The sequence below is a fragment of the Dendrobates tinctorius genome, unplaced genomic scaffold, assembly GCF_039654945.1.
Source record: "Dendrobates tinctorius isolate UK_male_01 unplaced genomic scaffold, ASM3965494v1 ptg000008l, whole genome shotgun sequence".
Classification (NCBI taxonomy): Eukaryota; Metazoa; Chordata; class Amphibia; order Anura; family Dendrobatidae; genus Dendrobates; species Dendrobates tinctorius.
The window spans coordinates 42451331-42595509 of NW_027361676.1; the positions used below are offsets into that span (position 1 = coordinate 42451331).

Genomic DNA, 144179 nt, shown 5'->3' on the forward strand with positions numbered 1-144179 from the left:
GACATCGGTCACAGCATGAAGATCGCATCAATCACTCATTAGCAATGCCAAAGTAGGAATAATAGACTCATCTGCATAGAAAAGGAGACATATGCTGTATTCATCAGTGACTGATTTGCTGCAGACATTTCTGAAACTGAATATCAGTTCCATACAAGTGAGCTAGACTAAAGGCTATGCACAATCTGAGAAGACTACAGAATGAGAACACACTACTGAGATGTCCACTATTCCTTCTTGCTTTTTTCTCTTGGAGGTGGCACAATTCTGTTTGTTACCACCACCTGTACTAAGGTTTTACCTCAGAGAAGTACCGTAGATAAGGCTCAGTGAGGATTTCTGTTTTATCACAACTAAGTGCCTTTACAGCCTGAAGGCTTACTTTATGACTGATTATAGTTTTATTGTGTTATTTTCCACAAATAATGAAATTATATGAAAACAATACATATAGACCACTACTTTATTAGTGTATGAGAATACAAGCCCATCGTCAGCACGGTTATTTTCCATTGACACAAACTATTTCCAAAATTTGTTCATGTTGTACAATAGAACAGATTCCAGCAGCTTTATAAATCCTTCTACATCTTCATTATGACGTTATTCTGAAGAGGCTACAGATTGGAGAACAGGTGTTTGTGCCGTTCCCCTGAGATCTTGAGATGTCCTGGTAAATTACGGGATAGATTGCTCATTTCCTTTCCTCAATAATAAGAGATGCCAGTCTCTCCAGTCCCTACAATGATCAAACAACGACAATGTTTAGTAGAAATGTAAGAAATGACAATACACGAGACATGATCAGCAGAATATTCAAGTAATGTACAGAATTCCTGGTTAAATAAAGAAAATGATTATTCTTTAGAGAGAGTCCACTGAGATCCTTAGTGAATTTTGTTTTCCAGAGGTATTTTTCTTAGTTTCCTCCTTGATCATGCTGTTTTAGCATTATCTTTAACATCCAAGTTCATGACTCTGTCTTGACATCTTTCTGAATTCCCAAAAAATTGGAATTCAAATGGAATCCCAACTGAGCCAATGGGGCAGATTCATCCACACAAGTGGTATAAATCTTTGAAAAAGTGCAACATTTTTGTACAATGCAGAGATGCGCAAACATTTTGAGACTTTTGGCCTTTTAACGCCAAAATGGGAGGGTCTGGAATCAAAACTGTCATTACCTTACAGAACAGAAATGCTACTCTGGATTAGCATGCGGCATGCGGGCCTCTCAGAAAGAGTGCTGAATTCATTAAGTGGTGTATGCTTCATAATGAATTCGGTGCCTCTTGTACTCCATCAAAACTGGCATAAAACGAGCGCGCACCATGTCAGTCTTGTTGAATCGGCCCCATAGAATACAATAATACAAATGGAGTCTAAAGTCTGCAACTTTTTCAGTAGACTCAGTGTAATAAGTCATACACGACAACATTTATGTTATAACACTGCACTCACCTGGTCTATCTTCTCTGGAGCAGAGAGAGAAAAGGAGGCCCTCACATAAGAACTAGGCTCTGAACTGTCAATATTAAATGCCGATCCGGGAACGAGAAGAACCTACGGATGAACAGACAACAATCTGTACACAATTGCCACACTATCTTCTGGTATATTGCTTCTCATGCCTTAGATTTGCTATTATAACAGTGCTTTACATTTACCAATCCTTCACAGCAGACACTATACGACATTTCCTAGCCTAATTAGAGGCTGTGAGGATTGTCAAGATTTGACTGTGCACATAGAGCTGAGAGCAATTATCCGATATCATCTACCAACATTACTTGTACTAATTACCAGATATTGGGGCAGATTTATTAATGCAATTAGTAGGAAGAGCATTTGCTTTACACACCAAATGTATGAAGGCACCGACTCCTCTAAACCAAAAAGCCTTAGCGAACAATACACAGTACAGCCTGGTATAGCTCAGTTATACGCACCTTGTTAGCACATACAGCACACATCACAATACTTAGTCTCTGGCTGCTTTTTAGTATCTTAGGTTCTGCTTGTTAAATGGCCACAGTGTGAATGCACACATATACTCTGGCTCAAAAATTTTTGGTTTTGGTTTAGTTTTTTTGTACTTGGTGTCCCCTTTTTTGGGCTGTTCATTTAGGCTATATGCTTTCCACGGGCAGGTTCTGCCCTTATCTATTTTTTCATCTTCTGACACATAGTGAGGTGAACTACAAGAGTTAGGGGAGACTGGGCACATCTTCTCATGGTGGGTTGGCTTGTCTTTTTTATCTAAACAATGTTAACTAAGTGCCCTATGTTTGACCAGTTAAGACTTTTTGCAAAGATACTCTGCATCAGAGTTTAGTACTTCATTAGATGTCACCCTACATTTACTGCTTCCCACTTATCCAATTTTATTTTCTCACAGTCCACCTCAGAGCAGTCCACCTTACAACCTTACAAGTGATTTTATTACTAAGGGCAGAATTCTTCAGAGCCATAATAAAATCCTATGTGTCTGCAGTCACCACCATGTAGTGTACTATGCTCTTCACTATAAGGGCAGGATAACGTGGGTACAGGTCTGCTCTCCTACTAGCTAAAGTGGCACGAAAAATACTGTACTCATGGCTAATTCATTGTACAATTCATTGGGAAAAAATGCTGCATTTATGAGCAAAAATTCCCCGGCCCAATCATCAGTGAGTGATACATGTAGATGTGATGAAGGTGAAGGAAGGCAGCGGGGCTTTGTCTTGAATACAGGAGACTCATATATTGTATTTTTTGATAACTACTATTTGCCAAAAGCAATTTTGGGCTATTTGGATAGTAAGAGCATATACCTGCCCCCGTACCACAATATGCAGGCCTGAAACAGGAACACACGTTCATTTGACTGATCTACTTTAAAATGAAGCTGCGTACATGTATGTAGTAAACATTTATTCACATAAGTCCAAATACGTTCCAACCAACCTCAAAGTCTATATAACCACACAAAATTCCCAGAAATATTAAAGGGACGTAGAGGCATAGGTATAAATAAAATCCAAATATTTTATTATGACTATTTAAAAGGTAATACAATTTAAACAAAAAGGGATTAACAAAGAGTATCACGGTACAACCAATGGAAAAAAACAGGGACTTAGCAGCAATAAAGTAATGAATGTTTTAAAATAAAACGTGTACCTTAATGTAATAAGCATTGAAAAGTGCAAAGTGCTAGACTGTAGGACAAAATTATAAAGACATATGCCCATGAGTTTAAGGAAAACCCTGCAAAGCAAATAAATATTTTCAATATAAATTAAGGATAACGTGCCAGGTGCTAAGCTGTAAACTAAATGTGCATACAGGCAAGTGCCTCTATAATGCCAGCAATTGGAACATACCCCCATTGGAAGCATATTGCTGGCATTATAGAGGCACTTGCCTGTATGCACATTTAGTTTACAGCTTAGCACCTGGCACGTTATCCTTAATTTATATTGATAATATTTTTTTTTCCTGCAGTCTAGCGTTTTTCAATACTTATTACATTAAGGTACACGTTTTATTTTAAAACATTAATTGCTTTATTGCTGCTTAAGTCCCCGTTTTTTTCCATTGGTTGTACCATGATACTCTTTGTTAATCCCTTTTTGTTTAAATGTTATTACCTTTTAAATATTCATAATAAAATATTTGTTTTTTATTTATACCTATCTGTATATTTGAAGGCACACTTTAAGGCTTTGTCCTCTGACTTCTGCTCTTCCCCAATCTATAAACCATTGTGTCAGCTGGTCTACTGCTCCTAATGATTTGCAATATTACATCCAGTCTAAAATCACAATGCTCCTCATCCGGAGTCCCTGGCAACAGTCTGTCACATCATTCCTCAGTTAGTCTTAGACTCATCTGATAAAACTACTCACATTCTTGTATCTTTTTTTCAAGGTAAGCATCAAAGACAGCGCAGTACTAGCGGATAAAACATCAAATGCTGATTTTTTTTTACCTCTTTGCCGATTGCTTTCAACATGATCATTTGATGTGTATCTGGGACTCCAAGGATTTTGATCCACAGGAACATGCCCGCCGTAGGACTGTGCCACTCTGCCAAGCCTTCCATTTAAGAAACAAAAAGTACATTGTCAGTAGCACAGAATACTAGCAACACATTTAGTCCACAGTATTCAAGGACAAATTATACTTTGACAACTGGCTGAAAATGACACAAAACTATTATTTATTTTCAGAGTACCATTGATTCCATGGTGCTGTACATGAGGAGGGGTTACATACAAACACAAATAGAAATTACAGAGAACAAACTAACAATGATAGACTGGTACAGAGAGGGGAGGCCCCAAACCTTGCAAGTTTACATTCTACAGGAAAATGGGGAAGGAGACAGTAGGTTGGGAGGACTAGGCCAGGTTCACATAGCGTTAACACAGCCCGTTCAGCGCAGAGCGTTGACGGCCTGCGTTAATGCTATAGCATAACGCGATATGCATTGCGCTATACCGCTAGCGCTGATGATTCATCAGCGCTAGCGGTGACGGAGCCTCAGACGCTGCAGCCCGCGTCCAAGGCTCCGTCAGTGTTTGACGGCACATCGTGAACACGTGCCGCTTTACGGCATACGTCGCGATGCGCCACATAATGGGGGTCTATGGCAGCGTTAACGGACTGCGTTACACCGCGGTGTAACGCAGTCTGTTAAACGAACTGCCTCAACGCAGTGTGACCCCAGCCTTAGGGCAGCTTCACTGGTGGTGAGGTGGCACAGGGGTTATTGCAGGCTGTAAAGTTTTCTTGAAGAGAAGCATTTTCAAGTTTCGTCTGAAAGTTCCAAATCTGGTGGATAATCGGATGTGTTGGGGCACAGAATTCCAGAGTATGGTTTTTTTTGGGAGACGTCTTGGAGGCGATTGGTGAAGAATATATAAGTGTGGAGGAGAGAAGGATCTCTTGGGAGGACCAGAGATTACGTGTTAAACGGTAACGGGAGATTAGTTCGGAGATACATGGAGGAGATAGATTATGGATGGCTTTGTGGGTCAATGTCAATAGTTTAAAATGGATACGCTGGGGAATTGGGAGCCAATGAAGGGATTTGCAGAGGGGAGAACAAGAGGAATAGCGAAGCGAGAGGGGGATTAGCTGTGCAGCAGAGTTAAGGATGTACTGGAGAGGTCCAAGAGTGTTAGCTACATTCAACTCAGAAAGTATGAGTTTACCTGGGACAAAATACGGGTGTTATCTAGAATCAAAGGGATCAGAATAGTACTGAATTATCAAATACCCTAGATTATCAGCTGGCCCCAGAAAAGTAAATTAAATGGACAAAAGTATTGGGACCTACACATTACACCTACAGGAGCTTTTACGACTTCCCATTCTAAACCCATAGGCATTAATATGGGATTAATCCCCAGGTGCATCTAAAAAAGCTTCCACTCTTCTGGGAAAGCATTCTACAAGTTTTTGTAGGCGTCTGTGGGAATATTTGACCATTCACCTAGAAGAACATTTGTGAGTCAGTAGTAGACACAGAAGGTGGTTGATGGGGTTGAGGTCAGGACTCTGCACGCGCAAGTCATGTTCTTCCATGCTAACCTTCGCCAACCATAGCTTTAAGGACCTTGGCTCACTGAAAAACCACAATGCACTCAGGCAGATAACGTTCTCTTCACATTCACCAAACCAAGACTCTTCCATTAGACTGCCAGAAAGAGATCTGTGATCCAACATTCCACAGAAGACGTTTCTAATGCTCCCAGAATTCAGTGATAACATACGCTTGGCATTGTTCTTGGTAATAACACTTTTGTCTCAGTTAATCACTACAGTCCAAAGAATGATCTGGCTCAACGAATGTATATTTACATTTTTTCAGTGCTTTATTCCAAAATATTTAAAAGAAGTACAGCAAATCCATGACAAAAAATTCATACCACTTGGTGATTTTTGCTGTACCTGATTTACACATTTTGGAATAAAGCATTAAAGAAATTTTAATATATATTCGATGAGCCAGATTATTCTTTCTTTGGCTTTATAAGGCGCACCAAGACCGTGGTGAGGTTCTGAGCCCTGAGTATCTACCTATGGTGAGCAGGCTATTTTAACTTTTACAAACTCTAATCACTATGGTACTTTATGATGCCCACTGATCTTGTTACACTGATAGAAACCTATCCAAAAAACAGGATAAGTACCAGTGAGCATGTGCATTAGGAAGCTGGAGTATTGTGCCCTGGGCAATCAATACCACAAAATTTTATTGTACTTTAGTTAATACCTGTCATATCTACTCCAGTACCTGCTCCTGCATCTGTCACCAGGCGCTGCCGTATTCATTTTGCAGGCAACACTGGTGATGGAGGAGAAGTTGGAACCAGTAGCTCTATGCGGTGCAGTATCTATCCAGCCATTAAGGTTAGAGTGGTTGGGACCTGTAGTATTCGCCAGTCTGGCTGTATGGGTGTTTGATGTCCAGCTGGAGTAATCAGCTCTCTGCTTCAACTGATCTCTAAAGGCATGGAAAGAGTCACATGGTCTGAGGTTTAAATAACTGAGCACTAAAGGCAGTCTTTGGTCAGCAAGACTGGAGAGAGGAGTCTAGAGTGTTTTTTTGTCTTGTAGAGGAAAGACTGAACCTTTATCGCTCCAGAGCAGGGTGCCACCCAAATAAGTATGGACTGTGCTGCAGTATTTTTTATTTGTTGCTTTCCTGTTCTAACCTGAAGGGCTGTGTCTATTTTTCCCCTTGGGTTTGTTTATGCTGCCGTATTAGAATTATCCAACCAAGATTTAAAGAGACAGTGTTCCTATTTTCTACCTCCATCTACCGCCACGTGACTTGGACTACCACAAGTGATGTTTCGAATGAGGGCAATGGTCCGGGAACACCAGTAGCAGCCGTGCTCAAACTGCATGTCCTGGGTAAAGGAGGCCACAAGCTAGCGGACGACATCAGGCAAAATGGAGGACCTACTCAAGCATCTGTGAACGAGCAGCAGCAACAATAGCTGGCACATCAGGAGACGAGTAATTTGCTTATCCAGCAAATGCAACAGCAGCATCAGGACTAGTTCAGACTACAGCAACAGATCGAGTTGCTTGCCGAGGTGGTTCATGGGAGACGGGAAGCCCAGCCCACAAGTCCAGGTGACGACACACACGGCTGGAAGGCGGTAAGACGAGCGATGCAGAAAATGACCCCTGGTGATAGAGGTATTTCTGACTGTTTTTTGAGTGGGTAGCGGAGCGAGAGAGACTGCCGCCAGACCAGTGGGCGGAGGTGTTGTCCCCCATCTACCTGGTGAGCGCCAGAAGGCTTATTATGACCTGGCCTTACAAGATGCCCGGGAATAAGCCAAACTAAAAGCTGAGATACTGGCAGGCCCAGGATTGACTATGGGATCCCCAGGATGCGGCTGACCTGGTCGACCAGGTAGAAAGGTACCAGGTGGTCGAGAGGTCCCTAAGGAAGCCGGGGAATGGTGCATCTCCATACTGGGGTACCCAGCGGGAGCCCAAGTATCAAAAGAAGGGTAGCACAGCCACCACTAGGGAAAGTCCTAGGTCCCAAGGAGATGTTGAGGGTTTGCAAAAGACTGCTGGTAAAGACCCGATCTGTTGGCGGTGTCATGGTCCTGGACACATAGCTGCCCGTTGTCCTTTGTCTTCTGAGCAGATGGATTACAGGCTAGGCAGGCACTGCTCGTATTTTGCTTATACTGCTTGCAGTGTGGACCATCAGCCCGGAGACAGGCCTCAGTCATAAGTGGGGTGCTGGGGTCATGACTATTGGACTCCGGGAGTTTGGTGACCCTGATAAGACTACCCCATTGCCAGAGTATATATGAAAATAAACTGTGGTATTGAGTCCCATGAGGTCAGAGTTGTGAGAGATTAGCTACACCCCGTGATAATCAGGCGAGACTTCAGCCTGTTTTGGGACTTGTGGGGAAAGGCTGGGACGCTAAGTAACTCAAGACAGAAGCCAACTCAATCCTGATCAATCCCCTTCACAGCCAGAGGTAAAGGAGTTCCCCTTGTGTGTCCTGGTGGGTGACGAGGATGAGACGGTGGTCAGTGAGGTCGAGGACCCTGATCTGGGGGTTTCTGGGGAAAATTTTGGCTCTGCTCAGATGTGGGATCTTAACCTAAAAAGTGCATTCAAATAGGTGTCTGTGATAGATGGGGTTGCCCAATAGTCAGGGGCTGGCACCAGGTTCCCACACTTTTCAGTTAATGGTGAGTTACTGTATCGGGTAACCACACTGAGAGGAGGAGAGATAGTGGAGCAGCTCTTGGTTCCAGGTCCCTATTGGCGGAGGGTTTTGCATATGGCCCATTCACATGTTTTTTTGGGGGACATCTGGGGGTAGAGAAAACACGGAAGAGAATAATGCAGAGGTTCTATTGGCCGGGGTGTTACTGGGAGATTATAAATTATTGTAGGTCCTGCCCCAACTGCCAGATAACTGCTCCCTCTACTCACTTATAGAATCCCCTAGTTCCTTTACCGGTGGTAGAGATCCCATTAGAAAGGATTGCTATGGATCTAATGGGTCCTCTAGTTAAAGCTGCACGAGGGCACCGATACATCTTCGTGGTCATGGACTATGCAACCCGGTACCCTGAAGCAGTACCACTAAGAAACTCCTCGGCTTGTTCGTATATTTGCACGGACGGGTCTGCCAAAGGAGATTTTTGACAGATCATGGAACCACTATCATGAGTAAGGTATTGAGGGAGTTGTGTAAGGTCCTTCAGATTGCCCAGCTGCGAACCTCAGTCTACCATCCACGGCTTAGACAAACGGCTTAGTAGAACGTTTCCATAAGACCTTGAAGGCAATGCTCAAGAAGGTCATTAAGAAGAACGGTCAAAACTGGGATTATCTTTTTCCGTTTCTGCTTTTCTCAGAGAAGTCCCACAAGCTTCTACTGGCTTCTCGCCGGTTGAGCCCCTGTATGGTTGATATCCGTGAGGGCTCCTGGATATCACCAAGGAAGCCTGGGAAGCCGAGGTCATGTCACACCAGAGCGTCATACAGCATGTCACCCAGTTACAGGAGAGGATGGTGAAAGTGATGCCAATAGTGAAGGCACAACTTCTGCAGGTGCAGTAGGCACCGTAAAGGGTGTATAACCGTTCAACGAGAGTGAGGCAGTTCCAGCCCAGGGACCGTGTGCTAATGCTTATCCCTACGGTGGAAAGCAAATTTCTAGCCAAGTGGCAAGATCCCTACGAGGTGGTGGAAAAACTGAGGGAGGTGAATTACAAGGTACACCAGCCGGGCAGAAGGAAGCCACACCAAATATACCATGTGAACTTGCTCAAGCCATGGTGAAACCGGGAGTTGCTGGAAACCCCTTTGCTGGGAGCCAATCGCAGAGCCACAGTGGACGATGTCACCATTGCAGAGACTTTCACGCTAGCCCAGAGACATCAGTGTCGGGAACTGTTGCAGCAGAACCGTGACCTGTTCTGAGTTGCTAGGGCATACGCAGGTGGTCGAGCATGATGTGTTGACAGAGCCACATGTAAGGGTGAACACCTCAGGCCCTATAGAATTCTCTAGGCACATCGAGAGATATTAGCCAATGAGGTGAAGAGGATGTTAGATCTTGGGGTGATTGAGGAGTCAAGAAGTGGATGGTCGAGTCCCATCGTCCTCGTGCCGAAGCCTGACGGTGAGTGGCGATTTTGCAATGATTACTGCAAACTGAATGAGGTCTCCAAATGTGATACATATACGATGTCCCGGGTAGACGAACTCATAGAGAGACTAGGAACCGCAAAGTACATTACAACCCTCGACCACACGACGGCCTTCTCGATGCCTGATTGGTGTTTCCAATACACCAGAATGTCTTTTGGACTACAGGGGGCTCCAGCAACCTTCTAGAGGGCTATGTATCGGGTCTGGCTCCGCATAAGAAGTATGCCACCTACCTAGATGATATAGAAGTCTTCAGCCCTGACTGAGGTAGTCATCTACCAAAGGTACAGGCAGTTATGGATGCGTTGAGGAATGCGGGGTTCACCATATACCCCAAAAAATGTGCCACTGGAAAGGAAGAGGTCAAATACCTATGCCACGTTGTCGGGAGGGACGAAATCAAGCCCCAGACAAACAAGATTGAGGAGATCCAGAAATGGCCACAAGCGCTTTCCAAGAAGCAAGTGAAAGCGTTGCTTGGAATTTAGAGTTACTACCGGCTGTTTATTCTTTATTCCAAGGTTCGCCATGATTGCCATGCCATTGACGAACCTCCTTCAAAGCACATGATCGATATTGATTGTCTGCTGAGACTGAGATGGCATTCCAGGAGCTGAATCATGCTCTATGTAAACATCCAGTTCTGGTTGCATCAGGACTTCAGCAAGGAGTTTGTGGTCCAGGCAGATGCGTCAGAAGTCGGCTTGGGAGCCGTGCTGTTTCACGAAGTGAATGAGGAGGAGCATCCCATCTTGTATCTAAGCCGGAAGCTTCTCTTCAACTATGCCTTGTTGAGAAGGATTGCTTGGCCATAAAATGGGCCAATGACCATGCCCCTCTGAGGTGGTTGAGGAAAAAGAATGGTAAAAATGCTCAGGTGGCTAGATGTTTCTTAGGCCTCCAAGATTTCACTTTTCACATTAAGCATAGGCCAGTAAAGTTGCACGGGAATGCAGATGCCCTGTCCAGACATCCCTGCTTAGAGAGTGAAGGTACCAAAATTCCTGGCTTTGGGCAGAGCGGGGATATGTGACAAAGTCACTGGTAAGGTAACAGAGGGGAGATATGTGTCACTGCGCTTAATGGCATCAGTGATATGAAACCAGAGTATTTTTCCTCCAGCAACCTACGTGTTGGGAGGGTTAAGTTAAAGTTGCATAATGGGGGGGGCGTGGCTATGTAGCTGAAGAGAGAGGACGCATGTTGGGAGAGCTCCCAAGAATCCTGCCCTTATCCTGCAACTAAGACCTTATCACTGCAATATACCTGGCGGTACTTGGACCCCTGGATATCGGGACCCCCCTGGACTCCCGTGGGAGGACGCGGAGCGGCTCTGGTGAGCTAACTGCTGGGGAGGCCGGGACGGACGGCGGGGCCTGCACGAGGCGGCGGCCATCTTAGACGCGCGATCTGGCAGTGAGAGCTGCGGCGTTGGCCTTCACAGCTGCAACGCCACCCGGGTAGTGAACATCCATTCTGAGGACTAGAGGGGACGCGCGCTGAGTGCCCTGAAAGATTGGGCCCTGCGTTTTCTCCCCCCCTACTGTTATACTCGCTATACCTGTTGGCGCCATTACTGTGGGAGCTTGTGGACTCCCTTCACTGCTGCTGTCTCTGTGGTGCTGCGGATCCCCCTCCCCGCCGCAAGAAATCCTGTTGACTCGGCACCGGACGCTGTCCTCATGTGGCTCCTCTGTGTGGGAATTATTCTTGGGCTGCAATCATTTAATAATAGCCCTGCTGTGTTTATCATCTGACGTGGGAAACGACCGGAGCATATACCTCCAGTTATCTTGCTGTACCATACTGCCACTGATCATGAATCGTTCTAAGGGGTCAGGAGCAGCAGAAAAGTTGAAAGACTATGCCAGACCCGATCCCTCTGAAAGTGCACGATCTCTTAGAACCAATCCCTCTCAAGCTCAGCGTAAAAACTGTCCATCTGGGGGAGAAGAAGAATCTGAGCAGGAAGAACTGATCCTCAAACAGGCGTCCGAACAGTTGATGCAGGCCATCTCATTGACTAGGACATCCCTGACTGAGAAAATAGAGGACGTATATACTGAGGTGGGACGACTTCGACTGGATATGTGTGGCGCCCCCAGGAGTATGGTCGCCACAATGGCATTACCTTCCTCCGAGGGGGTGTGATGTCATGCTTGGAAGCAATGAAGGGTCTCTCTATCAGTTAAATATAACACAGTTCCCACTCCAGGCCAGCAAAGGGAGCTCTGAACCAAAACTGAGGGAAGAGCTAATCTGTGGGGGCCAGGAAGGGGAAATTAGTCAGTTCTTGTGAGGAGGGAAACGTGTGTGGATGTGAGGAGAGGAGCTGGAAGATTGAGCAGAGGTCAGGCTCACTTATAGCTGCAGCGCATGATCTGGAGCCCGGTCTCCAAGGTTGTACAGATACTGATGTCCCTGCAGCAGAAACCGGAGGAATACGAAGCTGTAAATGCTCTGTTCCCACAAGACTCGGAGGCACAACAGCAACGGGTGAGCCAGTAGAAGAAGGCTACAGCTGTCTGCCATACGAGGGAGTTCTAAAAGAGAACAAGGAAGTGGAACTTCAGTGTAACACAGTACTGCAAGTACCTCATATCAGTACTAGAAAGGAGACTACACAACCCATCTGCATAGAGAGATTCCTAAGTTGCTTCCAAGCTGGCCAGCCTCTGTTCCATCTGTAATCTGGATCCTGGACTGCACTTGCAAAGCAAAGTAAAGGTAAAGGAAATTGCACCCTGTTGTGTCACTGCATTCTTCCTGCAACCCCTTCAGCACTGCCACATCTCTGTGCCAGACACCACACCCTCTTCCTCAACATCTATTACCACTGCCCTGAGATCACAGCTCCACCTGTGGGGAGCTATTACATCTTGCTGCCTTATACCATCTGTCCCAGAGGATCTGTCTGCAGCGTCGGCTTAACCCCTTCATTGCCGATCACCACAGGTGGCGTCACATATCATCCACTTATAAACTTTAACCAGTCACTCTTAATCCCTTTTACATGGACGCCCAGGGCCACGGACCGGGTCACCGCTACTGTGACACTTCCCTCTGAGATACCGGCCCGGTACCGAGTACCCAACCGCCACCGGTGTCCGCGGGTCCTGTGTGCCAGAGACTGTGTTGTGTGCCATAGACTATCTGCGCAATTGCCGCCATTACCCCACCGCTTGGGGCGCGCGGGAAGCCAAAAGGGCAGGCCGTCATGGGCGGAGCCAGCCAAAGAGCGCAAAAGAAGTGAATTGCTGCCCGGGAAGAGGCCAGCGCGCGGGAAGTGAGGAGCAGAGGCCTGCGGTCCCGGCGTCGCCCGATCATCCAGCCTGCAGAGTGGCAGCCGGTAAGCCAACGTTCACTAGGGGGGAAGAGAATGTCTGAGGCAAGAGCAGATGCAGCAGTGGACGCCACCGCACCCCCCACAGCGCCGCAAGATGCAGGGGCCAGCGCAGCTGCGGTTCCAATGGCATCGCAGAATCCAGCAGCCAGCGCTGCCTCCAGAGCACCGCAAGAATCAGCGCCCATGCAGCAGTCCCCATAATGCCGCTGTCTATGCCCTATATACCGGGAGCAGCCTGGTTACCGCACTACTCAGGGGAGTCACATACCCTGAGTGAATTTAAAGAGAGACTGTGCAGTTTGCTTGAGGTGTATCCTCTATCTGAAAACCAAAAAGTGAACATCCTTATTGGGCAGCTAACTGGTGCAGCACAAAGGGAAGTAAAAGCCCGGCAGGACACTGATAAAGAGACTGTTAAAAACATCCTGGCTAAGTTAAGAAGCACCTTTGACACCCGCCCTGCAGCTGAAATAAAAATGAGATTCTTTGGGTGTAAGCAGACAGCGCAGGACAGTATACGGGACTATGCTCTTAACCTGCAGGAGGCGCTGCGAGCCATAAAGCAGATTGACCCAGACAGTGTGAAAGATGGAGACAGACTGTTAAAGGAGCAATTTATTGAAGGACTCCTATCCAGTACCCACAGAGCACAGCTGTGCATCATAGCCCTGCAAAACCCTGACCTAGACTTTGCAGACTTCAAAGACAGGGCTATTCGGGTGCTGCATGAACCAAATGTCAGCCGTCCAGCGCCCCCTAGGCGCCCAGGGATCACATACCACCAAGAAGCAGCATCTTTCCCTCCCAGCCCTGTGGATGCTGATGCACAGACTCTGGATAATGAACCATCTACAGAACAGCGCCTTCAGGTCCAAGAGCTGGCCAAAAGTATGGCTGCACTTGCCAAAACTGTGCAGTCCATGCAGGTATCCTCAAAGGAGAAGATCCAGCTGGCCTCCAGTCCAGAGGATGTCCCATCGCTACGGAAGAGGAGGATCCCGCCACGCCGAGGGAGAGACAACGATCACTATGACCAGGACGGACGTCCAATCTGTCGTCGCTGCTGCAAGGCAGGCCACATCGCAAGATTCTGTTATTTAAATGAGCAACCCCTGGGGCAGAGGGCCAACCCCCAGGAGTAGGACCACAAGGCCCAAAGAACTGGCGAGCCAAGTATGTTGGAGGGCGACCGGTCCTCCCAGTGGTGATTGATGGCATCCCCATGAATGCTTTGCTGGACACTGGCTCTCAGGTGACAACTATGCCATATATCCTTTACAAGCGGTATTGGGCTGACACTGAACTTACCCGTGGCCCAAGTGATGAACTCACAGTAGTTGCCAGCAATGATCAGTCTTTGCCGCAAGTAGCATGTAAACAACGAGTCCTGCAGAAGGAGATCAAGGCCCTGATGCAAAGACAGCAGGTAGAACTGTCTGGCGGAGAAATTGGCAGCGTCAGAGTGAGTGATCCTTTCCCCATTGCAATACCCCCCAGATGTGAAATGTTAATTTGGTGTCGGGCAGCCATAGGCCTCAGAGGAAAAGATTACCAAGCACTGGTAGAGCCAGTGTACTCTGATAGCCGGCCCACTGTCCTGACAGCCAGAGGGGTAGTTGATGTCCACAATGGGAGAGTACCTGTACGCCTCTTGAATTGTGGGGAGAAAGAGGCCACAATACCTCGGTATGCCACAGTTGCTAAGCTGCTTACTGACAGTAACAATGCAATACAGGCAGCAGAGCCCTTGGTCTCATCCGACCAGGTGGAGGACAATGGCTCTGTAAAGCAGCTGGAGGAGTAGTGTCAGCAGCTGCATGTGGAACTGACTCCAACCCTTCATACCAAAAGAGTGGGGTTTACCGAGTGACTCAGGAGTATGAGCGGGTATTCAGTAAACACCCCCTAGACTTTGGGAAGGCAAAAGGGGTTCAACACCATATCCACACTGGAGATCATCCACCCATTAAAGAAAGGTACCGGCCTATACCCCCAACACAATATCAATGTGCCAAAAGTATGTTGCGGGAAATGAAGGAGGCTGGGGTGATCAGAGACAGTTGTAGCCCCTGGGCAGCTCCAATAGTCTTTGTGAAAAAGAAAGATGGTAATAATAATAATAATAATAATCTTTATTTTTATATAACGCTAACATATTCCGCAGCGCTTTACAGTTTTGCACACATTTTCATCACTGTCCCCGATGGGGCTCACAATCTAAATTCCCTATCAGTATGTCTTTGGAGTGTGGGAGGAAACCGGAGTGCCCGGAGGAAACCCACGCAAACACGGGGAGAACATACAAACCCCTTGCAGATGTTGTCCTAGGTGGGATTCGAACCCAGGACTCCAGCGCTGCAACGCTGCAGCGCTAACCACTGAGCCACCGTGCTGCCCATGATGGTACCATGAGAATGTGTGTTGATTACCGAAAAATTAACAGCATTACACATAAGGATGCCTACCCATTACCCAGAATTGAAGAGTCATTGGCAGCACTTAAAATTGCTAACTATTTTTCCACCTTAGATCTCACTAGTGGGTATTGGCAGGTTCCCGTGGCAGAGGCAGACAAGGAGAAAACAGCATTTACCACCCCAATGGGTCTCTGCGAGTTCAACTACATGCTGTTCGGGCTCTGCACCGCCCCAGGGACATTTCAACGGCTAATGGAGTGCTGTCTTGGACACAAGAACTTCGAGACAGTCCTGTTGTACCTTGATGATGTCATTGTTTTCTCCAAGACTTATGAAGACCACCTGAAGCACCTGGCTGAGGTGTCTGAAGCCTTGTCCAACTTTGGCCTGAAAGTGAAGTCATCTAAATGCCACCTCCTGAAGCCCAAGGTACAGTACCTCAGTCATGTAGTGAGTGCCGAAGGTGTGACACCGGATCCTGACAAAGCCACCGTCATCCGGGACTGGCAGAAGCCCAGCAACCTCCATGAGGTACGTCAATTCCTTGGGTTGGTAGGCTACTACCGAAGGTTCATCAAAGGCTTCACTGAGATAGCCACGCCTATGCAAAATCTTCTGGTGGGCCAGCCCAAGAAAGCCAGGAAGTAGAGTCCTACATTTGAATGGAATGAGGAACTGGAGAGGTCCTTCACTCGACTGAAATTGGCTCTCACAGGAGATGAAGTTCTGGCTTACCCAGATTATGACCAACCATTTGTTCTGTATACTGATGCCAGCAACATAGTGCCAGCAACAATAGTTTTGATTGTTACTTAGGTATAAGTTGCAGCCAATGGCAATCTCAATCTCTATGTGGTGCCTCTAAATTCTGCTCGGGTAGTACTGTATGCCATATTCAATGGAGTAAGTATGGGGTCTGAGATGATATGTATGACATGGAACGTGAGAAGTATAAAGGCCCCCCCGAAAAAGATCAAGGTTTTCTTGCAGATCAGACATTATCATCCTCACATTGTGGCCTTGGTGGAGACGCATCTGACCAGAGATACTGCTCGGTGCGTGTAGAAACCTTGGGTACAATGGTCTGTCCATGCATTTCACACTAGTTATTTGAGAGGGGTCTCATTGCTGGTACATAGAGACGTTAGATGGGAAGCCAGGGAGACCCGGAGGGATCCTGTAGGTCGCTTTGTCTTTGTACATGCATTGATAAATACCAGGGAATATGTAATCCTATGTGTTTATAACCCCCCACCGGCCAATACGTCCATTCTTCAAAAAACAATGAGCTTTGCCTTAAATTATCCAGACGCGGATGTTATCTGCATGGGAGACTTGGAAGGGAAGGAGCACCATTTGACTTTTTCAACGCAGAATTGGCTGGAATTGAGATCAGATGCCATGTTGCATTTGGAGAGCACCTGATGTGCCCAAACAGTGGAAACCCACCAATTCTAACTCCAACCCTAACCCCAACACACCCCTAACCCTAATCTCAGCCCTAACCCTAATGGGAAAATGGAAATACATTTTTTTAATTTTATTATTTTTCCCTCACTAAGGAGGTGATAACGGGGGGTTTGACTTACTATTTATGGCGGTTTTTATGTTTGGCGGCTGTCGCACGCTAAAAGACGCTTTTTATTGTAAAAATAGTTTTTGCATCACCACATTTTGAGAGCTATAATTTTTCCATATTTTGACCCACCGAGTCATGTGAGGTCTTATTTTTTGCGGGACGAGTTGACGTTTTTATTGGTACCATTTTTGGGTACGTGACATTTTTTGATCGTTTTTTATTCCGATTTTTTTTTTACGCAGAATGAACAAAAACCAGCATTTCAAGAATTTCTTTTGGGGGTGCGTTTACACCGTTCCGCGTGCGGTAAAATTGATAAGGCGGTTTTATTCTTCGGGTCAGTACGGTTACAGCGATACCTCATTTATCTTTTTTTTATGTTTTGGCGGTTTCATGCAATGAAAACAATTTTATATAAAAAATAATTATTTTTGCATCGCTTTATTCTGCGAGCTATAACTTTTTTATTTTTTCGCTGTATGGCGGGTCGTTCTTTGCGGGACAAGATGATGTTTTCAGCGGTACCATGGTTATTTATATACGTCTTTTTGATCGCGCGTTATTGAACTTTTTGTTTGGCAGTATGATGATAAAGCTTTATTTTTTGCTTCATTTTTTATTTTTATTTTTTAAGGGGTTCAATAAAGGGGTTAACTAATGGGACAGTTTTATATGGCGGGTTGTTACGGACGCGGCGATACTAAATATGTGTACTTTTATTGTTTTTTTTTTTATTTCCAAAAAATGAATTAGGGAATATTTTTTTTTTTTTCATTTATTTAGCGATTTTCTATAAATTATTTGTACACTTTTTTTTTATTTTTAACTTTATTACAATGTCCCAGGGGGGACATAACTGTCATGTGACAGATCGCTGATCTGTCACATCACAGATCACTGTGACAGATCAGCGATCTGTCACAGGCAGTGCAGAAGGCTTCCTCGTGCCTGCGCTTTGCAGGCACTGAAGAAGCCTGCTCCCTGAAGGCCCCCCAAAGGTCCCCGCCGCCATTTTGGATCCAGGGAACTGCAGGGAAGGAGACCCCCGCAGCAGCGCTGCACTTTGCGCTGCTGCGGGGGTCTCAGGGAAGCACGGAGGGAGCCCCCTCCCTGCCGATGCTTCCTTAAACCCCCGGTACACTGCAATCGTGTTTGATCGCAGTGTGCCAGGGGTTAACGTGTCGGGGGTGGTCCGTGACCGCCCCTGACACATAGTGCCAGGTGTCAGCTGTGATAATTAGCTGACACCCGGCCACGATCAGCGGCGCTCACTGTGTGAGCGCCGCTGATTGCTATGACGTACTATCCTGTCCATGGGAATAGGGTCCCGGGTCCCATGGACGGGATAGTACGTCTGATGGCAGAAAGGGGTTAAAGGCATACAGATTAAAATTTTGAAAATTGCAATCATATCAAAATTATACCACTTTTATGAAGCCCAATATGTCATGAAAAAACAGTCTCAGAATCAGTGGGATCAGTTGAAGTGTTCCAGAGTTATTACCACAGTGGTCAGAATTGCAAAATTTGGCTTGGTTATTTAAGTCTAAATTGGCTCAGTCTGTAAGAGGTTAAACCTGAAGCAGTATGAAGAAAAAAGTCATCAATCTTAATTTTGTGGATGACCATTTTCATGAAATACATAAGATAACTTTGCTTGTTAGGAAAACAGTCTCTTGTGCACAAAATGTTTTTTACCAGTTACCTGTTAGCCACTTATCGGCAGATACAAGCATAGCATCTCTCTGTGACCGGTAGAACTGTATGACACTGCAAGTCACAAGAAAGACAAAAGATGCTGTGAATATACATCATACACACAATACAATACACACTTGTCTTAATACCACATAGTCACCAACATCACTTAAGTGAACAAGTTTAAATTTAAGCAACTACCAACAGGTGGCGCTATAGAGTTCAAGTCCTCTTGCTCTCTGAAGAGGCAATTTGCATATTAAATTTCCCAGAGGAGCATTGCATGGCAAATAAGCCTCCTTACCTTGACAAGCCAGAGCTGGCACGTCACTCTACACAAGGAGAAACCTTACCCCTTAGACCTCAGTCCAGAGTCTCTCACCTAGCCAAATCAGTTCTCATACTTTGCACTGATGAGGACCAATAGCCTGAAACACCGTGTCTGCAATTTCTGTGTCAGCAGATTCTGATTTGGCTTTTATCCTAAGTCATATTACAAGACTCGTTAAAGGGACGATTGTGACTTGTAGGATCGCTACTACCAACAGGTGGAGCTATAGAGTTCAAGTCCTCTTTCTCTCTGAAGAGGCAATTTGCATGTTAAATTCCCAGAGGAGCATTGCACGGTCAATAAGCCTCCTTACCTTCACAAGCCAGAGCTGATATGTCACTCTCCACAAGGAGAAACCTTACCCATTAGACCTCAGGTTTAAGTGTGAAACTGAGGCAAGCACAAAAGGCAGAGCTTACAACTGGACAATAGTAGTTACTTCAAATATGGATACAGAACTGCATTACAATGGATTGTTTTTGGGGCGAGTCTTCAAAAGGAGACCATTAACCCCTTTCTGCCATGAGACGTACTATCCCGTCCATATGCCCTGGGACTTAATTCCCAGGGACGGAATAGTACGTCACAGCGATCAGTGTTGCCCACGTGGTGAGCGCCGCTGATTGCGGCCGGGTGTCAGCTGATTATCACAGCTGACACCCGGCACAATGTGTCAGGGGCGGTCACGGACCGCCCCCGACACGTTAACCCCTTGCATACCGCGATCAAACACGATCGCGGTGTACCGGGGATTAAAGGGAAGCATCGGCAGGGACGGGGCTCCCTCCGTGCTTCCCTGAGCCCCCAACAGCAGCGCAATGTGCAGCGCTGCTGCGGGGGGCTCCTTCCCTGCAGGTCCCCGAATCCAAGATGGCGACGGGGACCTTCGGGGGCCTGCAGGGAGCTGGCTTCCTCAGTGCCTGCAAAGCGCAGGCAAGAGGAAGTCTTCTTCAATGCCTGTGACAGATCAGCAATCTGTCACAGGACAGTGATCTCCCCCCTGGGACAATGTAATAAAGTTAAAAAAAAAAGTGTAAAAATAATTTAAAAAAAAATAAATCGCTAAATAAATTAAAAAAAAAAAAAATATTCCCTAATAAATTCATTTTTTGGAAATAAAAAAAACAAAAACAATACAAGTACACATATTTGGTATCGCCGCGTCCTTAACGACCTGCCCTATAAAACTGTCCAATTAGTTAACCCCTTTAGCGAACCCCTTAAAAAATAAAAATAAAAAATGAAGCAAAAAATAATATTTTATTATCATACCGCCGAACAAAAAGTGCAATAACGCGCGATCAAAAAGACGCATATAAATATCCATGGTATGGCTGAAAACGTCATCTTGTCCCGCAAAAAACGAGCTGCCACGCAGCATCATCAGAGAAAAAATAAAAAAGTTATAGCTCGCAGAATTAAGCGATGCAAAAATAATTAATTTTTATATAAAACTGTTTTTATTGCATAAAAGCGCCAAAACATAAAAAAAGACATAAACGAGGTATTGCTGTAACCGTACTGACCCGAGGAATAAAAACGGCTTTATCAATTTTACCGCATGCGGAACGGTGTAAACGCACCCCCCAAATGAAATTCATGAAACGCTGGTTTTTGTTCAATTCTGCGTCCCAAAAATCAGAATAAAAAGCGATCAAAAAATGTCACGTGCCCGAACATGATACCAATAAAAGCGTCAACTCGTCCCGCAAAAAATAAGACCTCACATGACTCTGTAGTTCAAAATATAGAAAAATTATAGCTCTCAATATGTGGTGATGCAAAAACTATTTTTACAATAAAAAACGTCTTTTAGCGTGTGACAGCCGCCAAACATAAAAACCGCCATAAATAGTAAATCAAACCCCCCGTTATCACCTCCTTAGTTAGGGAAAAATAATAAAATTAAAAAAAGTATTTATTTCCATTTTCCCATTAGGGTTAGGGCTAGGGGTGTGTTGGGGTTAGGGTTGGAGTTAGAATTGGGGGGTTTCCACTGTTTGGGCACATCAGGTGCTCTCCAAACGCAACATGGTGTCTGATCTCAATTACAGCCAATTCTGCGTTGAAAAAGTCAAATGGTGCTCCTTCCCTTCCAAGCTCTGCCATGCGCTCAAACAGTGTTTTACCCCCACATATGGGGTATCAGCCTACTCAGGACAAATTGCAAAACTACTTTTGGGGTCTAATTTCTCCTGTTGCCCTTAGGAAAATAAAAAAATGGGGGCAAGAATATCATTTTTGTGGAAAAAAAATATGATTTTTTTATTTTCACGCCTGGGCGTTATAAACTTCTGTGAAGCACTTAGGGGTTCAAAGTGCTCACCACACATCTAGATAAGTTCCGTGGGGGGTCTAGTTTCCAAAATGGGGTCACTTGTGGGGGGTTTCCACTGTTTAGGTACATTAGGGACTCTCCAAAGGCAACATGACACCCGCAGACCATTCCATCAAAGTCTGCATTCCAAAACGTCACTACTTCCCTTCTGAGCCCTGACGTGTGCCCATACAGTAGTTTTCTCCCACATATGGGGTATCGGTGTACTCAGGACAAATTGGCAACAACTTTTGGGGTCCATTTTCTCCTGGTACCTTTGGGAAAATAAAAAAATTGGGGACTAAATGATCATGTTTGTGGAAAAAATAAGATTTTTTTATTTTCACGCCCGGGCGTTCTAAACTTCTGTGAAGCACTGGAGGGTTTAAAGTGCTCACCACACATCTTGATTGGTTCAAAATGGGGTCACTTGTGGGGGGATTCCACTGTTTAGGTACATCAGGGGCTTTCCAAACGCGACATGGTGTCCGATCTCAATTCCAGCTAAAAAAGTCAAATGGCGCTGCTTCCCTTCCGAGCTCTGCCATGCGCCCAAATAGTCATTTACACCCACATATGGGGTGTCAGCATACTTAAGACAAATTGCACAATAACTTTTGGGGTCCTGTTACCCTTGGAAAAATAAGAATTGAGGGTGAAAAGATCATTTTTGTGGAAAAATATGATTTTTTAATTGTACCACTGTACGTTATAAACTTCTGTGAAGCCCTTGTGGGTTCAAAGTTCTCACCACATATCTAGATAAGTTCCTTGGGGGGGTCTAGTTTCCAAAATGGGGTCACTTATGGGGGGTTTCAACTGTTTAGGTACATCAGGGGCTCTCCAGACGTGACATGGCATCCGATCTGAATTCCAGCCAATTTTGCATTGAAAAAGTCAAACGGCGCTCCTTTTCTTCTGAGCTCTGTCATGCGCCAAAACAGTGGTTCGCCCCCACATATCAGCGTACTCAGGATAAACTGCACAATAACTTTTCCAGTCCAATTTCTCCTTTTACACTTGGTAAAATAAAAAAATTTGAACCTGAAGTATTTTTTTTGTGAAAAAAAGTTAAATGTTCATTTTTTTTAAATATTCAAAAAATTCCTGTGACGCACCTGAAGGGTTAATAAACTTCTTGAATGTGGTTTTGAGCACCTTAAGGGGTGCAGTTTTTAGAATGGTGTCACTTTTGGGTATTTTCTATCATATAGACCCCTCAAAGTGGCTTCAAATGTGATGTGGTCCGTAAAAATAAAATGGTGTGGCAAAAATGAGAAATCGCTGGTCAACTTTTAACCCTTATAATTTCCTAACAAAAAAAATTTAGGTTCCAAAATTGTGCTGATGTAAAGTAAACATGTGGGAAATGTTACTTATTAAGTTTTTTAAGTTGTGTGCTGTATCTCTGTGATTTAAGGGCATAAAAATTCAAAGTTGGAAAATTGCGAAATTTTCAAACTTTTCGCCAAAATTCCGTTTTTTTCACAAATAAACGCAAGTTATATGAATGAAATTTTACCACTATCATGAAGTACAATATGTCACGAGAAAACAATGTCAGAATCACCGGGATCCGTGGAAGCGTTTCAGAGTTATTACCTCATAAAGGGACAGTGGTCAGAATTGTAAAAATTGGCCCGGTCGTGAACGTGCAAACCACCCTTGGGGGTTAAGGGGTTAATACATTTATTAACAGTCTATAAACACTGTGAATTGGTGGAAGTACAATGCTTTTCATACCTCTCAATGTGCTCCAGGAAGCCGTCTACTCCCCATTTCTGCAGCAGCTGCACTACCATTATCTAAAGAAGAAGAGCATGACAGAAAAGAAGAGAGTAGCAGTTCAGTTTATATGTCCTACTGACTGCCCCATACACATGAAGGCTTGTCTCTGCTCATCGATTATGTGCAGAACAGAAGATCGGGCAAAAAATTAAAACTGCTCAATCCTCATTCATGATCTGTTGGGGGATGGCAGTAAAGACCCCATACACATCACATGGCTGGCAGATCCCGGAGAGTCTTTGACTGGCTTTTAAAAATGATGTATGGGGGGCCTTATAAGAGTAATCGGCATTTTTATTTCATAAATCAAAAATACACATAAAACAAAGAAACTTTGTAATATATCTTATTAGCGAAACCTGCTTCTTACTCCTTAAAGGGAATCTGTCACCCCTTTTTTGAGATATCATATACAGTAATGATATCATTCAATTGTGTGTCACATAAGGATTCTCTTAGTACTTTTGCTTCCCCCTGACCCCGCACCTTTTTTTATATCGGTTCAGATGTATGTAAACAGCCGCTGTCTGGTCCAATGGGCGGGGCTTATTCACCTGCTCTCCCCCCTGTCTTGCTCTACACAAGAAGAAATGCGTAGAGCAAAATAGGGAGGGGGGGAGCAGTTGAATAAGCTCCGCCCAGCGGACCGGACAGCAGCAGCTTACATACATCTGATCTGATATAAAAAAGGTATTTATGCATGAAAGGTGCGGGGTCAGGGGGAAGCAAAAGTACTAAGAGAATCCTTATGTGACACACAATTGAATGATATCATTATATGATATCTCAAAAAAGGGGTGACAGATTCCCTTTAAGCATATATCAGTCATTATCAAAATTCTCACGTCACAGGTAAAATCTTTCTTCAGTGAATACAGATTTTCCCATTATCGAGATAGGAGATGACAGTTGGTGCTTAAGAAGCTCTATGGAGAACTGTAACTGTCGTTTCAGAAAAACTTGCAGCAGAATGTCAGTGTCGACCTCTAGCTGCTCCCGTCTCCATAGAATTTTATAATCACCAACTATCATCTCCTATCTCATTAATGGAAACGTCTGCCTACACAGAGTACAGATTGTACCTCTGAATTGAGAGTGAAAGTTGAATCCAGAAGAAGAAAGAAGCAAATTTCTTTGATAAGATATATCTTCTTTTTACACGTACTATTGACTTAAGACATAAATCAATAGTACGAAGTTAAGGGCCTGTCACACTAAGCGATATCGCTAGCAATATCGCTATAACTTGTGACTTGCTAGCGATATCGCTGTGTCTGATACTTACCTACGACCCGCTCCCCCGTTGGTTATCGCTGTTCGCGCGAGACCGTCCTGGACTGTTTCTCATCGTCAGCTTCCTGTGGAGAGACGAGCGACGAGCGTGGAGCCGGGCGGGAGGACTCAGGATCACCTAGTGTGACAGGTAAGTAGCGACCCCCGACCCCTGCTATGTGGCTGGTGAGATCTGCCTGTGTGGCAGCTCACTAGCGACCACTTAGCGATGCACCAGCGATCCTGACCACGTCATATCGCTGGTACATCGCTAAGTGTGACACTACCTTTACTCTTTAACACCGCGCAGCCAATTTCTGTTTTTTCCTTTTTTGAAAAAAAAATAAAAAAATAAAATGAAGTTTTCCCCCAAAAAATGTTGGTGTTGTGTTGCCATTTTCCAAGACCCGAACCATTTCTATTGTTAGTATGATGGAGCTGTGTGATATCTTATATTTTGTGGGGTGAGACAACGCTTTTATTAGTACTATTTTGCTATAGATATGACTTTTTTGGGGAACTGCATTGATCAAAAAAAGTAATTTTGGCGTTCTTGAATTTTTTACGTTTACGATGTTTATCAATCAGATTGTTTTTATGCTTTGATAGATCAGACTTTTCTAAACGGAGCGATACCACATGTGTATTTTTTTAATATCTATTTACAATGGGCGAAAAGGGAGGTGATTTGAACTGTTAGGTTTTCTTTATGTTTTTCATATTTTAAACATTTGAAAACATTTTTTTTCTTACTTTATACTGATCTTGTTAACGAAGATCGCTGCACATAGCAGAAACATGGATTTTTGTGAGTACTCACCATAAAATCCTTTTCTCCGAGACGCTCATTGGGGGACACAGAGACTGTGGGTGTGTGCTACTGCCGTCTGGAGGCCGACACTATGTATACAAAAAAACAAGTTAGCTCCTCCTCCGCCGCATACACCCTCGCCCCGATAGCGGGCGGAAACCAGTTTAGTGCAAAAGCAGTAGGAGAAGCTGAAAGCGAATTAGCCTTACCGCAGAAAATCATATGTCTGAAAAAAGGACCACCCTACGATAAAGAATTATACCAATTAAAATAAACAAAAGCCAACTGGCTATTAGGGTGGGTGCTGTGTCCCCCAATGAGCGTCTCGGAGAAAAGGATTTTACGGTGAGTACTCACAAAAATCCATGTTTCTCCTTCGTCTCATTGGGGGACACAGAGACTGTGGGACGTCCTAAAGCAGTCCCTGGGTGGGAGCAACTCATCAATCCAAACCGCATGCCTACCTGTTCAAAGGTGTGCCACCGCTGCCTGGAGAATTTTCCTACCCAGGCTCGCATCCGCCGAAGCCTGAGTATGCACATTGTAATGCTTAGAGAACGTGTGCAGGGTTGACCACGTTGCCGCCTTGCATACCTGCTCTGCCGAAGCCTGATGCCGAAGCGCCCAAGAGGCGCCCACTGCCCGAGTCGAGTGCGCCCTTATTCCAGATGGAATCGGCGCGCCTCTAATACGGTAAGCCTCTTGAATAGTAAGGCGATTCCATCTGGCTATAGTCGACCGTGAGGCTGTGAGCCCCTTCCTGCGCCCTTCGGGGATCACAAACAACGAGTCTGTCTGGCGAAAAGGTGCTGTCCTCGACACATACCTCCTGAGGGCCCTTACTAGGTCTAGCGTGTGGAGTGCCTTCTCTACTCTGTGTACTGGGGCTGGACAAAACGAAGGCAAAACGATGTCCTCATTAATATGGAACGAGGACACAACCTTCGGCAGGAACGACGGAGGTGGTCTCAAGACTACCTTATCCTTAAAAAAGGTCAGAAACGGCGCTCTACAGGATAGGGCTGCCAATTCCGAGACCCGCCTAATAGAGGTTATAGCTACCAAAAACACGACCTTCCTGGTAAGGTATGGCAATCCGACTTCCTGCAATGGCTCAAAAGGAGCTTCCTGCAGGACACCCAGAACCAGATTAAGGTCCCAGGCGTCTAAGGGAGCTCTAAAGGGGGGCACTAAATGCGAGACCCCCTGAATGAATGTCTTGACCTGCATATTGCTAGCGATCTTTCGCTGGAACAAGACAGACAAGGCCGAGATCTGTCTCCTCAGGGAACTCGGGGCCAAACCTGCGTCTAGGCCTGACTGCAGAAAAGCCAGGATGTTGGGAACCGAGAAGGACAGAGGCGCAACCCCGTGCTCTCGACACCAGAGAAAGAAAACCTTCCAAGTACTATGATAGATCCTCGCCGAGGCCGGCTTCCGGGCGCTAACCATCGTAGCCACCACTTCACGCCCAAACCCCGCCTGAGTCAGAATCCAGGATTCAACGGCCATGCCGTCAAACACAGGGCCCCTAAGTTCGGGTGGTAGATCGGCCCCTGGGACAGTAAGTCTGGCCGTTCCGGTAGACGCCATGGCACGTCTGCGAGGAGCTGTACTAGATCCGCGTACCAAGCTCGACGGGGCCAGTCTGGAGCCAGCAGATTTGCCGGAACCCTCTCTATCTTGATCTTTCTGATTACCCTCGGGAGAAGAGGCAGCGGGGGAAACAGGTATGGGAGCCGAAACTGGCTCCATGGAAGAACCAAAGCATCCGCTGCGATTGCTCGTGGGTCCTGGGACCGGGCAAAAAACCTGCCCACCTTGGCGTTCTCCCTGGAGGCCATCAGATCCACGTCCGGAGTTCCCCACTGTTGGCAAATCTGCTGGAAAATCTCGGGGTGTAGGGACCATTCTCTGGCCACGACCCCCTGCCGACTCAGGAAATCTGCTGCCCAATTTTCCATGCCTGGTATATGAACCGCTGAGATTACTGAGTGGTGCTTCTCGGCCCAACGGAGAACATGTTCTATCTCGCGCATGGCTGCCTTGCTGCGCGTGCCTCCCTGGTGATTCACGTACGCTACTGCCATGGCGTTGTCTGACTGGACCCGGACTGGGCGACCCACTAGCCAGTGCTGAAAATGCTGCAACGCCAACCGCACTGCTCGAATCTCCAACAAGTTGATCGGCAGATGAGCCTCCTGGGGAGACCACTGCCCCTGTGCTGTGTGATGACGAAATACTGCTCCCCAACCGAGAAGACTCGCGTCGGTTGTGACCACCAACCATTGATCTGGAGGAAAGGGTTTCCCCTGAAGGAGAGAGGAGTCGCGCGTCCACCATTGAAGTGCCCGCCGGACCTGAAAGGACAACCTGCACTGATGATCTAGGGAGAACGGACTCCTGTCTCATGCTGCTAAAAGAGCGTGCTGCAGGGGGCAAAGATGGAATTGCTTCTATTGCTGCTACCATCCTCCCTAGAACCCTCATCCCAAATCGAATCGTGTGAGGGCCTGGCTGCTGAAGACTCCGAATCCCTGCCGGAGCGCCTGAGCCTTGTCTTGAGGGAGAATTACCAACCCTCGGGAAGTGTCGAAAATCATCCCTAGGAATGGAATCCTCTGAGCCGGGGTAAGGGATGACTTCTTCCCATCGACCAACCATCCCAGGCGGGATAGAGTATCCAGCGTGATTCTGACATTCTCCTCGCATGCTTGAAAGGACGGCCCTTTCACTATAAGGTCGTCCAAGTATGGCAGCACTACTATGCCCCGAGAATGAAGAATTGCCATAACGACCGCCATTACCTTCGTGAATACCCTGGGTGCCGTGGCCAACCCGAACGGCAGAGCCACAAACTGGAAATGCCGGCCATTGATCGCAAAACGAAGGAACTTCTGATGCGGGGGAAAAATAGGGATGTGCAGATAGGCATCCTGAACATCGATTGAGGCCAAATATTCTCCCTGCTCCATGGCCGATATCACTGACTGGAGGGATTCCATCCGAAAGTGCCTGACTCTGATGAACCTGTTTAGGAGCTTTAGGTCCAGAACCGGTCTTACTGTTCCGTCCTTCTTGGGGACCGCGAACAGGTTGGAATAAAATCCCTGAGCCTCTTCGCCCTCTGGTACCGGGACAATGACCCCGTTGCACAGAAGAATCCTGATGGCTCCTAGCAACGCCTCTGCCCGGGATTCCGATTTGGGAAGCCGGGAATGAAAAAAACGCTTTGGAGGGTGTCCGATAAACTCTATCTTGTACCCGAATGACACCAATTCCGCCACCCATGCGTCGTGTGCCACCTTGACCCAGACGTGGCGGAACCTGAGCAGACGACCGCCTACTCTGCTGTCCTCGGGTACCTGATGCCTCAAGTCATTTTGCTGCGGGCCTCTGGGACCTAGCTCCCCTTGACCTGGGTGGACGGCCCCGCATCCTCCCCAGCGGGTTGGCTCTATACGTGACCTGGCGCTCTCTGTCTTGGTTGTGACGAACTGGGGCAGTAGAACCGGCCGCTGCCGCCCATCCTGGGGCGCGAAATGCTCGAAAGCGCGCCTGCGGTTGACGAAAGGGCGGTCTACTCTTCTGCTGTGGGAGAAAGCTGCTTTTTCCCCCTGTGGCATCTGAAATAAGCTTGTCTAGCTTCTCTCCAAAAAGCCAATTACCCTGATATGGCAGGGACGTTAACGATTTTTTAGAAATCGAATCAGCCCGCCATAGCCTTAGCCATAAGGCTCTCCTCATGGCGATAGCGTTTGCCGCTGCTAGCGCTGCGCAATTAGCCGCATCCAAGGATGCATTAATTAGATAGCAAATCAGATCGCGATGGCGAGTGACTATCTAAGATACCTCTACGGCAAGTCTCTATCTTGCAGGACTCTATTCAAAGACTCTGACCATGACATCATGGCCTTGGCCACCCATGTTGCCGCGAATGAAGGCAAAAGCGCTGATCCCGATGCCTCATACACCGAGCGGGCAAAACCTTCTATAAGCCGATCCGTGGGGTCCTTAATGGAAGAACCACTAGGCACTGACAACAACGATCTTGAGGCCAGGCGTGACACTGGGGGATCCACAATCGGAGATTCCGCCCATCTCTTACAGAGCTCTGGTGCAAACGGGTACCTCGTCGCTAGCGTTTTCTGTCCCGAAAAACGCTTGTCTGGACGTTCCCTGTGCCGTTGAACCATATCCTTGAATTCTGGATGAGTGCTAAACACCCTGTGTGGTCGCCTGGCCTTCTTAAAAGATATCTTATGCCCTGCGATCAGGGAGACATCCTCCTCAATACCTAGAGTTTGATTGACCGCCTCAATGAGACTGTCTACCGTCTCCCGACACCCGGGGGTATCCAGATCCAAGGATTCCTGCCTGTCCTCATCCGAACTCTGCTCGCCCCCAGACAATGGTGATGGTGAGCGAGACGCCACACTCACGGATGCCGAAGCACCGGAGGGGCCCGGAGACGCCATATGGGATCTTTCCCTGTACGTCTCCTTAGAGAGAGTGCGGCCCCTGCAGGCCGGCGGCTCATGTGAGGTGGATGAACCCTCCCAAACAGGCGAGCCGTCGTCTCTACCCCTATCCGGGGCCTGAAGGGTCTCAATCGCCTTCGTAAGTGAAGCCATAGACCGAGACAGAGATAACGCCCATTCCGGGGGATCCGACCCCCTGGGCTCCGTTGGAGGGGAGGGCTCCTGGGCGCGTTCGGAACTACAGGCTCCACATATTTTAATAGTCTGTGCTCGAGGGAACACAGCCCCACAGGAAACGCATGCGGTATAAAGGAAAGTGTGTTTCTTCCCTTTTCCAGACATACTTTCAGAAAAAAACGGCCAACTTTCTCTCTCTTTTTTTTTTTTTTTTCTTTTTAGGGATACAGGGGTATGAGGAGAAAGAGGACAACCTGCCCTAGTGTGGCCAAGACGGGGTCGCACTTACCCGGGCTCCTGCTGTCTCCCCGTGCTCCTGCTGCTGCTGATCTCCCTAGGTAGGCTGCGATGCTTTCTGACCGCGGCCTACCCCATTCTGAAGCCGGGGCCTCAATTTTATCCAGCGCCCGCCCTGGACCCGGAGGCGGTGCCGGATCTGATGTCACATCGGGGGGGCGGGCGCCGGATCTGACGTCACATCGGGGGGCGGGCCTTCCCCCCGCGGCCTAGGCCGAAGCCGCGGGCTAAATGTAGGCACTGCCCGCCCGCCGGAGCGCGGGCCTCTCCCCCGCGGCCTAGGCTGAAGCCGCGGGCTAAATTTGAGCACCGCCCGCCGGAGCCGCTTCACCCTACCCCGCGCGCACCCTCCCCAGCCCCTGGATGGAAGGAGGAAGGGAGGGAGGAAACTGCGGGAGCCTCCTGCCGCGCGCTCCTTTCCCTGCTGACACCGCAGGCAGGAAAGGGGAGCCGGCTCCAGCACCTGGAGCGTTCGTCGAGCAGCCCTGGCCTGGATCCTCACGCTGCCCAGGAGCTCCTCCTTCCCCTGCTACCATACCTTCTTACCCTGAGGTAATCCATCTTCGGACGGTGCAGGCACCCTAGCTCCGTTCGCCTCGTCTGGGCGAGGAGAGGGACCGTCCGCCACCACGCAGTACCGCCGTCTAGCGTTGGTGTAGCAGTGGGGCTGCACAGACTAGTCTTGTGCCTCTGTGAAAGCCCATGGTTTCGCTACCTAGGGGTGGACAGGGCTAAGTCTGGCATATTGTCCCACGTCGCGGGAGAGGAAACGTGGAGGTACACTCGCATGTGGTCGCCCGTTGATGGTTTGGGGAAATCGGATCCTTTCAATAGGATGCGTTGCCCCTGTCATATCTTCTCAAAAATAAAAAAGAAAAAATAGATGTCTGGGGAAAAGTCCCAGAGATGTCCCTCGGTGCGGGAAAGGATACGCGGAGGCGATACGCGCGCGTGCTCGCCCGTTGATGTTTGGGGGAGATCGGACCCTTTCAATAGGGTCCGTCGCCCCTGTCTCCTCTTCATAGCAAGAAAATATAAAATAAAAAAAAAAAATAGTCTGGGGAGACCCAGACTGCGTGTGCCTCCATCAGACACTAAGCAAAAACTGGTTTCCGCCCGCTATCGGGGCGAGGGTGTATGCGGCGGAGGAGGAGCTAACTTGTTTTTTTGTATACTTAGTGTCGGCCTCCAGACGGCAGTAGCAAACACCCACAGTCTCTGTGTCCCCCAATGAGACGAAGGAGAAATCACAGTCTCGTTTGAAGCCCGGCCACAGGCAGGGTTTCAGAGCAGCTCCGTATTGACAAGAATGGGGGTAATCAGCTGACCTCTGGCTGTCAGGACAACCCATCTGCGACCCGCTATCACGTCACGGGTGCGCCGAAGGGCGTAAGTATGCACACGTGTGTATTAAGTGCCGCTGCCAGAGATTGACAGCGTCATTTAACAGGTTAACAATTGCAGACGGAGCTCTGCTCCTCCCACAAATGTTAGCAGCAGGTCCTGGCTGTACTACTCAGCTATCACCTGCCCGCACCATACACCTGCTTCCGACATATGCCGTATTTCTATGACGGATGTCGTGAAGGGGTTAAGGGGGTTGTCCGGGACCTTAACACTCAAGGCCTGTCCTTAGGATAGGTCATCAATGTCTGATAGGTGGGGGTGCAATACGCAACAGCCCGCCAATCAACTGCTCCTGGGGTTGGTGACAGCTGGAACTGCTCAGTTACGGTGCTGCACAGTACAGCTCCATCGACAGAATAGTGCCGTGGCTGGGTACTGCACATTCCCCCTATTTGATTTGAATAGGGGGCGGATGTGTAGTACCTGGCTGTGGCCACTATACAGTCGATGGAGCTGTACTGTTCAGCTCCGTAACTGAGTCGTTCCAGCTGCTGCTGACATCGGGAACAGCTGATTGGCTGGGGTGCCAGGCGTCGCATCCTCTCTGATCAAACATTGATGGACCTATCCTAAGAATAGGCCATCAATGTTAAATTTCCAAACAACCGCTTTAACTCTTTCTACTATCAGATGGCTTATTCTCCTAAAGGGAAACATTCAGATAATAAATAAATTGCTAAGCAAGAAATTTCCAAACATGGAAGAAAACTTTCTAATAACTAACCATTATTACAAAAATGGTATGTGTATTTTTACCTCCTGAAAAAAAAGCATTACTGACAGTATAGAAAGTTTGAGAATCCTGTACAATTACCTGAGTAAAGGCACTAGTATGTAATGTTGACGCCTGCATGTGCAATACTATCTGGTCTATAAGTGGTTTGGGGCCAGTTAAATAACCGATCCTTAGTCTGGTAAAAAAAAAAAAAAGATAAGCTCTCTGTTAGAATTATAGCTAATATACAGAAGTGCTGCATAATATTGTATATTACCCACACAATTCACCAATCAAGTCATTAATAATGAGCTTACCCTGAAGACAGAATCTTTGACATGGAGTCAGCTCTAATAACTCTACCATCAATGTCCATTGACAGAAATGATGGTGCCCAGGGCTAGGGAAAGCAAAGAAAAGAAGAAAACTTTACATTCCTTTAAAATATGCTCCTCAGCATTGAAGTTGCAACAAAAAGAAAGAAAAGTAAAGGACTTATGGAAACCAGAGGATGGATAGACATGTTAATAATTTTCCAAAAAAATGGAAACAAAATTTTCAAAACATCTCAATTTATTCAGTATTGAGTATGAGCGCCACACGCAGAAATCCCCACACTTACAGGCCTTGGCTGCTATTATTAAGGTTGTTAATGGTTCTCTGAGGAATGTTCTGCCATGTTGAACGCACTTGGGCATGCAAATCATCAAGATCCACTGCTGGCAGCCCCTTTGCATTTGCCAACCAATGTCCCAGAAGTGCTCAATGGGAGACAAGTCCGGAGATGCTGCAGTCCATGGGAACATGTTTAGGCCACGCAGGTAGCTCACAGTAGAACAAGCAACATGTGACCTGTTGTTTACATGTTGAAAAACATCTCATGGGATAATTTGGAGCAATGGCGGTAACACAGGATCCGCGGCTAAATTAATATAATGCTAAACTGTTTGTGCACTTGGAATATTGACAAGAAGGGTTCGGCTACTCTATATTATGTCACACCACTTCACAATATCGAGAATAGGACCAGTGTGATGCTCCCTTGTGAAGACCTCTTAAATGACCCAATGCCATCACTCTCAAAGGCAGGAGAATAAGATGGCAATGGTGGTTTATCCTCTCAGAGATGGGCACATAATTTATTCTGGAAGCAATGATGGCCGGAAATTTGTCTGGAGACCAAGTGGGCAACACTATGAAGAGGCCTTTACGATGGAACACACCATCACACCGGTCTTATTCCCAGGATTACACACTGCTCAATTAATTAACGGGAACACTTAAACACAATTTACTACCAAGTCAATCCCACTTCTGTGAAATCCACCTGTCCAGTTATGAAGCCACACTGATATTGGATCAATTTCTCCTGCTTTTGTGCAAATGGAACAGGTAGAAATGATATGCAATTAGTAAGGCAATCCCTATAAAGGAGTGGTTCTGCAGGGGGTGACGTCAGATCATTTCTCTGTTCTCATCCTTTCTGGCTGTTGTACAGTAGTCTGAGGCAGTGTGTACAACCCACAAAAGTTGCTCAGGTAGTGCAGCTCATCCAGGATGACACATCAATGTGAGCTATGGCAAGAAGGGTAGCTGTGTCTGTCAGCACAGTCAGTGTCCAGAGCATGGAGCAGATACCAGGAGACAAGCCAGTACACCAGGAGATGTGGAAGGGGCCGTAGGAGGACAACAATCCAGCAGCAGGATCGCTACCTCCTCCTTTGTGGAAGAAGGAACAGGAGGAGCAGTGCCAGAGCCCTGCAAAATTACCTCCAGTAGGCCATTAACATCCTTTGTCTGCTCAAACTGCCAGAAACAGACTCCATGAGGGTGGTATGAGGACCCGACATGCACAACTGGGTGTTGTGCTTACATCCCAACACTGTACAGGGCAATTGGCATTTGCCAGAGAACACAAAGATTGTCAGATTCGAAATTGGTGCCCTGTGCTCTTCACGGATGAGAGCAGGTTCACACTCGGCATATGTGACAGACATGACAGAGTCTTGAGACGCCAAGGAGAACATTCAACTACCTGCAACATCCTACAGCATGACTGTTTTGCCAGTGGGTCAGTAATGGTGTTGGGAAGCATTTCTTTGGACAGCCGCACAGCCCTCCATGTGCTAGACAGGGATACTCAGACTGCCATTAGGTACCGGGATGAGATCCTCAGACCCATTGTGAGACCATATGCAGGTGCACTGGGCCCTGGGTTCCTTCTGATGCATGACAATGCTAGGCATCATATGGCTGAAGTGTGTCAGCAGTTCCTGCATGATCTGAATCCAACAGGGCACATCTGGGACATCACGTCTCATTCCATTCACCAACGCTATTTTGCACCACAGACTTTCCAGGAGTTTACTGATGCTTTAATCTAAGTCTGGGAAGTGATCCCTCAGGAGAACATCCGCTGCCTCATCAGGACCATGCCCAGGCATTGTAGGAAGGTCACACACGCATGAGAAGGCCACACACAGTAATGAGCATCATTTCTTTGTCTTGAGGCATTTCCACTGTAGATGGATTAGCCTGTAATTTGATTTTTCACTTTGATTTTGAGTGTCATTCCAAATCCAGACCTCCATGGGATATTAATAATTATTTACATGATCATTTTTATGTTGTTGTTGATCTCAACGCATTCTACTATCTAAGGAATAAAGATGTGCAACTGGAATATTTCATTTAGTGATATCTAGGATGTAGTATCATAGTGTTCCCTTTATTTTCTTGAGCAGTGTAGTTTGGTGTGGCATAATATACGTTAGCCAGACCACTCTATTCTTTATACCAGGTACATTATTTATTCGGCATTTCAATGATTTTGTCCTGGCAGAATGTTGCTTGTGCAATTATGAGCAGTCTGTGTAGCCTAAACATGCTATCATGGGTTATAGCATCTCCAGACTTGTGTCTCATAGAGCACATCTGGGATGTCATGGCTTGGCAATTGCAAAGAAGCTGGCAGCAGTGGAGCTTAATGATTGGTGTACCCAAATGCATACTTCATACTGAATAAATTGAGATGTTTTGAAAATTGTGTTTCCATTTTTCATCATTTGCATATCATTAACATGTCTATCATTCCTATAACTTCCTAAGGCTTTTCCTTCTTGGTGTTGTAACATCAATGTTGAGTAATATAGTTTAAAAGTGATAAAAGTACATTTTAAGAAACTTGTATCTAAATCTTTGCTCCTTGAGTCACCCACTCGTCAATCAAAGATATTACAGCTAAGCTTACGAACAAAAACTTCACTTGATGTTCTTCTGAGATTGTCAATATGCATTTGACAAACGAGTTCCTATAAATGACAAAGGCTCACCTTATTGAACTGTAGAAAGTAGTAGGGATCATCCTCCACAATAATCAAATCATATTCTTGTGCAATCTATTAAAAGAGATATATAACTGTTACAGTCCACTATGAGGTTTTCAATATTCAAAAGCCCGCTTCTTTCTTGTGTAGAGACTGCACCGTACCCAATTGTTCATGAGAATACAGACTGAGAACACAACGCACAATGTACTGAAGATAAGTGGTTGCCCTGGACTTTGTCAGAAAGTAGATTATCACACTTTTTCATTGCCCGTACCTTGTAGACTTCTATTTTGCGGTCCCTGGTAAGAGAGGCTCCGGTGGGATTGCCCCCATTCGGAATAGTGTAAAGAATTTTAGGGGATTTCTTTTCAGGTATGATTACATCCTGTGGTCGCCACCTTGAGAGAATATCTTTAAGAGCCTGAGGAATAATGCCATGCTGATCGGTGGGGACACCAATGAGGTTACATCCTAGTGGTTTTACCTGGAAATCAGAAGGTTTAATCATCTATCAGTGATATAGCATTATATAATCCTTTTGTTCATGTTCTTTCCCAACATCACTATTTATACCATCTCTACATAAAATTACCTTTTGTATCCGTTAAACTTTTTTTATTAAAAAAAAATACAAATAACGCAATGGTGAACCATCAATCTAATTACGTTATGGTCATACATGCAACAATGCAGATGACTGCACAGTGCCAAATCCAATGGATGATGTGATCATATAATGACAAGAACAAAGGTACTCACAGCTGCCAGAGTCCCAGAATAGGTTGGTGTGTCTATCAATACATTATCTCCAGGGTTTACAAGCATTTCAAATACCTAAAATGTTTGATTAGAAAAATATTTATTACAATGCCACTACCAATAATATACTCATGCTGCCCTTATTATGCTGCATGGAGCAATAACCTCCGCTCGTGTGCAGTGATTCAGAAATGCCTTTTTGCCATTTGATTAGCTGATATTTCTTCATCAGTGTTTTACAAATGAAGAAAATAATTTAACAATTAAACACAACCCTATGAAATAATGCGTATGGGTCAAAAACACTAGACAAGCAGAATTGTAACGTGTGCAACCCCTGAGGAAGGAAAACACGTTTTGCGAAACGTGTAGGTTTGCTTTTTAGTCTGTGCCCCAATTTGTACAACTTTCATGTCACATAACTTCAGTCTGGAACGTACGAATAGATTTTGCTGAGTGAGTGCTACCGACCAGAGCCATAGCGTAAGGAGGATTGTTATTTGCCTTTTTATCCAGTTTTGCTTCTCGATGTGCAGTAGACTGAAGGCATTCTCCCAAACATTCAACCAGAGAAATGTAAAGTTCAAACGTCATGCATAATAATCAAGTGGATTAGTATATCTGTGCACTAGGGATTATTTAATTTGAAGATTGCATTCTTGTCTAATGTTTTTGCCCCATACTCATGATCTGATAGGGTTGTGCTTACTTGTTGGATGTGTGAAATACTTCTTGGCAATTGTTTAAATATCTGATTTTTGCCACTTATGTGCAAATAGTCTTTTTGTATATATTTCATTCATTAAAAGTATTTTAGACATTTGATGGATTGACGTGTTCTTTTTTGCAGCATTTGTGAACAATAAATAGAAGCGCCAACTGTGGGTTTAATTAAGTATCTTGACCAAATGACCATGTTTTCCCAGGCATGTACATGTACAGCATGTGTTATAGACCCAAAAAATGAAATCTCAGATTCACCATCTTACTTTTGACAATCCTTCTTGGCTGCCAGTTGTGACGCACATAGCCATCTGTCCTTGGTCCGGGCTGTATGAAAGGGTTGGTGGATTGTGCAACTTTTTTTGCAATTCTTTCAACCAAGATACCAGTTCTGGAACTCTAAATATTAATACAAATGAATGGATTTAAACTGAGAGATTAGATAAAATTTTAAAATAGAAAGATACAATTCGTCAGAGTTATCAGATAATACAAATGTGCTAAACCTAACATAGAGAGTCAATACAATTTTGCAAAACGTCTTTTTCTCTTGTCATAGCTGTCAGTGGTTACCGTATTTTTCGGACTATAAGACGCACCCCAAATTTTGTGGTAGAAAAATAGCAGAAAAAAGATTTTTATGAAATGGGGGTCCATCTCATTGTCCGAATTTAAGGTATCTTAAATCTCAAAGCATGAGGACCATTATACAGTGTGTGTGTGGGGGGGGGTTACTGTGAAGACCACTAAAGAGTGTGGAGACTACTGTTTGGGCACAAAGGAGACATTTTACTATATAAGGGGCACAAAAAAAACGCAAATTGGACATCAGTTCACACAAAATCCCAAATATGGGCCGGACAAAATGTTGTTCCAATACACACAAAGGAAATAAACTTGTGTATAATAAAAGATGTAATTACAATAATTTTCTGGGAGAAATACTTCATTTTCTGAAACAATTTCAAGGGTAGTAACACTTTCAGCCATGATTGTATATGTAATAGGATTGTATGCCCAATCAGTACCAGTCTGAGCAGTGCAGCAAAAAAAGCAATACTATTTGGACATTTGGTACCTTAACTGACATCTTTGCCTAAAGTTTTGGTGTAATAAAGCCCAGTTATCTATTTATACAATTGCCTTGCAATGTTTTCATTTCCTATTCTGTCCAGATGTCATCGTATCCCAGAATTCCAAGTGGAGAAAGTTCACCGACCGCCATACTGGGAACTCCCAAGTGATGGGTGCTCCAACATGGAAACTGCTGCTGGTACCAAACTATTGTGTGGTACCACCAGCAGAACACCATTGCACCACACACTCACGCAGCCTCTTGCGCGGTATCACCAGCGGAACACCGTCGCACTGCACCAATTCTGCAAAGGTGCAGTGAATCATACAGCTGATCCCGGCGGCAGATGCGTGACGTGTCTAAAGGCAGACGAAGCCGGTCACATTAAAGGGATTTTCCCACGAACGAAAGTTCATTTAAAAAATTGTCTGTGTCTGACCTTGTACGGAGCATACCACATCTCCTGGGCAGGGGAGGAAGCAAAAGACAATACTGACATTACAGCAGGGCATGGCAGAAGATTCATTTTGTGATGTAAAATATTTCACTGACTGTGCGATCTCCTGCTGTAATGTCAGTATTGTCTTGCTTCCTCCCCTGCCCAGGAGCTGTGGTATGTTCTGTACATGGTCAGACACAGGTGTGAGAGAGACTGAGCACAGGAGGGGGACAGCACATGAGGGGAGAACACAGCACAGGAAGGCAAGAGACAGCAGACAGCACATGGGAAAAAGAGAGTGGATAGGTGGGTGAGCACATGGGGGGGGAGATTCTCAACGCTGCAAAGCCTGCCTCCATCGTGACATTACCGCCCTCCCGATGTGATAGCATCGGGCCTCCATCTAGTTATAACATATTTAGAGATACTGCTTTAAAGGGATTGTCCAGGTTTAGGCTGCAAGACTGCAATAACTCTTTTTGACTGAAGAGTTGTGAATCCCCATATCGCATGCATTGTGTGCTGTAAGCATTATCCGTTGCAGCATATGACCGAAAGTTTGCGATTTGCATGCTTCCGGCCACATTCCAACCAGACACTTGCACTAAGAGAGGCCAAGTCCCTCTAGTCAACACATGACCGCATGTATGCAGATCACAAACTTGTGATCATGCGCCCATCAAAGCTGTTGCAGACACTGGAGAATCCTTACAATGCGCAGTGTGCATAACGTGAAGATTGGATTCACAAGTCTGCAGTCACATAGAATGAGCACAGAATTGTAGCCTAAGACCGGATGACCCCTTTAATATAAACATGTATCTCCGCATAAATGTTTTTCTTATTTAAAATCAGCACCGGTCGTCATATTCAGGGCTGCTACTGCACCACTTGACCACATTTGTGACCAGACAAATCACACAGAACAAAGATGTCACTTTTCTCAATGTAAATACGAGACTCACAACAAGGCTCCCATGACCTGTACGAAGTCTCAGACTTGCATTGAGAAAGTACTCTACAAAAATACCGTTGTGTGATCCGCTGGGCTGTGGAGTCAGTAAGCCAAACCTTCGACTCACACTCCTCAATTTCCTTGACTTCTAACTTAGATTACAACTCCCTGCCTCACTACTGAGCATGTACATAAAGTGCAGCACAGATTCATCTCAGCTATGACTCCACAGCACTGCCTCACTACTGAGCATGTACATAAAGTGCAGCACAGATTCATCTCAGCTAAAAGCCTAGATCATCAGATCAGGAATAGAACAAACAATTCGGAACTTTCTCATATTCTTATGAAAACATTTACAGCACATCCTGCACTGAACTACTGAACCCAATTTATTTTATATTTTAGAAGAAATTGGAGTCCGTTAATCTTATACCGACGCCACCAAAATGAACGCACAGACTCCGACTCCACAACCCTAGTGATCCGGCAATTTACTATACTGCTCAAAAAAATAAAGGGAACACTATTCCATTTGCAACAGGCTGTTTGTGTTCCCTTTGTTTCTTTGAGCAGTATATTTTAAAAGCAATCATTATACACACACGACTGCTAACCAAGGGGAAAATAATCAAAAAAGTGCTCTTATAAAAGGAACCTATCCTAACCATGGACAGTAAGAACTGGAGACCGATTCCTTCATTACATCATTCATGTATGATTTACTCTGAAACGTTGCAGCATTTCAGAGACAAACATCCACCGTCCACCCTTATGTATAGCAGGCCACTGTCCGTTCACCATAACCTTCCTCCCCACCATCACTGAAGTAAAATTTACTCATCTCCTCTCGACCCCATCACATCCCACCTCCTCGATAACCTCATCACCAGGCTTATCCCAGCTCTAACCCATCTCTTCAATGTTTTACTAAACTTCTTGTATGTTCTGTTCTATTTTTAAACATGCCATGATCACACCTATCCAGAAGAAGCCATCACTCCACCTGACCCCTTTGTACAGGTATTGGTCCATATCGCTGCTCCTGTTTACATCCAAACTCCTCAAACAGAATGTCCATGTAGAGATTCCTTCCATCTCTAATCTAACTCCCTCTTTGACGACCTACAATCTGGCTTCCATCCCCAACACTCCATTGAAACTGCCCTGATCAATGACTTACTACCAAAGTTAACAGACAATTCTCTATACTCCTCCTTCTAGACTTGTCCTCTGCATTTGACACAGTCGACCACTCCCTCCTACTACAAATCCTCTCTTGCCTCGGCTTCAAAGACCTTTCCCTCTCCTGGATCTCCTCATACCTTTCCAACCTCACATTTAGCATTTCCCAATCCCACACTAGCTCCTCATGCCGCACTCTCTATGTCGGTGTCACTCAAGGCTCTGTCCTAAGATACCTACTCTTCTTAATTTATACATTTGGCCTCATGGCTTCCAGTACCATCTAAGTGCTGATTATACTCAGATCTACCTCTCTGCTGTCCAGAATCCCAGAGTGTCTATCAGTCATATGAGCCTTCTCTCATCATGTTTCCTAAAGCTCAATGTGAACAAATCTAAATTCATCAGCTTCCCCTCATCTCACCTAATACCTGATCTGTCTGTCACAATGACAGTACACTTTCCCCTGTACCGGAAGAACGCTGCCTCAGAGTAACCCTCGATTCCGTCCTGTCCTTCAAATGGCACATCCAAGCTCTTGCCACCTCCAACTCAAAAATATTTCCACAATCCATCCTTTCATCAACCTTGAATCTACTAAAATGTTAGTGCTCATCATCTCTTGCCTGAAGTACTGCAATATCTTCCTTTGTGACCTCACAGCTAACACACTCGCACCTCTCCAGTCAGTACTTAAAGGGAACCTGTCAGCAGGATTGTGCACCGTAACCTACACAATGTGTCAGGTTGTCGCTGTTAGGCTGTGTTCACACGTTGCGTTTTTTTTCCACTTGTTTTTACCAAATAAAACGCTTAAAAAACGCTTAAAAGAAGCTACCCATTCATTTTAATGAATTCCGCACTTTCTTTGCATATTGATGGTTTTTTTTCAGCGAAAAAAACGCATTGCGGAAAAAACCGCAGCATGCTCATTAATTTCGCAGAAAATTCCGCATTTCTTGCTATTTTCTATGTGTCTGGGGACGCGTGGAAAAAAACTACATAAAAAAGCGGGTTTTTTTGCGCAAAAACCATGCAAAAACCGCGCAGAAAACTTGCGGAAAAAAACGCGCGTTTTCTGGGAAGGAGTCCTGTTTTCATGCAGAAATTTTCTGCATACGTGCGCACATAGCCTTATACTGATTAAAATGATAGCTTGGCTGATGAAATCCAGTTAATGATATGCTCATGGTTCGGGGAGGCCTGTGGGGGTCTTAATGCAGTGCTCTGATTAGCTATTCATAATGAAGACTGCTGACAGGTCACTGATCCCTCACTGACATGCCCCCTGGTTTACATAATGAATATTCTATATACATACTTAAAAAAAAACAAAAAACCCTTCTGCAGGCAGACGCCAGCCATGGCACCTGCGCTGCAGCATAATCGCATGTATAATGTGCATATAATTATTATGGTTGAGGTTATCCTGATATTTAGAAAAAAAAGTCCATTTGAAAATGGTGACCGCCGTGCCTGCAGCTATTTGCGTATATAAAGGTGAGCTGATAGCTTCCACTGCACATATGCTGGCAGCGTCATCTTGCTAAAGAAAAAAAAAAATCCTCCTCCAAGATGGCGCTGCCGCCGAGCCTGTGCAGTAGCAGCCATCAGCGATTGCTAATAGCTGCTATTGTGCAGGCAGCGCCATCTTGGAAGATGAATTTTTTTTTCTCTAGCAAGATGGTGTTGCGCAGCAGCAGCTATTGGGTCACCTCTATATACACCAATAGTTGCTACTGCGCAGGCGCCATTTTCAAATGGATTTTTTTTTTTTTTTAATTAAATATCAGGATAACCTTAACCATAATAACTATATGCACATTACACATGCGATTATGCTGAAGCGCAGATGCCACGGCTGGTGCCCTCCTGGAGAAGGTTTTTTTTTAAATTTTAGTATGTATATATAATATTTATTATGTTAACTAGGGGGCAGCACACTGATGGATCAGTGACCTGTAGGCAGTCTTCATTATGAATAGCTAATCAGAGCATGAAGACCCCCCACAGGCCACCCCGGGGCACGAGCGTATCATTAACTCAAAACTGAAAATAAAGATTAAACAACAACCACAAGACGGATTTCATCAACCAAAGTATCATTTTAATCATTATAATGGCGTCGATCTGACTCTGTGTGTAGGTTACTGTGTGCAATCCTGCTGACAGGTTCCCTTTAACTCAGCTGCCTGACTAATCCAAATTTCTCCTTGCTACTCCTCCACAAATCCCTTCATTGGCTTCCAATTCCCCAATGTATCCAGTTCAAAGTACTAACATTGACGTACAAAACCGTCCATAATCAGTCTCCACCATATATCTCCAAACTAATCTCCTGATATCTTCTAACACATAAACTCTGGTCCTCCCAAGACCTCCTCTCCTCTGCACTCATACGTTCCTCAACCAATCACCTCCAAGACTTCTCCCAAGTATCCCCAATCCTGTGGAATTCTGTGCCAACATGTCTAATTATCTGCCACATTCAGAACTTTCAGACGGAACTTGAAAACCCATCTCTTCAAGAAAGCTTACAGCCTGAAATGACCCCCGCCACCTCACCACCACCGCTGCTTCCCCCTAACCTATTGTCTCCTCCATTATCCTGTAGTCTGTAAAGGGCCTTTTACACATAGCGATATTGCTAAAGCGTCACCGATTTTGTGACGCAACAGCGATCTCGCTACATGTGACACTCACCTCCAACTGCCCCCCCCCCCCCCCCCGCTGGCTATCGCTGATCGCGCGAGATCGTCCTGGTACATTTCTCGGCGCCGACGAGCGAGCCATGGACACGGGAGGAAGACGATCATCACCGCTGCATCTGGCAGGTGAGTAATGACCGCCGAGCATCGCTGCGTCGCTGGTGAGATCTGCCTGTTTGGCAGCTCATTAGCGACCATTTAGCGATGCACCAGTGATCCTGACCGGGTCATATCGTGGTCGGGATTGCTGGTGCATCGCTAAATGTAACGGGACCTTAATTATTATTAATATTAATAATATAATTGATTGCAAGATCTGATGGGGAGAAACTGGTATGGTCACATTTCTTCAACTAGTCACCTCGACTCTGTCCCTTTTAATTATGTTTTCCTCTAACATGCCGCAGCGTGTCAGTGAAAAGCCACGTTTGTAATGCAGGAGCTGATTTCTGATTCATGCTGGTTGTGATTTGGGCACCAGGAATCAGGTGATGGTTCCCTTTAATGACAAGCTAAGGAATGTACCCTGGTGTTGCAGAATACTGTAGCGCTTTCTTCATCAAATTCTCCCCAATTTCAATGGCTGTCCCATCAGTCAAGGTAACGCTAGCTGATTTAAAAGGAAACGTATCTGGATTTGGTGCTCCCCCAGCAAGTGATATGATTGATGGTGGTGACTTCATTAATAAATCAGCTGCAAAGAAAGAAGTAGAAAAAAAAACATAAATTAAATAAAAAAACAGAATGTCTTCAGTTCTGAAATTGCAAAAGCTGGCTATACTAACAGATTTGCTCACCAGGATACAAGATATTGCTTTGGTGGGCCCGGGATCTAACATAGTAAGGGGTTTAGACTCCCTGTAAAAGATCCACTAGGGTCAACCTCTTATGGTTAGATGCACATATGACCTATGATACTACTGCACATATTTCTATGTCGGTAATGACAGAAGTTATAATGTTTTAATGATTTAAAAGTGGACATGCAAGTCTTCTGTGTAGATAAAGGGTGGGTTTCATAAATGTCTATTCGTATCACGCACAATACAAAGTAACTGCAGTTTTTCACAGCCCTTTAAGGTTTGCTAGAGAGCAAGATCTGCTTTGCTTTTATCAAGATGGGTAGTTTACGGTGGCTGAGTTTTCTGACATTGGGTAAACCCTAAGTCTTTATATTTATGGTGCATGGGCCGGGCAATCAGACTAGGCCATCCCTGTACACAGCATGCTGTATCCGTTGTAATATGACAGGGACATGACATCTGTAACGTATAGGCCTATCCAACATAAAAAATACTGGATGGTAATAAGAAAACAGTAGATTCATGGGTCTAAGTAAAGTGGACAACAAAATATGGCTGCATTATGGTCATCTAAAGCTGGCCAAACATTCCAGTAAAGAAGCCATATATGTGCCATAAACCTAAGCGTCAGAGTTATGGGAGGTAGCGCAACTCTCCTCGAAGAGTAAAAAAGCCGGCCCTATTAGAAGTAGATTTCCTATTACCCTATGACCGAGCCTTTAACAATGTTTGTAACAGATCTAAGGATAGTTAGCCAAAAGGAGAAGACAATTATCTGCAGACAAAGTACTTTCTCTAATCATTGCAAGGCAGCACACAGGGTGGCTGGCTTAGAAGTCTTTGGAGAAGACTCTGGTTTACTAGGTTTGTTAAAACTGTCAGACTTTGACTCATAGGAAAGCTGCCTCCAATGGATGGCAATTAATAGCTTCCTCCTGTAGATCTACTATGGGAACCATTTTGAAAGGGAGCCTCCCAAATTTATGAAATGTAATTTCATTTTTTTATGATGGTAATAAGGGACTACCATTTGGTCCATGCACAAAACATTGACAGAAGTCAGATAAATAAAGGCCATCTGTGGTCATATGCTAGTTACAGTTGTGCTCAAAAGTTTACATACCCCAGCAGAATTTTTGCTTTCTTGGCCTTTTCTCAGAGAATATAAATGATAACACCAAAGGTTTTTCTCCACTCATGGTTAGAGGTTGGGTGAAGCCATTTATTGTCAAACTACTGTGTTTTCTCTTTTGAAATCATAATGACAACCCGAAACATCCAAATGACCCTAATCAAAAGTTCACATACACTGGTGATTTTGGCCTGATAACATGCACAGAAGTTGACACAAATGGGTTTGAATGGCTACTAAAGGGAACATCCTCACCTGTGACAAATGCCAGGGATGCAAAGAAAAATCCACAAATAACTTCAGCTGAAATACTGGACTCTCTGAAAACGAGCGGTGTGTCTGTTTCAAGATGCACAATAAGGAGGAATTTGAAGAAAAGTGGGCTTCTTGGTCGAGTCGCCAAATGACCCTGATCAAAAGTTCACATACCCCATTTGTTCCTTGTTCCCATACCCCATTTCTTGATACCGTGTGTTGCCCCCTCTAACATCAAAGGCAGTTTGAAGTCTTTTGTGGTAGTTGTGGATGAGGTTCTTTATTTTCTCAGATGGTAAAGCTGCCCACTCTTCTTAGCAAAAAGCCTCCAGTTCCTGTAAATTCCTGGGCTGTCTAGCATGAACTGCGCGCTTGAGATCTCCCCAGAGTGGCTCAATGATACTGAGATCAGGAGACTGAGATGGCCACTCCAGAACCTTCACTTTGTTCTATTGTAGCCAATGACAGGTTGGCTTGGCCTTGTGTGTTTTGGATTGTTGTCATGTTGGAACGTTCAAGAAAGTCCCAAGCGCATCATCCGGGCTGATGATTGCATATTTGCTGGTTAGTGTTAGAATTGTTGCAATGATTGTGACACCCCACTGTCAGACCAGTTCATTTGGAATTTATCAGAACTGCAAGATGGCAAAATGGCCCTATCAGTAAGATTTTTATAGTAATCGTAATCATGATCTTGGAAATCCTTTTTATAGCATATAACCAAATGAAAGGGAAATTCAATTTTAGAAGACATCTTGGCTACATTGCTGGGTTGCGATAATTTTACGTATACGTGCAATAGTCATGTGATGACTAGCTTAAATGAGGTACCGTATTTGCATTCATCTTACTGCAACAGAACTAGTGATTCATGCCAATTCTTGCCAATTAAAGTTCTGAATAAGGTTGGGACATTTTTTTTAATGAAGGTAAACATATACAGTTGTGCTCAAATGTTTACATACCTCTTACCTTTGACTCTGCAAAAACTCTTACTGTTTCTCTTATTCATTCTCGTCTCGACTATTGTAACTCTCTTCTAATCGGTCTCCCTCTTACCAAACTCTCCCCTCTCCAATCTGTCTTGAATGTTGCAGCCAGGATCATATTCCTCACCAATCGTTACACCGATGCCTCTACCTTGTGCCAGTCATTACACTGGCTACCCATCCACTCCAGAATTCAGTATAAACTTATTACCCTCACTCACAAAGCCCTCCATGGCTCAGCACCACCCTACATCTCCTCCCTTGTTTCAGTATACCACCCTACCCGCGCCCTCCGTTCTGCTGATGACCTGAGGTTAGCATCCTCAATAGTCAGAACCTCCCACTCCCGTCTCCAAGACTTTACACGTGCCGCGCCAATTCTTTGGAATGCACTTCCCAGGTCAATACGATTAGTCCCCAATCCCCACAATTTTAAGCGTGTCCTGAAAACGCATTTATTCAGACTGGCCTATCGCCTCAACACATTAACCTAATCTATCCCTGTGTGGCAGAGCCAAAAGTCTTACCATAACCAGGTTCCCCGCATCATTCTCCCACATGCTTTATGCATCCATTAGCCCTCTGTGTCCGTACTGTCACACACCTAACATTATGGCTGGTCCATACAATCAGGGCAACTGTTACCACCCACCTTTCGTGTCTACCTCTTTCCTCATAGACTGTAAGCTTGCGAGCAGGGCCCTCTTTCCTCTTGGTATTTGCTATAATCTACTGTATGTGATTATTGTTATGCTGTAATGTCTATTGTCTGTACAAATCCCCTCTGAAATGTAAAGTGCTGCGGAATATGTCGGCGCTATAAAAATAAAATTTATTATTATTATTATTATTATTTACATACCCCAGCATAATTTTTGCTTTCTTGGCCTTTTTTCAAAGAAAACTTTTTCTCAACTCATGTTTATTTAGGGACACAGCCTCTTTGATGATCAATAGAAGGGCATTATTCTGTCACTACGTGAGGGTATTATTTATTCTCTTACATAACGTATTATTAACAATATTGGTCTTGCAGTAAATCTTGGTCAGGCAGGGTAATATTTGTAATTCAGGCCCCCACTTAGGCAAGAGGGAGTCATGCCCTACGGGCCAGAGTGCATTCAAATGCATGTACAGAATTTCAGTACCAGACCGGCCTTGATAACTGATGTCAGACAAAGAAATATCAAGCCAATGCAATCATCCATGACTATGTTCTATTTATTTCAAAAGATAAGCCACAACTCAACACTACTAGCACCTCTTCCCTTGGCAGAAACAAATGAGTTAAGCACAGCAAAATTTAACCTGTTAACACCTCCCGACAAGAGATTTCAGAGGGCCATTGGACAGAATTAGAATCTAATATGACCTTAGGGCAGTTTCACACGTCCTGATAATTCCGGTACCGGAAAAACCGGTACCGGAGCTGTCCGTGTGCATACGTATGCCATCCGTTTGACATCTGTGTGCTATCCGTATGTCCGTGTTTTTGAAAAATTATATTCAATGTTAACCCTTTGACTTTTAAAAACGCATGCGGACAGCATCCGTGTGCGGTACGTGTTTACATGGACCCATTGACTTGTATGGGTCCATGTGATCCGTGCTGTTGCACAAAAACGGACATGTCAGCGTGTTTTGCACACGGACACACCGTCCGTGAAAACACGCTGACATCTGCATAGACACATTCATTCGAATGTGTCTACGTGTGTCAGTGTCTCCGGTACGTGAGAAAACTGTCACCACACGTACTGGAGACACTGACGTGCGAAACTGCCCTTAGACACCAAAGTCGGTGTTAAGAGCCTTTTACATGTGGTGATTTTTGTCAGGACATGTAAATGTGCCCAGTGATTGAATTATGAACAATAATTTACTCCTTTGACACCTATCGCATCCTTATTATGATGATAAACTAATAATTTGTCAGCAGCACACTACCTCTTGTAAACGGGATGTGCTGAAGACATCATTGTAAACTTTATGCTAAGGAGCACTTTAAAAAAAAAAAAAAAGCCCAACAACTTCTAAAAAATATTCACATACAGTCATGGTCGAAAGTGTTGGCACTCTTGAAATAGTTCCAGAAAAATGAAGTATTTCTCCCAGAAAATTATTGCAATTACACGTTTTTTATGCACGTTTATTCCCTTTGTATGCATTGGAACAACACAAAAAAAACAGAAACAAAGGCAAATTGGACATAATTTTACACAAAATCTCAATAATGGGCCAGACAAAATTGTTGGCACCCTCAACTTAATATTTGGCTGCACATCCCATGGAATAAATAACTGCAATCAATCGCTTCCTATAACCATCATCAAGCTTCTTACACTTCTCTGCTGGAATTTTGGACCACTCTTCTTTTGCAATCTGCTCCAGGTCTCTAATATTTGAAGCATGTCTTCTCCCATCAGCAATTTTAACGTCTTTTCACAGGTGTTCAGTGGGATTTAGATGCTGGCCACTTCAGAACTCTCCAGCGCTTTGTTTCCATCCATTTCTGTGTGCTTTTTGAAGTACGTTTGGGGTCTTTGTCTTACTGGAAGACCCATAACCTAGGACGCAAACCCATCTTTTTGACACTGAGCACTACATTGGAACCCAAAATCCGTTGGTAATCTTCAGATTTCAAGATGCCTTGCACACAGTCAAGGCACCCAGTGCCACAGGCAAAAAAACAAAACCAAAACAACTTTAAACCTCCACCACATTTGACTGTATGTACTATGTTCTGTTCTTTGTAGGTCTCATTCCGTGTTTAGTAACTAGTAGAATGATGTGGTTTACAAAAAAGCTGTATTTTGGTCTCATCTGTCCACAAGACGATTTCACAGGATTTTGGCCTACTCACATACATTTTGGCAAACTGCAGTCAAACTTCTTTACGTCTGTGTGTCAACAGTGGGGTCCTCCTGGGTGTCCTGCTATAGTGTTTGATTTAATTCATAAGTCGACGGATATACACTGGAACTTGATTGGGGCTGCTTATCCACGATCCGGACTATCCTGCATTGCAAACTTTCATCAATTATTCTTTGCCGTCCACATCCAGGAAGATTAGCTACAGTGCCATGGGTTGTAAACTTCTTGATTATGTTGTGCACCACGGATAAAGGGACATCAAGATCTCTGGTGAAAGACTTGAAATCTTGAGATTGATGATATTTTTCAATAAGTTAGATTCTCAAGTCCTAAAACAGTTCTCTTCTCTTACTGTTTTCCATGCTTAGAGTGGCACACACAGTGCAAATATTGAATCAACATACTCCTTTTTATCTGGTTTCAGGTGTGATTTTCATATTGCCCACACCTGTTACTTGCTACAGGTGAGTTTGAACAAGCATTGCATGCTTCAAACAAAGTTATTTACCCACAATTTTGGAAAGGTGCCAACAATTTTATGGGACCCATTTTGGGGCTTTAGGTGAAATTATGTCCAATTTGCCCTTTTTCTCTGTTTTTTTGTGTTGTTTCAATACACACAAATAAAATAAACATGTGTATAACAAAACCTGTGTGATTGCAATCAATTTCTGGGAGAAATACTTCATTTTCTGGAATAATTTCAAGGGTGCCACCACTTTCGGGCCATGACTGTAACCCCCCGTGAACTGTATTTCCTAAATTTTAATTGACTTTTGCTTAGTGATAAAGAAATAATGGCATTTGTTTTAAAGTTTTAATCTTACAATGTTTCTTATCACTTATTTAAAAATGTTTTATATGTAAAATATAAAGTAAAATGCAAATTGTACAGAGTCTAAATCCTTTTAAAATGGGCACAGCACTTAAAATTAATTCTGCCATTAAATAACCAACTGTCATTTTTCAGAGCAGAAGTCTTTAATCTCATAGCCACAAATAATCTTTATGTTCATACTGTAAAAGTGTAACACAGTGTGTGCGAGCTGGTGTGTCATAAGGTTAATATGTGCCTATGTGTAAATCAGGTTATGAGCACAATGCATTTCTCCGGAGCGGATCAATTGGCATTTATTCTTACACTGCAGTCCTATGTGACAAGGAGGGCAAATTGATGTCTGTTTCATAAATTAACCTGTCAGCTTTTATGACATGTATTCTCTGGCCTGGAAGATGGTGATCAGTTTTACTACAGCCCTTTTTCAATTCGAGATGTTATATTAAAGGGGTTGTCCATGCATACAATTTTGAAGACCTATCCTAGGGATGGGTCATTTATCCAAGATCGCTGGGGGTTCCACACTCGGGAACCCCACCGATCAGCTGTATTTTGCTTTGGCAATGGCCGAAACTAAACACTGACGGCAGCTGACAGCGCAACTCTGCACACTTTTTTTTTGCGACTGCTGCCTGTTACTGCTGACCAGTGAAAATTACAGGATAGTCCGTAGAAATGGACACTTTTTTGCCCTTTCCATAAAAAAACTGAAGGCTGAGCAAACTTCTACAGATTTGACTGTAACTGACGTTACTTTAAAGTTTACTGTTGATGCAGCCAATGTCTTCACATCAGAACTACAGTATGGGCTGTAGACATGTATCACTTCTAACCAGAATGAGTTATAATATTTTTCCAATGTTTCCGTATAAAATATTGTCTGTCCGTGATTTTTTGCTCATTTATACAGAAAAAAATGAAATGTAAAATTGGCAACCCTGGTTAGTCTCCAAAGTCTACAGTATTAGCTTATTATGTTGTGGAATGGATTTTTTCCCCCAGAATTCAGTGTGTGTTGTTTTGACCGACCAGTTTCCAGATCTGCAGCGCTGCGTCTCTCAGTGCATGATATGGCTGTAGATCTGATAGAATTCTCATACAAAGAACCAATTTACATGTCTTTTACATTAATTTCAGACAAATCACTGAAATGTGACCCCCCCAAAGATTCTATAGTTATATTGCTTGACACATCACGTAAATAAATAATTAATTTAGGCACATAAAGCCTTTTATTTTAATCTTATATGTATACTTACTCATTGCTCTTATGGGTGAGGGTTGCCTGGCCGCACTCACAGCTGTCAAAAAACGTGCGTAATTCATATCTGTGTACAAGGAAAGAAAATGGGAAAAAAGAATGAATGACTTCAGTTTTCATTGTGCTTGTGACGGTTTAACGAGCTGTGAAAATAAATGTAATAAAATGGGAACTCCCAAAGAGGATGTTAGCCCAATTTCATTTTAGACAGATATAGCTCACGTTCAGCTATCAGAGCAAAGCTACACACAGCAGCCTAAACCTCTACCCTACCCTAGCATTAGATCACAACACATTTTAAGGGGAATCTGTCAATAGGATCAACCCTCTAAAGTCATCTATACCGGCATGTAGGTCATGGAGATGGGCGAACCCGAACAGTAAAGTTCTGCGTCCTACTCCAGTCCTGTCTCCAGTGTTCCTACTCCAGTCATTCCTTCTTGCTCCAGTTTTCTGTCTCACTTCATTCCGGCCTCCTGGTTCCAGTCTTGTTCTGTCATTCTTTACTCCAGTCTCAGTCTTACTCCGGTCCATCCTGAGCCGCCCCTCTCGGTACCGGCTACCATGGTACTCGAATCCCTGGGCCTGCTCCTAACGGTCCCTGTATAGGGGTCAGTTCCACCTGGCAGCTCGCCCGGGGTCCCTCAGTGTCACGGTCCAGAGGGTCCACTCCCGGAGTTTCCTGCTCCAGACCACCCACGCTAACAATTGCTGATAATTTGAATTTCCAGAAACAATAGGAAGAGTCTAAAATATCCCCTGTTGAAAATGTGAAAATTACTACGTTTATAATTCGTTTTAATACAGATTGTGAAATGAAAAATAAAAAAATTGCCCCAAATTTGTAAAAAATAGACACTTATACAGTGGCATGCAAAAGTTTAGGCACTCCTGGTCAAAATTACTGTTATTGTGAACAGTTAAGCAAGTTGAAGATAAAATAATCTCTAAAAGGCCTAAAGTTAAAGATGACACATTTGTTTTGTATTTTAGGCTAAAAAGTAATACACATTGTAATTTTTTAACATTTTAAAAATTACAAAAAGAAAAATGGTCCGATGCTAAAGTTTGGGCACCTTTGGAGATTTGTGTGCTCAGATAACTTTGACCAAGGTTTCAGACCTTAATTAGCCTGTAAGGGATATGGCTTGTTCACCCTCAATGTTAGGAAAGGCCAGCTGATGCAGATTCCACAGGTTTAGAAACACATAGCCTCCTCTAACCTTGTGCGAAAAAACAGCCACCATGGGTTCTTTTAAGCAGCTGCCTAGCACTCTGAAAATGAAAATGGTGGAGGCCCCACAAAGCAGGAGAAGGCTATAAGAAGATAGCAAAGCGTTTTCAAGTTGTCCTTTCCTCAGTTCAATATGTAATTCAGAAATAGCAGTCTACAGGAACAGTGGAGGTCAAGATAAGGTCTGGAAGGCCAAGCAAAATTTCAGAGAGAGCTGCTTGTAGGATTGCTAGAAAGGCATATCAGAACCCCCACTTGACTGCAAAAGACCTTCAGAAAGATTTAGCAGATTCTGGAGTTGTGGTAATTGTTCTACTGTTCAGAGACACCTTATCAAATATGGCCTTCATGGAAGAGTCATCAGAAGAAATCCTCTCCTGCACCCTCACCATAAAATTTAGCACCAGAGGTATGCAAAAGAACATCTAAACAAGCCCAATGCATTTTAGAAACAAGTCCTGTGAATCGTTGAAGTTAAAATAAAACTCTTTGGTCGCAATGATCAAAGGTATGTGCAGAGAAAAAATTGCATAGAATTTCAGGAAAAGAACATCTCTCCAACCATTAAGCATGGGGATGGATCAATCATGCTTTGGAGTTGTGTTGCAGACAATGGCACAGGGAACATTTCACAGGTAGAGGGAAGAATGGAGTCAATGAAATTTCAACAAATTCTTGATGCAAACATAACACCATGTGTAAAAAAGCTGAATTTGAAAACAGGATGGCTTCTACAAATGGATAATGATCACACACATCAAAATCCACAATAGACTACCTCAAAAGGCGATAGCTAGAGGTTTTTCAATGGCCCTCACAGTCCCCCGATTCGACCATCATTGAAAATCTGTGGCTAGTTCTCAAAATGGCAGTGCATGCAAGATGACTCAGGAATCTCACAGAAATGGAAGAATTTTCCAAGGAAGAATGGATGAAAATCCATCAAACAAGAATTGAAAAACTCTTGGCTGGCTACTAAAAGCGTTTACAAGCTGTGATATTTTAAAAGGGAGTGCTACTAGGTACTAACTATGCAGGGTGCCCAAACTTTTGCATTGGCCTATTTTCCTTATTGTAATTTTTAAAATGTAAAAAATGACAATATATAATTTTTTTGGCCTAAAATACAGAGAAAATGTGTCATCTTTAACTTTAGCCCTTTTAGAGATCATTCCATCTTCAACTTGCTTAACTGGTCACAATAACAGTACCGTAATTTTGATCAGGGGTGCCTAGACTTTTAAATGCCACTGTATCATAAAACCTGATTTAAACATTAGGTCATGATCTGCTGATGCAGCTGTACTCGGGGGCCAAATTTCAGGATGATCCTAAAATGTGCTCTAATCTTTTCAGCTGAATTTAAAGGGAATCTGTCACCTCATTTTTTGCCTATGAGATGTGGCCACCGCCATCAGGGGTTTATCTACAGCATTCTGTAATGCTGTAGATAAGCCCCCGATGTAACCTGAAAGATAAGAAAAACGAGTTACATTATACTCACCCGGGGGCGTGGTCCGGTCCAATGGGTGTCGCGGTCTGGTGCCTCCCATCTTCTAGCGATGACGTCCTCCTTCTTACTTCTCCCTCGGCTCCTGCGCAGGCGTACATTATCTGCCCTGTTGAGGGCAGAGTAAAGTACTGCAGTGCGCAGGCGCCGGACCTCTCTGACCTTTCCCGGCTCCTGCGCACTGCAGTACTCTGCTCTGCCCTCAATGGGGCAGATAAAGAACGCCTGGGCAGGAGCCGCGTCAGAAGTAAGAAGGAGGAAGTCATCGCTAGAAGATGGGAGGCGCCAGAACGGACCGTGACACCCATTGGACTGGACCGCCCCCCCGGGGTGAGTATAATCTAACTAGTTTTTCTTATCGTTTAGGTTACATCGGGGGCTTATCTACAGCATTACAGAATGCTGTAGATAAGCCCCTGATGGTGGTGGCCGCATCTCATAGGCCAAAAATGAGGTGACAGATTCCCTTTAATGTGACTTTCTCTTACCTTCTGAATACACGTGTCCAACTGTGCAATGTTTCAGTACTTTTTGCAAAACTTGCTGTTCTCTAACATGGAGCTTAATGGCAAAATTTACAACAGATGTTTGATCCATAAATCGGCCAATAAATTTCAGGCTTCAATTAGAATTGATATTTATACAGTCCTCCTCATCGCGCTGTTCACATTTTGACATCATGAGACCAAGACGACACCTAACAATTGATGAACAGTACCTCGCCATTGCCAGGCATTGAGCAGGATGTTCTCAGAGGGAAGTGACCACTGAGCAGAGTGTCATCAGCAGATTGCAATAGAGATACAGAGAGACTGAAAGAGTCACAGAAAGGCAGAGAAGTGGTGGTCCTTTGGCCACATCCAACCCTGATAACTGCTTCATTGTGAAGAATGCCCTTCAGAACCGGATGATGACAACTCCAGGCACATTTCAAGGAGGTGAGAGGCACCCAAGTGTAACGTCAAAACATGCAAAACAGTTTACATCAGCGTGGTCTGCATGCTAGGTTAGGGCACCTCACCACACCAGTAGGGCCAGGTAGCATCTATGTTGGACGAGGGACCAGTGGGCCTCAGTGCTGTTCACTGATGGAAGTTAATTCACACTGAGCAGAAATGATGGCCGCCAACCATGTTGGAGATGTTACGGAGAGTGCTATGCATCAGTCACTGTTGTCACCAGATGAGATTTGGTGGTGGTGTTAGTGTGGGCAGGTGTGTCTAGTCCACACAGAACTGCCCTACACTTAGTGAATGGTACAGTGACAAGTACCCACTACTTGAATATTAATCCAGTCATTGTGCCTCTACATGAACACAGGCCTAATTTCATCGTTATAGATGACAATTTTCCCGCTCATCGAGGTCGCATCATTAGGGAACGGCTGCTGGAGACTGGGGGACCTCGAATTGAGTGGCCTGCATTTTCTCCAGCCCTGAATTCCATAGAAAACCTATGGGATCAGCTGAGCTACCATGTAGAGGCTCGTAACTCTGTACCCCAGAACCTCAATGACCTGAGGGCCAACTGTCAAGAAGAGTGGGATGCCATGCCTCAGCAGACATTAACTACAATGATGAACAGCTGAAGTCGATGTCAAGCTTTGGGGTATACCCACCACTGTTGTTGGCTTTTGCTTCAATAAACTGTTTGAGATGAGGGAATCACCATTGCATGCTTATACTTAAAGGGCACCTGTCACCCCCTCCAGCCGTTTTTAAGTTAAAGAGCCACCTTGTGCAGCCCTAATGCTGCATTCTGTCAAGGTGGCTCTTTTACTTAGGCTCTGTTCCACCGCCGAAATAATTGTTTATAAAGTTGTTCCCAAACACCTGAAATTTGTCAGGTGGGCTGGACTTTCCTCCTCTGCCAGACGCCTGTCATCCATCCTTCCTTTCGGACCTGGCGCCGCCTCCTTAGTTTGCTTTTGAAAGTCTGGCACCTGCGCTCTACTCTTTTTATGGGGCATGTGCAGTTATCGCTGCCCGATGTGCCCGTGCTGCTAGATCACATCAGGGCCTTTGATATCGCGCGGCCCTGAGTTCCCGCCCCGCAGTTGTTTATGAGTTATTCACACTGCGGGGCTGGGATCCTCGGGCATGCGCAGTGGTTATCAGCGGCGCTCCGCCTCCGGGAATCACTCCGCCTCCCCTTCTTACATTGCATCGTCAGCACTGCACTCGTCTGCTCCTCTATTATTCACATGGCATCGCATCCTCCTCTCTCAAAGATCCTAAAGCTGAACGCTGGTGTGTGGGTCTGCCTGTGTTTGTTCTTTCTTACTATGGCAATGCTGTGGGTGATGATTGAATGGCATGTAGTGCCAGGTGGCAATGTTGGGGGTGATGATTGCACAGCACTATAGTGCCAGGTGGCTATGCTGGGGGTGATGATTATACCGCACTATAGTGCCTGGCAGCAATGCTGGGGGTGATGATTATACCACACTATAGTGCAAGGCGGCAATGCTGGGGGTGATGATTATACCGCACTATACTGCCAGGCGGCAATGCTGGGGGTGATGATTATACCGCACTATACTGCCAGGCGGCAATGCTGGGGGTGATAATTATACCGCACTATAGTGCCAGGCGGCAATGCTGGGGGTGATGATTATACCGCACTATACTGCCAGGCGGCAATGCTGGGGGTGATAATTATACCGCACTATACTGCCAGGCGGCAATGCTGGGGGTGATAATTATACCGCACTATACTGCCAGGCGGCAATGCTGGGGGTGATAATTATACCGCACTATACTGCCAGGCGGCAATGCTGGGGGTGATGATTATACCGCACTATACTGCCAGGCGGCAATGCTGGGAGTGATAATTATACCGCACTATACTGCCAGGCGGCAATGCTGGGGGTGATGATTATACCGCACTATACTGCCAGGCGGCAATGCTGGGGGTGATAATTATACCGCACTATACTGCCAGGCGGCAATGCTGGGGGTGATGATTATACCGCACTATACTGCCAGGCGGCAATGCTGGGGGTGATAATTATACCGCACTATACTGCCAGGCGGCAATGCTGGGGGTGATGATTATACCGCACTATACTGCCAGGCGGCAATGCTGGGAGTGATAATTATACCGCACTATACTGCCAGGCGGCAATGCTGGGGGTGATAATTATACCGCACTATACTGCCAGGCGGCAATGCTGGGGGTGATAATTATACCGCACTATACTGCCAGGCGGCAATGCTGGGGGTGATAATTATACCGCACTATACTGCCAGGCGGCAATGCTGGGGGTGATAATTATACCGCACTATACTGCCAGGCGGCAATGCTGGGGGTGATAATTATACCGCACTATACTGCCAGGCGGCAATGCTGGGGGTGATGATTATACCGCACTATACTGCCAGGCGGCAATGCTGGGGGTGATAATTATACCGCACTATAGTGCCAGGCGGCAATGCTGGGGGTGATGATTATAACGCACTATACTGCCAGGCGGCAATGCTGGGGGTGATAATTATACCGCACTATACTGCCAGGCGGCAATGCTGGGGGTGATGATTATACCGCACTATACTGCCAGGCGGCAATGCTGGGGGTGATAATTATACCGCACTATACTGCCAGGCGGCAATGCTGGGGGTGATGATTATACCGCACTATACTGCCAGGCGGCAATGCTGGGGGTGATAATTATACCGCACTATACTGCCAGGCGGCAATGCTGGGGGTGATAATTATACCGCACTATAGTGCCAGGTGGCAATGTTGGGGGTGATGATTGCACGGCACTATAGTGACAGGCGGCTATGCTGGGGGTGATGATTATACCGCACGATACTGCCAGGCGGCAATGCTGGGGGTGATAATTATACCGCACTATACTGCCAGGCGGCAATGCTGGGGGTGATAATTATACCGCACTATAGAGCCAGGCGGCAATGCTGGGGGTGATGATTATACCGGACTATAGTGCCAGGTGGCAATGTTGGGGGTGATGATTGCACGGCACTATAGGTGACAGGCGGCTATGCTGGGGGTGATGATTATACCGCACGATACTGCCAGGCGGCAATGCTGGGGGTGATAATTATACAGCACTATAGAGCCAGGCGGCAATGCTGGGGGTGATGATTATACCGGACTATAGTGCCAGGTTGCAATGTTGGGGGTGATGATTGCACGGCACTATAGGTGACAGGCGGCTATGCTGGGGGTGATGATTATACCGCACGATACTGCCAGGCGGCAATGCTGGGGGTGATAATTATACAGCACTATAGAGCCAGGCGGCAATGCTGGGGGTGATGATTATACCGGACTATAGTCCAGCCCACCTGACAAATTTCAGGTATTTGGGAGCAACTTTATAAACGATTGTTTCAGCGGTGGAACAGAGCCTAAGTCCTCTTTCACACTTCCGTTGTCGGTGGTCAGCTGAAATCCGCCAAAGGTGAAAAAAAAACTGATCCGTCGCCGTTCAGTGATGTACGGATGACAGCGGACCACGGATCCGTGGAAGGTGGAAAGTGGCGTCATTTAAAGTGACTGCGGCTTTCATCATTGCGATATTGCGGGCTTCAATCCATCGCCGCGATATCGCGGGCTTCCATGAGATCTTCCATGTTAGAGAAAGAGAGAGAGAATCTCCCGGAACGGCATTTATGGGTTAAAATGCTTCCCGGAGTTAAGATTCCGGAGTTGCAGGGTCCGTCTCATCCGCCCGGGAGCCGCTAAAATCTTGGCGGATCCGTAAAAAAACGGGTGGGACGGACGACCGTCAGTCAAGATCCGCCAATAATGTAAGTCTATGGGGGAAAAAACGGATCCGCCCTTTTTTGGGCGGATCCGTTTTTTTAAAAAAAATTGGCGGATTTTGACTGACGGCAAAAAACGGAAGTGTGAAAGAGGCCTAAGTAAAAGAGCCACCTTGACAGAATGCAGCATTAGTGCTGCACAAGGTGGCTCTTTTACTTAAAAACGCCTGGGGGGGGTGACAGGTTCCCTTTAAATACCCGACTTTCAGGATAAAATATCACTGTAGCGTGAACTTTTTACATTTTTCCAGAAATTTCACCCTAAAGCCAAACATCCTACCTTTTCGTGAGTAGTGTATGTGGGGTCACTGGCGGCCACGGATTCGGAAAGAAGGAAGCTATGGAAACATTTGGGGACAATAGGCTTGTCCTTGTATTTGGGATATACACTAAACAGATAACCTGCGCAATGTAATACTGTCCCATTGGTTTTATATTATTGTGCCGGTGATGTGAGGGCTGGGCTACAGGGGGGGGATTTTTCAGATTGCCTTACAATGGACCTTGACAAGTTGGTGGAGGAGCCACACACCATTGGCAGCTGTAATGGGGCATGACGGCCTGTAGGGGCACAGCTGTGGCCCTACTCTTTATGTATGACCGCTCCTCCCGGTTTTAGATGGGAATTTACCATTAGTGCACCTGGCTCCACGTGCGCCTCCAGTCCTATGTATAACATATATATATATATATATATATATATATATCTCTCACTGGGGACAGTATACAGGACCTCTGCTTTCTACCTTGCACCCAGTGCCCCCTGCTGGCATGTACTCGCCCACGTTTACAGCAGAGTACCTACACGTCTCCCACCTGCGCCATAGGACTAGACAGCTGCACTATAGAGGAGCTATACAGCTAATGACACAAATACCTGCCGCCTCCTCTCCGTCTTATGGAGACTCCAGCCAGGCATGCTCAATCCAACCCCGAGCATGAATGCACCTAATACTAGTTCCGTCGGAGCAGCTCACAAGCCTTACATCGTCAAGCAGCAGAGCGCTCCTATGTCGCCATCTACTGGTCATTATTTGCATTACAAGTGACCACCTTTTTTGCTGAGTGTTTCATTTCTCTACCGAGTAACCAGCTCAGAGCATAAATCTGCAAATGTTTAATGCACAGGTCATGTAAAGGTCGCAGCTGTTCACTCATCTTTGGGATTTGACACCTGGGCTGGGGGATCTCTTGAGGTCAGACACTGTTGCTTCTCTTTAGGGCCCTTTCACACGTCCATGTCACCAGTACCTGTGACAGTACCGTCACACGTACCGTCACACGTACCGTCACACGTAGAACCATTCAAGTGAATGGGTCTGTGCACGTCAGTTTTCACATAACCATCAAGGGGAATGTGTCTATAGACGCACTGTATGACATTATATTTTCTATAATCTGTATGAGACCCATACGGCCGATTTCACAAGTCTGTTTTTTTCCGGTACTGGAAATGACTGTTCATGTGTGTAATACTTGCGGCACACATGTGGCAACTGTGTGACGCATCAGTACCACACGGACGGGCGCCAGGGAAGGAGCGTTACAGTAAGCGCTGTTCACCGGCGCCGGGTGCTGAACACGGCTCTCTTCATTCTCCCCCGCTCTGCCGGCGATCAGCGGGAGCAGTGGCGAATGATGAGAGTTGCATTCAAGTGAACACAATGGCAGCAGGTGGTGGACTATTACTTCCATCAGCCTACCCCTGCTGCCACTAATAACAGTGACAGGAGGAGCAGCTGATGGAAAGCATTCATCAGCCGCCACCTGCACTAAAAATAAATAAATGAGAAATACGGTGTGCATTCCATTCTAGTTTGTATAACCAGCCAGGCAAAACTGACAGCTGTGGGCTGCAACCCTCAGCTGTCATCTTCAGCTAGGCTGGTTATCGAGAACAGAGGGTTCCCACGCTGGGGGACCAGCTTATTTATTTAAATAATTTAAAAAAACAGCGTGGGGTCCCCGATTTTTGACAAACAACCTTGCTAAAGCTCACAGCTGGGGGCTGGTATTCTTAGGCTGGTAAGGGCCATTGATATAGGTCCCCCCAGGATAAAAATAGCAGCCCGCAGCTGTCGAGAAAAGGCACATCTATTAGATGAGCCAATTATGGCACTTTGCCCGGCTCTTCCCACTTGCCTGTAGCGGTGGCAAGTGTGGTTCATATTTGTGGGGTTGATGTCACCTTTGTATTGTCTGGTGACATTAAGCCCACGGATTAGTAATGTAGAAGCGTCTATAAGACAACTATCCATTACTAATAATATCGTTGTATGGTAAATAAAGACACAGCCAGAATAAAGTATTTTATTTGAAATAAAACAATACACAGTTTTCCTTTTTTTTTTAAAAAAAAAATAAACACAGTTATACTCACCCAATGCCTGTTCCACCGAAGCCCTCATTTTCCTGTAATGAAAATAAAATGCAACCATATCCCTAACCTGTTGGTCTGTCCTATGGCCTAATCCATGTCTGGGGGATAAAGTTCTCAACCTGGATGGTGCCAAGATGCGACCGTCCAGGCTGAGAACCACTGGGGAATGAGCTGCTGCGAGCGCAGCGTCAGTGACTAGCGGTGACGTCATCGAGGTTACCGCCAGGCAGTGAAGCTGCGCTTCCAGCAGGGCTGAACTGCGATGACCTCAGCACCGTGGAAAAAGTCAGTGATGAGATCACTGCAATTCAAGCTCAGTGTTTTCACAGCAGATCACAGTGAGAATTTTTAAGGTATTTTCTTTACATGATTGAATAAAATCCATATTCTTTATGAGGTTATACTTATGTGTGATTATTGAGAATTCCTATATTTATTTAACATTATTTTCATAAAAAAATGCAGGCGGCTGTAGATCATCTCAGTTGAGAGAATAGGGATGATTATGAAATTACACTCTGATCAGAATTTCATCCTATTTTACACCGATTCTCTCAGATGAGAAGATAGAGAAAAGCTTTTCTCCATCTTCTATTTTGAGTGCACAGAAATCTGACTGCACATAGATGTCATACAAGTGCAGTCCGATGTTTTCCATGGACTCATTAACTTGACTGGCCAAGCTCATCGATTTTTTTCCTCAGACAGACACTGCCCCACACTAATATTGATCTGAGTGCAATCCGATATTCTGTCGGATCAGGAGGCAAATAGTGCTCCGTCCTTTCCAAGACTCTCCGTATGGCTAAGCAGTACTGTACAGCCACATTGCTGCTATTTTTACCATTTTACCAGTATGAAAATGTAAAATTTGGGGCTAACATAATTTTGGTGGTAAAAATGTAAATTATTTTTTCTTCACTGCCCAATGATATAGGAATCTTTGACACACCTCATGGGCTCTCCCAGTGGGTCATGGCACCCTCAAACAAGTGCAGCAAAATCTGTACTGTAATATGGCGCTACTTCCCTTCTGAGCTTTGCACTATGCCTCAAAAGTAGTTTTCAACCACATATGGGTTATCGGTAAACTCAGAATTAGCAAAACAATTTTTGGGGTCCATGTTCTCCTTTTGCTCTTGTGAAAATGCAAAATTTGGAGCCAAAAAAGTTTTTTTGCTGGAAAAATGTGATTTTGTTTTTGTTTCCACGGCTTAACGTTATAAAATTCTGTGAAGCACCTGGGGGTTCAAGGTGCTTAATACATATCTAGATAAGTTCCCAAAGGGGTCTAGTTTCCAAAATGGTGTCACTTGTGGGGGGTTTCCACTGTTTAGGCACATCAGGGGCTCTCATAACGCGACATGGCATCCGCTAATTATACCAGTAAATTTTACATTCAAAAAGTCAAATGACGCTCCTTCCCTTCCAAGCCCGGCCGTTTACACAAACAGTTGTTTTCTTCCACACATTGCATATCTGCACACTCAGGAGAAATTGCACAACAAATTGTAAGAAGTAATTTCTCCTTTTACCCTTATGAAAATGCAAAATTCAAATCCAAAATGGTGTCACTTGTTGGGGGTTTCCACTGTTTAGGCACATCAGGGGCTCTCCAAATGCGACATGGCATCTGCTAATTATGCCAGCAAATTTTACATTCAAAAAGTGAAACTGGCGCACCTTCCCTTCTGAGCCCTGCAGTGTGCCCATACAGTATATTTCTCCCACACATGGTGTATCAGCATGCTCAGCATAAATTGTATGGTCCATTTTCTCCTGTTACCCTTGCGAAAGTAAAAAAAATTAGGTCTAAAGGAAAAATTTTTGTGAAAGAAAAGTAAACGTTTATTTTTTCCACATTCCAAAAATTCATGTGAAGCACCTGTAGAGTTAATAAACTTCTTGAATATGGTTTTCAGTACTTTGAGGGGTGCATTTTTTTAGAATGGTGTCACTTTTGGGTATTTTCTGTCATATAGGCCCCTCAAAGTGTGAGGTGGTCCCTAAAAAAATTGGTTTTGCAAATTTGTGTGAAAAACTGAGAAATTGCTGGTCAACTTTTAACCCGTATAACTCCCTAACAAAAAACAAATTATGTTTCAAAAATTGTGCTGATGTAAAGTAGACATGTCACGAGAACACTGAGCTTGCTAAACACTGATGGTAACGGACTTAAGCAGCACTAGTGGGTGGTCCCGAGCGGTAGTGGTAGAAACAGGACGCGGAACTGCTGAGCAGGTAGAGAGACTTGCTGATCAGGACTGTGGCAACAAGCTAGGCTGTGATGAAGTAGGGCAAAACATTGTGCTTTCTGGCCATGGAATAGACTACAGTGGAAAGAAATCGTGTGTGAAAATGCTTTACATAATGAAGGAAATGTCCATAAGACTTTGTACTCTCTGCCCCTTACCAGGTTACTGTGACACCCCAGAGTTCGTTTGTCACAGTGACATTACCTCCCTCTAATGGGTAAAGTCATGCTTGGAGGCAGAAAGGGGACCCCATGCCAGGCAGCTTAGATTTAATCACAATTTCCTGCTGCAGGTCAGAAAAGGGAGATGCCTTATAAATTTTGGCCAGCAGAGGGGGTTGGTGAGTCAGCTAGAAATCAGCTGAGGGAGTTGTCATGGAAACAAAGCAGCTGTGAGGAGAAATGATAATGACAGTTAAACATGAGGACGTGAGGTAAAGAGATCTTTCTAGAAGATCCTGTCAGATGAAGACAGGGAGATGATCGGAGGGGAGATAAAGACAGGCAGCTGATCTGTGAAGAGGGAAAGGACAAGAGCAGAGACTGAGAGACTCTAGGGAAGCTAAAATATTGTATATAGCAGACCCCTGAGTGAAGCGCTAATAAAGAGAATAGGGACATCAGAGTCTTAGGCTGACAGGAACTGTACGCCCTGATAGCCGAATCTGAAAGTACAGGGGATTGTAAGTTCCTGTGCACATTAATCACCTGAGGGCACGGCAGCGGATAAGGAGCCCGGGGCCGACGGTGAAGAGAACGGTAACCGTGGAATAGGCTAACGCTGACAGCCGTACAGGTTAGTGAAACCATCACGAATAGAGGGTCGCAGCATAGTTATATACAGCGGAGACCCACACACATAGTGCAGAAAGGAAGGTCCTAAATCCCCACCTGGCAAGGTGGATCCCCTGAATGCCTCCAGGCGAGCCGGACTCATTCCATCACCTGTATGTGGTACTCCGGACTACAACCAATTACAAGTAAAAGGTAAAGAAACTGCACCTCTCTGTGTCTTTCTCTCATTTCTCTGCACCCCAACGTTCACAGTCATTTTTACTATTTATTTAACATCTTTGCCCTGGGACTACAGCCCTACCTATGGAGGGCTACAACATCAGAGCTGCGCCCAAAATCCATCCCAGAGAAGCAACACCGCAGCGCTGGTCACCTCTGACTAGAATACCACAGGTGGCGTCACGTATTTCACCATCTAATAACTTTATTTTCATTTTTACCACATAAATACCACACAACTTTCCCCTATTTTATTACTAGACGCCTCTGGGCGCCGTGACACCGTCCCCCGTTGAAGTCGACGGGCCCGGTACCGAGTACCCCCAGGCCCCGCGGGGAGCTACATTACCTTTCTGTAAAGACTGTGTTTTAGAACTGGAATCTCCTTTATTTAATTTTAGAACCAATGGTCGTGGTCGGCCATAGGCCCTCACACTACCAACACTAACGCCCATCCAGAACCCACTCTTTCATTTAGTGTGCCGGGGCATCAAAGAAGAAGACCGGTGCCTCGTCAGCAGCTGCTGCCCTGCGCTGCCCTACAAACCAATGACACACTGATGGTAAACACGGACACACAGTGATGACACACTGATGACACGGTACCGTTTTTTCACGTATATGTTTAAACATGGACATGCGAAGGAAGTCTAACATAGCGTTTTATGTTTATAAAACCAGGTGTGAAGGAGCTGTTCCAGGATGACGCTAGTAGTAGGCTGAGGTACAGTGCTGCTGCCGGGAAAATGAAGGGGTATCTATTAGATACATGAAACCTGGAGGGACCCCTGAAAATTGTCAATAATTACAGGTAAAAACAATTAATATCCATTCAGATTTACATTAAATCAAGAATAACCTTAGTGGGAATGTAAAGGCCACATTCAATAGTAACGTGCAGAAAATAAAATACTAATAAGAATTAATAATTGATATGAATCTGAATAGTGAAAATAGCGAAGTAACATTCATTTTACTCCTAGGACCCATTTTTCTTTTGATGTGGATTACAGCCAACAGATCCGCTGACACAGATTGGAATTCACTGCCGTGCCAGCTGGCGCCATACATTTCTGCTAGCAAATCAGACGGAATAATAAAACAAGGCCTACCTTTGGCTTTGGAGATTTGTACAGATGAGTTGAACATTTTTCACGACTTGCCTAGCTGAAAATCTATTACAATTATCTCAAACAGCAACTACCAGAAGAACAAGTGCGCCCCATATTTTTGCTACGTGCCCTTTGCTCTCTTCATCCTGCTTGGTTATTTGTTAACTTGTATGTAGCGGAGAGCAAAGTTTACATATCCGGTTCTGCATTGCCATCTAGTGGTACATTATTTATTTCATCTCAAGTTCTGATCTTGGCATTGCAGGACTCAAAAAAGGAGTCGTACATTTAGTACCCAAAAAAGTGATCAGATCCAGAAAGGACAAACCTCCAGAATAAAAAAAAAACAATTTAGGAATGATTTTCAGAGTTATAATAGCAAGTGACCTTGCTTACTTCTGCAATAAGGGCTCATTCAGACAATTTATTTTCACTTACCAGTACATCACTACTAGTTTCATCTATTATTTTGGTCAGAGTCTCATCAGCTTTTCATCAAAGTGTCATCTGAGTTTGGTCCAAGTCTCTTCAGTTTCTCAAAAAGTTTCTCCTCCTTCTCTTATCTAGCTGTCCATAAAAAAACAGACAGGGCTCCAATGGCATCTGAGTGATTTCTTTTTTTTTTACACAGACCCATAGACTTGCATTGGTGATTTTTATCTGATGCACCTATCAATATCAGACATGTCTCTGCAATATTGTGCAGACTGCTCAATCCACAAAAAAATGGGACATGTGAACCTCTCCATAGATTATACTGGGTGCGAGATCTATCAATGAAAAACAAGGATAGTACTCAAAAGCAAAAACGTATGTCTGGAAAAGACCTATGTCTGCTTTATAAATGTATTGGCATATGAAGCTCCAAATTGTGTCTGGGGATTGCCAAATATCTATATAAAAAAACCGGAATATTATCCCCTTTACCCCCTGAAGTGGTTTGCACGTTAATGACCGGGCCAATTTTTACAATTCCGACCACTGTCAATTTATGACGTAATAAGTCTGGAACGCTTCAACAGATCCTACTGAGTGCCGGGTGTCAGCTGTCACGCCCCCTGACGAAGGACGAGCTTCCAAAACGCGCGTCGGGGTACATGCGCGGTCTCCCCTGAGACTCCTCACCTACCACCGTTCATTTTGGTAATAATTACCGATTTTTTTGCTGCCTTTCATTTTGAGTATGGTAGCAATTGTCACCACATCATGGTTATAGAGGGTGAGGGTTTGAGAGATTTTTTCTCAAACGTTTTTTGTATCTCCCTAATAAGGCTTTTTTGTAATATATAATATATGTAATGGTTATAATGAGGATGTTACACCACCATTTGGTGCTATATGTTGATAGTGATATCCTTTAGCCACTATTATAGCGGCCTTCTTGACAACATGTTCATGTTACACCATTGTCTTATTCAGCGTTTATGTATATACACATATATATTTGTTTACATCTATTTATTGACTTTATATAGATATGTGTATATATTATGTTATTAGGACTGGTTGATTAATGAATCAGTTATAGGGAGTATAGTGTCCCTATGGTACATTTATTTTGGTGAGGAGAGTTTTATGTCCTTGTTGGACTACATCATCTTTATGCTCTAGGGAGGTCTGCCGTGTTTTCCATGGTGCGTGGATTAAATCTGTGCACTCTAGCACTGTTTTGTCTAGGATCTGTTTGTATGTCCCAATAAAGATATATAAATTTTCTTATATCGGATCTGTGGTCGTTTCTGAGTGGTTTTCCACTCCCCCCTTTTTTCATAGTTGCTGTCAGCGACTGATCTATATTTAGGTCCAACACTTCAGTGGAGGCATCTAGGTGTAATTTATTATGCCAGGAATATGTTCTCCTGTCTGAGTGTGTTAATGAGTACTTTATTTTACCAACACCTCACAGTCAGTGTCCCAAGCCAGCAGCCGTGGACCTTGTTGGGTGACGTGCTCTCTGCGTCCCCTTGGTCCCTTATGACTGCCTTTTCGGAGAAGATATCTGTGGCTTGTGGCTGAAGCACCTACAGGTGCCCCTGCCTCTGGCTTTCTAGTTGAGTCTGGTGATTTCTCACTAGACTAGGGGGCCGGTACCCCACTGCGACCTAGTCTCTCCAATACTGGATCGGGCCCCACGGGTGGCATTCGCACTTCCTGTGCCCCTAAGACCCCTTCTTCTCTCAGGGAGCTTCCTTCTCTCAGCTTCTCTCCTTCTGCAGTTTCTCCTGACAGGGAGCTGCTTCACAACACGTCTCTCCACTTTCCTTCCACTCTTTGAACTCTTCTCTAAACTGCTCCTCTCTTTCTACCATCTCCACATACCTCCCAACACCCTTTACTACCCAGCCACCCTTTACTACGGCACTCCGTAGCGGAGCGTGCAGCTCCATGTATTGCTGTGCGGCTGCATGCTCCACTCCGGAGTGCCGGTTCCAGAGCTTGGTTTTAACCTGCGAGACTCGGCCGTATCTCGCTGTGTGTGATCCCGGCCTTAGGGTACGTCCAGGGTGCCCTGCTGCTAGAGTGTGTGTTGGGTGCAGGTGTTTGAGTCCTGGGTGGTGCTCCCTCCTTACCTGAGAGTGGGGTACCACATCTCTGGGTGAGGTGCAGTACCTCTGTGGAGTGTGAACCCTCAGGGGCGCCACACAATGTCAATAAGGCCCAGGTCACAGGGACCTATGGATACGTTCAAGGTGAGAAAAGGGTTAAAGAGGTTATCCAAAGTTCTTAAATGGGTAATAATGCAAAGTACTCATAAAAACAAGCAACACTGCAATTAAGCCCTTGTTAAAAATCCTCTCAATAATGGAGAGATTTTCAATTCATAATCTAGAATCATAGAATCATAGAATCGTAGAGTTGGAAGGGACCTCCTGGGCCATCTGGTCCAACCCCCTGCTCAAAGCAGGATTCGCTAAATCATCCCAGTTAGATGTCTGTCCAGGCTCTGTTTGAAGACTTCCATTGAAGGAGAACTCACCACTTCTCGTGGCAGCCTGTTCCACTCATTGATCACTCTAACTGTCAAAAAGTTTTTTCTAATGTCTAATCTGTGTCTCCTCCCATTCAGCTTCATCCCATTGCTTCTAGTCTTTCCTTGTGCAAATGAGAATAAAGTTGATCCTTCTACAATGTGACAGCCCTTTAGATATTTGTAGACAGCTATTAAGTCTCCTCTCAGTCTTCTCTTTTGCAAACTAAACATTCCCAAATCCTGCAACCTTTCCTCATAAGACAGGGTTTGCAGACCGGTCACCATTCTGGTCGCTCTTTTCTGAACTTGCTCCAGTTTGTTGATGTCTTTTTTAAAATGTGGTGCCCAAAATTGGACACATTATTCCAGATGAGGTCTGACCAAAGAGGAGTAGAGGGAAATAATTACTTCACGTGATCTAGACTGTATGCTTCTGTTAATACATCCTAGAATTGCATTTGCCTTTTTTGCTGCTGCATCACACTGTTGACTCATATTCAGTCTGTGATCTATTAGTATACCCAAGTCTTTTTCACATGTGCTGTCACTTAGCCCTATTCCTCCCATTCTATATATGCTTTTTTCATTTTTATTGCCCAGATGTAGTACTTTGCATTTCTCCCTGTTAAAAACCATTCTGTTAGTTGCTGCCCACTTCTCCAGTTTATTTAAATCTTTTTGAATCCTCTCTCTCTCTTCTCTAGTATTAGCTATCCCTCCTAGCTTTGTGTCATCAGCAAATTTAATCAGTTTACCCTCAATTCCTTCATCTAAATCGTTGATAAAGATGTTGAACAATACAGGGCCCAGGACAGAGCCCTGTGGTACCCCACTTGAGACATTCTTCCAACTGGATGTGCAGCCATTTACGACCACTCTTTGGGTCCGATCACTAAGCCAGTTATGAATCCACCTAACAGTTGCCTTGTCCATTCCATACTTAGTCATTTTTTCAATAAGGATTGTATAAGAGACTTTGTCAAATGCTTTGCTGAAGTCAAGATATACTATATCTACAGCATTTCCTTGATCCACCCAATCAGTAATACCGTCATAGAAGGAAATTAAATTAGTCTGACATGACTTATTAGTTACAAACCCATGCTGACTCTGTTTAATCACTTCATTCTTATCCAGGTATTGACATACATGTTGTTTAATAATTTGTTCAGCTTTTTGCTCAGGTTACCGACCACCTTGTAGTCCCAGCCTCCCCAGTGCGCCAGGCACAGGGCGTGTGGCCCAGTTAGGGTCTATGCTTTAAAATCAATTCCCATCACTCTAAAGACCACTTTCACATGTTCAGTATTTGCTCAGTATTTAAAATCTGTATTTATAAGCCAAAACCAGGAGTGGGTGATAAATACAGAAGTGGTGACGTGTTTCTATTATTAGGCTGTGTGCACACGTTGCGGATTTTGATGTGTTTCCGCAGCGTTTTTGGACGCGCGGAGTTGCATCAAATCCGCAGTGTAGTACAGTACCAATGATAGTCAATGGGAATTTGAGATTTGGTGTGCACATGCTGCGGAAAAATCGCACGGATTCACAGCATTTTTTTTCAGCAGCATGTCAATTCTTTGTGCGGATCCGCAGCATTTCTGCACCCATTGATTATACATTGAGTAAGGCAAGTCCACACATCAAAAAATGCCTGACAATCCACAAGAAATCCGCATCAATTCTGCAGGAAATCCACAAGCATTTTGACCTGCGTTTTCTGCTAAGAGATGCAGATTCTGTGCAGAAAATTCCGCAGGCCAATCTGCAACGTGTGCACATACCCTTAGGCTGTGTTCACACGTAGCTTTTTTTTGTGTTTTTGCGGCGATTTTCCGTTGCGGAATCACCGCGAAAACGCAAATAAAATGCATCCCATACAATTCTATGGGATTCCACAATGCTGTGCTAATGTTGCGAATTTTACCGCTGCGGAATCGCATCGTGGTAAGATCCTCAGCATGCTCATTCTTTGTGCAGAATCGCTGCGATTCCGCACCCATAGGTTTGCATTGAAACGCTCATTTTACACTTGTGGCTATGCCCACCATGCGTAAAATGAGCACTCAATGTGCGGATGGTACCCAGGGCCTGGAGGAGAGGAGACTGTCCTCCAGGCCCTGGATACCATAATCCTGAAAAAATTGAATAAAAATAAAAAATAGTGATATACTCACCTTCTGATGGCCCCGGGACTCTTTCCTGCCTCTCACCACGTGCCCGGCACCTTCCGGTCCCAGTAATGCCGGGAGCGCCGCGGAGGAGATCGGGCCGTCAGAAGGTGAGAATAACTTATTTTTTTATTTTTTTTTATTATTTTTTACATTCTATCATTTACTACTGATGCTGCATAGGCAGCCTCAATAGTAAAAAGTTGGTCACACTTGTCAAACACTATGTTTGACGAGTGTGACCAACCTGTCAATCACATTCCAAGCGATGCTTCAAATCTCTTGGAATGCGCTTGAATTCCGCACGTGAAAATCACGTGAAAAATGCTTGTTTTCTGTGGGAAAACGCATGCGAATTTGCATGCGTTTTTCCCGCGGTGGGAGTTGCGGAAATGCTGCGGATATTTCTGCAACATTTCTGCAACGTGGGCACAAAGCCTTATACTTTTCCTCTAATTGTTCCTCTCCTGGTTTTGGCTTACAAATACTGATGTGAAAAGTGAAATACTGACTAAATACTAAACATGTGAATGTGGCCTAAAGCTGACCACTCTCACTCCCCCTGCACCCCTCCCATGCTTGAAATAATTCAGCTCACCTGTTCCAAAATTGATCTGGTCAGTAGGGAAGCAGAGTCTGCATGGCATTTTTGGAAAATACAGTATGTCCAAGCAAGGTAAAGGATGCAGCTGGATTCTTTATTGTGCTTGGACATTTTTACCCCTCCCATGCTGCAGAGGCAAAACTGCTATTGGTAAAAGCGTGGGAGAGCTTTCAGTCTGGACCAGCATTTTGACCATGCAGCTGGTTTGAACTGCCAATCATCAGCGACAAAGCAGGGGGCCGGGATCGCTGTGCTCCTGAAGATTTGTGGCGCCCCTGAGGGTTCAGTCGCCACAGAGGTACTGCACCTCCTCTTGAGGTGTGGTACCCCATCATTCAGGTAAGGTGGAGACACCTGACCACACTCTAACACCTGCATCCCACACAACATATTAGTGTAGCAAAGCACCCTTTGGTGGCTCCCTGCTTGGAACACGAAACGTGCTGGGAGGCGGGTGGAGTTTAGTTGGCACCAAAAGAGCGGGAAGAGTTTAGGATTTAGTCAGTCTGACAGAGTCAGTGGAAGAGTGAAGATCCCCTGAGTGGGATGGATGAAGGAAGTGCTGCAGCCGACCTCAGTGACCTGGGTACGCTGGCACAGGAGAGGAACATTGATGGAAAGCCTGACTCTCTCCATAAGAAGAAAGGATTAGTACGGAATGAAAGGAAAGGAGGACTAAGGATTAGGGTTAGAGCAGAACCCTTCCCAAGTTCACAGCGCATGGCCGGGGTCCGGTCCCCGAGGTTGTATGGATACTAATGGTCCTGCGACAGAAACCAGAGGAATAGAAGTTGTCACCACTTTATTCCCACACAAGACTTGGGGGCACAACAGCAACGTGAGTAAGCTGGGACTAGGTAGTAAGGAGTCCCCGAAGCAGGCTACAGCTGTCTGCCGTACAAGTAGAGTTCTAAGAACATCTGGAAGGAGGAACTCCAGTGTAACTCAGTACTGTGAGTACTTCATTATAGGCGCAAGAAGGGAGACGTTCAGAAAAGGCACATATGTTGGCGGAATGTTGGAACGGAGTTCTTCATCTTGCCTGAAGGTTGACTGAGCTCCTGGCCCGGAGGACATGGTACGGATGCGGGCACCTGTATGCACAACAGACTGTGAGTAAAGCTTTGGAACTGCATGCCCTGGTGTCCTCCGCTTATTCCTGCGCCAACCCACTCAGCACTGCTACACCTTTGTGCCTAATACTGCACCATCCACGTCTCCCCTCACTGTCACTTCATCTACACTGCCCAGTGCCCTGAGGCTACAGCCCTGCCTTTGGAGGGCTACACCATCCTTGCTGCACCACACCATCTGTCCCAGAGGATCTGTCTGCAGCGTCGGCTTAACATCTTCATTGCCGCAGGTGGCGTCACGAATCATTCACTAATAAACTTTAATCATCATCCGCACACTCAACATTCCCCTTTTACAATGGACGCCCAGGGCCATGGAGCGGGTCACCGCTGCCGTGACATCTCCCATTGAAATCAACGGGCCCGGCTCCGAGTACCCCTCGGCCCTGCCATGGCACATGGTGATCCATTTCCATATTGAGACAACCCCTTTAACTATAAGGATGTGGCTGCAACACATGTCGTGTGGCCAGCTTCTCTGCCGCTGCTACATTGCAATATAAGGCTAGTTCCTGGAGTTACATTGTGACTAGAGATGAGCAAATTTGTTCGGATTTTGTCCCTGAATCTGATTTTGACATATTCGAACCATATTCGTGCCGAATGTATGTCTTATGATCGGTTCTGAACATATTTGGTAACTTCTACTCCCATTGACTCTAATGGCGTTCGGCTGTGTTCAACGAATATTGCAAAAACAATATTCGAATCCGATCATATTCGGAACCGAATCTGAAACATTTTGCTCATCTCTAATTGCGACTACTATGGCACAGAAACAAGCAAGTTGTAAAAAGAAGGAAGCAGCAGTTTTTTTTTTTCTGACTTGCTTGTTGCAGTCTTGGTGCTTTGTGGGTGGCAATGTGACCCCTTCCAACTGCAGTATGCTGCAATATAGCGTTGGTGTAGAGTGATCTACGACCTGTGCGACAACCAAAATCACTGTGTAGCCTCAGTTTTACGGGCACCATTAAAATATGCTGCATATTAGAAATACGGCAGTGAATTACCAGGGGTTGCATGATATGAGAAAATTGTATGAATGTGGCGAAGCTGCATTATCAAATACTGCTCATGAACAGGGGTTATGCTGCTCTGCAATATGCAGCCAAGGGTCGTGTGCACAGACTTCTCTTTCCACTTCCACAATACAAAAGGCTCAGGTGGCCACGGACTATTTCGGGGCACTCGGCTTAGGCCCACATTTCGATTATAGATCAGACATCTTACTGCTCTGTGATGAATTTTCACTTCTGAGTCCACTGGAGACTCATCTCCTCCTAGTCCTTTAGTAACAGGTGAATGGAGCTTAGGCTGAAATGTAATCAACATCTTTCTTGCAAGAAATACGCATACACCAGAGCCATTATTATCGTAACGTTGGCATTTCTGCACTTTTGTTTTCCAATGACATGAATGATAATAAAGGGGAAAAAAGTCAATAAAGCCATAGCTGAGAGCAGAAGAATGACGTCTGTAGTTTTAGCTTTTCACCGCATTCATACAACTTATACGCTGTGCACCAAGGCTTCTGAGACCATCACAGATTGCGGCTAAATATGATTATGGATGAAATTACATCTGGAATGTAAGCATTACTATACAGTTTGCCTGTCTGGGCAATTTTATTATTAAAACCAGTGGTATGACAATACAGGTCCTTGAAGAACTCTAAAAACGATCCCTGTTTTGTAGTAATGCAACATGCAAATTAGCTTTAAATGCATTGGGGGCATGTTGATGCACTCTTAGCGCACTAACCAACCCCTTATGCACTTCCAGCTTGATATGTTACCTTTTTCTCATGGTTTAGGTAGCCGGTTTGCAGCTAAGGAAATAAATTGTCATAAATACATTTCTGTGAGGGTGGTAAGGATGCTGTCCCACTCCTACGATATTCCTGTTGGCTAACTGTGTGAAAATGTAGTTTCCATGTATGTTACTGCAATGTATTTAATGGTTAGCTTCCGGTTTGCTGCGGTACTAACCAACGACCACAACCTGTCTTCCGTTTCAGGCTCCTACAGAACTGGGTGAAAGGTTAATGATCTGCCCAGTGACAGAGAACAGAGACAGTTGTGTGAGAGTTAATTGTAGTGCCGGCCCATAATGGTGATTGTGGGTTAGTGACAGGAAGAGGAAGTTCAGTCAGTGTTGGGGTAGAAAAGAAGGTAGCATGTGGTGTGTGATGGCAAGGCAAGAGTACAGGACACCTTATGGGTCAAGTGTTCTTTACCTAGTTGTGTGGTTGAAAAGCAGAAACATTATGTAGAAGAGACAGAGCAAAGGATCAAATAGAGACAACATGCAAGTGGAAAATACTCAGTCGGGAACTTCTGAGAGACCCTTAAGGGACTCTGGTAGAATGCACTTGTGTCAGCCATGTCTGAAATGCTCCAGTCAGGAAGATGGAGTCAGCAAAGCAGGGGGCACTGTGCTAAGGTACAGCCAGATGCGTATTATTACTCGGTTCCCAGGAAGCCGGCTGGAAGATACTGTGACTTAAACTGCAGTACTGTGAAAGTCTCTGTTTCTACTACTCTTCTATCACTCCCTGAGAGCAAGTTTAGCTGTTAGTAAAAAGGACTTTGTTATATGGAACTTGTTGTGAAGTCTCAGGGAGCTGATGCCGAGCATGGTCTGACCTTGTTGTTCAGAAAACTTTTTTTATTTCTTTGTGCTATTGATTTCTTCGAGGCTCCAGAGTATACGGTACTGGAATCTCGCGCCTGCATCCTGCACTCCCTCCATAATCTATACCTTTTCCTCCCTCCAATGGTCAGTGTGTTCAGGGATCTTCTGTGCAGGCGCTGGCGAGTCACTCCGACTTCCGCTCCAGTGACCTACGGCGTGCGCGACAATAAGGTGCTCTCCCCACTTCCTCCCTGTGTAGTCATTGCTAGGAGCTATGTGTATATACAGTAGCTCCTAATGGAAGGGGGTGATATTATAATGAAGTAAATACAGTAGCAAAATAGTTTTCACCCAAGATACAAGGTGTCCATACAGACGGTGAATGGAACCATTCAAATAGATAATATATGCAGATATCATAAATGGTTTACCAATCTCAACCAGAGACAATCCTAGTACTCCTTATCTTATAACCTGATATAATACTACCTACCAGCATATACGAGATTGGAAACCTCATTATCATGGGATTTTCAGTATGATATACTGTATTTGGTGTACTAACTTGTTCATTTTCCCTTGCTCATATAGTTATTGGGGTATGACGGGAAGAGAGGGAGAGCTGTTGACGAACAGGTTTGCCAATCTCTTATCCTATGTCAACCTCCACAGTCAGGCAGTTTCAGATATTAGATCAATTAAGGGACAAATAGGATTCTATATCTATACTGCACAAAAAAATAAAGGGAACACATCCTAGTACGTTGTGTTGGTTAAGTGTTCCCTTTATTTTTTTGAGCAGTATATTTTATTTTAGGATATCAATAATTTCATACTTAAACCCACTATTATACCAATAATAATGGTACTATTTTACACCGTTATAGGTAGTCCAGTGTTTTTTGATCACCATATACGAGGTTATCTCCCTGAGCTTAAGTGTTCTGGCACCAGTTGTCCTCATATGGGCTAGTAACTCAAATATATACTTAGCTATATATGTTGGACTGTTATAATAGTATCATCATTTTTTCATCTTTTACCTCACCTATATTCTCACCTTTTCATATAGATATAAAAGGGTCCTATAGGCCGAGATCACAAATGCGAGAAACTCGGATGCAACCGCACGCTCCTCTCCCGAGTGCTGGCGGCAGTGCCGGGTATTAAGATGCGAGACTCATCTGAGTTTGTTGTATGTGTGATCCTGGCCATAGCATGAGAGAGGGAGAGCAGTCGTTTAGAGCAGGCTCCAATCTGGTATCGTGTAGGGTGCTGTAATGTCCACACGGTATGAGGAATTCAAGAGAGAACGCTTTAACTGTATTTTATTCTTCTCCTTCTTCCTCCAGCACACAGCATAACAATTCTCTCCTCAGGCTAAACTGAAACTCTCCAAACCCACTTCCTGTCTATAACCTTCTAGTCACAAGAATCATAGAATCATAGAATCGTAGAGTTGGAAGGGACCTCCTGGGCCATCTGGTCCAACCCCCTGCTCAAAGCAGGATTCGCTAAATCATCCAAGTCAGATGTCTGTCCAGCCTCTGTTTGAAGACTTCCATTGAAGGAGAACTCACCACTTCTCTTGGCAGCCTGTTCCACTCATTGATCACTCTAACTCTCAAAAAGTTTTTTCTAATATCTAATCTGTGTCTCCTCCCATTCAGTTTCATCCCATTGCTTCTAGTCTATCCTTGTGCAAATGAGAATAAAGTTGATACTTCTACAATGTGACAGCCCTTTAGATATTTGTAGACAGCTATTAAGTCTCCTCTCAGTCTTCTCTTTTGCAAACTAAACATTCCCAAATCCTGCAACCTTTCCTCATAAGACAGGGTTTGCAGACCGGTCACCATTCTGGTCGCTCTTTTCTGAACTTGCTCCAGTTTGTTGATGTCTTTTTTAAAATGTGGTGCCCAAAACTGGACACAATATTCCAGATGAGGTCTGACCAAAGAGGAGTAGAGGGAAATAATGACTTCACGTGATCTAGACTGTATGCTTCTGTTAATACATCCTAGAATTGCATTTGCCTTTTTTGCTGCTGCATCACACTGTTGACTCATATTCAGTCTGTGATCTATTAGTATACCCAAGTCTTTTTCACATGTGCTGTCACTTAGCCCTATTCCTCCCATTCTATATATGCTTTTTTCATTTTTATTGCCCAGATGTAGTACTTTGCATTTCTCCCTGTTAAAAACCATTCTGTTAGTTGCTGCCCACTTCTCCAGTTTATTTAAATCTTTTTGAATCCTCTCTCTCTCTTCTCTAGTATTAGCTATCCCTCCTAGCTTTGTGTCATCAGCAAATTTAATCAGTTTACCCTCAATTCCTTCATCTAAATTGTTGATAAAGATGTTGAACAATACAGGGCTCAGGACAGAGCCCTGTGGTACCCCACTTGAGACATTCTTCCAACTGGATGTGCAGCCATTTACGACCACTCTTTGGGTCCGATCACTAAGCCAGTTATGAATCCACCTAACAGTTGCCTTGTCCATTCCATACTTAGTCATTTTTTCAATAAGGATTGTATGAGAGACTTTGTCAAATGCTTTGCTGAAGTCAAGATATACTATATCTACAGCATTTCCTTGATCCACCCAATCAGTGATACCGTCATAGAAGGAAATTAAGTTAGTCTGACATGACTTATTAGTTACAAACCCATGCTGACTCTGTTTGATCACTTCATTCTTATCCAGGTATTGACATACATGTTGTTTAATAATTTGTTCAAAGATCTTTCCTGGTATAGAAGTCAGACTCACCGGCCTATAGTTGCCTGGGTCCACCTTCTTCCCCTTTTTGAAGATAGGAACAACATTTGCTCTTCTCCAGTCTTCTGGCACTTCTCCTGTTCTCCATGAATTTTCAAAGATTATGGAGAGGGGTTCAAAAATTTCTTCTGCTATCTCCTTCAGTACTCTGGGGTGTAATTCATCTGGACCTGGAGGCTTGAATTCATTTAGGTTAGCTAAGTGTTTCCTCACTATCTTTCTGTTTATAGATATCCTGGATTCTTGTATTCCCTTAATAGGACAGTGAATAACAGTTGATGTTACATTTCCTTTCTGAGAGAAAACAGATGCAAAATAGGAATTTAAAAGTTCGGCCTTCTCAACATCCTGTCTTACCATTTCATCATTTTCATCCTGTAAAAATCCTATAGCCTCTTTGACTTTTCTTTTACTTTTGACATATCCCCAAAATCCTTTATTATTGCTTTTGACATCTCTTGCAAGCCTCAATTCATTTTCAGCTTTAGATAACCTGATTTGTGCCCTGCAGGTTCTGCAGACAGCATTATATTCTTCTTTAGATATGCCTCCCTCTTTCCATTTTATAAACATTTTTTTCTTCCTTTTTAGCATGTGCTTAAGTTCTGTGTTCATCCATCCTGGTTTCCTTAAATGCTTCCTATTCTTCCCTCTTTTCGGAATTGTTAACAACTGTGCTTTGAGAATTTCATTTTTCAAGATTTCCCATCCTTCCTGGACATTTTTGTCTTTAAGGATATCCAGCCATTGGATCCCTCCAATTATCTTTCTGAATTAAAATCTGCCTTTCTGAAATCTAACCTTGATGTCTGAGTCTTCACAGGTCTTCCGCCTCTAGTTATCCAAAATTCTAAAATAGCATGGTCGCTACCTCCTAGGGTTCCAGCCACTTTTACCTCCTCAACCATTTCCTCCCTGTTTATAAGGATTAGATCCAAGGTAGCAGTTCCTTTCTTAAAGAGACAGGTCAAATCATTATACATTACATCATCCCTCTTTTTTTTTAGCATACTAACAACCTCAAGAAAAATATTGGCAAGGCAACAACATGAAAAGAAGAAAAAGAAAAGAGAGAAAAAAAAGAGAAAACATCCAAGAAAAGACATATGTCTGTATTGTCTTATTTGTTCATTTCCAAATCAGGCATTTTAATTACATCTTTTCAATAAGTCTTGATGGATCCCTTCTTTCCCATGTAGGGTAATGTCTGGGTTCATAGGGGGTGTCCATTGCTGATGGATCAACTACCCCCTGTTGGCCCTCTCCACTGTCGGTTACCAAATCTTCCACCGGTGGGAGTTCATTAACATTGTTCGGCAGTATGATTTTAAAATGTGAAGAATTTCGGGTTATAGAGTGTCCATCTCGCTCAGCAGTGACCATGTTGCCTCTTCTCTCATTAACATTATATTTTGCTGGACTATATACAGCTGAGGTTTTGTTGGTTGATCTTTGACACACAACAACGATATCACCTCTTTTGATGGCACTTGGCTCTGCCCTTCGCCTTCTGTCTGCATAATGTTTCATGGCGTGCTTGTTAGAGAAATTTGTTGATCGCACGGAAGAGTCACTTGGTTGGGGATGGCTGGTCACATCAGGGATCCGTATACAAAGAGTTCTGCTGAACATTAGATGAGATGGAGCAGCATTAGTGGTGGAATGTGGCGTATTGCGGTAATTGCGCAAGAATTTGTATAGTGACTGTTTCAGCGGGGAGTGCTCCAGACTAGCTGCCTTGACTCGTTTCCCCATAGTGCACATGAAACGTTCTACAATTCCATTGGCTTGTGGCCAGCAAGGTGTGATTTTCCTGTGGCTGAACCCTGTCATGATACCAGTGTTGGTGGACCGGCACTTCTGGAGTTAATGCTTTGATCTCAGTGCAGACTCTTACCTGCACACCTGGGACCTATTATGGTGGCCTCTCATTGATTCTGGGAAAGCTTCTTATAGCCGCAGGAAGCTCCCATCCCCCGTCAGTTATACTCTTGCCCTTGGCATAGTGTGGTGACCTATGCCCCCGCCATATTTCAAAATTTCATCGACGTAGTATTCTCGGATCTCATTTGTCGTTTTTTCGTTATCTACTTAGATGATATTTTGATATACTCCTCTGACAGGCATTCTCATCTGGAACATGTACGAACTGTTCTCCAAAGACAGAGAGAAAATCATATGTATGCCAAATTGGAGAAATGTGTATTCTGTGTTCAAGAATTATCTTTTTTGGGATTAATTGTGTCCTGTGAGGGTTTTCGCATGGACCCCAAGAATGTGCAGGCCATTGCGGATTGGGTGCAACCCTCAAGATCTTAAGGGTCTTCAGCGCTTCTTGGGGTTCGCCAATTATTACCGCAAATTTATCCGTGGGTTTTCGCAGGTGGTCAAACCTCTCACGGATCTAACATGCAAAGGTGCGGATGTGAGAAACTGGTCCTCGCTCGCAAAAGAGGCCTTTGCGACTCTGAAAAAATGTTTTATGTCTGCTCCTGTGTTGGTACAGCCAGATCCGTCCAAACCATTTGTTGTGGAGGTGGATGCCTCCGAGATGGGGGTGGGGGCAGTATTGTCCCAAGGGCCTGCCACTTTTACCATCCTCAGGCCATGTGCTTTCTTTTCCAGGAAGTTCTCTGCTGCTGAAAGAAATTATGATGTAGGCAATAGAGAGCTTCTTACGGTCAAGTTGGCGTTTGAGTAGTGGAGGCACTTTTTGGAGGGGGCCAGTCACCCGGTTACTGTGATCACTGATAAAAAAATTTGTCATATATTGAGTCTGCTAAAAGATTAATGCCCAGACAGGCCCGTTGGTCGCTTTTTTTTTCTCGTTTCCAGTTTACTATTACATTCCGTCCAGGGTCAAAGAGTGTCAAGGCTGAGGCCTTATCTCATAGTTTTCACCCTGTGTCGGCCCCTGAGCTACCGTCCTCCATTCTGCACCCTGGGGTGGTGTTAGCAGGGATCTCATCTGAATTGGAATGGGAAATTGAGGGGGCCCAGTCGCTGGCTCCTGCGGCCAAGCTAGGGGGCAAGTTGTTTGTTCCAGAACAACTTCGCCTTAAACTCTTGCAAGAGTTCCACGAATCCAAGTTGTGTGCTTACCCTGGTATATCAGCCACATGACTGGCGGTGGCTAGGATCTTCTGGTGGCCTACCCTTGGTTCTGATATAAAGAAATTCATTGCTGGTTGTGGGGTCTGCGCTTGTTATAAGAGCTCTCATAGCCAGCCAGCGGGGGAGCGGATGCCCTTGGCAGTTCCCGAAAGACCATGGACCCACCTGTCCATGGATTTTATTACCAATCTCCCCTCTTCCAGGGGTAATACTGTGGTATGGGTAGTGGTGGACAGATTTTCAATGCAAGCTCATTTTGTACCCCTGTCCGCATTACCTTCTGCTGAGACCTTGTCCAGATTGTTTGTGCAGCATGTGGTCCGCTTGCATGAATGTGGTGTCTGATCGTGGTGTGCAGTTTGTGCCTAAGTTTTGGCATGCTTTCTGCAAAAAATTAGGGATATCTCTGTCCTTTTCATCTGCATACCATCCCGAGAGTAATGGTCAGACAGAACGCACTAATCAGTCTCTGGAACAGATCCTCAGATGTCTGACTTCTGCTAGACAGAATGACTGGTGTGATATACTGCCGTTGGCTGAATTTGCCTTCAATAGTCGGGTGAGTCAATCCACTGGTATGTCCCCTTTCTTGGTCAACTATGGGTTCAGTCCTCATTTTGGTGAGTTTTCTTGTCTGGATTAGGGGTGGCCCGGGGCTGAGGTGTCAGGATTCGTACCGGGGTCTAGTCTGTGTTCCACAGCAAGTCTCGCTGCCTTACTGGTTGTGCCACACAACCAGTCTTAATATACAGTTTCTGATCAACTAGTTCTTTTTCGTTCTCCTCCGTTCTGGTGATTGGCTGCTTCACTGTTTCCTGTGCTTATGTCCCGCCTTTTTCCTATTTAGCACTCCACAGGGCTTTCACTCCTTGCCGGTGATTGTTCTGTGGTACGGATTCCTGTCTCCCTACAGCGCTGTCCGGTACAACCTCTGACAGCTTCCCGGTCTCTCTTTCTTCGAGTACCTCTGGGACTCCAGCTTTCCGCTTTTGTCTTTGCTGTAAGCTTAGTATTTTTTGTGTTAGTTTGGGGTTTCATGGTTTTCCCCTTCAGGTTCATTCACTCTTTAGTTTCACACTAGTAGTCCTCCTTGCTGCTGCTTGTCTCTCTTAGGTTGTCCTGCACTCATTCCACCCTCGGTTTACCCTCACTGTAGCTCCCTGCACTTACGCCGAGGTAGGGACCGCCGCCCAGTTGTCGCCCACCGGCTAGGGTGGGACCGGGAAGTAGGTAGGGTCAGTGGGGAGTGGAGCTTAGTGGCACCTTCCTCCCCCGCCGTGTGGTGGAATCATAACAGAATCACCGGCCATCCCTATGGACGCTATGACCTCTTTAGTCAATCAAATGCAGGGTCTTACTCAGCTGGTGCAAGATCTTGCTGCGCAGGTCCAGCGTCAGGAGCAGATTCAAGCAGCTGCAGGGACAAGTAATTCTGAGCCTAGAGTTAACTTACCCGAGCCACTTTTCGGAGATAGAAGCCAATTTGCTTCTTTTAGAGAAAATTGTAAATTATATTTTCAATTACGACCTATTTCTTCTGGCCCCCCAGCTCAAAGAGTCCGTATCATAATCTCTCGCTTACGGGAGGGACCCCAAGAGTGGGCCTTCTCTCTGCCGCCAGATTCAAATCTCCGTGATTCAGTAGACAACTTCTTTCAAGCCTTGGGGAATATTTATGATGAGCCTGACCAAGTCGCTCTGGTCGAGGCAAACCTTACCTCCCTGACCCAGGGTGATCAGGAGGTAGAGGTTTATTGCACCCAGTTTCGTAGATGGAGCTTAGCTACCCGTTGGAATGATCCCGCCTTTCGGAATCAATTTCAGCGGGGCCTTTCACCAGCCCTAAAGGATGAATTGGTACACTACACCCTGCCCCAGTCTCTGGAGGAGCTGATGGCTTTAATGGTCAGAATAGATCGCAGGTTAAGGGCGAGGAGATCGGAGTAGGCAGCAGCGCAAGTTTCCGTTTTCTCTAGGGTCACTCCGGCTGTTCCGAATCTGCCAGCTGCCAAACCTATGGAATTGGGGGCCATGCAAGCTACCACAGATCCTAGTCCTCGCCGTCCACGCCACGCACTTGGAACCTGTTTTTACTGCGGAGATCCTCGGCACTGGATAAAGGATTGCCCGCGGCGCCCTGGCACTCCACAGGAATCTTCTCGGAATACACCACCTAGGCCTGTGGGTGGACAGGTAATTCCTTTAAGTTCTAAGAGACTCTTAGTGCCAATTTCTATTGCTTTCACCTCCTCTAAGGGAGAAGGAGTTGCCATGATTGATTCAGGGGCTACTGCTAATTTTATGTGTTATGAGTTTGCTGTCTCATTGGGTATTTCTTTAATTCCACTTGCTCACCCCACTAAATTAGTTGGTATTGATAACACCCCACTAGCAAAGGGGGAGATTAGTCTCTGTACTCCATTGCTATCTTTTCAGGTTGGTGTACTGCATGTGGAACAGCTGTCATTTTTGGTTATGCATGACCTCCCAACTAGTGTCATACTGGGGCTTCCATGGCTCCAGCTCCATAACCCCAACATTAACTGGGTTTCTGGTGAATTGGAGAAGTGGGGTGCAGATTGTTCACAGAAATGCTTGTTAACACACATTTGTGGTATCGTCTCCGTACAAGCTTCTCTTCAGAATCTTTTGGGCCAATTCGCAGATGCCTTTTCTATGAAGGAGTCTGAGCGGTTGCCACCTCATCGCTCCTATGACTGTACTATCAATTTGGTTCCCAATTGTAAATTCCCTAAGGGACGCCCAGCGTCGGACTGGCCCACCGGGGAACCGGTGGATTCTCCGGTGGGCCCTGGCATCTGGTGGGCCCTGGCACCTGCAGGCATACAGGGCCAGCAGTTGCCTAGGGCCCCCGCTACTCCAGGGGCCCCCAGCCAGTGGGGCAGCAGCGGTTGTCAGGAGGCAGGAGCCCTGTCCCCGCTGCTAAAGAGAAATGAATATTCACTGCTAAGCAGTGAATATCATTTCAGGTCTCCACACTCCCAGAGGCCCCGCCCCCAGCCCAGTAAGCCGCTCTGCAGACTACAGCTGTAAATCAGGGCCGGCGCCGCCCTCAGTCCTCTCTGCTCCTGGCTCACAGCCAGTGCGTGATGACGTCACTACATCGCGCACCCGCTGTGTGTCTGGCAGATGGGGCAGCTCCTGACACTGAAGCCGGGATCAGCGTGGGAGCGAGGAGGAGAGGTGAGTATTGTGTTTTTTTTATATCTCTCTCGCTCTCTCTGTCTCTCTCTATCTATCTATCTATCTATCTATCTATCTCTATTTCTCTATATATCTCTCTCTATCTCTCTTATATCTATCTATCTTTCTATCTCTATCTATTATCTATATCTATCTATCTCTGTATCTATCTCTATCTATTATCTATCTCTATCGCTCTATCTTTATATCTATCTTTCTATCTCTATATCTATCTATCTATCTATCTATCTATCTCTATATCTTTCTATATATATCTCTATATCTGTATATTATGTCTATCTATCTATCTCTATATCTATCTATATTACTCTATCTATCTCTATATCTTTCTCTCTGTATATCTATCTATCGCTCTATCTCTATATCTATCTTTCTATCTCTATATCTATATATCTATCTATCTTTATCTATTTATCTCTATATCTTTTCTCTGTATCTATCTCTCTATATCTATATCTATCTATCTCTATATATATCTATTATCTCTATATCTATATCTATTTCTCTCTATATCTCTCTCTATATCTATCTATTTATCTCTATCTCTATATCTATCTCTCTGTATATCTATCTATCTTTCTATCTCTATATCTATCTCTCTATCTTTCTCTATCTATCTATCTATCTATCTATCTATCTTTTTATCTCTATCTATTATCTATATCTATATCTATCGCTCTATCTCTATATCTATCTTTCTATCTATATCTATCTACATCTATATCTATCTATTATGTCTATCTAGCTATCTCTATTATCTATATCTACCTATCTCTATATCTTTCTATCTTACTCTATCTCTATATCTATCTGTTATCTCTATATTTATTATCTATCTTTATCTATCTATCTCTATCTATTATCTATATCTATATCTATCTCTCTATCTATTTATCAATCTCTGTATCTATCTCTCTCTATATCTATCTCTCTCTCTATCTACCGCTCTCTCTATCTATCTATCTTTATATCTTTATCTATCTATCTCTATATCTATTATCTCTATATCTATCTACCTATCTATCTCTATATCTATCTCTATATATATCTGTTTCTCTCTATATCTATCTCTATATCTCTCTCTCTATAGCTATCTATATATTATCTCTATATCTATCTATATATTATCTCTATATCTATCTATCTATCTATCTCTATATCTATCTATCTATCTATCACTATATCTGTTATCTCTATATCCATATCTATCTCTATATCCATATCTATCTCTATATCTATCTATCTCTATATCTATCTTTCTATCTAACACTATATCTCTATATCTATCTCTATATCTCATTATCTATCAATCTCTATCTCTATCTCTCTCTCTTTATCTATCTATCTATTGATCTATCCATCTATCTCTATATCTATCTCTATATCTATCTATTATATCTATCTATTATCTCTATTATCTATATCTATCTATCCATCTATCTATCTAGCTATCTCTATCTATCTCTATATCTCTCTATATCTATCTTTCTAACTCTATATCTATCTATCTCTATACATATCTCTATATCTAGCTATTATCTCTATATCTATCTCTATATCTATCTTTCTATATCTATCTGTCTCTATATCTATCTCTATATCTATCTATCGCTATATCTATTATCTCTATATCTATATATCTCTATATCTATTTTTATTTATAGCCATCTATCTATATATATTTATCTCTATATCTATCTATATATGTCTATATTATTATTATTATTATATCTGTATATCTCTATCTATTATCTATCTCTATCTATTATCTATCTCTATCTATATATCTATCTCTATATCTTTCTATCTATAGCTATCTATCTCTATATCTATCTATCTATCTATCTATCCATTATCTATTTTCTATCTATCTCTATATCTATCTACCTATCGATCTATCTATCTATCTATATTTCTTTCTATATCTATCTTTATATCTATCTCTATCTATCTCTATCTATCTCTATGAATCTTTCTATCTATATCTATCCATTATCTACTTTCTATCCATTATCTACTATCTATCTCTATATCTATCTATTTCTACATCTATCTTTCTATCTATATCTATCTAACTCTATATCTATATATCTATATAGCATTATACCCTATGAGGGGGTGCATTATTCCCTATGAGGGGGGCAGTATTATACCCTATGAGGGGGGCAGTATTATACCCTATGAGGGGGGCAGTATTATACCCTATGAGGGGGCAGCATTATACCCTATGAGGAGGCAGCATTATTCCCTATGAGGGGGTGCATTATACCCTATGAGGGGGTGCATTATTCCCTATGAGGGGGGGCAGTATTATACCCTATGAGGGGGGCAGTATTATACCCTATGAGGGGGCAGCATTATACCCTATGAGGGGGTGCATTATTCCCTATGGGGGGGCAGTATTATACCCTATGAGGAGGCAGCATTATACCCTATGAGGGGGGCAGTATTATACCCTATGAGGGGGGCAGTATTATACCCTATGAGGGGGGCAGTATTATACCCTATGAGGGGGCAGCATTATACCCTATGAGGGGGTGCATTATTCCCTATGAGGGGGTGCATTATTCCCTATGAGGGGGGCAGTATTATACCCTATGAGGGGGTGCATTATACCCTATGAGGGGGTGCATTATACCCTATGAGGGGGTGCATTATTCCCTATGAGGGGGGCAGTATTATACCCTATGAGGGGGGCATTATTATATTCTATGAGATGGCTGCATTATATTCTATGAGATGGCTGCATTATACTATGTGAGGGGGCTGCTTTATATTCTATGAGGGGGCTACCCCAACTCCTGCTACATAATTAAGACATGTACAACCTTATATTATACCCGGATATTAGCGTGTTTTACCGCATAATTGGTGGTCTGGTATTTAACTCTATGCAGCTACATAGTGGGCCCCAAGAATGATTTTCTCTGGTGGGCCCAAGGTGTTCCAGTCCGACGCTGGGGACGCCTATATAATTTATCACCTCCTGAAAGAGAAGCTTTACGTGAATATGTACAAGAGGCTCTAAGAAAGGGGCATATCCGTCCGTCCACCTCACCCCTGGCCGCAGGTTTCTTTTTTGTCAGTAAAAAGGATGGAGGACTTAGGCCGTGTGTAGACTACCGAGGTCTTAATGAAATAACTGTCCGTAACCAATATCCACTACCGTTGATTCCGGACCTGTTTAACCAGGTTCAGGGGGCTCGATGGTTCTCGAAGTTGGACCTGAGGGGGGCGTATAATCTCATTCGTGTAAAGGCTGGCGACGAGTGGAAGACCGCCTTCAATACCCCCGAGGGCCACTTCGAGTGTCTAGTTATGCCCTTTGGGCTGTGCAATGCTCCGGCGATTTTTCAAAATTTCACTAATGATATTTTCCAACATGCTATTGGCCGCTATGTAATTGTCTATCTGGATGATATTTTAGTGTTCTCTCCTGACTGGGACTCACATTTAAATCATGTAAGGGATGTTCTCCAGGTACTCCGCAATAACCAACTTTTCGCCAAGCAAGAAAAGTGTATTTTCGGGGTCCAAAGTCTATCTTTTTTGGGTCATATTTTGACACCCCAGGCCATCACAATGGAGCCGGAGAAGGTAGAAGCGGTTCTTAATTGGGCTCGTCCTGCATCTTTGAAAGCTCTTCAAAGATTTCTGGGGTTTGCCAATTTTTACCGCAAGTTTCTAAAAAACTTCTCCATTGTGGTGAAACCTCTCACAGATCTTACTGTGAAAGGTTCCGACTTGGTAAAATGGAGTAAAGATGCAGTGGACGCCTTCACGTTTCTTAAGGAGAGCTTTGCCACTGCTCCTGTTCTTACCCAGCCCGATCAGGAGAGACCCTTTGTTGTTGAGGTTGACGCCTCGGAGGCAGGGGTGGGGGCAGTACTTTCACAGGGGACTTCGTCTTTGACTCATTTGAAACCCTGTGCATTCTTCTCAAAGAAGTTTTCCCCAGCTGAAAAAAATTATGATATTGGGAATAGGGAACTGCTCGCTATAAAATTGGCGTTTCCCTTGCTTTCTCATCGGCCTTTCACCCGGAGACCAATGGGCAGACAGAACGGGCCAATCAAGCCCTTGAATAATTCTTACGTTGCTATGTGGCTGATAAGCAAGAGACCTGGGCATCTTTTATTGCCCTGGCAGAGTTTGCCATAAATAATAGGGTGAACTCTTCCACAGGGATATCTCCCTTCTTCTGCAACATGGGATTTCACCCTAAATCCAGCTCTTTCTCTGAGGACCCCTCGGACAATCCTGAGGTAGAGATTGGTTCCTCTGATCTGCGGTCAGTTTGGGAGCAAGTCCAAAGCAGCATCAAAAAGGCTCATGAGTCCCAATGCCACTTCGCTAATATGAAAAGGAGGAGAAGTCCTTCCTTTGAAGTTGGGCAGAAAGTGTGGCTTTCTACTAAAAATCTGAAACTAAGAGTCCCCTCTGGTAAACTGGCTCCCCGGTACATTGGTCCTTTTAAAATATCTCAGATAATCAACTCTGTTTCTGTCAAATTGGATCTCCCCCAGGCTATGAGAGTGCATAAGGTTTTCCATGTCTCTCTCCTAAAACCTTATGTACCTCCAGTTTGTGCGGCTGACACACCTCCTGCTCCTGTTGTTGTACTTGGTCACCCCGAGTTTGAGGTAAGAAAGATCTTAGATTCCAGGAAAGTTCGTGGGGTCCTGCAGTACCTGGTGGACTGGAAGGGGTATGGCCCTGAGGAGAGGTCGTGGGTGTCTCATTCTGAGGTTCATGCTCCCAGGTTATGTAAGAGGTTCCATATCAATTTTCCTGAGAAGCCTTCCCTGTGTGAGGGTCCAGGGGCCCCTCATAAAGGAGGGGGTAATGTCAGGATTCGTACCGGGGTCTAGTCTGTGTTCCACAGCAAGTCTCGCTGCCTTACTGGTTGTGCCACACAACCAGTCTTAATATACAGTTTCTGATCAACTAGTTATTTTTCGTTCTCCTCCGTTCTGGTGATTGGCTGCTTCACTGTTTCCTGTGCTTATGTCCCTCCTTTTTCCTATTTAGCACTCCACAGGGCTTTCACTCCTTGCCGGTGATTGTTCTGTGGTACGGATTCCTGTCTCCCTACAGCGCTGTCCGGTACAACCTCTGACAGCTTCCCGGTCTCTCTTTCTTCGAGTACCTCTGGGACTCCAGCTTTCCGCTTTTGTCTTTGCTGTAAGCTTAGTATTTTTTTTTTTTTTTTTTTAAATTCTTTATTTTCAAGTTTCAATTACACCATAAGACAGATCAACACTTTACAAATGCATATGGTTAAAGATTGTTTAGGCGTCCATCCAAGGTGTAAAAAATAATAAATGGGGAAAAAGCAAGAGGGGGAGGGGAAAGTGGACGGGAAAAAGGAAAAAGAAGAGGGGAAGGGAAAGGAGGGATATATAATAACAAACAATAACAATAACATCAAAACAAAGTAGTCGTCGGCATCGACACTAGCAATAAGTGCATGTAATATAAAATTAGATCAGGTGAACAGTTTTATACGTAACCCTGGAGCCAGCCACCCCAAAAATCAAGGCCACCAAATCTAAGCGAGGTTCAAATAGTATCTGATCCCTCTCCTCGAGGGTTGTCCCTCAAATATCCAGTCCACGGGGCCCAAGTCAACACATAAGATTTGTGACTAAAGACCTCCCAGCTAGACAGCTCTTCCAGACGAGAAATCTGATTTATTTTGTCACGCCACTCCTCCAATGTGGGGGGAGCGACATCTTTCCAATGAACAGCTATCAGTTGTTTTGCAGCGCTTAACATCAAGGGGAGTAGGCCATGTTTTTTTGGTAAAAAATCCTTTGATGGGCACGAAAGAAGAACCTCCGTCGCCCCGAGACTGGTCTTAATTAGCTGTAAATTCTTGAGAACCAGCTCGACACCGTCCCAAAAATGTCTCAATTTGGGACAATCCCAAAATATGTGTGTATGATGCCCTCCAGGATTAAGGCTTCTCCAACAAGCATCATTATCAGCAAGACCCCTCTGAAAGAGCTTCGCGGGAGTCCAATGCCACCTGGTCAAAATTTTATAAGAGTTTTCTTGCAAAAGAACACACCTGGAGAATCCCCGTGCACTAGATAGCATCCTAGATACTTGTTCCCCTGTAAACGCAACATTAAGTTCCATCTCCCAGGAGTAGTGTTGATCATTCCGATACCGCAAGTATCGGGTATCGGCCGATATTAGTGGTATCGGAATTCCGATACTGACTTCCGATACTTTTGTCATATCGGATACCGGAATCGGAATCGGAAGTTCCCATCATGCTATGAGCCTGCTTGCTTTGATTAAGCCAATGGGAATTCTCCGAAGTGTGGGCACATCCTGTTAGGCATGTAGGCATGTTAACTATTGGCATGGCTGTGATTGGCTGCCGAAATGATGTCATGATGCACTATAAAAGCCACCGCAGCCGCCATTTCTGGTTCACTCTGCTGTGAATTCAGTTAGGGACAGGCTGCTGTAGAAGACTGTGAGGGACAGTTAGAAATAGCGATTCCACCAAACATCTAGTGCTTTACCCAGGCTACATAAACCACCACTGTAGCCTTCTTTGCCCTAGCAGCAGTGTTCACAGCTGTCTGCAAGGGCTGTGTGAGTGCAGCTCACGCTGTGGAGTGTGTCCTGCAGCCACGTCAGGCTGTAGGCCACCCAGTGTGATCACTGCTGCCTCATACATCTTTTATTTTTTGAGCTGCATTTTTTACATAATTTCAATCTAGTGTGCTTCCATCCGTATCCATATACGTTGGTTGCAAACACTAGTAGTAGACAGCGGAGCCTTTCTGCAGCCTTTCAGTGCTAGTGTCCACTTTGCTGCACTGTTCACGGCTGTCTGAGAGGTCTCTGACTGTGTGAGTGCAGCTCACGCTGAGTAGTGTGTCCTGCAGCTACGTCTGGCTGTAGGATGCTCAGCGTGCGTCAGTGCCTCACACATATTTTTATTTGAGTGCAGCTCATTTTTTCTTCTATTAGTGTGCATCCATCCGTCTCCATCTACGGTGGTTGCAAACACTATATAGGAGTACACAGCGGAGCCTTTCTGCAGCCTGTCAGTGCCCACTTAGGCTACTTTCACACATCAGGTTTTCGGCGTCAGGCGCGATCCGGCGTCGTGCCGGAATGCCGGATCCGGCAAATGTTTTGTAAAACCTGATGTGCCGGATCCGGTTTTCTGCCGGATCCGTCTTGTTCTTGACAGACAAAACCGGATCCGTCTCATCCGGTTCATCCGTTTTTCTATCCGTTTTTTCGACGGATTACGCCGGATCCGGTTTTTAAAATTGACCCTTGTGGCCCCTCAAGGCAGAGTACACTGGCAGGATGACAGAGTGTGAAAGATTTGTGCCCAAACCAAACTTGTGTACCTTCTGGACCAACAGTATATACCTTTGCCAACCAAAGTTGGCTATCTTGTCATGGTCTTACTATTTTTAGCTTTAGGCCACAGGTGTGTACCTGGTTGTGTTTTATGCAAAGTATTTCACCTTTTAACAAAAGTTGTGTACATTGTTAGGAAATCACCAACAATAAACACAACTTTTTAGGTGAAATACTTTGCTTCAAACACAACCAGGAACACAACTGTGGCAAAAAGCTAAAATTTACCCACAGTTATATACCTGGTTTTGAATACCTTTTTACCTTTGAAATACCCTGTATTTAACCTTTTTTTTAAACATAGTTCGCCGCAGAAAGAAAAGACAGACAACCATTGTGAAACGATAATTTAACTTTTATTTAAAAATTTTTTTTTTATTTTTTTTTAATTTTTTAAAGTGCAAAAAACTTTTTTAATAAAGGTTTTAAACCCAATGGGCATTTTTATTAAAAAACACACATTACAATTCTGTGTATTGTGGGGTGGAAATACTGCTGGAGGGGCTGCGGGACACTTCGACACTGGGTGTGTGGAGAGAGGACTGGGATCGTGGTGGGGAAGGAACAGTTAGAGGTGAAGGTGTGGAAAAAACTACAGAATGGGTGGACATGTGGGAAGCAGAAGAGGTGGTGGGTGGTGGAGTGGAGGGTTGGGCAGGGACTGTAGGAGCAGATGATGTTGATGGAAAGTTGTATGGGGAAGGAGTTTGGTACGGGGAAGGAGTTTGGTACGGGGAAGGAGTTTGGTACGGGGCAGGTTGCTGGAAGTGGGGAGATGACTGGTACTGGGGAGGTTGCTGGTACTGGGGAGGTTGCTGGTACTGGGCAGGTTGCTGGTATGTAGTAGGAGGGGGAGGATGGAAAGTGGCTGGAGGGGGTGCAGGTGGAGGAACTACAGTGGTGGGGGGTGGAGGTTGGGAGGTAACCTGCTGTAGAGCACCGTGGCACGAATGCATTACATGCATCTGCTGGGCAGGAGAGAGCGTTTCCATGCGCTCCACAACAGACCTGAAAAAGGTGTGGTTTGGCGAAGATCTTGCTTCTGAATGCATGGTTTGCAGAAGTGTCTTCACCTCCAGAATGCTGGAGTTGATCTGCTGAAAGCCTGTGGAGATTTGCTCTGACAAGACTTTGAGACAGTTCTGGAAAGATGCATTCAGATGCAATAACTCTTGCGCATAACTCTTTTCCTGACCCCTCTGCCGCTGCCGCCCAGTACCCGCAGGTGTACTAGAGGCGGCAGGGGCAGAAGGGTGGGGTAAAGGGAAAGCGATCTCCTCACCAGCAGCTTCATGTAATGTAGGCGGCCACGATGCTCCTGTGCTGGTGGATGGGACAGATGGGTCGAATGTGTGGGAAGGCAGGGAAGGTGCAGATGTACCGGGGCGGTCGAAGTGTCCCTCGGTGCCGGTCTCCTCAGGGATCGCCTCAGAAGGGTCCAATTGTGCAGGCTCCCGAGTGCTGCTCACCGTGCTGTGGAATAAAGAGAAAAAAAAACAATTAAAATACTGACATGGTATGGCCCTGGCTGAAAAAAAAAAGTTACATCTTTTTCACATGTGGTGTGTAATATTTACCTTCTGGTGAGCATTGTTTCCCGGAGGAACGACAGGGCTTGTGCGTACTTGTACTTGCTCCTGCGTCCTCCAGATCCACTCGGGGCCCGCATCTCTTTATTGAACTCCTTCTTGAAACGATCCCTCACAGACCGCCACCGATTCACAATTCTGTTCCCTGAAACGAGAAAGGAGTGGTTAGTATACAACATCAGTGTTTCACAAACTCCAGTCCTCATGGTCCCCAGGGGTCATGTTTTCAGGATTTCAATAGTAAATAGAAATCCTGAACACATGATCCGTGGGGACCACGAGGACTGGAGTTCGGGAAACACTGGTTTACATCAAGCAACCGTTACTGTATATACTTACGCTCTTTAATCTGGTCCCGAGCTTCGAGGTCCTCCCAGCGGCCCACAAGGAGAGAACAGATTTCCTCCCAGAGTCGTCGGGTAATGATCAGGTCAGCGTGGCGGCGGTCAGCCATATTCCAGAGCGGCTCCCTTTCTCTGACGAGATCGATGAGGCGGTCCACATCAATCCCTCCATCCTCACCGTCAGAGTCGGGAGCACGCTGTGAAGGCTGTTAAAGAAAAAGACAAAAATAACATAATTAGCCTCCACAAAAGAAATGAAATAAAAAGTGCAAAAAAAAAAGCAAAAATATTTATACTTACACGCTGGTGACCGCCGCGTTGCTGTCGCCGACGACCCTGGGAGGCACTGCGAGGACCTCTTGGCCGAGCACCAGATTGGGAAGACTAGAGAAGAAAACAAAAAATGTTATGAGTTTGGATGTAGGCATTTGTTTGCTGTGTGTGGTCTGCAGAACATTGTTTTCTATGTGTTGTGTGTAGTGTGATGTTGTGTTTCTGCGTTTGATGCAAAAAACTTACGAATTGTGAGCTCACTCCAAGCGTCTGTCCACCCCTTCCTTCTTCTTCTGGGAGCTCCTCTTCATCTTGTGATTCCTGTTTTGAAATAAAAGGCAATGAATAGACATATATTACAGAGATGATGGATTTTGGAAATAAAAACTTACCGTCAAACGCTGACGATGCGAGGGAGGGCTCCCAGAAGATGTGCTGTCCTGTTGATGGCCAGACTCCATGGCTGTGGGTATTGCTGCTGCCAGTGATGCCATTTCTGCTGCTGCTGCATCTCTTTGGCGGCTGTTGAATAAAGAGAAACAAAGGGCCAATGAATATCTTGATATTCCATGGCCCTAGTTTGGAGGAATGGGGGATTTGATAATTACCGTCTCTCATCTGCTTCTGGACTCCCCTCCCGTTCAGCATGCTGCTCCATTTGGGGTGGTGCTGATGGTGCTGCTGCTGCATCTCTTTGGCGGCTGTTGAATAAAGAGAAACAAAGGGCCAATGAATATCTTGATATTCCATGGCCCTAGTTTGGAGGAATGGGGGATTTGATAATTACCGTCTCTCATCTGCTTCTGGACTCCCCTCCCGTTCAGCATGCTGCTCCATTTGGGGTGTTGCTGATGGTGCTGCTGCTGCAGATGTCTGCTGCCTTCTCCTGCGCCTGGTTGCTGTCTTGGGTGGCATGTTGGGTGTGGCTGAGGGTCCCATTGTCTTGCTTTTATATATCTCCTGTGGGCAGAGCTACTGAGCATGCTCAGACCAAAAAAACCGGATCCGGCCACCGGATCCGGCTTTCGCCGGATCCGGCCACCGGATCCGGCTTTCGCCGGATCCGGCGCATTGCGGCGCTCATAGGCTTTCATTGTGTGAAAAAGCCGGACGCGCCGGATCCGGCGCGTCCGGCTTTTTCGCCGGAGACAAAAAACGTTACAGTAGACGTTTTTTCCAGACGCCGGATCGCGACACATTGCGACACATTGCCGGATCCGGCGAAAACCGGATGAAACGCATGGCCATCCGGCGCGATCCGGCGCAAATGCAAGTCAATGGGGGGGAAACCGGATCCGGCATTGCATTTCGCCGGATCCGGTTTCTGTCAAAAGCGACGGATCGCGCCTGACGGCGAAAACCTGATGTGTGAAAGAGGCCTTAGCTGCACTGTTGACGGCTGTCTGAGAGGTCTCTGACTGTGTGTGAGTGCAGCTCACGCTGAGTAGAGTGTCCTGCAGCTACGTCTGGTTGTAGGACGCTCAACGTGCGTCACTGCCTCACACATATTTGTCTTTGAGTGCAGCTCATTTTTTCTTCTCCTATTAGTGTGCATCCATCCGTATCCATCAACATTGGTTGGTTGCAAACACTATATAGGAGTAGATAGAGGAGCCTTTTTTTCTGGCTTGTGCCCTGCCGGCGCAGCCAGATTAGTATTACCCAATTTTTTTGGAGCCTCATCTTTTGCATTGTAGGTTACCTGCCTGCATTGTAATAGCTCCAAAAAGTTGGTGATACTATCAGTTTCAATTCTTTGTTCACATACTTTGAGTTTGTTTCCAACAAAGAAACCACAAAAAAAGTTCACCAAACACTACATTTGGAACTTGTGTAGGCCACATCAGCTCCTATTAAAGTGTAGTCCACACACACACACACACTTCATAAAATTAGTGTTTCTTGTACCTGTAACCAGCTGTTCAGGAATAAGCACACTAAGGCCCCCCGTTGTACTTTTCTGCCTATCTTAAGCAGTCTGGCAAGATGAAGAAGGCAAGGGAGTAAGGCGCGTGGGCGTGGGCGTGGAGTTTCAGCAGGGAGAGGACGTGGGGATTCTGCAGGGAGAGGACGTGGGGATTCTGCAGGTAGAGGACGTGGGGATTCTGGGCCTGCTGCGGGCACCAGTGGATCAGCATCCCCCAGTTTTAGCAGGCAACAGTCCTTTATGCACAGCTTTGTAGGACCTCAACGTACCCCACTGCCGCGGGAGGAACAAATTGAAGCCGTTGTCGGATGGATGGCAGCTAACGCATCGACTTCAATTACTTCCACAGCCTCTCAGGACCAGAGCACCGAAGAGCAACCATCTGTCTCTTCACCACCTGCCAAAGTGCCCAGGCAGTCAGAGAGACATGGACAGGAGCCATCACAGTCTCTACTTCTGTTCTCGGAATCTGTTGGCTTGGAAAGAGGGGGCCAGCCAAGCAGCATTCCTGAATGTGAAGAAGAGGGAGTATGCAGTGATGCGCAACTTCTTTGTCCCTCTGAATCTGAAGAGGCGAGTGGGCCAGTGCCTATGGTCAGCACACCTCAGTACGCATCAGATGATGACGAGACTCAGTTGCCACTTTCTGGTGCGTACGGTGCTGGCGAGACAACCTTGGAGAAGCAGCTGTTTGAAGAGGGGAGGGAAGATGATGAGGTCCTTGACCCATCATGGCGTGAGGAACAGGAAGGTGGTGGGAGCAGCTCGGAGGAAGAGATTCCCCTACCGGCCAAAACAGGAGGCAGAGGGAGGGGGAAGACTTGGTTGCCTGTACCCTCCACTTCGGCACCCGTTAGGAGCATTCCTCATTCCAAAGGCAAAACGGGCGCTCCCAAGACTTGCAGTGCGTGGTCCTTTTTTGACACAGTTGCAGATGACATTTGCTTTGTCAAATGCAAGTTGTGTCATCAGATAGTCAAAAGAGGGAGAAATGTCAGCAACCTCAATACCACAAATATGTGGAAACATGTGCGCACCAAGCACGAGTTGGAGTTGCAGAGACACCTTGAAGACATAGGCCAACGTACAGCACCACCTACCACCTCTTCAGTTCGTGTTGGGGCCTCTTCCTCCAGCTCACACACTGCTGGTTCGGCTTCCTCACAGGATCGCCAAGGAAGAACCTCTGCCACTGTTGTCCGGAGACCCTGTCAGATTCCACCCATAGCAGCACGTTCCCATCCATCACAGCCATCGGTAGCACAGGCATGGGATAAAAGGCGCCCTTACTCGGCAAACCATCCCCGAGCACAGTCTCTGAATGCTGGCATTGCCAAACTTCTGGCAGTTGAAATGCTGTCATTCAGGCTGGTGGACACTGACACCTTCCGGGACTTAATGGCATTGGCAGTCCCCCAATACAACGTGCCCAGCCGCTTTTTTTTCAGCAGGCGAGCCGTCCCTGCCCTGCAGAAACATGTTGAGGGCAAAATAAAACATGCGCTACTAAACGCCGTTAGTAGCAAGGTCCACCTGACCACCGATGCGTGGACCAGTAACCATGGACAGGGACGATACCTTTCCCTCACTGCCCACTGGGTCAATGTTGTGGAGCCGGGTACAGATCTGGAGAGTGGCGCTGTACGTGTTCTTCCAACGCCACGGATTGCAGGACTCCAGTCTGTACACATAGACTCCTCCTCCTACTCAAGTTCCTCAGAAACAGCAGAGCAGGAGCCTGTTACGACCGATATGAGCACAGCCGTGGCCAAACGTCAACAGGCTGTACTCAAATTAATTTCTTTGGGGAATCGAAGCCACACAGCGCAGGAGCTCTGGAATGCTATCAAGCAGGAGAGCGATGTGTGGTTTGGGCCAGCGAATCTCCAGCCGGGCTTGGTAGTGTGTGACAATGGCCGAAATCTGGTGGCAGCTCTTGGCCTAGGCAACCTCACACACATCCCATGTCTGGCACATGTGCTTAACTTGGTCGTGCAGAGCTATCTGAGGGACTATCCGGATCTTGATGCACTGTTGCACAAGGTCCGCATAGAGTGCGCTCACTTGCGGCGTTCCAGCACGGCAAGATCGCGCCTCGCTGCTCTGCAGCGACGATTTGGCCTTCCGGAACATCGCATCATATGTGACCTACCCACCCGGTGGAATTCAACGTTACATATGTTGGAGCGGTTGTGTGAGCAGCAGGCAGCAGTCATGGAGTACCAGCTGCATCAGGCGCAAACAAGTCGCACTGTGCGCCGTTCACACTTCAGCACCATTGAGTGGGCCTCTATGAAGGACATCTGCCTCGTTTTGCGTGCCTTCGATGAATCCACGCGGATGGCGAGTGCAGATGATGCACTAGTCAGCATGACTGTCCCCCTTATCTGCCTGCTTCAACAAACACTGCAAGCACTAAGGGATGAGGTTTCGGAAGAGGTGGAGGATGAGGAGTCCCAAATGCCATCTGCTTCTGGACAGTCTGCGCTACGTGTTTCCTCACAAAGGCCTAGGCAGGGGACACTTTGTGAGGAGGATGAGGAGGAGTCGATGGAGGAGGAACACATCTCTCCAGAGGAGGGAGGTACACAAACCTCTACTCAGTATGTACAGCGAGGGTGGGGTGATGCAGAGCAGGCCGAGGTCACGCCTCAAACAGGGGACAGCGGTTCTTTGGCAGTTGGGAGTCTGCAGCACATGGTTGACTTCATGCTGCAGTGCCTGAGAAACGACCGCCGCATCGCCCACATTCTCGTCTCGGCTGATTATTGGGTGTACACCCTCCTAGATCCTCGCTACCGGGACAGCGTACAAAGGCTCATACCAACGTTGAACCGGGAGCGTAAACTGCGGGAGTACGAAGAGTCACTGGTGCAGTCCATAATTTTTTCCATTCCACCCGACAGCATTGTTGCTACTGCTTTACAAAGCAGCTCTGTGCGTCGAGGCAGTGGAGGAAACTCTGCACAAAGAGGGAGCAGAGGCAGCGCCGCAGCACAAGGCAAGACCACTATGGCCCAAATGTGGCAAAGTTTTGTGTGTCCACCACAATTGTCTACACCATCAGCGACGCCTCGAGTCAGCAGGAGGCAACGCTTCCGTCAGATGGTGTCAGACTACATGTCTTGCCCTGTCACTGTACTCCCAGATGGCTCTTCCCCCTTCAAGTTTTGGGTCTCTAAGCTGGATACATGGCCAGAGCTTAGCCAGTATGCATTGGAGGTGCTGGCTTGCCCTGCTGCCAGTGTATTATCGGAACGTGTCTTTAGTGCCGCAGGTGGTGTACTAACAGACCGTCGCACGCGACTATCTTCCGATAATGTTGACCGGCTGACTTTTCTGAAAATGAACAAGGCCTGGATCTCCAAAGACTTTGCCATTCCTCTTACAGACTAAATTAGTGGTTGTCAACTGTATCCAGGTCTGCTGGTGTGTTCATTTTTCTACCACCTGAACTATAATCCCTGTGCTTCAACACAGCCAGTGTCCACATTCCCATAACCAGTAGTGGGAATGAGGACAGAGCTGGCGAACTTGCCGGACAAACATCAGGGGATCAACTGACGGGACTGAGCACCAGTAACACAGGAACAAGTGTAGATTGTGCTGACGCCACTTCAGAGATGTAGCTGGCGGGGTTGGAGGCCAGGGTAAATAGTAGAGACAGTGGAGCCAGAGGCCTAAGTGGAGCATGGTTAGAATCAGTAGTAGTCAGCAACCTCCATAAAAACCACTGCCCATTGGCCTCTGCATGCGGCATGCGTAATCCTGGGCTCCAACAGAGTCAGTTGGTGTTCAGAAGTGTCGTCTCCACAGAGCCAAACACATTCGTTCAAGTGTTAGTGGGGTTCAGCACTGCCAGCTGTTCCCCTGCTGTGGAGATGGCAAGTCTCCTGCTGCCTTCACCTGCCAAAAGCAACAGGCCCCAGCCTGCTCCTCGCCTAATCCTGGGCTCCAACAGCGTCAGTTGGTGTTCAGAAGTGTCGTCTCCACAGAGCCAAACACATTCGTTCAAGTGTTAGTGGGGTTCAGCACTGCCAGCTGTTCCCCTGCTGTGGAGATGGCAAGTCTCCTGCTGCCTACACCAGCCAAAATCCAGTAGGCCCCAGCCTGCTCCACGCCTGATCCTGGGCTCCAACAGTGTCAGTTGGTGTTCAGAAGTGTCGTCTCCACAGAGCCAAACACATTCGTTCAAGTGTTAGTGGGGTTCAGCACTGCCAGCTGTTCCCCTGCTGTGGAGATGGCAAGTCTCCTGCTGCCTACACCAGCCAAAATCCAGTAGGCCCCAGCCTGCTCCACGCCTGATCCTGGGCTCCAACAGCGTCAGTTGGTGTTCACAAGTGTCATCTCCACAGAGCCAAACACATTCGTTCAAGTGTTAGTGGGGTTCAGCACTGCCAGCTGTTCCCCTGCTGTGGAGATTGCAAGTCTCCTGCTGCCTACACCAGCCAAAATCCAGTAGGCCCCAGCCTGCTCCACGCCTGATCCTGGGCTCCAACAGCGTCAGTTGGTGTTCAGAAGTGTCGTCTCCACAGAGCCAAACACATTCGTTCATGTGTTAGTGGGGTTCACCACTGCCAGCTGTTTCCCTGCTGTGGAGATGGCAAGTCTCCTGCTGCCTTCACCTGCCAAAAGCAACAGGCCCCAGCCTGCTCCTCGCCTAATCCTGGGCTCCAACAGCGTCAGTTGGTGTTCAGAAGTGTCGTCTCCACAGAGCCAAACACATTCGTTCAAGTGTTAGTGGGGTTCAGCACTGCCAGCTGTTCCCCTGCTGTGGAGATGGCAAGTCTCCTGCTGCCTACACCAGCCAAAATCCAGTAGGCCCCAGCCTGCTCCACGCCTGATCCTGGGCTCCAACAGCGTCAGATGGTGTTCAGAAGTGTCGTCTCCACAGAGCCAAACACATTCGTTCAAGTGTTAGTGGGGTTCAGCACTGCCAGCTGTTCCCCTGCTGTGGAGATGGCAAGTCTCCTGCTGCCTACACCAGCCAAAATCCAGTAGGCCCCAGCCTGCTCCACGCCTGATCCTGGGCTCCAACAGCGTCAGTTGGTGTTCAGAAGTGTCGTCTCCACAGAGCCAAACACATTCGTTCAAGTGTTAGTGGGGTTCAGCACTGCCAGCTGTTCCCCTGCTGTGGAGATGGCAAGTCTCCTGCTGCCTACACCAGCCAAAATCCAGTAGGCCCCAGCCTGCTCCACGCCTGATCCTGGGCTCCAACAGCGTCAGTTGGTGTTCAGAAGTGTCGTCTCCACAGAGCCAAACACATTCGTTCAAGTGTTAGTGGGGTTCAGCACTGCCAGCTGTTCCCCTGCTGTGGAGATGGCAGTCTCTCCTGCTGTCTCCGCATTCCAAAGACAGTAGGCCTCTGCCTACACCTTCCTATTTCCTGGGCTTCAACACAGCCAGTTGTAGCTCGGAAGTGCCGTCCACACGGAAAGAGACACTTGCTGCCGTGTCTCAGTGGGGTTCAGTAACGTCAGCTGTTCCCCTGCTGTGTGGATGGCAGTCTCTCCTGCTGTCTCCGCATTCCAAAGACAGTAGACCTCTGCCTACACCCTCCTATTTCCTGGGCTTCAACACAGCCAGTTGTAGCTCGGAAGTGCCGTCCACACGGAAAGAGACACTTGCTCCTGTGTCTCAGTGGGGTTCAGTAACGCCAGCTGTTCCCCTGCTGTGTGGATGGCAGTCTCTCCTGCTGTCTCCGCATTCCAAAGACAGTAGACCTCTGCCTACACCCTCCTATTTCCTGGGCTTCAACACAGCCAGTTGTAGCTCGGAAGTGCCGTCCACACGGAAAGAGACACTTGCTCCCGTGTCTCAGTGGGGTTCAGTAACGCCAGCTGTTCCCCTGCTGTGTGGATGGCAGTCTCTACTCCTGTCTCCGCATTCCAAAGACAGTAGGCCTCTGCCTACACCCTCCTATTTCCTGGGCTTCAACACAGCCAGTTGTAGCTCGGAAGTGCCGTCCACACGGAAAGAGACACTTGCTCCCGTGTCTCAGTGGGGTTCAGTAACGCCAGCTGTTCCCCTGCTGTGTGGATGGCAGTCTCTCCTGCTGTCTCCGCATTCCAAAGACAGTAGGCCTCTGCCTACACCCTCCTATTTCCTGGGCTTCAACACAGCCAGTTGTAGCTCAGAAGTGCCGTCCACACGGAAAGAGACACTTGCTCCCGTGTCTCAGTGGGGTTCAGTAACGTCAGCTGATCCCCTGCTGTGTGGATGGCAGTCTCTCCTGCTGTCACCACATTCCAAAGACAGTAGGCCTCTGCTTACACCCTCCTATTTCCTGGGCTTCAACACAGCCAGTTGTAGCTCGGAAGTGCCGTCCACACGGAAAGAGACACTTGCTCCCGTGTCTCAGTGGGGTTCAGTAACGTCAACTGATCCCCTGCTGTGTGGATGGCAGTCTCTCCTGCTGTCACCACATTCCAAAGACAGTAGGCCTCTGCCTACACCCTCCTATTTCCTGGGCTTCAACACAGCCAGTTGTAGCTCGGAAGTGCCGTCCACACGGAAAGAGACACTTGCTCCCGTGTCTCAGTGGGGTTCAGTAACGTCAGCTGATCCCCTGCTGTGTGGATGGCAGTCTCTCCTGCTGTCACCACATTCCAAAGACAGTAGGCCTCTGCCTACACCCTCCTATTTCCTGGGCTTCAACACAGCCAGTTGTAGCTCGGAAGTGCCGTCCACACGGAAAGAGACACTTGCTCCCGTGTCTCAGTGGGGTTCAGTAACGTCAGCTGATCCCCTGCTGTGTGGATGGCAGTCTCTCCTGCTGTCACCACATTCCAAAGACAGTAGGCCTCTGCCTACACCCTCCTATTTCCTGGTCTTCAACACAGCCAGTTGTAGCTCAGAAGTGCCGTCCACACGGAAAGAGACACTTGCTCCCGTGTCTCAGTGGGGTTCAGTAACGTCAGCTGATCCCCTGCTGTGTGGATGGCAGTCTCTCCTGCTGTCACCACATTCCAAAGACAGTAGGCCTCTGCCTACACCCTCCTATTTCCTGGGCTTCAACACAGCCAGTTGTAGCTCGGAAGTGCCGTCCACACGGAAAGAGACACTTGCTCCCATGTCTCAGTGGGGTTCAGTAACGTCAGCTGATCCCCTGCTGTGTGGATGGCAGTCTCTCCTGCTGTCACCACATTCCAAAGACAGTAGGCCTCTGCCTACACCCTCCTATTTCCTGGGCTTCAACACAGCCAGTTGTAGCTCAGAAGTGCCGTCCACACGGAAAGAGACACTTGCTCCCGTGTCTCAGTGGGGTTCAGTAACGTCAGCTGATCCCCTGCTGTGTGGATGGCAAAGTCTCCTGCTGCCTACACAGTCGTACTACTACTGATTTTTAACCGTGCTCCAATTAGGCCTGTGGCTCCACTGTCTCTCGTATTTCCCCTGTCCCCCAACCCTGCCAGTTACAGCTCCGAAGTGGCGTCTGCACAATCCACACTTGTTCCTGTGTTACAGGTGTTCAGTCCGGTCAGTTAATCCCCTGATGTGTGTCCGGCAATGTCGCCTGCTCTGTGTCGGACACACATCAGGGGATTAACTGACCGGACTGAACACCTGTAACACAGGAACAAGTGTGGATTGTGCAGACGCCACTTCGGAGCTGTAACTGGCGGGGTTGGAGGACAGGGGAAATACGAATATCAGTGAAGCCACAGGCCTAAGTGGAGCTTGGTTAAAATTAGTAGAAGTCTACAACCGATCTTAAAATTTCTTCAATGCAGCCTCAGCCTGCTCCGTGCTTGTCCCTGGGCTTCAACACAGCCAGTTGTTGCTCGGAAGTGCCGTCTTCACAGAGTAAAACACTAGCTCCTGTGTTTGTGGGGTTCAGTAACGTCAGCTGTTCCCCTGCTGTTTTGATGGCAATCTGTCCTGCTGCCTCCCAATTGACAGCACATCAGGCCTCAGCCTGCTAAGTGCTTGTCCCTGGGCTCCAACATCGCTAGTTGCTGCTCATAACTGACTTTGGCACGGGTACTCCCTCCTGCCCAGCTTGGTTCCAGCCCTGCCTGCTGTTTCCGGGAAGTGTCAATGTCAGTTTGCCACCCCAAGTTGCCATGTCGTGTTGCGGTTGGGTTAGCCGAGGCTAGGGTGCCAGCAGTTTAGGTGCTTCCTATGTGGACTGCGGGTTCTGGTAAGAAAGGCTTGTTCCGTAGTGCCAGTAGGACAAGCACCCCCTGTAGGACTGTGTGATTCGGTAACTGCGGCCAGCTTGCGGCCTGCCAACTTTGCTTTTCAGGGGTAACTTCAGCTGCCCCTCCGGGTTCCAGCACCGTCAGCTGGTTCTCGTCAGAGCCTTTGGCCTAGGTGCCTCCATCTCGGTATCCGAGTTCCGGCAACATCTGCTGGTCCTTGGTAGTGCTTTGTAGCACAGGTACCTCCTGCTTAGTAACCGGGTTCCAGCACCGTCAGCTGGTCCTCGGTTGTGCCATTGGCTCTTATTCCTTCTGCTGCCCCTCCGGGTGCCAGCACTGTCAGCTGGTCCTCGCTATTTCCATTTGCTCTTGCAGCTTATGCTACCCCTCCGGGTTCCAGCACCGTCAGCTGGTTCTCGTCAGAGCCTTTGGCCTAGGTGCCTCCATCTCGGTATCCGAGTTCCGGCAACGTCTGCTGGTCCTTGGTAGTGCTTTGTAGCACAGGTACCTCCTGCTTAGTAACCGGGTTCCAGCACCGTCAGCTGGTCCTCGGTTGTGCCATTGGCTCTTATTCCTTCTGCTGCCCCTCCGGGTGCCAGCACTGTCAGCTGGTCCTCGCTATTTCCATTTGCTCTTGCAGCTTATGCTACCCCTCCGGGTTCCAGCACCGTCAGCTGGTTCTCGTCAGAGCCTTTGGCCTAGGTGCCTCCATCTCGGTATCCGAGTTCCGGCAACGTCTGCTGGTCCTTGGTAGTGCTTTGTAGCACAGGTACCTCCTGCTTAGTAACCGGGTTCCAGCACCGTCAGCTGGTCCTCGGTTGTGCTATTGGCTCTTATTCCTTCTGCTGCCCCTCCGGGTGCCAGCACTGTCAGCTGGTCCTCGCTATTTCCATTTGCTCTTGCAGCTTATGCTACCCCTCCGGGTTCCAGCACCGTCAGCTGGTTCTCGTCAGAGCCTTTGGCCTAGGTGCCTCCATCTCGGTATCCGAGTTCCGGCAACGTCTGCTGGTCCTTGGTAGTGCTTTGTAGCACAGGTACCTCCTGCTTAGTAACCGGGTTCCAGCACCGTCAGCTGGTCCTCGGTAGTGCCATTGGCTCTTGTTCCTTCTGCTGCCCCTACGGGTTCCAGTACCGTCAGCTGGTTCAAGAGGACAAAGAACAGGAAGACAACCACCAAGATGCAGAACAACAAGAGAGAGAAGACAAAGAAGCATAAAAAAACAAAGCAGAAGAACATTAAGCATAAGACTAATACTCTGAGCAAATGATATTATCTTATTTATAAGCAGAAGAAGACTAAGCAGTGTATGGGGGTGAGTCCGTTCCTCCTCGTGGTGCCCCTGGAAAAGGCCTGCTGCTGCAGGCCAAACTGAACGCGGACAAATCCTGTTGTAAATCTTTTGTGACAGGCAGAACGGAAGGTGTAAACTTCTAACTTTTCTAGATAACAACTACAGGAATGCCTGACACAAACAAGAATATGATGAAGAAGAATAGGAAGAAGATGAAGAAGTTGAATATGTGGAATAATAATTGTTGAATAAGAAGAATATGAAGAATGTAAAAAAAGGAAGTAGAAGAATGTAAAAAAAGGAATAAGAAGAAGAATGTAAAAAAGGAAGTAGAAGAATGTAAAAAAAGGAAGAAGAAGAAGAAGAATGTAAAAAAAGGAATAAGGAGAAGAAGAAGAAGAAGGTAAAAAAAGGAAGAAGAAGAAGAAGAAAGAAGAAAGAAGAAGAAGACATACATGTCTGGCAAAATATAAATGAGGCTAACATAGTCAATATCTTTGTAACTCCTAACGTCTTTAAAAAAAAAGTTTAATTACTGCTATTCCATTTGATTGGGCTAAACCTCTATGGCTTTAATGTCTCCTCCACCTCCCACAATACATTCTACATTATTCTTAGTTGTTTTTCTTCATGTAGAATTAACCTACAAGGAAAAAAAGGGTTTTTTTTAATTCCGATATTTTGGCCCCATTGACTTGCATTGGTTCCCGGTATCGGAATCGGCGATACCGATACTTTTTTTTAAGATCGGCCGATCCATTCCGATCCGATATTTTCAAGTATCGGCTGGTATCGCTCAACTCTACCCAGGAGTAAATAAATGAGGGCTTAAAATGTACCCCTGGAGAGATCAGATGTGAGTAAATACGAGACAAGATTTTTAGCCGTGGAAGCGGGAGTTTAATCATAATATCTAACCAGGACCAGTTCGATTTGATCGGGAATTTCTTCCTAAACTGCATGAGCGTGCGTCGAATATGCTGGCACTGGAGAAAGTTAGTTGGTTGACTCGTTGCATTTGATGGCCAAGATCCTCCCTGTAATATTTTATTACCGTAAAAGCTATTCAATGTATCTCTAGGGAGGGTAAACCACAGATTATAGGGATCCTGAAAATCAGAATCCAATAAAAACGGTATCGAGCTAATCGGCGTAAATGTCGAAGGGAAAGTGCCCTCCGGTAACTCCCCCAACATCAATCTCCTGGTACGTAATGTAGTAGATGTTATCTCATCCAGTCTAAGGGTAGCCGGTGGTTTAGCCCTAGTCCATAAATAAGGCAAGCCCCTCGGACCCAACAAAGTCAGGTCGACACACGCTCCCTCCCCTCCTTCAGAGCAAGACACTACCTTTAACCATCTGCCAAGGTGAATTGCTTTATAATATACCAAGGGGTCTGGAACTCCCGATCCACCAGAAGAGACTGGGTAAGTAAGAAGCCTATAAGGCAACCTAGCCGGTTTAGATTTCCAGATGAATTTTCCTATCAGTGACTTTAATGACCCAAAAAAGGTCAGGGGTATCTGAATCGGCACCATATTCATGGTATACAAAATGATGGGCATAATATATGCCTTAAATACATTTATGCGACCCAACCAAGATAAAGTAGGTAGGTTATATTTATGCATCAGGTTAGTAACTTTCTTCAATAAGGGAACGAAATTACTTTGAAATAAGTTAGTAGGATCCCTAGTTATAAATATTCCTAAGTATTTGATAGAATCCTTAGCCCAAGAGAAGGGAGTCTGAGTACGAAGAGTGGAAAGTTGGGGATACGGGAGAGTGATATTTAACGCTTCAGATTTAGCTAGATTAATTTTAAAATTGGAGAGGGAGCCAAATTGTTGAAAAATTTGAAGGATGATCGGGAATGCCTGAGGTGGATTGGATATGAGGAAAAGCAAATCATCTGTGAAAGCTAGCGTTTTAAACGTCCCCGTGCCCACCGTCAACCCCTCTATATGTTGTTCTTGTCGGATACGTTGTATCAAAGTTTCTATAACCAAAATGAACAGAGAAGGGGACAAAGGGCATCCCTGCCTAGTCCCGTTGTGAATCTCCAAACTTTTAGATAAGGTGCCGTTTATCCTGACCCTGGCCGTCGGTTGGGAGTAGAGAGAAAGGACTGCTGCTATATACTGAGGAGGAAAGCCAAACTTAATCAACACCTGCTCCATAAATCTCCAGCACACTCTGTCAAAGGCCTTCTCGGCATCAGTTGACAAGGGGACCTGTCGGGTTTTAGCAAACATTATGGACTGTATGACCCTGGTGGAGTTATCTTTACCTTCCCTCCCCCTCACAAAGCCCGCGTGATCCGCATGAATTAATTTGGGTAAAAAATTACCTATTCTGCCCGCTAGTATTTTAGCCCACAGTTTTATGTCCGCATTAAGTCATGAAATTGGTCTATAGCTGGCGCACAGGTTTGGGTCCTTACCCTCCTTCGGGAGAACCGTAATATATGCCTCTAATGATTGCTTAGGGGGAAGCTGGCCTTTCAAATAGGAGTTAAACAAGGTCACCAATTGAGGTAAGAGTGATTTTATAAACTTTTTGTAATATATAATGGGGAGACCATCCGGACCCGGAGCCTTTCCATTTGGAATGGTGGAAAGAGTATCCAAAATTTCTTTAGGGGTAACTGGAGCGGTCAACAAAGCCTGGCCCTCCGGGGTTATTTTAGGTAAAACTAGTGGAGTCAGGAATTCTCTAATTTTTTCTATAGCTATTATTGGGTCTCGCATGCTATCTGGTACATTTAGATTATATAAGTTATCATAAAAGGATCTAAACTCCTCGGCAATATCAGCAGTCTCGAAAATTGAGGAGCCATCCAGAGACCTGAGTTGTCTAACAAACGTCCTTTCTTGCTGCTTTTTAAGCAATGAAGACATAAGCTTGCTACTTTTATTGCCATGAAGATAGAACCTCTGTTTACATCTCATGTAGGTTTTGGCCGATTGGATATTCAAAAGATTTTTTAGCGAATTTCTTAGGTCCGTTAGTTCAGCTAGTGTCTTAGTTACTTGAGATCTCTTATGTAATCTTTCCAAAGAACTAATTTGATGTAAAATAGACACAACCTGTTTTGTCCTTTCTTTTTTGAGATAGGAACTCAAAGCTATAAACTCTCCTCTCATAACCGCTTTATGTGATTCCCACACCACAGGAGTAGGTGGGCCAGAGTGCAAATTTGTCTGAAAAAAGAAGTCCAGAGTGTCAGTCAGTCTCGTAATATGGGAATCTGAATCTAATAATGTCTCATTAAGCGACCAAGACCCGGTTGGTCGCGGAAGGGTTTTTATGCCCATATCGAGGAAAATAGAAGCATGGTCCGATAGTGTGATGACGTCTATGGTCGCGTTTTTGACTAATGAGAGGTTGGTTGTCTGTGTCAATATATAATCAATTCTATGGTAGCTACCACACGGATGGGAATAAAAAGTGTAGTCTCTGTCCGAAGGAGAGAGTGTCCTCCAGGGGTCTATCAAATGCAACTTCTGGAAAGAAAGGTGTAATTTTCTCAGTGCCTTTTGGGAAAGGGCAGACTTACCCGTGGAAGTATCTAAAGATGGATTGAGTGGTACATTAAAGTCTCCCCCTATCAGCAGTAAACCTTCAGTAAATAGTTTTAAAGTATCCATCGTCCTGCACAACCAACCAACCTGACCCTTGTTTGGGGCATAGAGGTTACATAAGGTAACTTTGGTATTAGCAATAAGGCCCTTCAGTATAATATACCTTCCTTCAGAATCTGAAAGGCAGTCATGCAAGACAAAAGGAACACCTTTTTTAATAGCAATACTCACTCCTCTAGATGCCGACCCCCCTGTACTATGATACCAGGTCGGGTAACGAGATCTGGACATGTCTGGTACTCTCCCCGCTTTAAAATGTGTCTCCTGTAGAAAGATCACACTAGCCTTTTTTGTATGCAAAAGGTTCAGTATCTGATTTCTCTTACACGGGGAGCGTAACCCCTTTACATTATACGAAGCCACTATTATAGAGGCAAATTTTTCCGTGTCACCCATAGTAAGTTAGATGTAACAAAAGAAAAAATAAATAATAAAGTGTCACATGCCGACAGACCACAAAAAATACAAAATACAAGGTGAAATAACAGTAACCGATAAATAACAATAACCATCTACCTGCCAGTGGCAGGAGCAGGGGGACCAACGTACCCCCCATGACAGATCAGGGAATCACATCCCCAACACACGAGTAGCACACATTAGCTTGTATAGCAATTAAATGAAAGTGTCAACACCTAGGCAGGCGTCAATCAAGGCAAACACAAGTGAACCAAGCCATTGTAAAATGAAACCAAGAAACTACTGAGTCCAAATGTAAGAAAATGCGACTAGACCCAGTTATACAATATTCAGGGGGGCATCTCTCTTCTTGCCTCAGATTTCCCTCGCTTAGGGGGCATGCGTCTCTTCACTGAGGCCCACTCCCCCTGACCTCCTGTATAAGCGTTGAGAGGAGGAGGCATGCGAAGATCCATATCCAAAGGTAGCCAAGAGGGGATATCAATAGAAGCAATGCCAAAAGTGTCCCATATTTTGCTTAAGTCGACAGGACTTCTCACTGTTACTTGCTTGCCGTCTCCATTTACTGATATTCCAAACGGAAACAGCCATTTATAGAGAATTTTACGCGAGCGTAGTATTTCCAATAAGGGTCTCAGGATTCTTCTCTTTGCAAGGGTCGACGGCGCAATGTCCTGGTAGAGTTGTATAGTGTCAAAACTAAAGGAACAAAAAAGCGCAATAGGGTCTTATCCGGGTTAATGCTGGAGAAGTAGATTAGATTATACTCACCCTTTTTAGGAGAGGTTCAGGCATGTAGGATCAGTAATCTGCTTGCTGCACGTCCAAAGGTCAGCTCTGCGGCCGCTTACACATCAGATTTTGGAATAAATTCTTGGACTTTTGTGCGCTACCAGATGAATACACCAATCCAATATTTAGGAGAAAGATTAATCCATTTATTTCACAACGCGTTTCGAAATGTGTACCATTTCTTTTTCATCTTCTTTCTTCTTCAGGGGATGATATCCCCTGAAGAAGAAATGGTACACATTTCGAAACGCGTTGTGAAATAAATGGATTAATCTTTCTCCTAAATATTGGATTGGTGTATTCAACTGGTAGCGCACAAAAGTCCAAGAATTTATTCCAAAATCTGACTGGTAGAGTTGTATGGCAGATCCTTCGTAAGCGAGATTTTTAGCATCCCTTGCAGCAGACAGAATAACATTGGTGTCCACATAACTCAACAAGCCGCAGATCACATCCCTCGGGGGTTCAGAGGACTTAGGCCTGGGTCTGAGCGATCTATGGACCCTCTCAATCACAATTTGGTCGCATTTTTCTTGTGGAATTAGAAGGGCAAAGATTTCTTTCGTGGATTTTTCCAATATTTCTGCAGAAACACTTTCAGACAATCCCTTAATCCTTATTTTTTCTGCGGCTTCTATTCTCTTGATCTTCCAAGGCCAGAAGAGAGTTATTAAGCTGTTCTCTGTGGTATTCCAAATGGTCCCTCATGGCATTAGAGTGGCTAATAAGAGAGGACTGAGATGCTTCAAGGGACTCCACTCTGTTACCAATATGTGACAAATCAGCTCTCATACCGGATATCTCTGTAACCAACGGTTTTAATGCTTGGGTCAGAAGTTTTTTAAATACTGATCTAGAGAACTTCCCAGAGTCTGAGTGGGTAATGTCACTGCCTGAGACATCTTCACTTGAGTCAGAGTCCTCGACCCGTTCCTCTACCTCAGCATTAGTGTGTAGCTTTTTTGGTGTGGGCCTAGCCGACCCTGATTTATTTTTCAAAAATGTCTCCATTTCGCCTTGCCTGCCCCGATGTGCCCCAGTATCCAGCGATTTTGCACGCTCTTTATTAGATTTGACCATAATGTTAAATTGAAGCGTGCATTTAAAGTCACCACTCTTGCATTTAGGGAAAGTCTATTAATACATGTTCATGGATGAAAAAGACCTCATGCTTCTTAAAGGGTGGAGCGCTGGCATCAGTAAATAAGGCCTTGATATGGTGCCGTATATATATTGTTTCTCACTGCTGTAGTGTGGGGTCAGGCAGGTCCCAGCGTCTCCGGAAAGGGGGAGCAGCACCTCCAAATCTCCAGTCACTATACACAGCAAGGAGCGCCCGACCCAGCCACCAGGAGCACTCAGCACTGCGGTCACCCTCTGATCACCAGCCAGGCTTCTGTGTCCAGCTCACCTCCCTCTCCTCCGGTAAGCAGACCTTCTCCTTTCTTTCTGTAGCGGTCAGTGGTCTCCCCTCTAACATAGGCTGTGGCCCTCCACCTCCTCCAACGGCTCTCCGCAGTCTTCTGGCCCACGCCGCTCAGGAAGAAGCAGGAAGACACGGCAAAGATGGCGCCCGTCCACCTCCGGCGCCAAGATCTGTTACCCGCGGCCGCTCTCCTCCCCGAGAGCCACGGTTTCCTCCACTGAAACCTCCACCGCTCTCTCCTGGTCCAATTCTCTCTGGGGGGCACACCAAAACCCCCGTTAGGGTCAAAATAGGGCTCCCTTCGTGGCTGGCAGCGGGAGCAACAGCGACACACGTCCTCCCCACAAGCGATCCAGGCCACGCCCTGTAAGCTTAGTATTTTTTGTGTTAGTTTGGGGTTTCGTGGTTTTCCCCTTCAGGTTCATTCACTCTTTAGTTTCACACTAGTAGTCCTCCTTGCTGCTGCTTGTCTCTCGGCAAGTAGGTAGGGTCAGTGGGGGGTGGAGCTCAGTGGCACCTTCCTCCCCCGCCGTGTGGTGGAATCATAACATGAGGACTCTGTTCAGCAGTTAAAAGATACATGGGCAGAAGTCCAGCAGCGTATATCTAGGTCTCAAGGCAGGTATAAGTTTTTCGCAGACAGGAAACGAACACCTGGTCCCATGTTTCAGGTTGGAGAGAAAGTTTTGCTCTCCACGCGAAACATTAAGTTAAAGATTCCGTCAGCCAAGTTGGGCCCCAAATTCATTGGCCCGTACAAGATTGTGGAAAAAAATCCACCCAGTGGCATACAGGCTGTGCCTTCCACCCTCTTTAAAGATCCCTAATGTCTTCCATAGATCTCTACTGAAGCCTTTTGAAGCAGTCTGGGGAGAATCTGAGTCCACTGCTCCTCCGGTTTCGGTTGAGAGACATGTGGAATATGAGATTGGTCACATCGTAGATTCCAGGTTGGTACGGCGGTCAGTACAGTACCTAGTGCATTGGAAGGGGTATGGGCCGGAGGACAGGTCCTGGGTGCCGGCCCGGTTGATGCATGCGGATCGCCTGGTTCGGGCTTTCCATGCTAGGTACCCGGGCAAGCCTGGGGGTCCAGAGGCCCCCCCGTTGAGAGGGGGGTACTGTCATGATACCAGTGCTGGTGGACCGGCACTTCTGGAGTTAATGTTTTGATCTCAGTGCAGACTCTTACCTGCACACCTGGGACCTATTATGGTGGCCTCTCATTGATTCTGGGAAAGCTTCTTATAGCCGCAGGAAGCTCCCATCCCCCGTCAGTTATACTCTTGCCCTTGGCATAGTGTGGTGACCCCTGAGTGTGTTTGTGCTGTGTTCTGGTTGCTTGATAATCTGTGTACGACTCGGTCTGTTCTCTGGATATTGCTTTGAATTCTCCTTGGTACCTTCTATGTCTGTTTGGTTTTGACTTCTGCTTGGCCCTGACTTTCCGTTCTGTCTTATCCCTGGTACGTTACTGCTATCTCTGTGTATGACCTCATTTTGCCTGACTCTGAGTAATTCTGTGTAGTGTCCTGCCATCTCACTTAGCAGGATGCTAAGCCCCGCCCCCTTGCAGTCACATGACCGTAGGTCCTGTGTCTGCTTGCTAAACTTCAGCGTCCACAGGTCCTGTGTATCGGTACTTTCCGGCTGTACCTGACCCCGGTACCCCTACAGTGCGGGTGAGTCCCTGCTCAGCGGAGGCCGCACGCCGGCGCTGACAGGATCCTGACAAACCCTAAGTATTCAGAAAACTGCGTAAATATATGTCCATTGAATGGAGGTCCATTGTCTGTTTTAACCACTCGTGGAATGCCATATACAGAGAATATGTCGTCCAGTTCTGGTATGACACTATTAGCAGAGGTTGAAGAGATGAACGAAATAACAGTGTATCTACAATATTCATCAATTATTACTAGAATGTATTGGCCATTTGGTAATGGTCCATATATGTCGACGGCCACTTTCTCCCAGACAGCAGTGGGTAACGGAGACATTTGTAGTGGCTCTAAATTTGATGATGTAGTAATTAATTGACAAGTGTGTCTAATCTTCTCTTCCACCAATTGATCCATATTTGGGAACCTCACTTTTTCTCTGAGTAACTTTTTTGTACCAACAATTCCTAGATGACGTTCGTGGGCTATCTGTATGACTAAGTTGCTCAAGGCCTTAGGTACAACCAGTTTGGTACCTCGAAGGATGAGGTGCTCTTCAGTGACTGACAATTCCTCACGTACATTTGAAAATAGTTTTGTTACACCGCTCCAACATACTCACCCGGCCTCCGCTCTCACGCCGTCTATGCATATTCACCCTGCCTCCACTCCCATGCTGCAGCCTCTCGCAACCCGACGGCCACTGCGGTCACCTCTGACAGGCTCACGGCCGATGCCATCTCTGCATGCAATGCGCATGCGCCTTATGCCGCGGCCGCGCCTCCCTTCTGCTTCTTGTGCTCCGGCTGTGCCCTGACCCGGAAGCACCTTCGGACCAATGGCAGACCAGACAGGGCCATATCAGGCCGCTTCCCCCTGAAGGAGGCGCCTGATCGTTGTGTTACCTTTCACACTGGGCCCTGCTTCCTCCTGTGCTCTCTGCAGCCTCTCGGTGCCGTCCTCAGTGTTTCCTGCAGCACCCTCGCAGCCTGTCTTCCATGTTCCCTGCAGTATTCTCAGTCCTGCTCCAGTGTTCCTGTTTCCTCCGTCTCCTGCCCTGTTCCTGTGTTCCTGTTCCAGCCTACTCCAACCCTGCCTCGGGTGTTCCTGCTCCACTCAACTATTCACACTCCTACAGTCCTACTCCAGTCCTGTTCCTGTGTTCCTGTTCCATCCTACTCCAGTCCTGCCTCCGGTGTTCCTGTTTCATCCAGCTATCCTCACTCCTACAGTCCTACTCCAGTCCTGTTCCTGTGTTCCGGTTCCATCCTACTCCAGTCCTGCCTCCTGTGTTGCTGTTCCATCCATCTATCCACTCTCCTACAGTCCTACTCCAGTCCTTCTCCTGTGTTCCGCTCCAGCCATCTCTCCACGTTCCAGCCTTACAGTCTACACTTCAGTCCCACACTCCCACTTCAGTCCATCCTGCGCCGCCCCTCTCGGTACCGGCAACCGTGCTACTTGAACCCCTGGGCCTGCTCCTAACGGTCCCTGTATAGGGGTCGGTTCCACCTGGCAGCTCGCCCGGGGCCCCTCGGTGCCACGGTCCAGAGGGTCCACTCCTGGAGATTCCGGCTCCTGACCACCCACGCTAACAGTATGATCAGGCCATGGACTCCGCCGGTACTACTGCTGCTACTCAGAAAGAATTGCTCTACCTGCGGGAGAATCAGGGACGCATTATGTCTGTCATGAAGTCTATGGACACCCGTTTGTCGGCCCTGCAGGTGACCGATCCTGGAAATGCCACTCAACTGGCCAGTCTCCAACAGGAGCTGGGTCAGCAACAAGATACTCAAGCCCACATTTTGTCTTACATCGCCTCCTTTGACAGTCGCTTGTCGGCCCTCCAGGCTGCCGCCGCAGCCCCGTCTCCTCCCTCCGTGTCTACAGCTCTTCTGATGCCCCGCCTCGCCAAACCGCCTTGCTTCACCGGGGATCCCAAGCTCTGTAGGGGGTTCTTAAATCAGTGTAGCCTCCACTTTGAATGTTGCCACAGCAATATTCCTCTGACTGGGCCAAGGTGGCCTTCATCATGTCCCATCTGGAGGGGGAGGCCCTGTCTTGGTTGAATCCCGTCTGGGAACGTGACGACCCTGTAGTCTCGCGTCTACCGGTTTTCCTGGATACTTTTCGCAGAGTCTTCGATGAGCCGGGCCGGTTAGCCTCTCTCACTGAGTCACTCTTTAACTTGCATCAGGGTTCTCTCACGGTCGGACAGTATGCTTTTCGCTTTCTGAGCTCGGCTGGAATAACGCGGCTTTAGTAGGGACATTCTGGCGTGGTCTTTCAGGCAGAATAAAAGATGAACTCGCAGGTTGAGATACCCCGTCCACCTTAGAGGACTTTATCTCGCTGGCTACCCGCATTGACCTACGCTTCCAGGAGCGCGCTCGGGAGTCAGCGAGAGACAGGAGGTCCACCAGGCCAGTTCCCCTTTCCACCCATTCTGCCAGTCCCCGTTCGGCCGGGTCCTCTTCTCCCTCCTCGGTCGAATCCATGCAGATAGATCGCCTAAAGTTGGCCAAGTTGTGTCAGAGAGAGAGGCGGGCACAAGGTCTGTGCCTCTATTGCGGTGATTCGTCACACTATGTCCGCACCTGTCCTAAGAGACAGGGAAACTTCACCTAGGACAGGTAAGAGAGGCCTCCCTAGGTGATGATGATCCCACTCAACCTCTTACGATTTCTGTGCTTTTGGTTTCAGGGGAGAGACGTGGTTCCGAGGTGACTTACGTGGATTCGGGCTCGGCAGGTAACTTCATTCGACCTGAAGAGGTGGACAAATACCAAATTTCCGTGGTTACTCTATCTAACCCTATCCAGATTGCCGCAATGGATGGCAAACCGCTACAGGTGAACGTCACCTTGGTCACTGAAGAAGTGGAGTTGCAAGTCGGAGCCTTACACCGAGAGAAGATAGCCTTTTACGTTTTGCCTAAGCTCTCTCACACCATTCTACTAGGTCTTCCATGGTTAAGGACTCATCAGCCTATTCTCGACTGGTCTTCTGGGGAGATATTCCGCTGGGGGCACCCATGCCAAGCTCGCTGTCTGACTCCTGTCAGCCTGGAGGCCGCTCCTCGGTCACCTCCAGACCTTCCGGGTCTTCCTACAGCCTACAGCTCCTACGCCGATGTTTTTGATAAGAAGGAAGCGGAGGTCCTTCCTCCACACCAGCCGTTTGACTGCCCAATTGAACTTGTTCCCGGTTCAACCCCTCCAAGGGGCAGAATCTACCCCCTGTCTCCCGCAGAGACCACTGCCATGTCCGAGTACGTCCGAGAGAACCTCGCCAAAGGCTTTATACGGAAATCCTCTTCGCCCACGGGAGCCAGGTTCTTCTTCGTCAAAAAGAAGGACGGAACTCTACGGCCGTGCATTGACTATAGGGGCTTGAATGAGATTACCATCAAGAACAGGTACCCTCTTCCACTCATTCCGGAGCTGTTTGACCATCTCAGAGGGGCTCGGGTCTTCTCCAAGCTGGACCTCAGAGGAGCCTATAATCTGGTCCGTATCCTTGTAGGTGACGAGTGGAAGACCGCTTTCAACACTCGAGACGGCCATTACGAGTACCTGGTCATGCCCTTTGGTCTCTGCAATGCTCCTGCGGTGTTTCAAGAGTTTGTCAATGAGATCTTCCGGGATCTCTTTTACTCCTGTGTGGTCGTGTACTTAGACGACATCCTCGTCTTCTCGCCGGACCTCTCGTCTCACAGAAAGACTGTCCGCCAGGTGCTACAGCGTCTTCGGGAGAACCGCCTGTATGCGAAGATAGAGAAATGTCTCTTCAATCAGACCTCTCTGCCGTTTCTGGGATACATTATCTCCGACGCTCGACTAAGGATGGATCCCAAGAAGTTGTCTGCCATTCTCAAATGGCCTCGCCCAGTCAGAGTAAGGGCGATACGCTTTCTCGGATTCGCCAATTATTACTGGAAATTTGTCTCCCACTTCTCCGCGATCACAAGACCTATTTCTGCTCTCACCCGTAAAGGGACTACCTCCAAAGATTGGACTCCTGAGGTGGAAGAGGCTTTTCTGACCCTAAAACAGGCTTTCTCCATGACTCCGGTCCTGCATCGCCCTGAGAGCAATCGATCTTTTGTACTCGAGGTGGACGCTTCCTCGACAGGTGCCGGGGCAGTATTGTCCCAGAGATCCACCTCCGGTCGCCAGCACCCTTTTGGCTTCTTCTCGAAGGCCTTTTCTCCATCCGAGTGTAACTACTCGATCGGCGACCGGGAGCTCCTGGCCATCAAGTTGGCCCTGGAGGAATGGCGTCACCTCAAGGAAGGAGCTGTCCATCCCTTTGTCATCTTCTCAGGCCAGATTCTTGTGGTCCATCTCCAGTCTGCCCAGAGACTCAACCCTCGTCAGGCCAGATGGTCCTTATTTTTCACCCGATTTGACTTCGAGCTCCGCTTCCGTCCAGGCAACAAGAATACCAAAGCCAACGCCCTGTCCAGGGTCTTCCAGCACCACGAAACCACGGAGGAACCTTCACATATCATTGATCCCACTATGATCATCACAGTGGCTCCAGTGAACTGGCTTGCTCCTCCTCCAGGCAAGACGCTTGTGCCTGAGAACCTCTAGCGAAAAGTCCTCCTATGGGGGCACTCCTCCAAACTGGCCAGCCATGCCGGAACTAAGAAGACCCTTGACCTTATCACGCGTCACTACTGGTGGCCCACGCTTCGCCAAGATGTACTTGACTTTGTGGCTTCTTGTCCATCCTGTGCTAAAAACAAAGTGCCACGAAGACCTCCGTCCGGCTTGTTGCTTCCATTGCCCGTCCCTGCGGTCCCTTGGGAAAACATCGCCATGGATTTCATCACCGACCTACCCTGCTCTTTGGGCTGCACAGTCATTTTGGTGGTGGTGGATCGTTTTCCTAAGATGGCTCACTTTGTTCCTCTGCCCGGTCTTCCCTCGGAACCGGAGCTGGCCAAAGTTTTCATTCACCAGATCTTCAGACTCCATGGACTACCTCAACGCATCGTGTCTGACCGAGGGGTTCAGTTTACCTCCAAGTTCTGACGATCACTTTGTAAGCTCATGAACGTTTCCCTCGACTTCTCCTCAGCCTACCATCCACGGTCCAATGGACAGGTAGAGCGTACCAACCAGATGTTGACTGGGTAACCTACGTCATTTCTCCAACGCCCACCAGAACGATTGGGTCGACTTACTCCCCTGGGCAGAGTTCGCTTATAACAACCATGCTAGCGAGTCCTCTGCCAAGTCTCCGCTCTTCATTGTCTTTGGCAGACATCCTGGTGTTCCCCTTCCGATAACCCCTGCCTCCGAGGTACCCGCTGCCAATGCCTTGTCCTCTGAATTCCCCAAAATTTGGGCCGAGACCAATACGTCACTCAAGAGGTCCGCTGATCAGATGAAGAATTATGCCGACAAAAGGAGATTGGATCCTCCACCATATCGTGTCGGGGACAAAGTCTGTCTCTCCTCCAAATTCATCCGGTTGAAACTGCCCTACAAGTTGGGACCATGCTACATCGGTCCGTTTGAAATTCTTGGACGTATCAATGAGGTCGCCTACAAATTGCGGTTACCTGCTTCGCCCCGGGTCCCGAACATCTTCCACGTCTCTCTCCTGAAACCTGTGGTGCTGAATCGCTTCCATTCCTTGCCTGATCCTGGCCCTCAGCCGGTGGGTGCCGATGATGTCTTTGAAGTGCAGGACATTCTCGCTATGAAGAGGGTTAGAGGTAGGACATTCTTTCTTGTTGATTGGAAGGACTTTGGTCCTGAGGAGAGGTCCTGGGAACCTTGGGAGAATATCAATGCTCCCCGTATCCTCAAGAGATTTCTTGCTAATCTACGGGGAGGGCGGCTTAGGGGAGGGGGTACTGTTACACAGCTCCGACATACCAGATATCCACTCTCCTACAGTCCTACTCCAGTCCTGTCTCCTGTGTTCCGCTCCAGCCATCTCTCTATGTTCTAGCCTTATAGTCTACACTTCAGTCCCACACTCCCACTCCAGTCCATCCTGAGCCGCCCCTCTCGGTACCAGCTACCGTCGTACTTGTACCCCCTGGGCCTGCTCCTAACGGTCCCTGTATAGGGGTCGGTTCCACCTGGCTGCTCGCCCGGGGCCCCTCGGTGCCACGTTCCAGAGGGTCCACTCCTGGAGATTTCGGCTCCTGACCACCCATGCTAACAAGTTTTAATTCCTTCAGATCAATCCCAGAATCAGGAAATTTTTCCTTTTGAATTTCATGCCACCTTCGATTTTGGATGATTTGTATTAAGGCACAGAGCGTCTTGCCACTTGTTGTTGTATTCACAAACTGATCAACAGAAAATGCTTTTGGCATGGCGTGAGCTGCAACAAATCGTATGTATTCTTTCATGGAGGAATGCCCAGGTATATCATCATTCACAGGATGTCTTGAGAGATAATCAGCTATATTTTCCATTTTCCAGGTTTGTGAACAATTTTGTAATTGTAGTCCTGTAGACATAGACCCCATTGTTCGATCCGTGCGGGCATTTTAGCTCGGGGATTTCCAAAAATTGTAAGGAGAGTTTGATGATCCGTAACATTGGTGAAGGGAGCTCCATAGAGAAATAAGTGAAAGTGTTCACATCCCCAGACAACTGCCAAGCTTTCTTTTTCAGGTTGTGAATATTTTCTTTCAGTGCTTGTTAGGCTTTTGTTTGCATAAGAAATGATGTGGGGACTTTGATTGTCATCCTTGTATTGCACTAAAATAGCACCCAGTCCCACAGGACTGGCATCCATAATCAGTTCAGTACGAAGAGCTGGATCAAAATAGGCCATGGTGGTTGTTGAGCAGAGTTCATTTCTAATTGTTTCAAAAGAGGCCTGACAGTCCTGGGACCATTGAAAGACATTGTTGAAAAATTTGGAATGTATCTAGCACAGTAGCTGGCCATCCCAAGAAAAGAGCGCACTTCACTGGCATTCTGTGGAATTGAGGCTGCTCTGATGGATTCCACTTTCTTGGGATCAGGTTGTACTCCTTCCGCCGAGAAGATGTGACCATAGAATGCCAATGAACTTTTATCAAATTCACATTTCTCTTTGTTTAAAATAAGTCCAGCAGAGAGCAGGCATTCAAAGATAGCATATAGAGCACGATTGTGTTCAGCTTGAGTTTTCCCAAAAACCAGTATGTCATCACTATAATTAAAGGCATTTGGAATGTGTTGAATGACGCTCCTTATCGTGTCTTGAAAAATTTCCGCTGCTGAGCAGACCCCAAAAGTCAATCTTTTCTATCTTCTGAGACCCACATGGGTGGAAAATGTTGTCAAGTATCTGGATTCAGGACTCAATTTTAATTGATGATAGCCCTTATTGAGGTCAAGCTTTGAAAAAACGGTTGCTCCATTTAATAAATGGATGATGTCATCAATTGTAGGTGAGATTTGTTGGGCAGGTGCAATTCAACACACAGTCTCACCTGCTCTGGAGTCTTTGGTTTTGGAACTACCACAAGTGAAGAGACCCAGTAACAGTTTCAATAACGTCCTCATCCATGAGCAATTGGAGTTCCTTTGCTACCTTCTTTCTCAGGTGAAATGGAATACCCCTGTGAGCCTGGGCTACTGGACGAAAACTGTCATCTACATGAAGATGCACTTTATAATTAGAGGTGTTTTAGATCCATATGGAAAGGTTTTAGAATGCACTTGCTGTAAGACTGGCTTTGTTTTCAATTGTTCATATGCATTGCTGTCTATGATATCCACTGAAGCTCCTGTATCTATTGTAAAGGTGATATCCGTGTTGCAGATAGTGAATGTGATGCAGGGAGACTGCATTAAGCCAGTGACAGAGGTAGTGAACACATAGTTCTCAGCCACAGACATTTCTTCTGTATCCTGATTTACCATTTTTATATTTGCGGGCTTTGTCATAGACAGAGGAGACTTGTTGCGCATTGACTTGCAGACAGCTGCAAAATGGTTCCCTCTTCCACATTTAATGCATGTTTGTCCTATAGCTGGACATTTGTTTATGCGGTGAGGGAAATCTTGTCCACACCTACAGCATTTCTTCTGTTTTGGGGTTTGCTTGTCTTGTGCACTTTTATGTTTGAGAATATGCACATGTAAATTAGCCCCCTTCTCCATTGTGTGGCCTGATGATCTGCTATCTCTATAGCACGGGCCATCTTGAGTAAATCATGCAGAGAGAGATCCTGCTGCAGAGCTTTACACCTTATGTTATTAGACGAGCAGGTGACAGTTACTTGAGTTAGAATTTCATCATCTACATCCATAAATGCACATCCATGTGCTAGCTCTTTTAGCCTTGTGACATAGGTGTCTATGGATTCTTCTGGAAGCTGCTTAGCAATCCTGAACTTGTATCCTTCATATCTGATGTTCTGTTTGGGGTTGAAGTAGTCAGTGAGAGCTTTGGTGCAGTTGCTGTACGTGTCCGTCTCTGCTGCAGGTAACGTGCTGTATATGTCATAGACTCCTGTGCTCGCGCAGTGCAGGTGCATGGCTTTCTTTCTTTTCTCCTCTTTTATGTCCATAGCTTCCAGGAAATTCTCAAACCGGTTTATCCATTTTCTCCAGTTATGAGAGAGATTAATGACATCAGTCATATCAAACTGGGGGAATGTGTGCAAGCAGTCAGCCATGATGGAGTCTCTCAGTGGCGCTGGCGTGTGAAGCGGTAAAGCAGGGGTTACTACTCACAGCAGCAGGTGATTGCATCCCATCCTCGTCGCCAGTTGTAATTTCCACACGGTATTAGGAATTCAAGAGAGAACGCTTTAACTGTATTTTATTCTTCTCCTTCTTCCTCCAGCACACAGCATAACATTTCTCTCCTCAGGCTAAACTGAAACTGAAACTCTCCCAACCCACTTCCTGTCTATAACCTTCCAGTCACAAGATTTTCTTTATTAAAGAGACAGGTCAAATCATTATACATTACAGGTGCCAAATTCCGCTGGTAGGTATATATCAGTTTATAATATAGGGAGTACTAGGATTGTCTCTGTTTGAGATTGGTAAACCATTTAGGAGATGTTTATATGTTATCTATTTGAGTGGTTTGTGTATCTTTGGTGAAAACTTCTTTACTATTGTATGTCACACTGTTATTTTGGTGTTACTTTTATAGACTTTGTACAATAAAAATCAAATTTTAAGGGAAATATATGTTCACAAATGTTGATTTACTCCCCTCTCTAATATAATTGTTTTTACATATGGAATTAGTGGAATATTTGTGAAAATCAGGCTAGAAATGCACTAAGGATGTGTCAATGCTCTTCATGCACTTCCAGTCGGATTTGCATACTACTGTTAAGCTAGATTTCGCACAATTTCTAACAAAAAGTTATGCTTGTTTTAGGGGGAACAAGCACCTTTGCAGCCATACCACTACTTGCATATGTAAAAGCATGCTGACAGCTTTTAAAGTAGCAGTTTGAGTTAAAAAATATTCAGATGGAAAGGATAGCTAAAAAATAGTAAAAGAATATATGCTCACCCACTCGCAACTGTACCTCCAGCTTTATTAGCGTCAGTCATCTTCAAAGAGACAGGAGCCGTTGAGCCTGGAATTATCTGCAGCAGTCAACTGACTAGAACTAGACAACATGGGAAGCGGCCTGTTTCAACTGTTTTTTTTTTTTTTAAACCAGACAACACCTTTAGGCTGTACGCTGCGGTCAGTTATTCTCTTTTACCTTTCCAAGAAATGTTGCCACAACTGCAGCTTCTCCAAGCTCCAAAATTACATGTCTACCATTTTTTTAGGGACCACATCACACTTGAAGTCAAGTCACTTTGAGGGTTCTATATGATATAAGATACTCAAAAGTGACACCATTCTAAAAACTGCACTCCTTAAGGTGCTCAAAACCACATTCAAGAAGTTTATAAACCCTTTAGGTGTTTCGCAGGAATTTTTGGAATGTGGAAAAAAAAATGAACATTTAACTTTTTTCACAAAAAATTTACTTCAGATCCAAATTTTATTATTTTGTCAAGAGTAACAGGAAAAATGGACCCCAAAATTTGTTAGGTAATTTCTCCTGCGCATGCTGATACCCCATATGAAGGAGAAAACCACTGTTTGCGCGCACGGCAGCGCTCGGAAGGGAAGAAGCGTCATTTGACTTTTTGAATGTAAAATTTCCCGGAATCATTAGCAGACATCATGTCCCGTTTAGAGCCCCTGATATGCCTAAACAGTGGAAACCCCCCACAAGTGACCCATTTTGGAAGCTAGACCCCTTAAGGAATGTATTTAGATGTGTGGTGAGCCCCTTCAACCCCCAGGTGCTTCACAGAAGTTTATAGCGTTAAGCCATGAAAATACTAAAATCACATTTTCCTCCAAAAAATCTTATTTTAGCCCAAAATGTTGCATTTTGAGGGTAACAGGAGTGTCATGATCCCAGTGCAGGTTTTGACCTGCATGTCAGGGGTTAATGTCTTGAGCTCAGTGCAGGCTTTGACCTGCACACCTGGGGTTAATTATTGTGGCCTCTCTTTGGTTCAGGCAGAGCTTTTTATTGCCCTGTCAGTTATACTTTTGCCTTTGGCCGAGTGTTGTGACCCCTGTGTGCCTGTTCGTTGTCTTATAGCTTGCTTATATGGTTCTGATCCGGTTCTGTCCCCCGTTGTGAGTTTGCCTGTTGATTCTGTACTGTATATCTGCTTCTCTGGTTTCTGACTTCTTGGCTACGTCTTGACTATCCATTCTGTCTTGCCCTTTGGTAATTGTCGTGCTATCTTGTGCTTTGACCCCAGCCTGATCTGGTTTATTTCCCTGTCTATTGTAACTTTGTTCCGTAGTTACCATTCTAGGAGTTTTCCTGCAGCTCCTAACTCTCTGGAGTTTAGGCCATGCCCCCACCAGTCCCATGCTTCAGGTCCTGTGGGTCTGAAGCACGCATCTTCTCTGCTGCTGCCCTCTCCACAGGTATCTCTGAGCACAGGTTGTCTTACTCAGGACTCGCGCACTGGCTCAGTGAACAAGTGCAGTGCGGTGTTCCTGACATTATAACTGACCGTGAACTTTTTTTTTTTCTCCTCACTTCTGCAGCATGGACCCAATGCATGCCTTATCTGAGCAGGTGAAATGCTTGATTCAGTCGCTGCAGAAGCTAAGTTTGGAACACCAAGCTCTGGCCCAGTCCCAACGGCATGTTGCGAACTCGGTTCAGGGGGTGCTTTCCGCAGGCTTTCAGCAGGTGGGGAATAGAGATGTCATTTTAGTCCCACCCGAATCCCCGGTTAAGTTACCAGATACGTTTGCTGGTGACAAAAATGAATTTAGAGCGTTTAAAGAGGGCTGTAAGCTCTTTTCCTTCTTGAGACCCCGCTTCTCTGGGGATGAGAAACAGAGGGTGAGGGTAGTTATGTCCCTCCTTAGGGGGTCCCCACAAGCCTGGGCATTTTCTCTTTCCTCTTCTGCCCCGGAGAGAATGACTGTGGATGTGTTTTTTGAGGCCTTAGGGCTTATTTACGATGAAACAGATAGAGTGCGTTTAGCTGAGGACAAGGTGATGAGTGTCTGTCAGGGGAAGCACTTGGCCAAGTGGTTCTGTTCTGAATTTAGGCGTTGGGCAGCTGAGGTTTCTTGGAGTGATGCTGTCCTTCTGGGGCTGTTCTGTAGAGGCCTGTATGAATGTCTGAAGGATGCCCTGTCACGCCATCCCCCACCTGACTCCCTGGAGGATGCCATGACCCAAGCGGTTCGCATGGATCACAGACTGCTGGCTAGAGGCGTTATGCAACTGGAAACATCATTATTCTCCAGTGGAGATGAGACCCGGACTCTTCCTGTGGCTATGGAGGTGAGCGCTGTCACCTGTGAGGAAAAGGAAAGAAGACTCCGCCGGGAGAAGCAGTTGTGCTTCTATTGTGGGGAATCTGGACATTGGAAGAAGGACTGCCCCTCCTGTCCGTCATCCTCCAAGGTGGCAGGAAATGAGTAGGTCTGGGTAGTAGTCGAGGAGGCTACCCAGACCTTCAGGTACCTTTTTCCTCACTTGCAAAAATTGTGCTTCGGGTGGAACTGGAACTTGGTGATGGTCCTGTTCAGACTACCGCTTTGTTGACTGTGGCTCTGGTGTTAACCTGATTGATGCCCGGATTATGACTCTTAATAAAATAGGGACAGTCAGGCTTCAGGATCCTGTTAAACTTGTGGCAATTGACTCGCCCTCTCTTACCTGGGACGGTATCTGTTTCAGGTCTGAACTTTTTTCTCTGAAAGTGGGTTCCACTCATGTGGAAAAACTAAGTTGTCTTGTGCTAGATAACTTGCCTGCAGGACTGGTACTGGGGATGCCTTGGCTTCAACCCCATAATCTTACCATTGATTAGGTGACGGGGGAGATCACTCAATGGGGTTGTAAAGATAAGTGTTGTAACCTGGCGCCTTTTGTTAACTCTGTTAAAACCATATCTGTGTCATCTGTCGGTCTGGAAGGTATTCCGGAGTACCTGAAGGATTTCAAAGACGTATTTTCTGGAAATGAGGCTGAGGCGCTGCCACCACATAGACCCTATGATTGTGCCATTGATTTAGTACCCGGAGCCAAGTTACCTAAGGCTCGATTGTTCAATTTGTCCGGGCCTGAGCGCCAAGCCATGAAGGAGTACATAGCTGAGAGTCTCCGCAAAGGGCATATCAGGCCTTCTGTGTCACCCGTGGCAGCAGGATTCTTCTTTGTGAAGAAGAAAGATGGTGGTTTGCGGCCGTGCCTCGACTTTCAGGAACTTAACAAGATAACGGGTAGGAACACTTATCCACTTCCCCTCATCCCAGACATATGTAACCAGTTATCTGGGGCCCAATGGTTCTCCAAATTAGATCTCCGGAGGGCCTACAACCTGATAAGGGTTCGGGAAGGGGACGAGTGGAAAACTGCGTTCCTCACATCTGAGGGACTCTTTGAAAACCTGGTTATGCCCTTTGGGTTAACTAATGCCCCCGCTATTTTCCAGAACTTTATCTTTGTTGTGTTTTCTGACCTGATAGGCCATTTTGTTGTCATTTATTTGGATGACATTTTGGTGTATTCCCCGGACAGTCAGTCTCACTTACAACATCTACAGACAGTTCTCCAGAGACTCAGGGAGAACCACCTGTTTGCTAAATTGGAAAAATGTTCGTTTTTCATACAGGAACTGTCTTTTTTGGGGCTGATTGTATCTCATGAGGGGTTTCGTATGGACCCTAAGAAGGTGCTGGCGATCGCAGACTGGGTTCAGCCTCATGATCTCAAGGGACTCCAGCACTTGGGATTTGCAAACTATTACCGGAGATTCATTAAAGGTTTCTCTCAAGTGGTTAAACCACTCACAGATCTTACCCAGAAGGGGGCTGATGTAAAAAATTGGTCGGAACTCGCTAAGGAGTCCTTCTCAGCTCTTAAGAAATGTTTCACGTCTGCGCCGGTGTTGGTCCAGCCAGACCCGTCCAAACCATTTATTGTGGAGGTGGATGCTTCTGAAGTAGGGGTGGGGCAGTGTTGTCCCAAGGTCCGGCCACCCTTACTAATCTCAAACCCTGTGCCTTCTTCTCCAAGAAGTTCTCATCCGCCGAGAGAAATTATGATGTAGGCAATAGAGAACTTCTTGCAGCCAAGCTGGCATTCGAAGAATGGAGGCACTTTTTGGAAGGGGCAGCTCACCCTATCACTGTTATTACGACTCACAAAAATTTGGCATACCTTAAATCTGCTAAAAGGCTTACTCCTAGACAAGCCCGTTGGTCACATTTTTTCACGCTTTCAATTCTCCATTACTTTTCGACCAGTGTCCAAAAATGTTAAAGCGGATGCCCTGTCCAGAAGTTTTGATCCGGTGTCTCCCCCCGAGCCGCCGTCCTCCATTCTTCCCCCAGGGGTGGTAGTGGCGGGGGTCTCATCAGAGTTGGAACAAGAAATTTTGAGGGCTCAGTTCCTAGCTCCGACAACCAGGCCAGGGGATAAATTGTTTGTTCCGGATTTATTGCGGCCTAGACTTCTGCAGGAGTTTCATGAGTCTAGGCTGAATGCTCATCCTGGTATCACGGCCACTAGAGAGGGAGTAGCCAGGATTTTTTGGTGGCCTTCACTGGGGTCTGATGTCAAGAAATTCGTTGCTGCTTGTGGAGTTTGTGCCCGTTCCAAAAGCTCGCATAACCGGCCGGCTGGGGAACTCATACCTTTACCGGTTCCTGATAGACCATGGACTCATCTCTCCATGGATTTTATTACCGGTCTTCCACCTTCCAGGGGCAATACTGTGATCTGGGTGGTGGTGGATAGGTTTTCAAAACAGTCCCATTTCATTCCCTTGGCAGCACTACCCTCGGCAGAAACATTGTCAAGGTTGTTCGTGCAGCATGTGGTCCGATTGCATGGGGTACCCCTGAATGTGGTGTCTGACAGAGGTGTGCAGTTTGTGGCCAAATTTTGGAGGGCATTCTGTATGAAATTGGGCATCTCACTCTCCTTCTCGTCGGCATATCACCCGGAGAGTAATGGTCAGATGGAACGCACCAATCAATCCCTGGAACAAATTCTCAGGTGTCTGACCTCCGCCAGACAGGAGGATTGGTGTGATGCATTACCGTTGGCAGAATTCGCTTTTATCAACTGGGTGAGTCAGTCCACCAACATGTCCCCATTCCTAATCAATTATGGGTTTAATCTTCATTTTGGGGAGTTTTCAAGGGTGGATTCCGGTTGTCCAGGGGCAGAGGGGTCCGTCCAACGGTTAAAAAACCTCTGGGCTGAAGTCCAATGTAATATCTCTCAGGCCCAGGGGAGGTACAAATATTTTGCTGACAAAAAGAGGGCCCCTGGACACGTTTCGGTGGGGGAGAAGGTTTGACTTTCCACACGTAACATCAACTTGAAGGTACCGTCAGCTAAATTGGGACCAAAGTTCATTGGTCCGTCCGAGATTGTGGAGATAGTCAACCCGGTGGCATATAGGTTGCGTCTCCCCGCCTCCTTTAAGATATCCAATGTGTTCCATAAATCTCTGTTGAAACCCGTGGGGGCTGTCAAGGAGGACTCTGAGTCTGTTGTTCCTCCAGTGTTGGTGGAGGGTCACTTGGAGTATGAGGTTGGACATATTGTGGACTCTCGGCGGGTGCACCGCTCTTTGCAGTACCTGGTCCACTGGAAGGGATATGGACCGGAGGATCGCTCGTGGGTCCCTGCTCACTCTGTACATGCAGATCGCCTGGTTCGGGCTTTCCATGCCAAGTACCCGGGGAAGCCTGGGGGTCCAGAGGCCCCCCATTGGGAGGGGGGTACTGTCATGATCTCAGTGCAGGCTTTGACCTGCACACCTGGGGTTAATTATTGTGGCCTCTCTTTGGTTCAGGCAGAGCTTTTTATTGCCCTGAGATACTCCAATCCCTGTCAGTTATACTTTTGCCTTTGGCCGAGTGTTGTTACCCCTTTGTGCCTGTTCGTTGTCTTATAGCTTGCTTATATGGTTCTGATCCGGTTCTGTCCACCGTTGTGAGTTTGCCTGTTGATTCTGTACTGTATATCTGCTTCTCTGGTTTCTGACTTCTTGGCTACATCTTGACTATCCGTTCTGTCTTGGTAATTGTCGTGCTATCTTGTGCTTTGACCCCGGCCTGATCTGGTTTATTTCCCTGTCTATGCCTATTAGTAACTTTGTTCCGTAGTTACTATTCTACCGTAGGAGTTTTCCTGCAGCTCCTAACTCTCGGGAGTTTAGGCCACGCCCCCAGCAGTCACATGCTTCAAGTTCTGTGGGTCTGAAGCACGCATCTTCTCTGCTGCTGCCCTCTCCACAGGTATCTCTGAGCACAGGTTGTCTTACTCAGGACACGCGCACTGGCTCAGTGAGCAAGTGCAGTGCGGTGTTCCTGACAAGGAGATATTGCAGCATTCAATTTGTAGTGCAATTTCTCCTGAGTATGACAATACCCCATATGAGGGAAAAAACTACTGTTTGGGCGCATGGCAGGGCTCAGAAGGGAAGGAGCGTCATTTGACTTTTTGAATGTAAAATTTTCTGGAATCATTAGCAGACATCATGTCCCATTTGGAGAGCCCCTGATGTGCTAAAACAGTGGAAACCTCCCACAAGTGGCCCCATTTTGGAAACTAGACGCGTTAAGGAATGCATTTATATGTGTGGTGAGCACCTTGAACCCCCAGGTGCTTCACAGAAGTTTATTACGTGGTGCCGTGAAAATAATAAAATCACATTTTCCTCACAAAAATGTTATTATAAAAATTTAGGTGACAACCTAGTAAACAGTCACTACACTCATGAACCAATTACCTTCCTATGCCAGGCTGTACCTGTGGGAAATATGTGGCCTGCCCCAACATGGCACGTGCAAATAATTTTTCCAACTCAGATGGATCTTATGTATATGACATTACACATTACATCACGTCCACGTGTAGAGTCGGTGGGCCGGACAGGGGGGTGGTCCCTCTCTTACCACGCAGAGACGTAACAGAGACACGATGGAGGCATGTGTCGGGTACAACAGGTCCAAGTTTATTCACTCGCCGTCTGCCTGACGGCCTCAGAAGTACACCGTACTTCACTTCACGGCCCTCCGTTTCTAGGGCCCGTTATGCACACCGTACGCACCGTCCCTTCTTCACTTATTGACGCTCCTGACAGGTCCGTCACTGTGGCCGCCTTAGGCCTGTAAACCAACAGTAATTTTACTGGTCAGTCGTCTTCCTTAATACGGTATGCTTCACCTCTGTGCCTCGTCTATATTGCGGTACCTTGTGTCAGGACCACCCCCCTGATTCCTCTCTCCTCAGTCCCCCTGATTTGGTTTTCCTCACAGTGCACAAACTGTCACAGTCTTCCTGTCACTTGAGCTCCCCCTGGGGACTGGAACTTTCTGGAACCCTCCTGTCAAATTTATAACTTTCCCACTTCCCTCTGACTCCGCCCCCCATGACCAACGGTTTCTTAAGCCCTAAGCTGATGTCAAGTCCTATGCTCACACTCCTCCCTGCCCTCTAATGGTCAACCCAAGGTACTGCACGTCCACTACACTTTCCTAGCTGTTTCCCCACTGTAATAACTGACACCTGTCTAAACTGTGCAAACCTTCCTTTCTCTATTCTGACAAGTCTGTCCGTCCGTCAGGTCACCTTCCCTACACACGACTAATGCCATGGTCTAATATGCAACCTACTGCTGCTCACCTATCTATGTGGGCCTTACGACCCGACAGTTAAAAGTGCAAGCACGCGAACATGTACTATGCATTAGTGTAGCACGCAACGTGGAAAACATTGCTTCATTAAAAACTCTTCCATGTCTTTTTAGATTGCATCATGGATGCCACCCCTCAGGACTCATGATCCTAGGTATTGATCGAATTCTACCGAGTATTAGGGATGGTAAGATTACCACGATACTTACAAACCTAGAGACCAAATGGATTTGAACCCTTAAAACTGTATCTCCCCACGGGAGAATTTGAATTTTGCCTCTTTTTTTGTAGATCTTGTTTGTTCTTGTATATTTTATCTATTTATTCTTTGTTCTTAACTGATTTTGTCCTTTTAGCTGTTCATGCTTTCCCTACCGTATTCATCTTGATACCTCCTCGTTTGGGCGACTGTTGTGGATCCCGGCTGTCTATGCAGGGCATCTCCTTCCCATGTGTGACAAGCTGTAAAAAGGATTTTGTGTTTGATACTCACCTCTGAACACATCCATCACTGAATATCCTCCCCATTTCTTTTCTTTTCTTTTCTTTTCATTTTATCCTATCCTTTACTTCTAGATATAAATTAGTTTTCCTTAACCAACATATACTCATACTGATGAGTGGCACTTCTATGTGGTCTGAATTACAGGCCTGGGGAAGGAAACTCTCCTGCATACTCAAACAGCGGCTGCATTATTCAGAGGTATATCTTTCTTCCATATGGGGGTTCACAATGTGCCTGACTTTTCCTTGGCCACAATAGGTCTTGGATACTTACCTGTAGTGATGAGCGAGTATGCTCGTTACTTGCGTTTTCTGCGCATGCTCAGGTGTTCGAGTATTTTGGGTGTGCTCAGAGATTTAGTTTGTGTCGCTGCAGCTGCATGATTTACGGCTGCTAGACAGCCTGAATACATGTGGCGATTGACTGTATTCAGGCTGTCTAGCAGCTACAAATCATGCAGCTGCGGCGATACAAACTACAGTAAATCTCCGAGCACATCCAAATACTCGGAGACCACCGGAGCATGCTCGGAAAACTCGAGTAATACGTTCATCACTACTTACCTGATCTCAACATGCCCAGTTACAATTGTGAGACCTTTTCCTTCATGCAATAGCACCTTAATTATAATAGTTTGGCACCACCTTGTGGTTCATTACAAATACTACACCTAAATGATACAAAAATTGTCTTTTTCTTTAGTTCTATTCTGAGCTAGAGATTCCTTTTTTTGACTGTTTAGGCGCACAGACTTTATTTATTTTGGTAAGCTTTCACTGATATGCCTGTTTCTTGTTGCCAATAGTAACAAATGATCTTTCTGATATAGAAAGTTTGTATTTAACTGTGATATACAGTATATACTTTCAGCACAGGCGCTTTAGATTCTGACTATTAAGTGTAATTTTATTGTTGAATATTACTTATTATCCTCATTGCTATATTTATATATATTTATTGAGAGTTTTTTCCAGTCTCCCCTTTTTTCCTAGCACCTTTTTCCTGATTTTTACTTGTGCCTGACTACATCCCATATGTATCATCATGGGCCCTCCCCTTGCACCCATCCGATATCACTGGTCGTGTAAGCATGTGTCCGCCCACATCCTGGCTGTTCGCCGCACCCTACATCTCTATGTTACTGACGCGTTCTCTCACATGACCGTGCTCTGACGTAGTTAGCACGGTTGGACATCATCGGTCACATGATGCGCCGGCCGGCAACTTCTGGGTCATTCCGGTGATACCACATCAGTTTCTACGATTTAAACGCCCTGACGAAGGACGTGGTCCAATACGCGTGTCGGGGTACATGCCACACCTACACAGCATACCATCAGGTAATTTTGCCTTTTCATCTCACATCATGTTTTCACTGACCTTGTCTATATGCACAGTACCATACTATATGTGACATACTGTTATTGCAATAATTGCATCCTGGTCTTCCCATGTATATTTAATCTTTAGTGTACCCTGCCTCAGCTTTGGCATATACTTATCCTTGTGCTTACTTTTCCTATACCTTTTGTGAGACAGTGACCGGCATTATTGTAAATGGCCGGTATGTGTCGCAGAGGAGGTCCTCTGCGCTGTACGCCAGTAATGTTGCTCTGGGACCTGTAGTCCTATGAGCCTTGTTATTGTTATAAGTGGTGCTTACAGGGTTAGCCAGAGAAATGGGCGGGACTGGCTAACCACACACCTTCCACCTATGAGGGTGGTTGCAGCTATATAATGTGACCATGGTTTGGGTCACATGGTACTAAGGTCCTGCAAGAATGGACAGGCCTGTATGTTGGAAGGTCCTAGGAGTGGACGGACTTCCTGAAGAGCACATGGAGAGGCTATGCATCTGCAGAGTCTGGGACGGCACTGTGTTGGAGAAGCTACCGTTCTTCTGAGGGTCTGGACTGTCTGGAGTGCCCTGGTCGCAAGGATAGTGATTCCCGTAAGACAGCTCCCCAAGAAGAGAGGACTGACAGTAGTCAGCGTGGGGAGCAGGAGCTCCAGGAAGGTAACTCCAGACAAAGGGGGTTATAATAATGGCAGAGAAGTATCTGCCATTGGAACAGACTGTCGGTGTTTATTACGTTCCAGTGATGTATGTAATGGACTGTTCATGGTGCGGTTTATGATTGCATAGTAAACTGCAGGGACTTGGTTATGTGAGAAAACCATTACTGTGTGCCTTTATCCCGTTGCCTAGCGAGTGTCCCCCATCACACACAGTTAGCACTATCTTACACTTTTTAGCACCTCTGCACTTTTTACACCAATGATCTATACCTCCAGCTTAATAATCCGGACTAATTAGTCTTGACATATTCTATATATTACAATAGTTTGTTACTAGTCCTACATCTTGCAAGTCCTGTCCACTTGGAAACTATTACATCTATTTTATATTACTGCTCTTTTTACACTACAAATCTCTATCTTTGTGTATTATTTTGCATATAATCTCATTGTACAGGGTGGCCATTTATATGGATACACCTAAATAAAATGGGAATGGTTGTTGATATCATCTTCCTGTTTGTGGCATATTAGTATATGGGAGGGGGGAAACTTTTCAAGATGGGTGGTGACTATAGTGGCCATTTTGAAGTCGGCCATTTTGTATCCAACTTTATTTTTTCCAATTAGAAGAGGGTCATGTGACACATCAAACTTATCTCAGCTGAAAAGATTTATATCTTATGCCTTCTCCTTAGCTCACAAAGGTACATGTACTTATGATACAGCTCCTCTGTCAGTTGAGACATAGGTCTTGGGAGCTGTCTTACTTTAGACACCTGGTCTTTTGTTAGGACAGGCTGCCATTTGAATTTCTTGACGGACCAGTTTACTACATTCTTGGAAAACTCCTTTAATCAATATTGACTGTCATACGGCTTCTCTAGAAATAAGAAATTGGCAAGTATGATTTGCACATTGATAAAATTTAGCTTTGTCTTCTAATGTTGGAAAACTTTTATTGCTGCTGATTACCGATTTAGTAAATGTTCTACATTCATATTCTCTTCTCTCCACTAGATGTCAGGATAATTCTTTAGTACATAACTAGCAAACATTGAAAGCGCCTGGTTTTGTATGCCTCCTCATACTGTCACTGTAGAAGAGGGAGAATATATTTTCTTAAGGCAATGCATTATTAGTACTGGTCACAGTGACAGCTATGAAAACGGAATCTGACTATATGCCTAGACAAGTTATGCTATTGATATGGAACATCTGCTAACCTTTGCTAGCACAGATTTTGCAAATGCCTCCTAACAAGGTGCTTAATATTAATTCTTCATTTACTATGTATGCTGTGCATATCTATGCCAGCAATGAAATATTGAAGTGATTTATACAATTCTGGGATTTGTTAGTCTCCTTCACACAACTATAGTAATTTACTCTGTGCTTGCTTTATTGTAACATGCTTTATTTTGAAGTTTATTGTTTCATTATTCTAACCATAATTTTCCAGCGGACAGTTGCTTCTGGCATCCACAAATGCAGAGACGTCACTGAGTATAACTTGACAGCAAGTTCACTTGATAGGCCATGTGCACACATTGAGTATTTGGTGATTTTTTTATCCCAGTATTTGTAAACCAAAACCAGGAGTGGAACGGTCAGTGGAAAAGCATAATAGAAACATTTTGCACCACTTCTGCATTTTTCACCCACTCCTGGTTTTGGCTCACAAATACTGGGGTAAAAAACTCACCAAATACGCAATGTGTGCATGGGCCCTAAGGCTGGAGTCACACTTACTGTATAAAAAATCGGTCCGATTTTGATGGCCGAGAATCGCACAAATGTTCCTTGAACTTTGATCCATATGTAATCCGATTGAAATGCGAGGATGCGATTTCCTTGCGTAGTCTGGCTCCAGACCGAATGAGGCATTCAGCGATGAGGAGTGTGTATGGCGCCGGAAATAGGGGGACGCGTACACACTGCCTACCACTATTTCCGGCGCCATACTTACATACTTACCTGACCGGGAGGAGCGTTGCCGCGGCACTTCTCTTCGGCCGTAGACCGGGGCAGGAGTGTGGCCGGAATCACGCATGCGCATAGCACGATCCGGTGCCATTTTACTGAAGACACATTTGCAGTGTGTCTTCAGCAATATGGCGCCGGACAGCGCTATGGGCATGCGCGTACTCTGGCGCCTGACTCCTCCCCCGGCCTCCAGCAGAACGTGACAGCGCTGGAACACAGGAAAGAAAGGTGAGTATGTTTTTTTTTTTGTATATGCAATTTTCTGTGCAAGAGAGGGAAAGCCAGTGACTGAGGGCAGATATTAATAACCAAGAGCAGGAATGTGGTTATTGGCCCACCCAGCTAAAAAATCTACCCTCAGCCACCCTAGAAAAGGCGCATCTGTAAGATGCGCCAATTCCGGCACTTGGCCTTGCTCTTCCCATTGGCCTATAGTGGTGGCATATGGGGTAATAAGAGGTTAATGTCACCTTTGTATTATAAGGTGACATTAAACCTGGCTTATTAATGGAGAGGTGTCAAAAAGACACCTATTACTAATCCTAAAGTTTGTTAAGGGTTAAATAAATACACACACATGCAGAATAAAGTATTTTAATGAAATGAAAGAATACACAGTTTTGCCATCTTTATTCTTCTGCTAATCCAAACGATGCCCACGAACTCCTGTAATAAATAAAAAAAAAACAAAAAACAACAATATTTGGGGGTTAAATAGTTTACAACTGGGAGCGGTGCCAATGGTACCGCCCCGGCTATAAACCACTGAAGAATGAATGAAAAGCTGCCGGCGGCAGCATCAGTGGCATCAGCGCAGCCTCCCAGCCTGATCCGAGGTGAACTCTTGAGCATGGGTAAGTGAAAGTTCATTTTTCCATGCTGCTGAGTTACTGTAGGTAAACCATGCTTCCTATTCTGTTGGGTTCTGCACTGATTTTACAGAAGCCGACAAATTAATTATCAGCTATTCTGCTATCTATCTCTCTATGACATATAAAGATATATATATATATTACAGCATTTCTATTGCAGTGGCAAAAAAAATTGGGAGTTCTTGAATTCTTTTCATTAACGCTGTTTACCAGTTGGGCTAATTATTTTTACATTTTGATAGATCAGGCTTTTTTGAACATGGTGACACCACGTATGTACGTATTTTTTAAAATTATCTATATTTTTAATAGAGGGGGAAGTGATGAGGTTTGAACTTTTATGTTTTATTTTGTTTTTTTCACATTTTTATTTAACTTTTCGCTGTTCTTAATATTCCTTTTAGAGGAATTGAAGCTGCGATCATCTGTGCTATTTACAGCAACAACACAGCATTGCTGAATATAGTAAAAGTCAGAGTCTCCTTGGAAACCTGGAGTTGGACAGCGGCATTTAACAGGTTTACAGTTGTAAAGCCACATGCACACATTAAGTATTTGGTGAGCTTTTTACCTCACTATAAGTCAAAATCAGGAGTGGGTCAGTCAGAGGAAAAGTATAATAGAAACACTTCTGTATTTTTTACCCACTCCTGGTTTTGACTTACAAATACTGATGTAAAAACTCACCAAATAGTCAACAGGTGAACGTGGCCTAAGGCTGTGTGCCCATGTTCAGGATATAGCAGCGTTTTGGAGGTAGCGTATTTTTCGAGTTCTAATCACGCAGGTAAATCCACATGTGTTCATTGAACCATGCGGATTTACTGCATTTAGAAAACGGCTATGGGTGAGACTACGCAGTGGCAAAGGCAGGCCCTGACTGTAACGCCCAGCCATTACCTGCCAAGTATAGGGTATATGTATGTCGCATTTCATGAAGGAATTAATGCCCCTTTATGCACTTGTGCTTGGAAATTGAAACTAACAGTGTAGATTCAGGGCACAGAAGATAGTTAGCCAATACTGCAGATTGGAGGAGTATTTGGGAGTCAGCAGAGAGTTACTTCCTGGTTGCAGTTAGTGAGTAGTTAGTGAGCAGTTCTGAGAGAAGGATGTGTGTCACACTACTGGGGTGTGTACTCAGGGCTGCCACCAGCAGCAGGGCCCCATACTGGGACACCTTGAGACTCTAGCTACACCTCCACCCCAGCTCAGCCTCCACCCCTCGAACCTCCCACAGTCCCACCGTCCACTCTTGGAAAAATTCCTCTACTCTACCACGTCCTCACCAATCACACATTAACAGTTCCCATCAAACACCATATTACACACATATTGAGCAGCTTTCATTTTGGCGAAAAGGTTTTTTAAGCCGCCACCATGGCAAGGTAGACTCTTTTGGCAGGGCCCTACTCTGCTCTAACCTATTAAAAAACTCTTAAAATATCAAATCCCCTTTTTAGGTATATTCTTATTTTATTTTTCTTTAAGGGAGTGAGTCACATACTGTCAGCTGTCAGTCTGTGATTGGCTGGTGGCTGTTAACTGTTGCCATGCAGGAAGCCTTCCCACATGGCAATATAGATTTTTAACTGTATGTGTGTCATCGAACGCACGCTCAGTTGCAGAAACTGTAGAATCCTGCTGCTGGGGCACGGTGAGCAGAAGAGAGGGCGCCCGGTCTGCTCAACAGGCCCCATGCACCAGTAAGTAAGTGTATGCTGCATTTGTCTAATATGTTAATGGTAGGTTTTTTTACTTGTCTAATATGTAAGCGGTTTGTGTGCTGTATTTGATTAATATGTAAGCAGTGTGTTTGTGCTGTATTTGTCCAATATGCAAGCTGTGTGTTTGCTGTATTTGTCCAATATGTAAGTGCTTGTGTGCTGTATTTGTCTAATATGTAAGTGGTGTGTATGTGCTGTATTTCTCTAATACGTAAGTGGTTTGTATGCAGTATTTGTCCAATATGTAAGTGGTGTGTGTGATGTATTTGTCTAATATGTAACCGGTGTGTGTGCTGTATTTGTCTAAGGCTAGGTTTACATTTGTGGTTGAGTCCGCAGCTTATCGTCCGGAACCATGAACGCATGCAAAAACACATGCAAAAGCATAAAAATGCAGCGGTTTCTTAGATGCATCATCTTACGCAAAACGTCAAATAAACGCTGCGTTTTTATGTGTTTGTATGTGTTTTTGCATGCGTTTGCCTTTTTTATGCGCATGCTTCCCATTGGGAAATTTTTTTCCAGGAGATATTCTGGGACACAACCCACGCCCAATGGGCGTGTCTCGTGGATTTCGTTATATAGACCCTTGTAGAGCTGAAAACAGCAGATTTTGATCCTATATCCTGCGTCAAGATGTATATTCCCAAGTAGAGTTTCTATTTTAAACTGGATTTGGATATCAAATAGTTTCTTGCCTTTGCCTTTGCTTGTGAGCAAGAAAGGAAAAGAAAAAGACAGAGAAGAAGACAGCACTGGCGCTTTTGGCAACGCCCCATTCTTGAAGTCCGGGAGAGCCGTGGAGCCTACCACACCTTATTCAGTGAGCTCCGTGAAAACCCGGACAAATATTTTGACTATTATTTTGTCTCAAGAGAGTTTCCGGGATTTCCTGGCTCATGTAGAAGGAGCCATCAGCAGACAGGACACCCAGCTGTGTAGAGCTATTCCAGCTGAGGAACGTCTGCCGGTGACACTAGGGTAAGTAATATTTAAAAATAAACGTACGCCTGTCATAATTATTCTGCAATGTCCCTATTATTTTTTTATTTTTTTTTTGCAAAACCCCTGTCGTGAATATTATTATTCCTAATATTTTTTTCTCTCTCTGTTTGGCAGATTTCTGGCTACCGGAGAGAGCCTATCATCGCTCCATTTCCAGTTCCGGATTGGCCCTTCCACCCTTTCTGGGATTGTTGCGGACACTTGCCGGGCTTTGTGGGACGTTCTTCGTCATGAATTTATTCCTCTACCCACCATGGAAATATGGCAGGAAAATGCTGAAAAATTCTGGGAAATGTGTAATTTCCCCAACTGTTTGGGAGCAGTCGATGGGAAACATATTAGGATAACAAAACCGGCTCGAAGTGGATCCGAGTACTTTAACTATAAAAAATACTTTTCTATAGTGCTGATGGCCATTGCAGCTGCAGACTGTAGTTTTATTGCCATGGACATTGGTTCTTTCAGCCGTGGAAATGACTCCCAGACCTTTAAAAACTCGGACATGGGCCAACGCTTGTATAATAATACTTTTTTTTTCCCCCTCCCACGACCTCTTCCCAACTCTGAAGGCCCACCAATGCCATTTTTTGTGGTTGGGGATGAGGCCTTTCAGATGTGTGGAAACCTACTGAAGCCATACCCCAGTCGGGACTTGAACCACACAAAAAGGATTTTTAATTACAGACTGACCAGGGCACAAAGAACTGTTGAGTGTGCCTTTGGTATTCTTGTCTTGAAATGGCACATTTTAGGGACAGCAATTAATCTGAAAATTCAAACAGTTGATGAGTTGGTCAAGGTGTGTGTGGTTCTCCACAACTACATAATGTTACAGTTCTGTAGCACAGGACTAGGGTACAAAAACAGGTCATCTCCTAATAGACAACAAAGAGAAGGCTGCAGAAACAAACTGAAAACAGAAACTAAGACTAGCAGAACCAGAGGTCCCAACACTGCACTGTTGTGAGTTCATTTTCCCCTTCGTCACTGAGGTCTGGTGAACTCCCTATTCTGGTAAAGGAAGGTAATGAGCCTGATTATCAGGCACCTGAGCCTAATGATGATGACTGGCTGAGTAGAGTCAGGGACTGGATATAAGGCTGCCGACGCCCTTCTGCCCTGCGGGTGATTTCTCTGTGGACTTCTAGGAGACCAGTCTGATTCCTGCTCTTCTAAAGCTAAGTTTTCTGCTTTGCCTTTTAGCATTTGTGTTTTGTTTTTGTCTGCCTTGCTTTTCTGGATTCTGCCATTCCCTGTTGGGGTGAGCTGAATCTCCTTTTGCCGGTTGCTCTGTCTTCAGAATATTCCTGAGTACTGACATAGTCTTTTTGAAGCCTAGCGTCTTCAGGGCCTTTTTCACTGTCAGTCTGTTGGCTCTTATTTTCATAGGGTTTTTCACGGATTGCAGACAGCAGCCTTCCTGTCCTTTCCTTTCTAGTTAGCTTGGGCCCCGTCTTTGCTCAGTCTATCTTTCTGTCTGTGTTGTGTTCTTTCTTCTTGCTTCACCGTCATTATATGTGGGAGGCTGCCTTTTGCTTTGGGGTCTGCTCTGGGGCAGTTTAGATTTCCCTTTCTGTCTTTAGGCTATTTAGTCCTCCGGCTGTGATCGAGGGGTCTAGGGCATCGTAGGAACCCCCCCACGGCTACTGCTAGTTGTGTTGATAGGTTCAGGGGTCTGCAATCTGATAGCTGCCAACCTCTCTGGTTTTCTGGACTTAGATAGCATTTCTGTTTTTGCCTCCTACGGTGACTCAATCATAACACTGCACTAATTAAACACACAGAAGGCAAAGCAAGGCTCCAAGCCAAACTTCAAGCAAATTAACACTGTTGTTCAGCAAGGAATGGGAGACAGGTGCAGGTTAATAAATCACCTGACCCAAGACTAACCCAGCACCAGGGGAAAAAGACCAGCAGCCAGAACACTACAAGAAAATGGCTGATAGTCACAAACTGAACAGATTCTAACACATAATGGCTAAAGAGCGACCAACCTTCGAACTTGATGAACCTGTTGCTAACCCATTGCCAGATTACCATCATCACCCTCTGAGGACAACAAGGGAAGTTGCCCAAATGAGGGATACATTCGCAGACTACTTTGTTTCTGAGGTTGGACGTGTGGCATGGCAAGATGCAATGGTTTAATGTTTAAATTTTATGTAATGTTACGGCCTTTGAATTTTTACCTGTATTTTAAATGTTTTATGTTAAATAAACAAAAATTAGTACAACATCTGTTTACTTTGTTTATGTCCCCATGCTTTACACTTCACCTGTTCTATGTGTCATTGCTATGGTTGGTTCTCATGAGCTCCATCATCTCTTCAGTGTGCATTAATCTATCCTACAATAGATTAATGCACACTGAAGAGATGATGGAGGAAATCCACCTCATATCTTTACTCACCTGCCCGTGTGTCAGAACTACTGCACTCAGGATGCAAAAAACACAGCATCCTGAGTGCAATAGTACTGACACCTGGGCAGGTGAGTATTGCAGACCCCTGACCAGTTGTGTTGTTTACCTTTTTTTGGGGTGATTATTATCAGGCCTCTTTGTTGTTTTTCCAGCTCATAGCTCCATGACAGACACAAGAAAGAAAAAGAAAAAGATTGTGTTTCTTGGAGCTATGAGGTGGAAAAAAACCAGAGTGTGTGTGTATACGGCGATTTGTGTGTTGACGGCGCACGGGGTATGTTGCTGGCGACGAAAGAAAGAAAAAGCAAGCAGTGATATGGGGCAAACAACACAATTTTATTTACAAAAAATATAAAATATTTTTTACAAAATGAGGGGGAAATGGTACGGACCAGGGGGGTGTGCAGATGGGAGGATTGGTGGACACTGAAGTGGTTCCAGGGGAAAGGGCTAATAGATGTGTGGGGTCTGGGAGGTCAAGGATGGAGGTTGACACATTAGGAGTGGAAACATGGGATGGGAGAGACACCTTAGAAGGGAGGGACAAATTGGACATAACAGACACATTAGGAGGTGAGGGTGGTGGAGGGAGCACGACTGTCCTTTCCCGCCTCTGTTCCCTTTTCCGCTTTTTCTGCCTTCCATGAGGTTGCTGGCTGCTTCTTCTTCTCCTTGGAAGGGTGGGAGTGGTGGGTTCAGAAGACGTGGTGGCGGTGGACAACTGTGCAGGACCCGGAATCTGCATGCTGGTGGTGGTGGACGACTTGGCAGGAGCAGGACTCGGCGTGATGGTGGTGGTGGGCATCCGTGTAGGAGCAGGACTCGGCATGGTGGTGGAGTGGCTATCAGCGGCACTCGGCATGGTGGAGGCACTCTAGTGGAGTGTGGCAGACTGGGCATGGTGGTGGCCATACAGGGGTATTATGCAGCAGAACTCGGTATTGAAGTGAACTGGGTAACTGGTGGCACAGTGGGAAATACATGTGCCTGCAGGTATAACCGAGTCTGCTGCATAGCCTGAATGTATGCAGCATTTCAGTTCTGCATCACATTCAGCTGAAGTTCAGGCGTAAGGTTTTCCGCCATGCCCCGTTCAATGGCCTCTGGATGTTGGATTCCAGATGGTCAAGGCGCTGGTGGACAGACTGGAAAAGTGAGTCAATATGCTTCCTACCACCATCCAGTCTATCTACCATCGACTTCATGCCATCCTAAAAAACAGAGCTCAAGTGTAGAAACTCGGGCATGAGTGTCCTGTCCGAGGTCTTCTGCCGCTGTCTGGAAGACCCAACATTAAAAATAAAGGCGGAGGAGGCCTGAGACAGGGGAAGACCTGGTGGACCAGCTGCCTGTTCTTCAGCCTGTGACACTGGCCTACTTACTGCTTCGCTGGTGGATGGCTGGGACTGTTCCGAGGCTGTTTGCTGAAGGACCGCTCCAGAGGACGAACCAGGTTCCAGGGTGCTGCTCCAGGTGCTGTGAAAAGAAAAGCAAAACAATACTACCACAAAAAAAAATTGTACAAGCGCCATCTCCTGTGGAATAGAAAAATTCAGATTAGGGAACACAACACAATGGAATACAACACAAAAATACTTACGTTCTCTGAGCAAGGACAGGCCTCAGGAAAGCCAGCATACGGTGATATTTGTATTTCCTGAGCCTCTAAAAAGAGAGAGTAATGGACAATGAGTGCTCACTCCCTCTTTTTATCTATCTTTGTGTGGGGGTGGCTAATCAGTGTCTAGACAAGTTTAATCAGGAAAAACACATGCGTACGGAAACGCTAGCGAACGCGTGTACTAGCGGAAGCATGCGTTCTCATAGACTGTAATGCATTGTTTCGACGCATTCCTTCCGTAAGCGTCCGCATGCGTATGACAGCGGCAAGTTGCCGCCTCCAAAATTGCAACATGTTGCGTTAGCCGCGCCCCACTGCAAAAGCCAAAACGATGCATGTGTAGTCAAACGTGGCCCAAAGCTTACAATCGCATGTAACTGCGTCCACAACGCTAAAGATAGAAAACACGACGCATGCGGATGTATACGGCAGAAACGCTGCGGACACAACCGCAAATGTGAATCCAGCCTTATATGTAAGTGGTGTGCGTGCTGTATTTGTTCAATATGTAAGTGGTGTGTGTGATGTATTTGTCTAATATGTAAGTGGTGTGTGTGCTATATTTGTCTAATATGTAAGTGGAGTGTATATGCTGTATTTGTCTAATATGTAAGCGGTGTGTCCGTGTGCTGTATTTGTCTAATACACACGTGGTCAAAATTAAACTCTCAAAATGGCCAGAAAAAAAGAACTTTCATGTGAAACTTGATAGTCTATTCTTGTTCTTAGAAATGAAGGCTATTCCATGCAAGAAATTGCAAAGAAACTGAAGATTTCCTACAACGGTGTGTACTACTCCCTTCAGAGGAGAGCACAAACAGGCTCTAACCAGAGTAGAAAGAGAAGTGGGAGGCACTGCTGCACAACTGAGCAACAAGACAAGTACATTAGAGTCTGTAGTTTGAGAAATCGATGCCTCACAGGTCCTCAACTGGCAGCTTCATTAAACAGTACACGCAAAACACCAGTGTCAACGTCTACAATGAAGAGGCGACTCCGGGATGCTGGCCTTCAGTGACAAAGAAAAAGTCATATCTGAGACTGACTAATAAAAGGAAACGATTAATATGGGCAAAAGAACACAGACATTGGACAGAGGAAGATTGGAAAAAAAGTGTTATGGACAGACGAATCCAAGTTTGAGGTGTTTGGATCACACAGAAAAACATTTGTGAATCACAGAACAACTGAAAAGATGCTGGAAGAGTGCTTGAAGCCATCTGTCAAGCATGGTGGAGGTAATGTGATGGTCTGGGGTTGCTTTGGTGCTGGTAAAGTAGGAGATTTGTACACGGTAAAAGGGATTTT

The 144179-nt window shown here is 45.7% G+C and overlaps 1 protein-coding gene across 5 annotated transcripts; it reads right to left on the minus strand.

Annotated features, from left to right (window-relative positions):
• Positions 1-449: 449 nt before the first annotated feature.
• AADAT (aminoadipate aminotransferase) lies at positions 450-66116 on the minus strand. 5 transcript variants are annotated; one of them, XM_073577320.1, is made up of 14 exons: positions 65962-66115; positions 51663-51731; positions 44038-44206; positions 37417-37549; positions 36428-36502; positions 35943-36152; positions 35672-35737; positions 32657-32739; positions 32439-32535; positions 23135-23196; positions 18751-18815; positions 3977-4083; positions 1462-1563; positions 450-739 (listed from the first exon to the last, which is right to left on the minus strand). In XM_073577320.1, exons 1-14 carry the CDS (start codon positions 65996-65998, stop codon positions 695-697), a joined length of 1320 nt encoding a protein of 439 aa, XP_073433421.1. In that variant the 5' UTR covers positions 65999-66115; the 3' UTR covers positions 450-694. The 5 variants fall into 5 exon arrangements, 4 of the variants coding, with proteins under 4 accessions (XP_073433421.1, XP_073433428.1, XP_073433434.1 ...); XM_073577327.1 differs by lacking the exon at positions 65962-66115 and adding an exon at positions 60079-60205; XM_073577333.1 differs by lacking the exon at positions 65962-66115 and adding an exon at positions 59482-59620.
• Between the last annotated feature and the right edge of the window lie 78063 nt (positions 66117-144179).

Excerpts from the sequence above, each read along its gene's own strand:
- AADAT (XM_073577320.1), bottom strand. The coding sequence starts at position 65,998 with ATGTTCAACTCATCTGTACAAATCTCCAAAGCCAAAG. Across the intron at positions 44,207-51,662 it reads CTCACCCATAAGAGCAATGA|CTGATTTATTAATGAAGTCA; the intron begins GTAAGTATACAT and ends CTTTCTTTGCAG. Across the intron at positions 23,197-32,438 it reads ATACTAGTGCCTTTACTCAG|ATAATGGTAGTGCAGCTGCT; the intron begins GTAATTGTACAG and ends CTTCTTCTTTAG.